The following is a 140723-nucleotide window of genomic DNA, read 5'->3' on the forward strand; positions in this document are numbered from 1 at the left end:
ATCCTCATATTTGTGTCTCTTTCTAGTCTCCCAGTTGCCTGACTATCTTCTTTTAGCAATCCTCCTCTCTGATTCTTGACCTGGTTCTCCACCATAACCATGTCCAGAGACAACCAGAGAAACACTTTGGATCTCAGCTACCTAAATCTCCACATGACATTCGGTGATGTGTCTGACTCAAGGGCCGAAGGGGGGCTTCCCACTCGCACTCTAGCCCAGACCGCATGGGCTTTGTGACAGCCGTTTGCTGTTTTCTGAAACAGTCAGAAGCCCCGCTCGCGTATGTCTGCATTCCCAGCTGTGCCCAGGACGTTGAGACCACGGGACGTCTGACGGTTGAACAAATAGGGCCTTTGAGAATGTGGAAACACCCTGGGGTGTTGCCAGACGAGGCTGGAGGATCGCCGCTCAATCTCCAGAGCTCCTGACCTGCTTTTGCTGGAAGCTTTTTCCGTCCCAGGGTCAGTGTCAGATAGCAGAAGGAGGGAATCTGCTGACGGTCCCAGCACCAGTCGGGCAGGGCCACGGTGGAAGGCTCTTGGAGGCGAGGGAGCCCTTTCCTTCCTGGGAAACGCAGCCTGGAGGCCGTAAAGAATAATAATTCACACAGAAGATTGATAACAAGCCCCATGAATTTAGCCTTCGACTTCCTCCCCACGGCTCTGTGGTGGATGCTGAAGATGAATTATAACCCCCATTTTACAGGGTAGTAACCGAAACCCAGAAAGGGCAAGTCGCGTGGAGAACAGTACACAGTCCTTAATGCACAGACCTGGCTCCTGATCGGAGTGGGGTCTTTTAGCTACAGCAGTTTATTCTTTTGTTTTTCGTAATTTACCCACGCCAGGGAATTTTGGGAATTTGGGCTAATGATCAGTTTACCTGAAACTGGGAGCAGTGCTAAGGAGAGAGGAGGAGTCCATTTTCTTTTGCCCTTTTTTATTGCTACAAACTCAGAGGGAATAGCAGAGATGCACCATTTGCTCCTTAGACAGAACAGATTTCGGGGCTTTTAATAAAAGACTTGAGCTGTGTGTAGTCCCTGGCTCCCAGAGTCGTGCGGGACCCCGTGGTCCTGATCCAAATGTGTTCCGTGCTCCCCTCCTTCCTGTGCTTCTCCAGCTACCTCTTCTGAAGGTACCTGAGCTCCAGCACCATGGACCAAAGGCCCTGCCTCCCAGCTGCTCTGAGCCTCCCTCCCGCACCCAGATCAGTCCCCAGGCACAGATCAGTTTCTGGCTCTTTGAGGCGCTTTACACATGTCGGTAATAGAGAAGACACAAGAGCACCTGGCATATTGTGCCCTTCCCGCCATGCGTCAGTGCTTCCGCAGACTCAGCCTGGAGGCCCCTCGGAGCCGAGCAGCCTGGAGAAGCTTATCTGAGGGATGCAGTGTCTCCTGAGCCCGTACTCTCCGCTGCAGAGACAAAGCACAAGAATAAAAGAGCGCCTGCCCCGAGGAGCTTCCGTTCTCCTGGAAGGGCACAGTAGGTGCTCTGAGAAAGGAATTCCCACAGGGAAAGAGCATTAACAGCAGAGAGAAAAAGAAAGGACTCCTGGAAGGTGGGAATAGCTGAGCCAGGCTTTGGGGGAAAAGTAACTGGAGGGTGTCAAGGAATGGGAGGGGACGGAAAACAAGGAACGTGAAAAGTAAAAGGTGTTTTAGAAGGTCGATAAGAGAAGAAAAAAAGGAAAGGAATTGGAGCAGGTCATGAGGAAACCAAATTCTAACTCTTTGCAGGGGATATGATGGTATACTTAGAGAACCCTAGAGAATCAACTAAAAATTACTGAAGACAATTCACAACTTTAGCAAAGTTGCAGGACACAGAATAAATCCACAGAAGTTGTTACCATTTCTATATGATACCAGGAAAGTCTGGCAACAAAAGATGCAAAAAGAAATCCCACTTAAAATAACTGTTAACAACATAAAATGTTTGGGAGTCTACCCGGCAAGACAAAGTCAGGAACAATATGAACACAGTTACAAAAGACTTCTCACACAAATAAAGTTAGATCTAAACAACTGGAAGAATATCAAGTGCTCATGGGTAGGCCGGGCCAAAATAATAAAAATGACAATTCTACCTAAATTAATTTACTTTTTCAGGGCCATACTAGTCCAACTGCCAAGTAATTACTCTACAGAGCTAGAAAAAAAAAATAACAAAGACTATTGAAGGTCGGAGATGAAAGGAAATCTAGACCAGAGGACAGAGAAAGTCAGAGCTGGTGAGGAACCTTGGAACAGAGAACAGAGAAGATTAGAGTTGGGAAGGACCTTAGAGCGGGGCACAGAGGAGGTTAGAGCTGGTGAGGAACCTTAGAACAGAGAACAGAGGAGGTCAGAGCTGGTGAGGAACCTTGGAACAGAAAATAGAGAAGATTAGAGTTGGGAAGGACCTTAGAGCGGGGCACAGAGAAGGTTAGAGCTGGTGAGGAACCTTAGAACAGAGAACAGAGAAGGTCAGAGCTGGTGAGGAACCTTAGAACAGAGAACAGAGAAGGTCAGAGCTGGTGAGGAACCTTGGAACAGAGAAGAGAGAAGATTAGAGTTGGGAAGGACCTTATACCAGAGAACAGAGAAGGTCAGAGCTGGTGAGGAGCCTTAGAACAGAGAACAGAGAAGATCAGAGCTGGTGAGGAACCTTGGATCAGAGAAGAGAGAAGATTAGAGTTGGGAAGGATCTTAGAGCAGGGCACAGAGGAGGTCAGAGTTGGTGAGGAACCTTAGAACAGAGAACAGAGAAGGTCAGAGCTGGTGAGGAACCTTGGATCAGAGAAGAGAGAAGATTAGAGTTGGGAAGGACCTTAGACCAGGGGACAGAGAAGCTCAGAGCGAGAAGACACTTTAGACACCATTCAATAAATGATCCACGTTCACGCTCAGAAGTCCGGGAACTTCACAAAATCGAGCCACATTTCCCGTCACTCAGACGCCGCTATGGCCCCGAAGCAGCTCCTTGTCCCCAGGGGGTGCCAGGCCGGGTCCGTCTCCAGCTTCGGAGACGGTTCTGAGGCTGGGGGAGACTGTGTACGACTCGGTCTCTCCCTCCCAAGCTGAGCTCGTGTGCGGAGAATGCCAGAGGCCCAGCCCGCAGCTGGAAGCAAAGATAGAAAAGGGTCCTCGAAGGGGAGACTGAGTGAGCCCGGAGACGTCCAGAGTCCTGGTTCCGAGCAGGACGTACCGGAGGCAACTGCCCCCAGGCTGCCCGGTTACCGCGGAGGGGCTGGGGCCTGGGCGGTTCTGAAGAGGGGCAAATGGTGACTGGCCCTTGGGGGATGAGAGTCCCCGCGCTTCTCCCTCAGTTTTTGTTTCCTTCAGAAGGGACCGAAGGGGAAAAGGCCGAGGAGCTGTCCAGCAGAGGAGGGAGACCCTACAGTCCCTCCGCAGTTACATCCCTATTGTGACAGACACAGACCCTGGCGGGCCCATTCTCTGACCAGACCCTCAGTCAGAGGCAGAGCAAGGTCACGGTTCTCCTCTCCCCAGAGACTTGGGTTCGGAACAGGGGGAGGGGGACTCGGCCACGGCCTCCAGATCCGAGTCCCGGCCAATCACTTCTCTCATAGATCCCACTCTTCCGGAAAAGGACATTTTCCTTCCCCTGCTCGTTGAAGCAGGTGATTCAGTGGCCAAGGAACAGGTCTCACAGCTCTGAGGATCTGAGTTCCAATCTTACCTCGGACCCCATCGTGTCTGGGGGATCCTGAGCCAGTCACTGAAGCTCTCAGGGCTCCAAGCTGCCCCAAGACTCTCAGTCACCGAGAAGCCGCTCACGTGCCCTGGAAGAGGACGTTCCCTTCCCCGGGATCCATGAAATCCCAGGTTCCTGCTTTGTTCCAGCCAATGCGATAAGTTTGGAGGAGCCGCAAGGAGGATCTAAGGGCCCAAAAAGGCAAGTCCCAGACAGAGGTTCCAGACCCTGCTTCTGCCTTCATACAATGAACTAGGGATGTCCAAGGTACATACAGTACAAATGGAAGTGATTTCCATTAAATTTGTGCTTTTTTTATTTGTATAATTTATTTTGTTGCTTATATTTATATTATACAATATAAATATATATTAGAGCCCTGGCTATAAATATATACATATTCATATATAAATAGATACAGATATAATATAAATATCATAGAATATAAATATATATTAGAGCCCTGGCTAGAAACAGATAGATATATACACATTTATATGTATATATTTATTTATATATTTATAAATATATATATTTATATATAAATAGATATAGATGCAATATAAATATCATATAATATAAATATGTTTTTCCAAAAAGGCCCCCGGAACAAGGGGAGGGACAGGAGGAGACAAGGAAAGACTCTGGAAAATGGTGGGGTTTTCCCTGAAACTTAAAGGGAGCCAAGAAGGCGAGGAGGGGGCGGCGATGGGGGGATGGAGGCCTGGGCGAGGGGGGCCGGGGTCACTGCCTCAGAGGGTTCGGGGCCCAGAGTCGGGTTAAGGCGGCTGGAGCCGGGGCTCAGCTCGAAGGGCCTCGAAGGCCGAGCAGAGGAGTTTGTATCTGCTCCTGGAGGGACGGGGGGACCCGCGGCCCTTCTGGCAGGGGAGCGGGGGGTGGGCTGCGGGGCTGCGGGAGGCAGGGAGGCCGCGAGGCTGCTGGGGCTCGTGCGACTTCTCGCTGCCTTCTCCGTGGGCGGGAAAGGGCCGAGGAGGGAGAACTTGGGACGCTGAGATTTAAAAATGAGCTAGATTTGTGATAGGAAAAAGACTGGCCTTACTCCCATCCGAGGGGGAGGCGCCGAAGGCCCCGCAGAAATGGCAGGGGGACGGGGGTGAGAGACCCAGACCGAGAAAGTGAGTCCCAGAGCGGGGAGCAGAGCTGGGAATGTCAGACTCGGATTCGAATTCCTGTCTCTAAGAAGGGCTTCCCTGTCAGAGGCCAGGCTGTGAGCCATTGGGAAGGAGGCCGGGGCTGCAGGGAAGGCCAGAGATCCGGAAGGAGGGGGAGGGGGCCCGGAGCAGCTGGTGGGGGGGGAGAGATAAATGGCTGACCTGAGGAGGAGGTCAAGGGGAGAGGCTGCGGGAGAGCGGCCGACCAGCAACGCAGAGAGCAAATGTCTGTCAAGTGTGAAATCGGCTGCTCAGAGCCCCGGGAGCAGATCCCCGGGACCGATTGGGACGGCCCGGCCAGCTTCCGGCATTTCTTCCCCGCCAGCTGTGCCCCCCCACACCCCAGCGGGGGTCACTGCCACGGGGCAGCCGGGGGCCACCTGCCGCCATCAGTGCTGCTCGGTTGGGCCCCAGGATCGGGGAGGGGGAGCTTTCGGGAGGAAGCCCCGGGGGAGGCGGGAGGTCATCTGAGGGTGACCTGGGGGGGGCCCCAAGCGTGGGGCTCTTGGCTTTGGGGACTCCATGGGGCTCCGATCTCTCATCACAAGCTGCTTTTAGAACAACTCAAAAATAACCAGCACAGTCACCTCGAACTCAGTATTTCTGTCCAAAATTCAGGACACTTTCCCCATAAAACTCCCCCTTCCCCAAAGCCCCTTCACAGCTGTGGAGACCGCCATCCCCCTCCGCCCAGGCTCTTGGAACTGGATTTCAATCACATTCTCACTCTTGGGTGTTTTTATTGTCCACAACTGGATTAGCATATTGAGTTTGGGGTCCACTCGGATCCTCAGACCTTTATCAAAACCCCCTCTCACTTTGATCCTTCTAACCTGCATTTGTGACTTGGTTTTGGGGAAGGCGATTGAGTTAAGTGGCCATTTGGAGTGACCCAGTCCGCAGTAAAAGGGTGAGAAATGCTCACTATTGGCCTTCCCTATGTCTGCTTAAGGTCTGAGACGAGGAGGGTGAACCTGCTAGAGAGCCCGGCTTTGGGGTTGTGTCGGGTCCCGGAACCCGGGCTCAGGAGGGGGCGGGCCGCTGCTCTCTTCTCTCAAATATAATGTTCTCTGGGGGCAGGATCCTCGGGGAGCTCCCGTGGCCAGCCTCGGGCCTCTGCCTCTGCCGGCTTCTGCCTCTGGCTCAGCCCGACTCCTGGCAATCTTCCTGACTGACTGACGGACTGAAGCTCTTTTTATGCTCTTTTGGAGTGTGAACTCAGAGGCTGACTCCTCCTCCGAGAGTGGGATTATGGGAGGGGTGAATTTGGACATCTCCTACTGACCCCTGAAATCCCCCAAACGTATGAGCTCATGTGTTGCTTCTATCAATTCCATTGAGTTCTCACTTTGTTTCAAGTTCTGGCTCATAGCAGGCCGGCATCAAGATCCCCACGGGCCCGAGGAGGGGAGCGCGGGCGCTTTCCAAGAGCAAGGAATCCCCGAGCTCAAATGGAAGCTCATCGCTTGTTATTATTATATGTTATATATATGTTACATGATTATATAATATATTATTATATTATGTACATGATGTGTTATTACATAAGCTGGAGATTGTAGAGACTGACCAAAGTCGGCTCTCAGAGCAGGGGCTCCCATTTTGACCTGGAACATACGAGGTCAGGATCTCGGCTGAAGGCAAAGATGGAGACATGATTCCTGTGACCAGACGTCGGGCCTGCCCAGGACGAGTCAGAGGGCCCGGCAGAGTGGCCGTCCCTCCGAGAGCGTCCCCGGGAGGAACAGTCTGAAGTCAGGACGACGAGGGAGGAAGCCGGGGTCTCTGCGAATAGAGCCGGGCCCAAGATTAGAATGACTTGAATTAAAATCTGACGTCGGCCCTTAGGGTGTCCCCGAGCAAGTTATTTAACCGGGTTCACCTTAATCCACTGGAAAAGGAAAGAAGCTCCTCTAGCATCTTTGCCAAGAGATCCCACAGACAGGGTGGTCCACGGGGTCCCAAATGTCAGACAGCCGCGAACAGCTCAGCAATGAGGATAAGGAAGGGAGGCTCTGGGGGGAAGGGGCCTACAAAGCACAAAATCAAGGTGGAAGCGCTCCTCAAGAAGATGTTCCGCTAGGGCAAGAGAAAAGACTTGGGGGGGGGGGTGGCCAGTATCCTTTGGTTATAGTTCTAGTCCTGGAAAGTGGGTGAGAAGGGAGGAACAGAAGCTCCAGAGCCCGTACGTTCTCCTTACCTGCGGACTCGGGGTCCCCTGTTCCTCCTGGGAGAGCGGAGCTCACTGAGCAAGAACATCCGCTGCTCTCCTGGCTATCGCTTTCTACCGAGAGCCGTTGCCTGAGCCGGGTGAGTCCTTAGCCCCAGAAATAAGGGAAAACCGGCGGCAGCAGCAGCAGCTCAGACTTCCCGGTTTGGGAAATAAGTACCAAGAGTCCCTGGGATCTGGGGCAGGGCGGAGATGGGGAGATGGAGGCGCTGGAGGTGGCCCAGAGGAGCTGCTACGTGAGGGAGAATAAAGAGGGGCCGGGGTCTGCTCCGGGCAGGAGGGAATCTAAGAGGAAAGCTGGAGGAACCCCACGATAAATATTCACGAAGTGCCTACTGAGTCTGGAGCCGGGCGTGGAGCAGCGAGCGTGTGAAAGCCCAGATCAGGAGTCCCTTTCTCCCAGGCTCAGCCATTCGGCGCACAAGAGGAGCCACTAGGAACCGCGCCCCTGGGACCCCCTTAGGGACAGCTTTCCCTCCGTCTCTCGGCCCCTCTGGGGGCTTTTGTTTGCCGGCCCATTCTCTGCATGACGCTTTGTTAGAAAGAAGGTTTCCTTCCAAAGCGAGTCTCCCTGAGCACCCGGGGCGCTTCTGGCCATCGGAAGATCGCCCGGGTTCTGGAAGCTCTGGTTTCCCGTCGCCTGCCCTGACCCAGCCGCTTTTATTCGGGCTGTGGTTTCCTTTTGCCTCCGTCTCGGGTTCTGGGGCCGCTCCCCTCCGTGGGTGAGCCTCAGCGGGCACAGATAATGAGGAAGGAAAGGAGAAACCGGGGGAAATCGGAGCCCCGCGCCTGCAGGAGCCGCTGGGATCAGATAAGGTGGAGACACCCAAGTAACTAGAACGGGCTCTTTTTAGGCGACAAAGAATGGCCCTTGTTGCAGGGAAGCGGACGTTCCTAGCTCAGCTTCCCCAGCCCTGCCTCCAGTGACCCCGTAAAGCTGAGACCCTTCAGGAGATCCAAGATTTCAGCGGCCCGAGGGCGCCCGATTCCCCCACACGGCTTCCTTCCTCTTGCCCGTCTGCCATAGAGTCGCTACCCAAGAAGCCTTATGTCCCGTCCTAATGTTCTCCAGCTTGTCCGGGAGGGCTTCCCGGAGGCTCGGGCACTGGTTATCCTGTCAGTCGCTTCTCCCGGGAGGCCGCCATATTCCTTCTTCGTGGACCCCACGTCCGCTGGGTAACTCAGGGGCTTCTTGTGCAGGTGCTGACCGGATCCTGCGGGTGGTCTACGCCCACTCTCAGTCCTTGAGATCGCTTTCCGGATTGACCAACGATCGTGTCACTGACTTCCAGCCTTACAGCCTCCGGACAGGAATAGTGCAATTAAAAAGATAAATCTTTATTTCCGGGGGAAACTCGGGGTCTCTGGAAGGAGAGCGCCCCTTCCTGAACCTAGTTCAGCCAATGCCTTCTTACTGGGACCTGGCCCCCTGGCAAGAATTGACCTGGAAAGGCCTTTAAAGACTGGGAACGTTAGAACTGGGGGGGGAGACTTTGGACCAGAGAGTGGGAGGGGGCTTTGGACCAGAGAGTGAGAGAGGGGCTTTGGACCAGAGAGTGGGAGGGGGCTTTGGACCAGAGAGTGGGAGGGGGCTTTGGACCAGAAAGTGAGAGAGGGGCTTTGGACCAGAGAGTGGGAGGGGGCTTTGGACCAGAGAGTGGGAGGGGGCTTTGACCAGAGAGTGTGGAGGGGGCTTTGGGGCCAACTGCCAGAGACGGGAGAAGCACGAGGGGAGGCTCTGGGAACCCCGAGGTGGCCGGGCCCTGCAGGCTGGGCTTTGCACACATGGGAAACCAAGGCCGGCGGTGGGACTTCTCGGCCCAGCCCTGGCACTTTGTTCACAGTGACTGAGTTTCTCTCAGGCCTGCGCTTCCTTCTTGCCGTTCTCTGTCCCACGGCCACGGCCAGGTCCCCGTTCCCATCCACCGCTGTGTCTTCAGGAGTCTGCGTCCTCCACCAGGGTCCTTGAAAGAAGGAAATGACAGACGGGATCAGAGGGAACATGGCCCGGGTAAAAGCCAGAGTCCTCCCGTCCCAGGGGCCTCGCCGGGGATGACGTCCAGGACTTGCGGGAATCCCAGAGGGGGGGTCTGCTTGCTGGGGAGACAGGACGGGAGCTTGGAGAGCACTAGAACTGGACACTGGCTTCGGGACGAGTGCGTCGCCGGCACGTGGTGCAGGGGGAGCTCCCTGAGCGGGAGCTTCTCCTCTGTCCCTGCAGCCCCGGCGCCCAACACGGGGTCTCCCTTCTCATTTTCACTCAGTCGCTGCCCAGGGGTTAGAGCCCGGTGAAGGAGAAGACCCCGGGCCTCCAAGTCAGGAGTGCAGCAGCCGGCCTTGTCTCCGGACAAAGGGAGGCGGAAGCCGGGAACTCTCGGACCCTGCCGATGGGCTGGTTTCTCCGGCAGGAGCCAAGTCCATCCAGACAGGAAGGGCTCTGTGGGTGATTGTGGGATTGGGAAACGGCAATGCTATAAGTGAGTAAGAGAGAATCACAATACAATTAGGGCGTTTTTATTTCTGGGATAAAAGCAGAGCCTTAATATCGCTGGGATAAAAATTTTCCTGTGTAAAAACAGAGGGTGTAAGAAGTCTAACCAGTGGGTTAGCCAATTCAAAGGGATTTATTGCGGTCCTAATTAATACTGTGTGGAAGACAGAAGGGAAAAAAGACTTTATCTCTGATCTTAATGACATAATGCAACAAATAATAATACCCGTGGCCCAGATGGTGTGTTATTATTTGTATTTTTTATTATAGCACCTCACATGCTTTGGATGCCAATCTCCCCTGGACCATGTTGAGGCTAGTAATTCGAGATCACACCCATTCTACAGATAAACACACCGAGGCCTGGAGAAGTGCAGTGATTATTCTTCTCAGGCTGAGCTGGACTCGTTCCATTCGTTCTTCCCTTCTGTGGCTTAAGCAGCCCGGATTTCTCAGCTGGGTCCGGATCAAGCACAGGCTCTGAGATCTCTCCCAGCCCTCCGCTTCCCTCCCCGAGTGAGCACCCTAATGCCTCAGGTCGGGCACGGGGTCAGAAACCCCCTCCCCCTTATGGTCTCCCCAGATTTGGCTCGGCTGCCCCTCCGATCCCAAGCAGGCGCCATTCCATCATGAGAACAACAGGGGAAAGGATCATGACCATCAAGGGGCAGCGTGTGGGGGGTGGGAAGGGCACCCGCTCCTGAGGGGGCTCCCAGACCGCCCCAGACACTGCCCAGCTGTGCCCCGTGCTTAGCGGAGTGGGGGACACGTGTTGTGGTCGTTCAGTCCTTCAGGGACTCTTTGTGGCCCAGTTCAGGCTTTTCCTGGCAGAGACTCTGGGATGATCCCCATTTCCTTCTGCAGCTCATTTTACTGAGGAGGGAACTGAGACCAACAGGATTAAGTGACTTGTCCAGGGTCACCCAGCTAGTGAGCGTCTGACGCTAGGGATGGTGCTCTGGCCACCGGGTTACCCAGGAGTCCATAGTAGGTGCTTAACACAGGCTCACTGACTGGGTGACTGCCCAAGTCACTTGGGGTTCACCCTTGACTCCTCATTCTCACTCAGGCCACATAATCCAGTCGCCAAATCTTTCAATTTGCCTTCACGGTATCTCAGCTTATGCATCACCTCCTGCAAGAAGTCTTCCCAGCCTTCCTTTCCTTAACACCTTCCCTCTGATACCACCCTCAATTTATCCTATATATTCAGTCAGACAGAGACAGAGACAGAAAAGGAGAAAAGAGGAAAGAAAAGAAGAGGGAGAGACAGAGATAGAAACAGAGAGACAAAAAGGAGAGGAGAGAGAGAGACAGGGAGAGGAAGAGAAGAGAGAAAAGAAGAAGGACAAAAGAGAAGGACAGGAAAAGAAAATAAGGAGGGAGAAAGGAGAGGAAGAGGAGAGAGAGAGCCAGACAGTGAGAGAGAGAGAGAGAGAGAGAGAGAGAGAGAGAGAGAGAGAGAGAGAGAGAGAGAAACAGACACAGAGAGAGAAAGAGAGAGAGACAGAGAGACAGAGAGAGAGAGAGACAGAGAGACAGACAGACAGATAGAGAGACAGAGAGCCAGAGAGAGAGAGAGAGAGAGAGAATTTTACATTCTATCTCCCACATTAGACTGCGAGGTCCTTGAGGGAAGGGCTGTTTTTGTCTTTTCTTGCCTCCTCACTCCTCAGCCGAGTATCCGTAACACATTTACTAAGTGTTTTTGTCTGATTGACCTGGGGTAACCACTTATTGATGCCTTTCCCTTATCTGTAAAAGGAGGAGATTGGATTGATGGTCTCCGGGGTCCCTTCCAGCTTTAAATATATAATTGAATGTTAAAAAATCATTCAAAAAGGCTTTTCTCGTCCGTTGGGTTGGGCGCCGACTCCATCCCGTTGGAACGCTTTGACGTCTCTCTCCGGCGGTCCCTGTTCTAGGTCGTAAGGAGACCAGGAAAGCGGAACGCTCGTCCAAGCCAGCTCGGCGGCATTGTTCCCGGCCCTTGCCCCAGCCTCCCTGACAGCTGCCCACTTAGAGCTGCCTCTGGAGCTCCCACCACATGATTGATGGCATTCTAGGAGGCTGCTGGTTTGCCGGTTTTAATGAGTGTTGCCCAGGAGCCTCTCTCTGCCCCCCAGATTCGGGGGGGGGGGCTCCTCCGAGCTGAAGACATCATGATTCTCAGTTATTCAGTGTCACCAGGAGAACGCTGTGGCTGGAAAGGCGAATATTTCTTTGTAATTTGATTTTATTTTCAGTTCCCAGTTCTCTTCCTCCTTCTTCCCCAGGACCCACCTCAATGGGTCCCTCTCTCTGCTTCTTCCCAGTGGAAGGGGGGGAATCCTGCATAAATATGCATAGTCAAGAAAAAAAACATTGATTTTTTGGTGCACAAAAATTTTGAAAGGAAAAGAAACCCGTCCCTCCGCTCTCTCTCCGGGGTCACACTGCGTGCCTTCTCAGGTGTCCCGCTTCTGGGAGCTTGCTGGGTCATCGCGATGCTCCAAGTGTCCAAGTCTTCCAGTTGTTGACCTTTACAATAAGCCCCACGTCATCCACCAACGGGATCATCTGGACAATGACCTCGCCCGCTCTAACAAGCTTATAATCTGATAGGTTGGGGGTTAGAATTTTGATTAGAAAAAGTACATTTTTCTTTCACTGTAATAATGGTTCCCTCTTTAGTCCTTTATAGTTTGTTATATTCACTTAAACATATCGTTAAGGGGCCCATTGGCTCCCCTAGATTGGCTGCCGTGGAGCCCGTGACAGGAGGAAGATCGAGCGCAACCGATCCAAAGGAAGACCTGCCTGCATCTGCCCCTTGCCTGGAGCAGCTTCCGTGATAATGGGAGATCTAATTATGGGACGTGTCCCATGCTTTATGCTTCCATACTGGAAACCAAAGGATCATGGTGTAGCCATTGCTGGCGGCATCTGCCAAGGAAATGCTGGTGACAGGGAGGATACACACACATGTATAAATATACACACGTGTGTGCATGTATGCGTACATGTATGTGTGCCTGCTGTGGAGCCATCAGAGACCGCTGAGACCTTCTGGAACTGGGGAGTGAGAAAAGGGAGGCAGAGAGACGGGAGAAGGTTTAAGACAAGGTTTCCCACGGAGCCCCGCGAAAAGGCCGGGTGGCTTTGGAGACATTGTAAGATACAGTTGGTTTGGGGGGAAAGGAATAAGGGAGCCCTTAGTGGGAAACAGAGACCAGTGTTTGACCGACGGTGGCCAGGATCCGGTGCCACAGGAGCGGGTACGGTGTAGATCCTATCTCTAAATGTCTTGGAGAACTTGCCAATAAACTGGCCCAAGAGGGGACTCTGTTATCCTAAAACTAAACTGGGGACACTGTCACCGGCGCACAAGATTCCGCCATAAAAACGTGAGAACTTTTGCAGTAGATGCCCCTCTCTCCTAGGGAACATAGGTGGTAGAATGGATGGGGTGCGAGCCCTGGAGTCGGGAGGACCTGAGTTCAAATCCAACCTGAACGTGATACCAGCTGTGTGGCCCCGGACAAGTCCCTTTACCCCAATTGCCTCAGTTTCCTCATCTGTAAAGGGAACTGGAGAAGACTTATAATACCTCTGCCAAAAAAACCCCAAATGGGCCCACGAAGAGTCGGACAAGCCTGAAAAATGACTGAATAACAGCGACTACCCCATCTCAAGGACTCAGCATCTCCTTCCTCCACGAAAGAAAAAGATGTCAGATTGTAAAGAAAGCACATGTCACCCCTGCGAGCCTGTGCCTACGGGGGACGTCCCCAGAGGTCTGTCTGCAGAAACCGAGCTTACTTTTCAATACTGTTTCAAAGCAAATCGTGTGGGTCTCTTCTTCCACTCCCATCACCACGTTGCCTAAGGTACCTCAACTTCCCCCTCTCGCCCCCACAAGCAATCTCTTCTGGCAGATAGAAATAGGAGGGGGAATAAGTAATTCAGCCAAACAAGTCAGCATATAAAAACCTCTGACATTGGAGGCTGAAAACACACACATACACACACCCATACTCACTGTACAAACACCGCCCCCCACATCCCTCTGGAAAAGAATCAGGGGAAGGGGCTTCTCATGTCTCTTCTTTGAGGATAAGCTTAGTCATTAGACATTTAGAACACATTCGATTTTTTATGTCCTTTGCCTTCCATTTCTACTCTTCCAGTCATTATTTATTCTGTTAAAAAAAAAAATCATTTTATTTCCTACGCTCACCCAGATGTAACAGAGAGTCGAGAAGACCTGAGTTCAAATGTAACCTTGGATACAGCCTAGGTTTGCCTCAGTTTCCCCAATTTTTGTTCATTCATTTTTTGTCTTGTCTGACTTTTCATGAACCCATTTGGGATTTTCTTGAAAGAGATACTGGAAGGGGAGGTTCCCATTGCCTTCTCCAGCTCCTTTTACAAATGAGGAAACCGAGAAAAACAGGGGTAAGTGACTTTCCCTGGCTTAGTGTCTAAAGCAGAAAGAGAGTCTCCCTGACTTTTGGCCAGGCACCCTATTCCCTGCCCCACCTAGCTGCAACTTTAAAAGGAGAATAATCATAGCACCGGCCTCCCAGGGTTATTGTCAGGATCAAATGAGATGAATATTTGTTAAGCATTTAGCACAGTGTCTGGCACGCAACAGGTGTCTCTTTCTCTCCCTTCTTCCTTCCTTTTTTCTGCCTTCCTTCCTCTCTTCCCTACTCCCTCATTTCCTCCCTCTCTCCCTCCCTTTCTCTCCCTTCCTTCCTTTTCTCCCTCCCTCCTTTCCTTTCTCTCCCTTTCCTCCTTTCCTCCCTCCCTCCCTTTTTCTCCCTCCCTCCTTTCCTCCCTCTCTCCCTTTCTCTCCCTTCCTTCCTTTTCTCCCTCCCTCCTTTCCTTTCTCTCCTTCCCTCCTTTTCTCCCTCTCTCCTTTTCCTTTCTCTCCCTTCCCTCCTTTTCTCCCTCCCTCCTTTCCTTTCTCTCCCTTTCCTCCTTTCCTCCCTCCCTCCCTTTCTCTCCCTTCCCTCCTTTCCTCCCTCTCTCCCTTTCTCTCCCTTCCTTCCTTTTCTCCCTCCCTCCTTTCCTTTCTCTCCCTTCCCTCCTTTTCTCCCTCTCTCCTTTCCTTTCTCTCCCTTCCCTCCTCCTCTCCCTCCCTTCCTCCCCTTCTCCTCCTTTCTTTATAATAATCCAAACCCGGAAGAACAGTCAGATAGCTCCTTGCCTCAGGACCATTTCTGGATGGAACATGACAAGAACACAACAGTCCTCCTGTCCCGATGCTTTCTCTGAGCCTACTCCTGCCAGGCGCTTCCCGACCCTTCCTGGGCCCCCTCCCAGAGCCGGGCTGGCCATGGGGTCCATAGAACCCCCGGTCGGGCTCTGGCTGACAAAGGCATCCTTCCCTTGCTGTTCCCTCTCCAGTTTCCAAGCTTTAATCACCTCCCCAGAGAGCTCCAGGCCCAGAACGTAGCACTCCCGAGACTTCTTCACGCAGATGCCTTTTTTTAGACTTAATTAAAAATAAATGTGTTTCTCCAGGGGCGGAGCAGCCGTTCTGACCCAGATCCACCTCGTAGACGTTCTGTCAGGGGAACCACACCAGCAGTCCCCACCCAGTGAGGCAGCGTTCCCAAAGTCCTGCCCTTCTGGCTGCACCCACTCCTTCAGCCTGGAGAGAAATAACGGGTCTTAGTCCGAACACTCTCCTTTTCCTTAAAGCTGGAAGGGAGTGTCCCTATGGACAGATACCCCTGGAACGGAAGACCCTGGTGGCAAACGCCATGTTTTGCTGCTTTGTTTTGTTCGGTAGCCAAAGTCCCTAGCAGGGTGCTTGGCACACAATAGGCCCCTAATAAATGCCTGGATTCAATTGGATAAGCTAGAGCCACCATCTTATTTTACAGGAAGGGAAATTGAGAGGGCCGACCCGTAGCGACCCAGCTCGGAAGGATGATGGAGCTGGGATTTGACTCCAGGTCTTCTGACTTCAAAGTCAAGGTTCTTTCCACTCTTCCACATTCCTTAAAACACCAGAGCACTTAAAAGGGAGGCTCCTGGCTGTGAGTGCCCTGAAGGGACCCTTCTTGGATGGACTCCTGGCATGATGACACGCATTTGTATAGGAAACATTTGCCATCTTGTCAACAGTGGGAAAATGGACTTTAGGAAGACTCCTGTGCTCTTCCTGGAGATAGTCAGTCCACACATAAACTATGGGAGCTTCAAGATGGCAGCCCCATTCCTGTTGTAAATAGTTTTCTTATGGTGCTCCTGTGCTGGCTCCACTTTAAAGATGGGGAAACTAAGACCCAGGAAGGCGAAGTGACAGAGCCTCTGACCACTGCCCACCGCTCTATGGCCCAACTTGATGGCCTCCTTCCCAACTCATCTTCTCCCTCACGTCTCTGTCCCGCAGTGACTGGTTTATCCCTCAGCATTAGAATGGGATGTCTCTCCCTTGAATGGGGAAATGACTGTCGAGTCCGGGAAAGCTTCACAGAGGAGGGGGCCTCTGCAGAGAGTCTTAGGGGATGGCTCTGTTGCCAAACAAGAAGGGGGAGTGCTTCCCCGCCTGGGGACAGTCTGTGCAAAGGCATGGAAGTGGGAGATGGAGTCGGATGTATGGAGAACAGCAAAAGCCCCCCGGCCTGGCGAAGTCGGTCTGGAAAGGGCTGGGGCCCGATCACAAAGGGCTTTAGACATGGGTAAAGGGATTACTATTTTATGTTGAAGGCAGTAGGAAGCAGGCGAGTAACATGACCAGACGTTATTCTGACATCTGTAGGCAGGATGGAGACAAGAGGACTATGGGGAACTTCAATGGTTCAAACAAGTGATCGTAGAGCTCGAGCAGCAACAGCCTTTCTAGTTTTCAAGATGCTTTCTGAACATCATCTCTCTGACCCTGACTAGAATCCACTGAGGTAAATGCTCTTATCACTTCCATTGTGCAGATGAGGAAACTGAGGGGGAAAGACTTTAAATGACTTGCCCAGGCTCACACAACTAGTGACTATTTCAATCTGACTTCGAACACGGTCCTTCTTGACTGCAAGTCCAGCATTTCCTCCATAAAATCCACTGAGCTACCCGACCCTTCCTGGGCCCCCTCCCAGAGCCGGGCTGGCCATGGGGTCCATAGAACCCCCGGTCGGGCTCTGGCTGACAAAGGCATCCTTCCCTTGCTGTTCCCTCTCCAGTTTCCAAGCTTTAATCACCTCCCCAGAGAGCTCCAGGCCCAGAACGTAGCACTCCCGAGACTTCTTCACGCAGATGCCTTTTTTTAGACTTAATTAAAAATAAATGTGTTTCTCCAGGGGCGGAGCAGCCGTTCTGACCCAGATCCACCTCGTAGACGTTCTGTCAGGGGAACCACCCCAGCAGTCCCCACCCAGTGAGGCAGCGTTCCCAAAGTCCTGCCCTTCTGGCTGCACCCACTCCTTCAGCCTGGAGAGAAATAACGGGTCTTTGTCCGAACACTCTCCTTTTCCTTAAAGCTGGAAGGGAGTGTCCCTATGGACAGATACCCCTGGAACGGAAGACCCTGGTGGCAAACGCCATGTTTTGCTGCTTTGTTTTGTTCGGTAGCCAAAGTCCCTAGCAGGGTGCTTGGCACACAATAGGCCCCTAATAAATGCCTGGATTCAATTGGATAAGCTAGAGCCACCATCTTATTTTACAGGAAGGGAAATTGAGAGGGCCGACCCGTAGCGACCCAGCTCGGAAGGATGATGGAGCTGGGATTTGACTCCAGGTCTTCTGACTTCAAAGTCAAGGTTCTTTCCACTCTTCCACATTCCTTAAAACACCAGAGCACTTAAAAGGGAGGCTCCTGGCTGTGAGTGCCCTGAAGGGACCTTCTTGGATGGACTCCTGGCATGATGACACGCATTTGTATAGGAAACATTTGCCATCTTGTCAACAGTGGGAAAATGGACTTTAGGAAGACTCCTGTGCTCTTCCTGGAGATAGTCAGTCCACACATAAACTATGGGAGCTTCAAGATGGCAGCCCCATTCCTGTTGTAAATAGTTTTCTTATGGTGCTCCTGTGCTGGCTCCACTTTAAAGATGGGGAAACTAAGACCCAGGAAGGCGAAGTGACAGAGCCTCTGCCCACTGCCCACCGCTCTATGGCCCAACTTGATGGCCTCCTTCCCAACTCATCTTCTCCCTCACGTCTCTGTCCCGCAGTGACTGGTTTATCCCTCAGCATTAGAATGGGATGTCTCTCCCTTGAATGGGGAAATGACTGTCGAGTGCGGGAAAGCTTCACAGAGGAGGGGGCCTCTGCAGAGAGTCTTAGGGGATGGCTCTGTTGCCAAACAAGAAGGGGGAGTGCTTCCCCGCCTGGGGACAGTCTGTGCAAAGGCATGGAAGTGGGAGATGGAGTCGGATGTATGGAGAACAGCAAAAGCCCCCCGGCCTGGCGAAGTCGGTCTGGAAAGGGCTGGGGCCCGATCACAAAGGGCTTTAGACATGGGTAAAGGGATTACTATTTTATGTTGAAGGCAGTAGGAAGCAGGCGAGAAACATGACCAGACGTTATTCTGACATCTGTAGGCAGGATGGAGACAAGAGGACTATGGGGAACTTCAATGGTTCAAACAAGTGATCGTAGAGCTCGAGCAGCAACAGCCTTTCTAGTTTTCAAGATGCTTTCTGAACATCATCTCTCTGACCCTGACTAGAATCCACTGAGGTAAATGCTATTATCACTTCCATTGTACAGATGAGGAAACTGAGGGGGAAAGACTTTAAATGGCTTGCCCAGGCTCACACAACTAGTAACTATTTCAATCTGACTTCGAACACGGTTCTTCTTGACTGCAAGTCCAGCATTTCCTCCATAAAATCCACTGAGCTACCACTGACTTAGAACCGAGACTGTGTAAGGGATAGGGAAGAGAAAGAGTGGATGGAAATGGGAAACAAGATTTGCCATCTATTGGCTCGTGTGTGTGTGTGTGTATGTGTGTATGTGTGTGTGTATGTGTGTGTATGTGTGTATGTGTGTGTATGTGTGTATGTGTATGTGTGTATGTGTGTATGTGTGTGTGTTTGTGTGTGTGTATGTGTGTGTATGTGTGTGTATGTGTGTATGTGTGTATGTGTGTATGTGTGTGTATGTGTGTATGTGTGTATGTGTGTATGTGTGTATGTGTGTATGTGTGTGTGTGTTTGTGCGTGTGTGTATGTGTGTATGTGTGTATGTGTGTATATGTGTGTATGTGTGTTATGTGTGTGTATGTGTGTATGTGTGTATGTGTGTATGTGTGTATGTGTGTATGTGTGTGTATGTGTGTGTGACTGTGTGTGTGTATGTGTGTGTTTGTGTGTATGTGTGTATGTGTGTGTGTATGTGTGTATGTGTGTATATGTGTGTATGTGTGTGTATGTGTGTATGTGTGTATGTGTGTGTATGTGTGTATGTGTGTATGTGTGTATGTGTGTATATGTGTGTATGTGTGTATGTGTGTGTATGTGTGTGTGTGTATGTGTGTATATGTGTGTATGTGTGTATGTGTGTGTATGTGTGTATGTGTGTATGTGTGTATGTGTGTGTATGTGTGTATGTGTGTGTATGTGTGTATGTGTGTATGTGTGTGTATGTGTGTGTGTGTATGTGTGTATATGTGTGTATGTGTGTATGTGTGTGTATGTGTGTATGTGTGTATGTGTGTATGTGTGTGTATGTGTGTGTATGTGTGTATGTGTGTGTATGTGTGTATGTGTGTATGTGTGTATGTGTGTGTATGTGTGTATGTGTGTATGTGTGTGTATGTGTGTGTGTGTATGTGTGTATATGTGTGTATGTGTGTATGTGTGTGTATGTGTGTATGTGTGTGTATGTGTGTATGTGTGTGTATGTGTGTATGTGTGTGTATGTGTGTATGTGTGTATGTGTGTGTATGTGTGTTGTGTGTATGTGTGTATATGTGTGTATGTGTGTATGTGTGTGTATGTGTGTATGTGTGTATGTGTGTATGTGTGTGTATGTGTGTTTGTGTGTGTATGTGTGTGTATGTGTGTATGTGTGTATGTGTGTATGTGTGTTGTGTGTATGTGTGTATGTTGTGTATGTGTGTGTGTGTATATGTGTGTATGTGTGTATGTGTGTATGTGTGTATGTGTGTATGTGTGTGTATGTGTGTATGTGTGTGTATGTGTGTATGTGTGTATGTGTGTGTATGTGTGTGTGTATATGTGTGTATGTGTGTATGTGTGTATGTGTGTGTATGTGGTGTGTGTGTGTATGTGTGTGTATGTGTGTATGTGTGTATGTGTGTGTGACTGTGTGTGTGTATTGTGTGTATGTGTGTGTATGTGTGTGTATTGTGTGTATGTGTATGTGTGTGTGTATGTGTGTATGTGTGTATGTGTATGTGTGTGTGTGTGTATTGTGTGTATGTATGTGTGTGTTTGTGTGTGTATGTGTGTGTATGTGTGTGTATGTGTGTATATGTGTATGTATGTGTGTATGTGGTGTGTGTATGTGTGTGACTGTGTGTGTGTATGTGTGTGTGTATGTGTGTGTATGTGTGTATGTGTGTATATGTGTGTATGTGTGTATGTGTGTATGTGTGTATATGTGTATGTGTGTATGTGTGTGTATGTGTGTTGTGTGTGTATGTGTGTGTGTGTGTTGGGGCAGCAGAGAAAAGGGGGCATTGAGGATTATACCAAGGTAGGGACTTAATTGACTAGAAAGACAACAGCACTTCAAAAGCAATGCGTTCTCTGCCTGCCCCTTTCAGGTTCTGTGTCTCTCCTTCCCCAGCCCCACCTGGTCTCTGGGATTCCCCTCCTGGCCTGGCTGTGGACAAACCCTCTCCTTCCTCAATCCCACGGGCCCGTCCTGGCTGAAAACAAACAAAACTTCACCAAAAGACTAAGGGGAGGAAGTTTCACACCATCTGCTCTGCCCAGGTCTCACGCAGGATGGTCTTTCATTTAACCCTAAGTGCTTCTAAGCTCAGCTAGGTCCAGTCCCAGGAGGAACAAAGATCCCTTCCCCCCCGACAGCTGCACTTTGCCTTTCCTCAAGCCCTGAAGATTTGTTTCCTTACAGAAACTCACTGGGTAGTCACCTGCCTTCCAGGGTGAGCTGCTGTATGGAGGGATGAGACTGAAAGAATTACTGAATCCTATTATCATAATCCTCAACTTCCAAATGACTTAGTGGGTTTGGATCCCTTCTCTCACATGTTGAGAAGAACCCTATGGGGCTATGCTTCTAAAACTGGGGCTCATGTGTACCTGCCGGCGTACCTCCCGTTAACAATTGCCTAGGAGACTTCATTAGCTTTTAGTCAAAGCATGTACTAAAATGGCGTGCCTTTCTTTTTCTCTCATTTTTTTATTATTGCTTTTTATTTACAAGTTCTATGCATGGGTCATTTTTCAGCATTGACAATTGCCAAACCTTTTGTCCCTATTTTTCCTCCCCTTCCCCCCATCCCCTCCCCCAGATGGCAGGATGACCAATACATGTTAAATATGTTAAAGTATAAATTAAATACAGTATAAGTATACATGTCCTGTTATTTTGCTGTACAAAAAGTGTACCAGTAGAATGGCGTACCTCTCTTGAACTCATCCTCTTGTGGTACCCATTCTGGAGTTCTCGGCTTTATTGCGCTTCCTCCTATCTTTGGGTAATTCTTTTAAAAATCTTTTATTGCTATATTTTAAAATCATATTCCTGACCTCCCACTCCTCTTGCACTGAGTCTTCCCTTGTGACAATTTTTTACCAAGCAAAACATTTTTAAAAATTTCAGATAAAAGCAATCCCAGACCCCGTCTGACGCGCCAGCAGTGGACTGAAATATTAGCCAGGACTCTGCGGGGAAGAAGCCTCACTTACCAGACGTGTTGATGGGGGTCTCTACAAAGAGATCCTCAGGACTGAGAGTCCCATAGCACTTCTCTACCCCGTGTGTCCTTTACCTGTGGGCTTGCCTTTGCTTGTTCCTTGAATGGGAGACCGCTCTCTTGAAGCTTCTCTATTTGTGTGTAGTGTATGTAAAGGCAGAGGGTACGTCCTGGTTCGGGGATATTGTTTTATAACTCCTCTCCTTGCTATAGGTTCTCACTACATGGCCTCTTACTTATCTTCTTTATATTAGTAGTAATTACTAGAATTAATTACTTATATTGATTATATTCTATTATTATATACTTCACACCTACCTCATAGACCTGTTTTGAGATCACCTGAAATCGTTTTTGTGAAGCATTTCACCGAGTACCTGACACACAGTAAGTGCTGTCTACGTTTCTCGCCTTCTGTTCTTAGAAAAATCAATCAATGGCAAGTGGCTGATGGATATGGGAGAACACACCGGGTGGGGGCCTCTGTGAGCAACTGTATTAGAAACCAGAACCTTGCAGTGACTCCATTACAGCCCTGACAGGAGCAGTAGCTCAGGGCTCTCCGGGAGCCAAGCAGGCAGTGGGAGTAGGGTTTAGGTGACTGTACCCCAGGAACAGGGCTAAGTTAAAGCCCACTGCTTCACTGATCAACTAATCAATAAACATTAAATCCCTTAGGCATTGCCTAAATTATAACATGATAAAAGATACAAAAGACAGCCCTTGCCCTCAAGGAGTTATAATCCAATTGCAGGCAAATATATAGAAAGTGAGTTCTGTGTGAGATAACAAGGATCCGAGGGGAGGCACTAGAATTAAGAAGGTCAGGAAAGTCTTCCTGCAGAAAGTGGAATTTACTTGGGATTCGAAGGAAGCCTGGAAATCCCACATTCAGTGAGAAGGAGACATAATGCTCCAGTCTTGGGGACAGAGAAAATGGCCAGAGTCGGAAGCTGGGGTCCCATGGGAATGGTCAGGAGGCCAGGGTCCCATTGGAAAGCCAGGAGGCCGGAGTCCCCTTGGAAGGGTGAGGAGGCCGGGGTCCCATGAGAATGGTCAGGAGGCTGGGGTCCGATTGCAACGGTCAGGAGGCCAGGGTCCCCTTGGAACGGTCAGGAGGTTGGGGTCCCCTTGGAATGGTCAGGAGATTGGGGTCCCCATTGGAAAGTCAGGAGGCCGGGGTCCCATGGGAACGGTCAGGAGATTGGGGTCCCCTTGGAACAGTCAGGAGGCCGGGGTCCCCTTGGAACGGTCAGGAGGCCGGGGTCCCCATTGGAAAGTCAGGAGGCCGGAGTCCCTAGACTAAAGAAGATGAAGGGGGAGTGAGAGGTGAGAAGACTGGAAAAGTAGGAGGGGTGAGTTACGAAGGGCTCTGCCTGCCTCTGAATGCCAACAAAGCATTTTGCCTTTGATCCTGGGGGCCATGGGGAGCCACTGGAGCTTCTGGAACAAGAGGGGAATTGGTGGGACCTGCCCTCTAGGAAAATCACTGGAGATGGATTGCTGGTGGGAAGAAAGCAAGCAGACCCCTCAGCAGCTACTGAGGTAGTGCAGGTGGGGGGAATGAGAGCCTTTTACAGAAAGGAGGCAGTATCAGGGGAGAGATAGCAACAGTGCAATCAATGGCTCCATAGTGAAGGTGGGGGATGCAAAAGAGGGAGGATGCTCCTAGGTTGGGAGCCAGGGGGCCTGGGAGGCTACTAGGAAAGAAGAGCTTTAGCCTTTAGTCGGGTTTAGCAGGAAAGATATGAAGATGAGAAGCTGGAGAACAGCAGGAAAGCTAGATTTGGGAATTAATAGTATTAAGGGTGGCAATTAAATCCCCGGAAGCTGATGAGATCACCAAGCACAGGGGGAGAGGAGACCTGGGCCGGGACCCCGAGGGGCGCCCGTGGGGACAAACTTGAGGCCGTTGGGGAGCCCTGGCCCCCTGGGTTCTCCTTCAGGCCCTCGCAGGGAGCCTGTGGGTGGTCCTGAAGACGCACCAATGAGCCTCAGGCCCCCCAGGCTTGATCCGAGGTGATATTGGCCGCCCAGGGGCGACGGGCGCTGATGAATCGGACAGCAGCCATAAAACGCCAGGAACTTGTCGGACCGGGGCCTGTGGAAGAGAGGGCTGTTATTACTGGGCTGTGGACTCGGCAGGAGCCACCCAGAACTTCACAGGCTCCGGGTCTGGGCGCTTCCCCCCGGGGCACTGACTCATTTCTGTCTCAGGGATAGAAAACACTGAGGGAGTCCGGGAACCCACAATCCGTGGGGAGTGTGAATGATGTCAGCATGGCCCAGCGGCCAGAAGGGAGCCCTGGGAGTCAGGAAGCCCTCCCTGGCACTGGGGAAGCTCTCCCTGGCACTCAGGAAGCCGTCCCTGGCACTCAGGAAGCCGTCCCTGGCACTAGGCAAGGGACTCTGGGAAAGTCGTTTCAGTCTCAGATCCTCAGTTTCCTTTTCTGCCTCGCAGGTTTGTCCTAAGGCTGAAGCTGAATGACTGGGAAGTGGGGTCCCTGGGTCAAAGGGTACTAATGTTTTAGCCATTTTGGGGTATCATCATTCCAAACTGATTTCCACGATGGTAAATTTATAGCTTCTGTACATGTTAATTATTAATAAAAGGTCAGCAGGACTAAGATTCTCCCCGCCCCCCCATGAAGAAATTGATACCGGGAGTATAGTTTGGAGATCATCTGACCCAGTGTTATCAAAATCAAAAAGAAACACTTCCTTGTGGGAACATAATGACCTAGAAAACCACAGTTCCACATTATCTATGTTGCATTGTGGTTTTTTTCCTTTTTTTGAACATTTCCCAATTAATTCCCAATCCTGCACCCAATCGGACCTTGGGATCTAGTTGATCTTCCTAATTTTTGAGATGGGGAAACTGGGACTCAAAAAAAAATCAAGCCCAAGGCTAATATTGGAGAATTCCCAATGAAAATGTGGGGGTGGTGTAGAAACCATCTGGAATTTTAGATTTATGAATACAACTACAATATTTTCTACTGTTTATTCCAAAAATAAAGAACAACTCATCAGAAAGAATATTCATTGATTACAACTGGCCTTACCAATATTACAAAAATGATCATACCATTTATTATTATAGTATATATTATTTAATATTAATTATTATATTGATTAATTAATGTATTATATTAATAATATATATAATACATATATAATACAATATTATGCTATTAAATTTGTAGATTTTAATCTATAATCAGACTCTCAAGGACTTATTTTATAAAATGAGACAAAATCAGGGCATAAATTATTTGGAAGAATAACATCTTTCATGGAAGTAAAAAGGAAATATAGTGTGCGGCTTTTCCAATTACAGTCAGAGCATGCGAATACAGAGTCAGATTAGATGCAATTTCCTTGACCCATCTTGACCCTAGAGAGGAGATAAGAAAATGAATGCGTTCCGCCATGATTGGAGAAGTGGTCGGCTGCGGTTGGGATGGATTGTCCACTGTCAGAGGGCTTCACTGGAAGGCTCAGTTATTTTCTTTGTTAGGAGGAAAGTTTGCCCGGCTGAGGAAGGATGGGGCGGCCATAACCTTAAGAGACGAAGAAGTAAAAAAAATAAGAAAATTTCTTTTTTCTTTTTACTCGAGTCCTCTGACTCCAAAATAAGGAGCAATTCTGTTCTGAGGCATTTTGAAAATGTTAATTTGTTCTAACACGATTGATACGTTAGGAAAAGCTTTGAACATGGCAGGAGCGTTGCCTTTGCTTGTAGGAGAGTTTGGCCAAGAACAATAGTGAGTGAATCCAGAAAACCGCTTCACTCTCCAGTAAGACGGGAGCCACCCCCCTTCCCAGCCCTGCTTCCACAAGTGACATTTAGGTCTTGGTCAAGGCGAAGTGGCTCCTTTCTTGGGTGCAGTAGGAGCTGGCGGAGGGAGGGGGGCTGGTCTTCCAGTCCCTCCCTCCCCACCTTCCACTAGGGCTGAAGTCCCTCCCCATAAAGCTGCCTGAGTCTCACCTGCCAGAACGCGGCTTCCCCAGCCTAGGACTTGTGAGAACCTGGAAAGGGGCCCAACAAAAGCCTAAGCCCGTGGCCATGGCCGCCATCTTGTCGTATTTGTGGACTTCTTAACCATTTGGCACGTATCAACGTTTATTCGGTTCCTGCTTCTTTATTAGGCTTATTAGGTTCCTGTGCTAACGTTTATTAGGTTCCCCTCTTGTTTTAATGTCACCGATGGGAGTTTTTGATACAAATGATTGAATTAGACGATCTCTAAAGGCCCTTTCACCTCTAAACCTCTGACCACAGAACCATATGTATCATGTATTTGATGCACCCTGAGAGGTAGGTGCTATTATTAACCCCATTTTATAGTTGAGGAAACAGAGAGACAGAAGACAAGCTATTTACCTAAAGACACACAGTGACCTAGAAGTGTCGGAGGCAACATTTGAACTCAGGCCCGGCTCTCTGTCCATTGTGTCAACTAGTTGCCTGCGCCACTTTGGAGCAACCTGATTATTACAGAAAGTGATCCTTCTTTATGCAATAGCGGCTCCTTAGCAAAATAAAACCATAATGTGGCTCTTCAAAGCCCTTCCCAGCAGGCAGCCTCCCACTTTTCCAGTCTCCTTAGACTTCTCCTCATATATTCCACCATCCTCTGCCACTGGCCTCCGTGTTGCTCCTTGAACAGACCCTCCCTCTCCTTTCTCTGGGCCCTCGCTGTATCCCAAGCATGGGACTCTCCCTTCCTCGCCTCCACCTCCGCTTTCTGGCCTCCTGCAAGCCTCAGTTGCTTCAGGAAGCCTTTTTTCCATCCTTCCTCATCTGAGAATCCCTCCAACTTCCCCACTGCCTTGTTTGTGCATCATCATTTCTTCTTTGTTTGCATGGGGCCTCCCCCTTTAGAATGTGGGGTGCTATTTTTGTCTGCTTTATATGCCCCACACTAAGCACAACGGCTAACACACAGTAGGTACTTAATTAATATTTGTTGACGTTTGGATGCTGATCCCAAACTCATTCTTTGCAACTTCTTCCCGTTTTAAACTCTGACTCAAGGTTCCTCTCCGGAACATAACTGCTCCTCAGCTTTCATATCAATTTCCAATTCTTCTGGCAAAAAAAAAAAAAATCCCATCTCCTTCAATGACTTCCCAAATGGGATGCTCTCCATTGGTTTTCATCCTCCCTGCACAGAATCCAAAAGGCGAATGGCCTTCCCAAAATGGGATGCCCAGAGGACCAAGTTGGCGTCCAGCTGGCTGGCCAGGGCATCATCCCCACCGCCACAACTTTTTCATTTCTTCTGAGTCTTTGAGTTCAGGTCAGTGTCACAGACCTTATTAATGAAATTCAATTCTACAGGTGTCCGTTAAGTGCCTACTATGTGCTACAAAGAGAAAGGAAAACTCATTCCTAAAAGAATTCCCCCTGTTCTTTTGGCTGCTGTGTCTCGTTATCAGCTGATAATGACTTTGAGTATCTTATTGGATGAATCCAGCTGCTCCAGCTCCCTAGCTTGTTCTTACATAATAGATTTACTTAGAGTACTTTGGATTTTTATTAGGCTTTATATTCATCTGTATTAAATTTCACCTTGCTCTGGGTGTCCAAGATGAACCAGAGATCCTGAAGAATTCAAATAGAAAAGTATTCTCGAGAGATGGTGATGTTTTCCATGTGACTTTGTCCTGATGATATAAAACTACAGAATATTAAGGGCTCCCCTCAGCAAAGAGTAGCTACTCAAAGTTCTAACCAGCAATCTACACATGAAAAACCAAGTAGATGAAGGACTCACATGGCCCAGATGATGACAGGGAATGGGACGGGGAGCCCATTAGCCTGGGCCATCACTACTATTCCTTGTACGGGGTCTGCCGATGGAAAATGAGCCGGACTCAGAAAAGGTGGAGATTCCCACATGGGCAGGATGGAATCAAGGGAATTATAAAACAGCTTTAACCACCTCGAGCTCCTGCCAGCCACGATGCCCATCCTTTCTGACAGCTTCTCCTCCTGAGAAGGCATATGGCTGTGAGTCATGGAAACCACAGTTTCTGAAGCTTTCTAGTTTCAAGGGCAGTTTAAAGCCCCGACGGCGAGGGTAAGTGGGACGCAGGACACTCTTTGGGAAGTTTTATGTGCACACAGGGTGTCCAGCACATCGTAAAGCCGAGGGGGTTCAGAGAGGGGGGCCGGCCAGTCACGTAGCCGGATCAAAGAACAGACGGCTCACTCGCGCTGTGCGTCCAATGAAATATTCAGAGGACCTCGAAGGTAAAAACCGAATGCCGTGAAACAGAATGATCGAGCCGGGCCCAAAAAGAGACGCAGGGAGGAAACGGCTTCCAGGCCTTGGCAGAGAGGGGCGACAGACGTGGGGAAAGGCCAACGGGGAGACACCGTTAGGGGCCACTTCTGCCAAACTGCTGGTCTCTTCTTTCTTTCCTTCATTAATAATGATGATGAAGTCAGGATAACATTAATAGATGCTAACACTCATATAGCGCTTGAAGATTTGCCAAACGTTCCATAAATGTTGCATCCTTTGCCCTCACGACCGTCCTAGGAGACAGACGCTTTTTCCCGATTCTAGGGATGAGAAAACAGGTAGACAGAGTTAACTGAGCTGCCCAGGGTCACGCGGCTGCTAACAAGGAACAGTGGAGGAAGGGATGCATTTGGAACGGAACAATATGGGAACAAAGTACTTCCAAAGGAGGGACTTTCTGAGGGGATCTAGTGGGAGGTCTCGGAGCTTTGGATGGCTCCTCCCAAGCTGTTCTGGCTCCCTTCCTAGAAGACTTGACTTGCTACCATTTTTTTTTTGACAGTTAAGAAACTGGACTTTCCCAGTCCTAAATCCTGCCTCCCATTGTCAGAATCTGTCCGTGACTCATGACAGTGATTCATCCATCACATCGCCAGCCTGAAGTTGGAGACAGGAGACCTGAAATGGAAGTGAAAGTCCAAGCCGGCTGCCTCTCTCCTCGGGCCGGGCTTTCATTCTGCATCAAACCTTCTCTGACCTTTCACAGACTGATCTCCTGGGCCGGACGGCCACTCTGCCTTGTCTTTGCTTCCAGGTGTCACCGTCCCACACGAGCCTGGTCGCGGCTCTAATTTTTTGAGCTTGTTTTTTTTCTTTTTCCTCTTTTCTCTTTCCCCAGGGACCAGTTCAAACAGATGTCCCACGAACACCCCTCACTGAGCCAATCCAAAACAGAAGTCACTATTTCCCCTCCAAATCCACCCCTCTTGTGGCCCTCCCATCCTATCACAAACACCAACATCCTCCCACCCACCAGGTCCTCTCTTTCCTTCAGCCTTCATATTCCATCAGCTGCCCATTGTTTTTCATTCTTTTGTAGTTCTTTCATTCCTCCTCGTTCACACAGCCCCCTCTAGTTTATGTCTCATCACCTCTCACTTGGACTATTGCAGTAGCCTCCTACTTAGCCTCCCCGCCTCCAGTCCCTCTTCCTTCCATATCGTTCTCCAGAGAGTTGCTCAAGTGGTTTTTCTGAAGAACACTGCTCCCCAGGGCATTCTCCACTCCATGAAGTCAAGGGGCTTCTGATGTCACCTCCAGGAGCAAATAAAAGTCCTTGGTTACAGTGAAAACCCCTCACAAGCCATCCCTGACCTACCTTCCCGATCCCAGCTCCCGGCACTCCCTCCCCCACATTTCTCCGCCCAGTCAGCTTGGCTTTGTTGCCACCAATCTCAGCCACCATTTTGTAGATGTCCTGTCGTACAGGACAAGGGACTTGCCCAGAGTCCTTCGGAAATAACTGTTTGAAGTGGGATTTGAACTCGGCTCTTTGGCGGTCCCTCGCAGACCATTGCCATTCCCCACCCCAGCCTTTTTCAGTTGTTCTTTTGTGACCCAGACTCGGAGTCTTTCACATCACCAGGGGTTAACTATGTCCACCGCCCAAAACTGAGCTCCTTTGGGAGGAGTCTGAACGGGACTCGTGTGAGGGAGACTCGGCCCTGTCTCGGGAGAGCTCGGCCCTCTCACGGGCACTGGCTTCCTTAGCTTCCACATCACCTGGGGCTCCAGGTTGTACTTTTCTAAATCCCCTAGATTTTCTTCCCTTCCTCCTTCCCTTCCTTTCCTCCCTTCCCCATTGTCTACATCGGGTTCAAATGTTGCCTCTTGTGGCGGTGATCAGGATCTCCTTAGGATTTTCTGTGCTCCTTGGGCAGGCTCCTCTTGAAATCCCATCGCCTCCATTTTTGTTCCTGTCAGGTAGCAGCGTCCCCTCGGGGTCTGAAGGCTCTCCCCGGCTGGCTGATTGTCAGTCCCTCTTCTTCCGGGGGCACTTGGAGCTTCCTGAGGTGGGAGGATTTGTAAATGGGAGAGCTGGGCTTCCGATGGAGGTCTCCAGCTTCCGCGCCCTAATTAGGAGAGCAAATCAGCCGCCGTTTAATTAAGGCTTCAGAGCTTATTTGAGCAAACAAATTATTTTAAGGGTGAAAATCAATTAAAAATCCAATCTCAATTAACAAGATGAAGAAATTAAATGCTAAATCCTCCTGTCACTGTGGTTATTGATCTTCGCCATCGTGGCCTAACAGCATTGCTGATGATCAGGAAGGAGCGTCCCTTCTAGGTCTTACTAACTGCAAACTGAGGAACATTGTATGGGTATGGGGGCTATATGGGTATATGGACTTTATGGGTATATGGGCTATACGGGTATATGGGCTATGTGGGTATATGGGCTATATGGGTATATGGGCTATATGGGTATGTGGGGTATATGGGTATGTGGGCTATACGGGTATATGGGCTATGTGGGTATATGGGCTATATGGGTATATGGGCTATATGGGTATATGGGCTATACGGGTATATGGGCTATGTGGGTATATGGGCTATATGGGTATATGGGCTATATAGGTATATGGACTTTATGGGTATATGGGCTATATGGGTATATGGGCTATACGGGTATATGGGCTATGTGGGTATATGGGCTATGTGGATATATGGGCTATATGGGTATGTGGGCTATACGGGTATATAGACTATACAGGTATATGGGCTATTTAGGTATATGGGCTATACGGGTATATGGGCTATGTGGGTGTATGGGCTATATGAGTATGTGGGTATATGGGGACATGAATGGGGGATGGATGGATGGATGGATGGGGGATGATTTTACTCTGGAAATATACAAGTACTAGTTCCCAACCCATCGCTGAAACTGACTCTGTCTGGCCGTGTCACAGGTAGTCCCCAACATGGTCCCTGCCCTCAAGGAGCTTCTATTCTCCAGGTACAGGCTGTTTTAGGTTAGGAGAACCACCCCCTAAAGGGCCGTTCTGGAGTCTTGTGCAGAGTGAGAACAGGGCCCCAGGCCCAGGAAGCCGATCTCTTCCGATGGGGCACAGATTTTCTGGAGAGGAGGAGATTCCCATGCAAAGGAGGAAATCCAGTCCCTGCACAACTGCGGAGATGGCAGAGCTGGGGGGGAGGGGGGGGGTGGCAGTGGGGCAACCTGCTTGGACTTGAAAGAAGCCCATAGCTTCTCAGGGAAGGCGATCAGAACGGAGACTGGGTATGGCCTAGACAAAGGTGAGGAGATGGGATCTGGGTAGTAGAATTCGGGAAATAGCGAAGGGTATAAAATGTATGATGGGAAGCAATTGAATCTGGCCAGTGTGGATCCGAGGACGGAGGGCTGAGGAGTCTGCAGTCATTCTGGGGGTCGTGGGGAGTCTCTCGGCCCTCCAGGTTTCCTCCAAATTAAGCCACCACAACCGGGGGGCCAGGAACTCTGCCAAGCTCTGGAAATACAAAGAAAGGCCGAGGCAGGCCCAGCCCTAAGAAGCTCCGCCTGTGATTCAGCTCCGATGTAATGATTTATACCAAGCGATAAAAGGTAATCCCAGAGTGAACATTCACAGCTGGGGGACAGGGAAAGGCCTCCTGCGGAAGGGGGGACTTGAGCTTTGTCTTTTTTTTTAATAATAATAATAGCTTTTTATTTTTCAAAGCACACGCAGAAAGGGTTTCCAACATTCACCTTTGCCAAACTTTGTGTTCCAAATCTTTCTCCTTCCCTCCCTTCCTCCCCCTTGCAAATAATCTAATTTAGGTTTGATTTGTGCAGTTTTTTTTTTTAATATTTCCACATTTATCATTCCATGTAAGAAAACTTAGATAAAAAAGGAAAAAAAAAGAGAAAGAAAAAAGAAAACAAGCCAACAAACTACCACAAAAGGTGAAAATACTATGCTGTGGCCCCCACTCAGTTCCCATAGTTCTCTCTGGCTGCAGATGCTCTCTCCATCCCAAGTCTATCGGAATTGCCCTGAATCACCTCATTGTGGACAAGAGCCGCGTCAGTCACAGTTACCATCACACGGTCTTGCTGTTGCCGGGTACAACGTTCTCTTGGCTCTGCTCACTTAGCCTCAGTTCGCGGAAGCTTTTCTTGGGCTTTGCCCTGAAGGAAGCCAGAGAACCGAGCAGGGACCCCGAGAAGGAGCAGCTCTCCCGTCATGGGGGCAGCCAGGACGAAGGGATGGCTGCAGAGGGCGGCCTGTGGTTTCGGGAGCCCCCATTTCTTGGCCACATCTTCCATTAGCGCCCAACTGACTGAGAAGGGTTTCCAGGACAGGAAAGCCGGAGGCAGGAGCCCCCGAGGCTAGCGCCCCCCGAGGCTAGCGCCCTCGGGTCTTCCCACCTCCACCTTAGCCCCCCCAACCCACGTTTCCTTCTGCTGCCACACAAGTGTTTCCAAGCCTGGATCTGACCGCACTGAACACTCTTCAGTGGTTCCCTGTGGCCAACCCGGTAACGCTCATCCTGTTCCTCTTGGTTCTCAGGTCACTTTCAGCCGTTGGCAGCCCCGCTCTCGGGCTCCCTTCTGAATTCTTCCTGGAAAAGGTCACCAGCGAGACCTGATTCAAGACCCCCTGACTACCCAGCGTTTTCCCCTTGTTCGCTTGTTCCTTGTTTTCTTGCTCATTTTCCCCTTTGGAGCTGATTACCTTGCGCAGCCATGATGTGGAAATGTGTGTAACAGAACTGCACGCTTAGCCTCTATTGGATCACTTGCCGTGGGGGGGAAAGGGGAGGAGGAGAAAAATCTGGAACACAGGCTTTCCGAGGTGGCTACTGAAGGTTTTGTCCTCACTCCCCGGTCCTCCAGGGTCCTGGCTCTGCGCCCCTTCCCAGGGACTTGCGATGGAGGCTGAAGTTGGGAGAGTTCTAGCGGGAGAAGGGGACTCCCCGCCCAGCCCTGCCCCTTCCTACCTGAGGGACCGGGCCTGCTTTCCCTGGGCTACTTCCCCTTTTAAATGAGGGGCTTTGGGAGAGTCCTTGCCGTCCCTCCCAGGCCTGGTGTCCCGCCTGCGGCCCGGGGCTTCTGCCTCTTCCACGCTGCGGGCGCCGGGACAGCCGAGACCGCCTCATCTCCTAAATGGGACAGAGCCTTCTGTCCGAGGCGGCCTGGGATGGCCGGGGCGGGACCTCCGGGCAGTGTCCCGGCCCTGTCTGGGTGTTCGGGGAAGGAGGCCGGAGGCCCCGCACAGTCAGAAGGCCCGAGGCGGGACGCTTGGATGAGCTGGCCGGGAGGGGAGGGGGGCCGGAGGGAGGGTCGGGGGGGGGGCTCGCTGGCTTGGGGAAGGCTCCTGTTCCCCCGCCGGCTCTAGTTTGTGAAGCCCGGGAGGTGAAGCACAAATGCAGAAGAAAACATGCGGCGGAGGGGGATGGGAGACCAGAGACAGGCCCAGAAGGAGGCGACAGGGACGGTCACCAAACAGCCACGGGCGCTGTTCCACCAGCGGGAGAAGAAAAAGCGCAAGAACAAACACTGCCCGCTCCGCGGGGGCTCAGGCCATGGGAGGGGAAGGCGGGCAAACAAGGTGGACAAACAAGCTCCAGACAAGGCAGATTGAAGATTAACAACAGAAAGAAGGCCCGGGCGGAGGGGACGGAGGAAGGCTCCCGAAAGGAGGAGGGTTTGTGGGAATGTGGGAGAAGCCGGGGGGAACCTGGGGCCCTGATGCATTGTGGGTGGAACTGTCAGCGGACCAAGCATTCTGGAGAGCAGCTCGCGAGGTGCCCGGAGGGTCCCTGAGGACCCTGGGATCTGCCAATACCCGCCCGGCCCGAGTCCCGCAGAGCTCCGCAAGGAAAGGGAGCCGCGGGCACCAGATTCAGAGCGGCTCTTTGGGGTGGCCAAGGGTTGGAAACTGAGGGGACGCAGTGGCGCGTTATCGGGACGGAGTATTCGGGTGTTCTGAGAGGCGGAGGCAGGTTTCCGAAAGAAATCTGGCGAGACTGAGAGGAACTGACGCCAAGTGAAGTGGGAGTGACGCCGGCACCCGCGGGGGAAGAGTCTAGAGTTGCAATGAAGGCAAAATGGCGGCCTTGGCCAAAGCTGGGAGATGGCCGAGGGGGAGGGGTAAGGGTCGGGGAGGCTGCTGCCCTTGATGGTGATGGGGATGTGGCCCCAGAGATAAGGGGGTCCCCTTGCCGTGTGGGGGGAGGCGCCATCCGGCTCCCCATTTCTAGATGGGGCAGCTGGGCCGGGAAGGCAGGAGAGAGGTTCGTGACAGCCGCTAGATCCGAAGTCATCCGCACAGGGGGACAAATGACCGGGTCGCCGCCAGCCGGCCCGGGTGTGACAGGGAGCCGAGGCTGCGTGTGGACGCGGAGCAGGAGCGCCCAGGAGCCCTCCACCCACAACCCCCGCCCGGTTTGAAAGGAAAAGGGCTTGGGCCAAAGTCACGGGGAAAACGCTTGGAAGCGCCAGTCTCTGCAGCCGGGGCTCTGGGCTCTGGGCTCGGGTTCGAGTTCCAGGTGCTCTGTGCTGTAGTTCCTCTCCCCAGGCCGGCTCTCAGTCTCCCCCCGGGTGAGAAGGGAAGCTCCCCCTCAGCCTCAGGGCTCAGGCCCAGCCCGTGGCAAGTTCGAGTTCCCGGTCCTCTGCCCTCCAGCAGTTCCTCTCCCCAGGCCGGCTCTCAGTCTCCCCACGGGTGAGAAGGGAAGGTCCCCCTCAGCCTCGGGGGTTCCTCTCCCCAGGCCGGCTCTCAGTCTCCCCCGGGGGTGAGAAGGGAAGCCCCCCCTCGGCCTCGGGGGTTCCTCTCCCCAGGCCGGCTCTCAGTCTCCCCCTCAGCCTCGGGAGGTCCTCTCCCCAGGCCGGCTCTCAGTCTCCCCCCGGGGTGAGAAGGGAAGCCCCCCCTCGGCCTCGGGGGTTCCTCTCCCCAGGCCGGCTCTCAGTCTCCCCCCGGGGTGAGAAGGGAAGCCCCCCCTCAGCCTCGGGGGTTCCTCTCCCCAGGCCGGCTCTCAGTCTCCCCCCGGGGTGAGAAGGGAAGCCCCCCCTCAGCCTCGGGCTCAGGCCCAGCCGGCTCGGGTCTGCCCGCTGGGCGGCTCTAGGCTGGGGGCGGGGGGCGGGGCGGAGGCGGAGGCGGAGCTCCGGGGAGGTGCCGCTCGCTAGCAGCCCGAGCAGCGCAGCAGCGGGCGGCAGGCGTGGGGAGCGGCGGCAGCGGTGGCGACTCAGGCTCCGGCTCCCGGTGAGTGCTCGCGGCAGGGGCTCGGGGCCGGGATCGGGGGGCTCAGCGCGCAGCGCCGTCGGGGGGGCTCCAAGCCTCCTGGCCTCCAGCCTTCTCTCGGCCCGGCCCGGCTCCGAGGAACTTGCCCCGCTCCCTCTCTTCGCCTCTCCCCCTTCCCCACGCCCGGCGCGGGCGGCGTCCCCCCGCCGTGCCCGGCCCAGCCCGGGCAACTGCCTCCAGCCCCCTTGCCCGCCCCTCTCCCCCTCCGCGGGCTCCCGCAGATGCCCCAGCTCCTTCCGGAACGAGAGCAGGGGCCGCAGCCCCTCCCGCTCCCCCGAGCATCCCTTGCCCCCAGGCCGGCCACAGACGAGTGGCAGGTCCCCTCACCCCCCGCCGCACGCACACACCTGTGCCCGCCCTCCCCGGGCACCTGCCCGTCCCGGCCTCCCTGCTCCGAGAGCGCCGCCTCCCCCACCCCAAATCCGCCCTTGGAGGCCGTCCCCGGCTCTGGGATCGCAGAAATTGCCCCTGGAAGCCCCGGAGAGACCTGGGGGTCCCGGCCCCTCCCGCTTTTGACGGAAGAGAAACCGAGCTGAGGGCGGCCCCCGGAGCCGCGGCCGAAAGGCCCCAGCCCCGTGACAGGGCTGCCCCCGCGCCCGGGTGGGGGGCTCGGGGGAGCCGCCCGGTTCGGGGAGGGCTCCGGGGGCCTTCCTTTGTATGGGGGCTCGGTAGCTGCCGCTCGTTGGTTGATTCATTGGCACGGACGCCGAAGCGGGCGTCGGGACGCCTGGCTTCTGGTCCTGGCCGTGAGCTGCCTTTGATCGAGTCGCCCTCTCTGGCTGTCAGTTTCCCCAAGTGTGAGATGAAAGGGTTGGGCTGAATGCTGCCATTCTGAGACGGGGAGGGGGGAGGGGAGCCCTTTCAGCCTCTCCTCCGGAGGGTCTCGGCTCTTCCCGTGCTCTCTTAGGATGGGCCCGGCCCCGGCCCCCTGCACTTCCCTCCCCCACGGGGGGGGGGGGGGGGGGGGGAGGGGGGGAGTTGCTATCCCTGCTTCCAGGGGCCCGGCCGGGCCGCCTGTGTCTTCCCCTCCCCCCCAGTCCATTTCACCCTCTCTCATTTCCCTTCCGGAAACTTTCCATCCTTTATTTACAGTTCCCCTTTCTGGCTTCAGCCGTGTGGGGGACTCCTTCCCCGCGGAGCCGGGGGGGGGCCCTCGGGGGCCGGGCCTGGACCCCCCCCCCGGGGCCCGTGGGATCCGCGGGCTTTGAGGGCTGCGGTCCCCCCGTGGCTGGCAGGTTTTGTCATTAGGGGAGGGCAGCCGCCAGCCGGGGCTGTTTTCCCCGCATGTTTCCCAGTGCCTGGTGTTGCTATAGCGACCACTTTGCTCGTTCAGCTCTCCCGATTCTTCCGGGAGCCCGTTTTTATTGGTCTGTTGTCCTGTCGTTTATGGCTCTAATTTCTCCCTTCTGCCTCCCCGGGAGATAAACAGTCCCAAACAGGGGCCGGGCCGGGCTGAAGGATGCGGGCGCCGGGCCGGGCAGAGGGCCGATAGCTTGGCACGGGTGCCCGGGCCGGCTGGCAGCGCGAGCCTCCGGGTCCTCCTCTGCCCCTGTCGGGCGCCCCTGGGTGGGGGAGAGGGGGAGCCTGTGGCTGAGCCTCGGGCAGCGCTCCCCCCGCCCCCGGCCCTGGGGGTGGGGTGGAAAGGGGCAGGGCTCCTCCCGGGCCGGGCCTCCGGACACACCCCAAGCCCTGGGTCCCGGACTTTGCCAGCCCGGGTTTCCCAAGCGGAGCCCCTCGGGGGCGGGCAGCGGGGCTTGTGCAATCCTCGCGTCGGGGAGCCCGGCCGGCGCTGGGACGGAGCCCGGGCCGAGAGCGGGAGCTGCCGGCCACTTCCTGTTTTCGCCGCTCCCCTGTAGTCTGCTGGAACGTGCCCTTCAGGGAGTCGGTGCAACCGGATGCTCCGGGGGAGACGGGGACAGGAGCCTCAGCCGGGGACGCGGGAGAAGGGCGCGGGGCGGGTCAGCGCTTTCCGACCTTGTGCTGCCCGCGAGGGACATCCCCCCCCCCCCGAAAAAAGAAAAGCAGAAAGAACCGAGGCGGGATCGAGGTACAAGAGAAAACTGCGGAGGGGCCTCCCCCGCCCGCCAGCCAACCAGGGGCCGCGGCCCGCGCCGGCCGTTTGGGGAGTTTGGGGTCTAGGGATGTGGTGACGTTTGGGGTTGAGGTGACGCCCCGAGAGGAAACTCCCTCCACCGACGAAGCGAGCTGCGGCGATTCTGTGTCTTGGGCCAGAAGGGTCCCGGATGCTGGGTGCTCACTTCTCTCCCCCGCCCCCCCCCAGGCTGCGAGCTGGGCGGTGCTCCCTTCCCCCCTCCACCCGGCCTCTGCTCTCGGGCTACCCCCAGGTTCCTCACACTGCAGTGAGTGACTCGAGGTTCCGGTCCCCCCTCCCAGCCCCGAGGCGCTCCAGGGTCTCACTAGGGCCACAGAGTGGGGATGAGCTCCTCCACGCTAACAAAGACCCTCCTCGGTTTTCTAATCTGGAAAATGAGCCTTCTTTCTTCCTGGGAATGGCTGGAAGCTTCAGAGAACTTGGCACCATGGGGTCCTGAGGCTTCATTCTTACTGCCAGGAGCCCTATCTGATCCTGGAGTCCCAAGGCCTGCTAGTAGTTTAGCCCTTGGCATCTCCATCAGCTTGCAGGGACAGGGCATCTGCCCCGCCCTCAGCCCCCAGCTGAGCCCGGTGCTAGACTCCCTAGCAAGGCACCATGGGAAGCCCATCATCCTCTCTTGTGACCCCATGGCCCCTCCACAGTCACCGGCCCCTTCCGCACCCTCCGTGTCCTTCCAAAGTCCCAATCTGCTTCATCCCCAGAAGGGCCCGGAAAGAACCATGGAGCACCAAGAGTCCTCCCCCTTTGGTGTAGGGAGAGCCAGCCCTGCTGAGCTTTGGGGAGGAGCTGGGACCTTCCCCAGGCTCCTTTGTAGCTCCTGAAACCCGCTCTGAGGAGGGATCCCAATGACTCTGGCCCCGGGGCCTCCCAAACCACAGCAGCTGCGCTCTGGGCTCATTCAGACCCAGCGCCCCTGGAGAGCGGGAGAAGAGCTGGCTCTGTGCTGGGGGGCCCGAGACTGCCTGTGCTCGGCCGGACGGCTGCATGGGCCGGGGCTGCAGGATGGATGGTCTGCAGTGTCTCCCATGGTCTGGAACTGGGCCGAGGCTGGCTCTGAGCAGGAGGGGGTGGGGCGGGGCCAGCGGCTGCCAGGGAGAGCTGCTTTCTAGGAAGCTGTAGGTGTTGGCAGCCCCCACGCCCACGGCCTGGGGGTGAGGGGCAGGGGGCTCTTCCGGGGGGCAGTGACAGGGAGAAATGGCTGCTCCTTCTCTGGAAAGGAAAGAACAGCCCTCTATCCGGAGCTGGATCAAGATTAGGAAACTGAGGCACAGAAAGGCTTAGTATTTGCCCAGAGCCACCCAGCTAGTGAGCATCCCAGGCGGAATTTAAATGAAGGCCGTCTAACCCTTTCCGCTCCGGACTGGGCTGGCCACAGGAACCTGTGCTCAAGTGCCCGCGGCCTATGAGCCGGGAAAGAGCAGGAAGTCCCACGCTAGAAAAAAGCTCAGCCCCTGGGCCTAGGGAAAGGGACAACGTTCTAGACACATAGGATTCAGGTGCAGAACATGGAGAGGGGGGGCCCACGGACTCTGGGGGGGTCCATGGACTCTGCGGAGCCCCTGATCATTCTAGGGACGTCTGGGGGGATTGGGGGGGCTCTGTGCACTTTACACTTCTGGCGATGACTGGAACCATGTTGTAGCTGCCGTGGGCACCCAATCTGCAGAAGGTCAAATCCTAAGTAACCTCGGATTGCTGGGCTTGAGCCCTGGCGGGAAGGGCCAGGAGAAGAGATTTAACGGGGGTGAAGATCTCCCAGAGGCCGCAAAATCCCAGCTCCATCAGCGCAAGATGGAGGCGCAGGAAGACAGTGGTTGGTCCCAGAGAGAGCTGGGGGTTCATGGGCTCTGAGCGCAAACCTGTGCCCTGTGAGTGGGAAACAAAAGCCAGCCCGTCCCTGGGCTGCCTCGGGAGCTCGAGAGCCTCAGACGTGCTGGGGAAGGGAACCACATGGAATAGGGCAAGAAACTGGCAAGACACGGGAGGACACCATGAAAACCAGCCGGGGTTGGAGTGGACCGCGCACTCAGCGGGTCAGATCTGAGTCAGAATGCGAACCCCGCCTTGGGCTCGCTAAGAAGGGGGCAGAGGTCCCAGCCCTCCCCCCAGGAGGCTCCGGTCCTGGGTGCCCACTTGGGAAGGGGCGAGGATGGGCTGGGGGTGTGCGGAGGGGAGACCCGGCATGGGGGGGGCATGGCCCGTGGGGCTGCACACTGCCCCACCCGACACAGTGTCCCTCCATCCCCTCCCCCCAAAGCCACAGCTGGGCTGCTTCTCACGCTCTCAGGCCCCCCCCCCCCTCATCGCGGAGCCCTATAAATAGCCGCTGCTGCGTGCAGAGCTCCGGCTGCTGCGCGCGCCCGATCGCTGGGTTCCTCCCCCTCGCCTGCTCGGGAACCGCGCCCGCCTCGAATCCCGGCGTCCGCAGCCCTCTGGCCGGTCCTCCCGCCCCGGAATAGCCGGGCTCCCCGCGGCTGCCGGCGGGCCCGGGGCGTTAGCGCGGGGGGCGCGGGGTAAATGTTGGGGAGCTGGATTCGGGCGGCTCCGGCCCCGGGGGAGGCGGGCAGAGAGCGCAGGTGATGGGGAGAGGTCCCGGCCGCACCATGTGCAATCCCAGGGAGGGTCCTGCCCATTCCCCGGGAGCCAAGCCCTTCTCTTGTAAATGCCTCCCTCTCCCCCGCTCCCCACCGAAGCCTCTGGCTTTAGAGGAAAAACCGTCCAATCTGGAAGCAGGACCGGAGGCCAGCTCTGGGACTCAGTTTCCTCTCCTGTCAAATCAGGGGCTGGACTCGATGGCCACTGAGGTATTCTGCTGCTCCAGGGTTTCCTATCTGCCCAAATGAGGCGGCCTGAGCGAGCTGCAGAGGGAGGGAGGAGAGAAAGGAGGGACCCTCCCAGTTAATCCCCCCTAGTTACTGCCACATCCCCCCAGTTAATCCCACACACCCCCAGTTAATCCCACACCCCCCAGTTACTCCCACATCCTTTGTTGTGAGTTCCCTGAGACCCCCACAAGGCAAACAAGCCAACAAAAACTCGGGCTCCTTTGTAAAGGGGAGCGCTGGGTCCCCTTCCTGCCTCCATCTGTGACTTTCTGAGATGCAGCTTTGGGTTTAGAGTTGGAGAGATCTGGCTGTGAATACCACCTCAGACACCGATAGCCTCTGTCCCTCAGTTTACCAGTCTGTAGAATGGGGGTGAGAGGCAAAGTGGTTTAATCTGGTTTCGGGGTTATAAAGGCGGGATGTGGGCGGATTAACGCTGAGCAAGTCCCTAAACATTTCTGAAACTGGTTTTCCTGTAGAATAAATAGGAGACCCAGGTGGTGAGTTAAGGGGTAACCAGCCTCAGAAGTCAGAAAGCCCTATGGGGGTGGGGGTGGGGGTGGGGGTGGGGATGACACCGGGAGAGTCGTGAAACATTCGGCTGCTGTTTTGGCGGGAGAGGAGGTGAGGGAGGAGGGGGCGATGCATAGAATGGCGCCTTAACATCGGGGAGACCCGGCTTCCAACGCAGCCCCACGTTCACTAGCTGGGGCGGCTCCCATCTGGAAACGGGGGTAGCAGCCCCGCCCCCCAGGACCGGGAGCTCTCGCTTCGCAGCCTCCGAGCTGGGAAATGGGCGCCCGGCCGCAGGACAGGGACGGTTGGGAAGGGATGAAGCCGCAGGCCCCGCCTTCGCTTCACAACCTAATGTTTCCGGGACTCTCGTTTTTATTGTTGCTTGTTCTCTTTTGTGTGGGACGGGGAGAAGAACGCTTTAATGGGAAGGGTTCCAGATTTTGTCTTGGAGACCTATTTGCTGTGTCTCCTCCCCCAACTCCCTTGCCCTCTTCGGGACTCACTTTCTTCCTTTGGAAAATTCAGCCGAGCTGCCTCTTCGGGCCCTCGCAGCTTTCAGCCTAATCCTATGACAACTGAAAGGTCTGTGGAGCAGGAGGGGGAGGGGCGAGTGAGTCATCCTCCTGCTGCCAGGATGGGCCTTCCATGAGAGGAGGAAGCTTCGTGGGACGGTCAGCCTCGCCGGGCCGGAGCCACGTGGGACCCTCAGCCTCGGCCCTCCAGGAGCCCCACGGGACCCTCAGCCTCGCCTGTCCCGGAGCCACGTGGGACCCTCAGCCTCGCCCCTCCCGGAGCCACGTGGGACCCTCAGCCTTGGCCCTCCAGGAGCCCCACGGGACCCTCAGCCTCGCCCGTCCCGGAGCCACGTGGGACCCTCAGCCTCGCCCGTCCCGGAGCCACGTGGGACCCTCAGCCTCGCCCCTCCCGGAGCCACGTGGGACCCTCAGCCTTGGCCCTCCAGGAGCCCCACAGGACCCTCAGCCTTGGCCCTCCGGGAGCCCCATGGGACCCTCAGCCTCGCCCCTCCCGGAGCCATGTGGGACCCTCAGCCTCGGCCCTCCGGGAGCCCCACGAGACCCTCAGCCTCCCCTGTCCGGCAGCCTCACCCCCCTCAGCCTCCCCCGTCCCGGAGCCCCACGGGACCCTCAGCCTTGGCCCTCCAGGAGCCCCACGGGACCCTCAGCCTCCCCTGTCCGGCAGCCCCACCCCCCTCAGCCTCACCCCTCCAGGAGCCACGTGCCGGATGCACAAGGCCCAGGCCCGGAATTCTGCCTCCCCCGGGCCGGCTCCCCAGAAGGGCTGCAGAGAATGTACAACATGGCGCCAACGGCGGGATTCTCCCTCGGGAGAGGGAGCGCCCCGCCAGAGCTCTCCGGGGCAGGGAGCGGGAGCCAGAGCCTGGGGGTTGGCCCGGGAGGGGGGCGGGCTCTGCAGAGGGGCCGCTGGGGCTGATGGAGTGGGGGGGACAGCCCCTGAGGAAGCCAAGAAGTCCTATGGGAAGTGGGGGGGGAGTGTCCCCCCCAGGAGAGCACCTGCATGAGATCCATCAGGAGGGGCGGGCTCGGGAAAGGGGGGCGTGTGCTTCGGGGCCGGCAGCCACGTGGGGACTGGGTGGGAGAGGGACCCGTGGCAGGGACAGGAGGCGGTTGCCGTGGTTTGGCCACGTCCCTTGGGAGGAGGGTTTCCGGCTCGGTCTCCCTCCCAGGAGGTGACCCTCCTGCCCGGCCTGGGGCGGTCTTGTTCCTCTTCTACAGATGGGGAAACTGAGGTTTCCCCAGCCCCGTGGCTGTCCCACTGATGCTCCTCCAGCCTCCTGGGGCTCCTCCCCCAGGGTAACCAGCCACCCTTTGTCCTGCACCCCCGCTTCCTTCTGCCCCCTTCTCAGACTCTCCTGGCCACCTCCTGGGGCCTCCGGGCCGTCCCGCTCCCTCCCGATTCCCTGGCATTAGGGGGAGAGCTGGACTCTCCGTGCTCCCGCTGCAGCTCCCGGACTCCCTGGCTCCTCCCTCCAGACCCTCCTCCTCCCGATCTCCTCCCCCATCCCTCTGGGCCCTGGGCTCCTCCGCCTCGGGGAGCCCGCCCCCTCAGGCCCCGCCCCCTGACTGACGCTCTGCCCCCGGGCCGGGCCGCTCAGCGGGTCCTCCCCAGGACAAGGCGTCCCCCAGGCGCTGGCCCGGACTTCTCTCCGTCCTCCAGCCTCCGGGGCAGACGTGGTCTCTTGGTCAGAGCCCTGCGCTCAGAGCCGGGAGAATGGCCAGTTCTCTGCCCCGGGGGCCTGGCCTGGGACCCCGAGCTCAGCTTGTGGAGGAGGAAGCCCCCTCCCGGCCTTTCCAGGCCCTGCTGCAGCCGAGGCCGGTCAGGGCACTAGAGATTCGAACCCGGGGCCCTGGCGTGGGAACGGGTGCAAGTGGGCAACCTTGGGCTGAGGAAGTCCCCAAGTGGGGGAGCGGCAGGGACGGGCCGGAGTCCGCACCCACCCCTTGCCCGGCCCCTAGTGAGACTTAAATGCTTGTAGACTTGTCCGGGAGGGCGGCTGGTGACGGGGAGGGGGGGGTCACTCCTCCCCCCTGATGCCCGCATAGCTCAGCCAGAACCGGGGCCCTTCCCTGCAGCCCCTCCCCTCCCCCTCCCGCTTCTCCCCCGCCTCTCCTCCTCAGGGACTCGGTTCTGTCCTGATGCCGGGGTGGGGCCCCTTCTGCCCTTCTAGGGGGCCCCTTGGCCTCCCATGCCCTAAGTCAGCAGAGCTGGCCCCAGCCGGCCCAGAATCGCAGGATGCCCATGAAGGGGAACTCCCAGAAGGCACTGCCCGCCCAGTGCCCCTGCCCCGCCCAGTGCCCCTGCCCCTCCCAGTACCCCATGCCCCGCCCAGTGCCCCTGCCCCGCGGTGGCAGTGCCCCTGCCCCACCCATGCTCCCTGCCCCACCCAGTGCCCCCTGCCCCGCCCTTGCCCCCTGCCTGTCCAGTACCCCTGCCCCCTGCCCCGCCCCTGCCCCCTGCCCCGCCCAGTGCCCCTGCCCCCAGCCTCTGCTCGAGAGCCTTTGGGAAGGGAGACCTGTCCCTCGGGGGCCGTCTCCTGTGTGTTCTCCACCCCTTGCTCCTGCCCTCTGGGGCCCAATCGAAGGGGTCTCAAAGATGGTGGCTCTTCCGCCCACCCTGAGGCTTCTCTGGGCTGATGAGACCCTCCCTTCTGTCAGTGATCGCAGGCCAGAGACTTAACCCCCTGCCCTCCTGGCCTGTGCCAGAGCTCCTCCTGCACCGACGGCTGGCACCGAGTGCCGGGGGCACGAACAGCTGGGGCCGAGGAGCAGTGGGGACCGATGGGGCGGCTCCGCCTCAATTCTCGATGCCCGAGATCCCGGCCCCCGCTGAGTGGGGGCTCCTGAGCGGCCTGTGCCCCCCCCAGCTAAGTGCTCATGGACTGGAGAGTTAGGGGGGAGGACCCCGGGGCCCTCACAAGCTGAGTTCTCAGTCGGGATTCATGGGCCCCGAAGGGTCAATATCGGGGGTCTGTGAACTTGTGGGGAGGGGCTAGCGGGGTCATGGCAGTATGGGCGGGTCCCTTTGTAACCTTGTAAATGTAAGATTTCCGCTCGTTTTATGCTCACAACCTTTTGGGGTCCCCAGACTGCGAGTGTGAGCGTCGGGGGAGGGGGTCATTCATCGGGGACCCCAGGGAGCCGTGGCAGAGATGGGATTGAGCCCCGGCCCCACCTGCAATAACTGTTAGATTGGGGTTGGGGTGGGGGATTCTTCCCTGCCTGGTGAGCCCCCATAAGTGACCCCACCTCCAGCACAGGCTGAGCCCCACCTCTGGCTGGTCCGTCTCTGTCGCTCGGTTTTGTGGCACATAAAGTACGGGAGCTGAACCGGGCCCCTCGCACCAATCACTCTGGGTTCCATCTTCTACATCGCCTCCCAACTCCCACGTTCTCTGTTCTAAGGGCCCCCGTGGTTCTGGGGCTCTCTGTTCTACGTTCTAAGCCCTCTTCCAATTCTGACATTCTATGTTCTGTGTCCCTCCCGAGCCTGGCCGATGCAGCTGTGGCCGGCTCTGGGATTCTCACAGCCTGCCGTGGCGTGTTCTAGGCTCCCGTGGCCATTCCACATTCTAAGCTCCCGTGGTCATTCCTTGTCCTAGGCTCCCATAGCCATTCCACATTCTAAGCTCCCGTGGTCATTCCTTGTCCTAGGCTCCCATAGCCATTCCACATTCTAAGCTCCCGTGGTCATTCCTTGTTCTAGGCTCCCATGGCCATTTCCTGTTCTAGGCTCCCGTGGCCATTTCCTGTTCTAGGCTCCCGTGGCCATTCCCTGTTCTAGGCTCCCGTGGTCATTCCTTGTTCTAGGCTCCCATGGCCATTTCCTGTTCTAGGCTCCCGTGGCCATTTCCTGTTCTAGGCTCCCGTGGCCATTCCCTGTTCTAGGCTCCCGTGGCCATTCCCTGTTCTAGGCTCATTTCAGCTTTAAAATTACACAGACTTTTGTTTTTTCTTGGCAAGCACGGCGTCCCCCGGGCTCGGGTCTGTCCGCATTTATTTTCAGGCTTCGGGCGAGCAGTGAGTACTTGGAGTTAAAAATCGTTTTGAAAAATGGCTCCTGAGAGTGTGGGAGCTTAAGAAAGGGGCCCATCCAGCAGACAAACGGCCTTTGAGGCTCCCGCAGCTGGGGCTTCCCGGCCCCCACCTCCCTCCCTCCCTCCCAGCCCGAGATTTCAAAGGAAGTCTCAGCCACGGCCCCGGCAGCCCCGGTGGGCCTGGGCCTGCGGCGGCCTGGGAGCTGCAAGCCCGGCGGGGACAGGGTCAGGTCTGAGGGGGGGCTGTTCTAGGCTGCGAGGGCGGGTTAGAGAGGCCCCCGGGGCCCCTCCAGGACACGGCTGAGCTCAGAAGTTAGAGGGAAGTTGCCGGGGCCGCTCTCAAAATTCCCCAGGAAGAAAGGGGAAGGAGAGGCTCTTCCCTGTTGTGGTCACCCCAGTCAGAAGGAGGCTCCAGTTCTTAAACAGAAAGTGAAAGGAGGGAGAGAAAATTAGGAACACACACACATTTACACACACACACACACACACACACACACACACACACACACACACACACATTCTCACACACACTCACCACTGAGCAGGGACAGAAACCCTGCTGTTCACACTTAGGGGGCAAAATGACCCCCACTGTCCCATTCAGTGGGCTCGGCTCCCCCTGGGGAAGAGGCCCCTGGGCACAGGCCCCACTTGAACTAGGCCAGTGGTTGCCCAGAATCTGAATTTCCCGACCAAATGTTGCTCCTCTTGGGCAGCACTGGCCAGTGTCACTTCCTGACCCGCTGTGGGGACCCGCTTCCTAAGTCCCTCGGAGAATGGAGAGTCCCTGGCTGGGGGGCTGGGGGCTGGGGGCCGGGCCCCCCCCACTGCAGCCTCACTGTGGCCCACTCAGTACCCTGCTGTCCAAGGCCCTTCCCCTCCTCGGGTTCAGGTCTCCCCTTCAGGAAATAGAGGGACAACTTCCCCCCCAAACCCGGCTTTTCGGTATTCTAAGTTCCACCTCAGTTCCAAGCCCCCCTAACTTTGATCTCAGGTCCCTCCTAACTTTGAGAGTCGATGGTTCTCTGATTGACCCGTCACTCCCTGAGTGTCCTTGTGGTTCAGAGGGGTCTACACTGGGGGGAACAGAAAGGAAACCCTCTGGCCCCAGAACACCAGGGCAAATAGGAGCGGGCGAAGATGCTCTTAGACTTGGGGGGACCCCCGTTCCCCAGCCACTGAAGGCATCGCCCCAAATATCAGAGGTCATGGAAACAGCCTCTGAAAATCTTGTGCAGCTTTTGTCAAACAGAAGGAGCCCAGGAGTGGGACCCTGGCCACGGAGCCCTCGGTCCTGGCTCTCGCCCTCGATCCTGACTCTCGCCCTTTTTGGCCGCAGGGACTTGGACTAGGCCCTTCCTCAGCTTCAAATTTCTCCCATGTATAAGGGACTGATCACCCAGGGGTTACCTCTTCCCCAGGAGCATAGTCCAGGAGAGGCAGCCTAATGCAGCGTAAAGTAACGGGCAGAGGTAGGTGGGTGCTTGGATGGATGGCTGGATGGATGGTTGGGTAGTTGGATGGATAGATAGATAAATGGATGGATGGATGGATGGGTGGATGGGTAGATAAATGGATGCATAGATAGATAGATAGATGGATGGATAGATAGATAAATGAAGGATTGGATGGATGAATGGATGGATAGATAGATGATAGATAAATGGATGGATATCTAGATAGATAGATAGATAGATAGATAGATGAATGAATGGATGGATGGATAGAGAGATAGATCAATGGATGATAGATACATGGATGGATGGGTAGATAGATAAATGGATAGGGAGATATAGATATAGAGTTAGGCAAATGGATGGATAGAGAGATAAATGGATGGATGCATAGATGGATGGATGGATGGATAAATGAATAGTTGGGTGGATGACTGGTTAGATGGATGGATGGATAATTAGATAAATGCACAGTTAGATGACAGATGGATGGATAGATGGGTAGATAAAGGAATAGAAGGTTGGTTGAATGAATGGACAGAGAGATAAATGGATGGTCAGATGGTAGCTGGATGATGGGTAGATTGTTTATACACGGCACCAAAAAGCCACACTCTCACCGCAAGGAGCTCATGTCCAAGGCAGCCCCAGAGAAGGGTGGCAGAGGAGAGGGCTAACCGTTAGATGGTCATGGCTGGGGAGCTTCCGGGGACTTAGTTCTGGGCTCAGTGGTTCCGGGGCCTGGGCTCCGGCTGAATGCGGGTAGGGGAGAGAGGAGGATGGCCGGAGGCCTGAGGAGGAGATGTCCGGCAATAAAGCGCAGGCTGTGGGCACCGGCCTCGGCTCCCCGGCCACTCCCCGGGTGATTGGACCATGTGGCCCCTGGGCTGGGCCCATTGTAAAGACCCAACTCCATTTCCAGCTGATATGTAAAGTGTCCTGTAACCTGAGCTGGAGGCAGGGGGCAGTGATCTCGGGGGGGCCAACGGTTTCTGAATCTGACTGGTGCTGGTGTGCCAGCCTTAAAAAGTGGCAGGGCCCTCATCCCCACCAGCCCCGGCGGCTCACACAGTCGTCTTGGGTTCTCTCGGGGACCTGGTCAGCCTCAGTCGGAGGGTCGTTGGCCAGGTGCGAGAAGGGCCCTCACGGAGGATCAGGTCGAGGCCGGGGGGGGGGCGGGTCCGCGCCCGAGCTCACACAGATCAGGCACCAGGGCCCCCAGCCCCCGGCTCTCCTTCCTCTCCCCACCTTCTGCCTCCCCGGTGAAGCTCCACCGGCCAAGAGGCTCCTCGCTTGGCAGAGGCCACGTGACGGACAGAGCCCGGTCCCTGAAGGACTGGGAGCCCTCGAGTTCAAGAACTCTTGGATGTCCGCCACGCACAGAGCTGGGCACCCAGCAGCACCTGGGAAATGCTTCTGCAGACCTCATCCCTTCCCCGGAGTCCCGGGGGAGTGGGCTTGGAGGGGGGGATCCCAGCCCTGCCCCTGAAGGAGACCCCGCGCCTCAAGGAGCCGCCGGGAGCTGTTCACAGGGGCCGCCTTCCCCATGCCCGGCTGGCCCCCTCCTGCCCAGCGCTCCCCCAGCTGGGAACCTCCTTCTGGGAAGGGCCCAGGCCTGGAGCTCCCTCTGTGGGAGAAGGACTTGGGGAGGGGGTGATGAGCCCCCCCAGCACAGATCGCTGCCAAGGGCAGGGGCCGCCTTCCCAGTGCCCGGCTGGCCCCCTCCTGCCCAGCGCTCCCCCAGCTGGGAACCCCCTTCTGGGAAGGGCCCGGGTCTGGGTCAGAGGCGTCTGGAGCTCCCTCCGTGGGGGGAGGACTTGGGGAGGGGGTGATGAGCCCCCCAGCACAGGAGCTGGTGCAGGAGTTTTTCTAGCACAGAGAAGTGGAGGGAAGGAGGGGCCCCCGGCACACACCCTCGCAGGACTGCCCGAGGGCCGGGGGGCGCCGGACCAGCCGCCTCAGATTTCTTCCCCGAGACTGCTCTGCCTCGATGTGCCAGCCTGAGGAATGGCCCCACAGAGCCGGGCCCCAGGCAGGGCGGCTTCAAAGCTCTCTCAGATGTGGCATTTTCTCTGCCCCGCCCTGCTTGGCACCAGGGCAGGATCAGGGCTTTTCACGGATGAGCAATGAGCTCAGAAGGGCTGCCCCCAGGCGCCCAGCCGCCTCCCCCTCCCTCCCCCCTCACCCACATCTTGCCCGTCCAGCCCCGCAGGGTCAGTAGCCTCCCAGCTGAGACTTCATGCCCAGGCTCAGTCCCGGTCTTTCCCAAGATCCTCACCACAGCCCTGGAAGGTGGATGGAATACAGGTCATCTCCCCATTTTATGGAAGAGGAAACTGAGGTCCCCAGAGCCTTTATGTGACTCCTATTTCAGGGGTCTGCCACCATAAGGTAAAGTAGGGAATTGCAAGCAGAGCAGAAAATCTCCCCCCTTGGAGGCCCTCGGAGCTCTCTGCACTTAATATTGCAATAACTGTATATTGATATGGTTAATTTCTTTTGTAGTCTCATTTTTTGGCTTTAAAAATAGTATTTTTTCCCAATCACACATAAGGACAATTTTAACATTCATTTAAAAGCGTTTTTGAATCCCAAACGTCTCTCTTCCTGTCCTCCCTCGTCCCTAAAAACTTAAAAAAAAAAAAAAAAAAAAGTTTGGTACAGTTTATACACGGGCAATCCTGTAAACATTTTTCCTTATTAGTCATGAAAAGGGGGGAACGAAAGGAGGAAGCGAAAATCCTCCCCTTTGATCTGCGTCCAGAGCTGTCACTTCCTTCTTTGGAGTCGGGTGGACTCTTGTCACGTGTCCTTGGGACCGTCTGGGATCATCGATGCTGAGGAGAGCTGTGAAAGTCAGCGATCCCACGGTGCTCCCGTTCCTGTGTTCGGTGCTCCCGGTCCTGTGTACGGTGCTCCCGGTCCTGTGTACGGTGCTCCCGGTCCTGGTCCTGGTCCCCGTCCTGTGTACGGTGCTCCTGGTCCTGTGTACGGTGCTCCCGTTCCTGTATACGGTGCTCCCGTTCCTGTGTACGGTGCTCCCGGTCCTGTGTACGGTGCTCCCGTTCCTGTGTACGGTGCTCCCGGTCCTGTGTACGGTGCTCCCAGTCCTGGTCCTGGTCCCCGTCCTGTGTATGGTGCTCCCGTTCCTGTATACGGTGCTCCTGGTCCTGTATATGGTGCTCTCCGGGTCCCGCTCATTCACCGCACACGTGCGCATCTCTGCGGGCGTTTCCGAACCCTTCCTTCTCCTCCCTTCTTACCGAACAAGTTTCCTCACCTCCATCGACCACAGTTTGTGTGACCGTTCCCGATTAATGGGCGTCCCCTCCGTGTCCCTTTTTTTGCTGCCACAAAGAGCAGTCGTAGATCTTTCTGTACCTTTTGTGGCTCGGGAGAGGGATCTAGTAGCGATAGCGCGGATTAACATTTTCTGCCCTCGGGCGCGGTCCCGCTCGCTCTGCAGGACGGCTGCATCCCTTCACAGCCCCAACAACAGGGCCCCGGTGGCCCAGCTTTCCCCGTCCCCCATCAGGGATCCCTTCCCTTCTGTTACGGGAGCCGAGCAGGGGGCGGGAGGGCCTGAGGGGGTGTTGGGCGGGAGGGCCTGGGGGGGGGGTGTTGGGCGGGAGGGCCTCCGGGGGTGTTGGGCGGGAGGGCCTGGGGGGGGGGTGTTGGGCGGGAGGGCCTGGGGGGGGTGTTGGGCGGGAGGGCCTCGGGGGGTGTTGGGCGGGAGGGCCTCGGGGGGTGTTGGGCGGGAGGCCTGGGGGGGGTGTTGGGCGGGAGGGCCTCCGGGGGTGTTGGGGGGGAGGGCCTCCGGGGGTGTTGGGGGGGAGGGCCTCCGGGGGTGTTGGGCGGGAGGGCCTCCGGGGGTGTTGGGCGGGAGGGCCTCGGGGGGTGTTGGGCGGGAGGGCCTCGGGGGGTGTTGGGCGGAGGGCCTCCTGGGGGTGTTGGGCGGGAGGGCCTGGGGGGGGTGTTGGGGGGGAGGGCCTCCGGGGGTGTTGGGCGGGAGGGCCTCCGGGGGTGTTGGGCGGGAGGGCCTGGGGGGGGGTGTTGGGGGGGAGGGCCTCCGGGGGTGTTGGGCGGGAGGGCCTCCGGGGGTGTTGGGGGGGAGGGCCTGGGGGGGGTGTTGGGGGGGAGGGCCTCCGGGGGTGTTGGGCGGGAGGGCCTCCGGGGGTGTTGGGCGGGAGGGCCTCCGGGGGTGTTGGGCGGAGGGCCTCCTGGGGGTGTTGGGCGGGAGGGCCTCCGGGGGGTTGGGCGGGAGGGCCTGGGGGGGGTGTTGGGGGGGGGGAGGGCCTCCGGGGGTGTTGGGCGGGAGGGCCTCCGGGGGTGTTGGGCGGGAGGGCCTCCGGGGGTGTTGGGGGGGAGGGCCTCCGGGGGTGTTGGGCGGGAGGGCCTCCGGGGGTGTTGGGCGGGAGGGCCTCCGGGGGTGTTGGGGGGGAGGGCCTCCGGGGGTGTTGGGCGGGAGGGCCTCCGGGGGGTGTTGGGCGGGAGGGCCTCCGGGGGGTGTTGGCCAGCACGTCTGTCTCCAGTTTCGGGCGTTTTCGTAGGGTCTCAGGGAGCTTCGATTTCTTCCGGCGAGAAGGGCCCGGTCCCATCCTTGTCCTTTTGTCAGCCGGTGATTCTTGCTCTGAATCGGACTCCGCGCCGCGCGCTTCAGAGACGAGACCTTCGGCGGCGGCAGCCCCTGTGACTCCCGCTTCCTGCTCCCCCCCTCCCCCGGCTGCACTGGCTTTGTTTGTGCGTTTTGTGTCACCCAAAGGACCCCTTTTACATCTTGTACCTTGCGTGGCTCCCGTTTGCTCAGAAACCCTTTGTTTCCCGGGGAGCCCGCGGCCCGACCCTTTCTGTCCGAGCCCGTGCCCGCCGGGACTCCCTCCGGGTCCGTGGGCTGAGAGGCTGCTCCCCCCCAGTCTCTCCCCCGCTCCTTCCAGGGTTCCAGGAGTCTCTGTCCCAAAGGGAGCCTCCCCGGGATCCGCCCTCGGGTCTGTCAGACGCCCGGCTTCCGAGCCGTTGGTGCCGGTTCCGCTTCTCAGCCAGCCCCGGTTAACTTGGCCGATGGCTGCTTTGTAACAGAGTGACATAATTAAGGTGATACTAGAGACCGGCTGTTGCTGGGTCACTTTGCGTTTCTTCACTTAATTCATTCAAAACACTTGTGGGAAAGGGGGCGCAGCTTTCCACAGCCCGTCAGTGGGGGGCCCAGGACCCCCGCCTGAGGGCACCGAGGGACCCCCGGAACTCTCTAGCGATGGCGCAGGTAGGAGGATCCGCGTTCGAGTCCTGCCCTTCCGCTCTGTGTGCCTCAGTTTCTTCTTCTGCACCAATGAGGGGTCTCAGGGTCCAGGGTCTCCTCCCATCCCCTGCCCCCACCACACGCCATGCTTCTGGCCCTTTCTGGCCATCAGTATAGCGCCCGTTCTCGGGGTGGGGGACCCGACGTCGGCCTATAGCGCCCCGTTCTCGGGGGGCAGATGATTCCCTTCTGCCTCGGGACAGAGAAGGACTGCTCTCCTTACTCTCCTTGCTCTCCTTGCTCTCCTTGCTGGGCAGACTTTGCAGATGAGAAGCCTGGGCTCATTAGGAAGTGCGAGTTTTCCCTGGCACCGAGCCGGGCACTGTGCCCGCCTGTACGTGGTTAATCAGTCTTGGACCCGAGAACAGATGGCGCCCACTTTGCATTTTGCGTCCGTCTCCAGAGAGAAGCATGATGGGCGCTCCGGGGGTCAGAGGGGAAGCGCAGCCGCCCTTTTCTTCACTGTGAGACTGGAGGGGATGGGGACGGGCGGCCGGTGGCTGCTACAGACACTCTGAGCAAAAACTCTGTTGTGCAGCATTGGAGGAGGCCGCCCCCCTGAAATGGTTCTAGGCCCCCACCCTGAGAACGGGGGTGTTATAGGCCCATGTCCTGTGCTCCCCCTGAGAATGGGGGTGTTATAGGCCCATGTCCTGTGCTCCCCCTGAGAATGGGGGTGTTATAGACCCATGTCCTGTGCTCCCCCTGAGAACGGGGGTGTTATAGACCCATGTCCTGTGCTCCCCCTGAGAACGGGGGTGTTATAGGCCCATGTCCTGTGCTCCCCCTGAGAACGGGGGTGTTATAGGCCCATGTCCTGTGCTCCCCCTGAGAATGGGGGTGTTATAGACCCATGTCCTGTGCTCCCCCTGAGAATGGGAGTGTTATAGGCCCATGTCCTGTGCTCCCCCTGAGAATGGGGGTGTTATAGACTGTGCCCTGTGCTTCCCCTGAGAATGGGAGTGTTATAGGCCCATGTCCTGTGCTCCCCCTGAGAATGGGGGTGTTATAGACCCATGTCCTGTGCTCCCCCTGAGAACGGGGGTGTTATAGGCCCATGTCCTGTGCTCCCCCTGAGAATGGGAGTGTTATAGGCCCATGTCCTGTGCTGCCCCTGAGAATGGGGGTGTTATAGACCCATGTCCTGTGCTCCCCCTGAGAATGGGAGTGTTATAGGCCCATGTCCTGTGCTCCCCCTGAGAATGGGGGTGTTATAGGCCCATGTCCTGTGCTCCCCCTGAGAATGGGGGTGTTATAGACCCATGTCCTGTGCTCCCCCTGAGAACGGGGGTGTTATAGGCCCATGTCCTGTGCTCCCCCTGAGAATGGGGGTGTTATAGACTATAGACCCATGTCCTGTGCTCCCCCTGAGAACGGGGGTGTTATAGGCCCATGTCCTGTGCTCCCCCTGAGAACGGGGGTGTTATAGGCCCATGTCCTGTGCTCCCCCTGAGAACGGGGGTGTTATAGGCCCATGTCCTGTGCTCCCCCTGAGAATGGGAGTGTTATAGGCCCATGTCCTGTGCTCCCCCTGAGAATGGGAGTGTTATAGGCCCATGTCCTGTGCTCCCCCTAAGAATGGGGGTGTATAGACCCATGTCCTGTGCTCCCCCTGAGAATGGGAGTGTTATAGACCCATGTCCTGTGCTCCCCCTGAGAATGGGAGTGTTATAGGCCCATGTCCTGTGCTCCCCCTAAGAATGGGGGTGTTATAGACTGTGCCCTGTGCTTCCCCTGAGAATGGGAGTGTTATAGGCCCATGTCCTGTGCTCCCCCTGAGAATGGGAGTGTTATAGGCCCATGTCCTGTGCTCCCCCTGAGAATGGGGGTGTTATAGACCCATGTCCTGTGCTCCCCCTGAGAATGGGAGTGTTATAGGCCCATGTCCTGTGCTCCCCCTAAGAATGGGGGTGTTATAGACTGTGCCCTGTGCTTCCCCTGAGAATGGGAGTGTTATAGGCCCATGTCCTGTGCTCCCCCTGAGAATGGGAGTGTTATAGGCCCATGTCCTGTGCTCCCCCTGAGAATGGGGGTGTTATAGGCCCATGTCCTGTGCTCCCCCTGAGAATGGGAGTGTTATAGACCCATGTCCTGTGCTCCCCCTGAGAATGGGGGTGTTATAGGCCCATGTCCTGTGCTCCCCCTGAGAACGGGGGTGTTATAGGCCCATGTCCTGTGCTCCCCCTGAGAATGGGGGTGTTATAGGCCCATGTCCTGTGCTCCCCCTGAGAACGGGGGTGTTATAGGCCCATGTCCTGTGCTCCCCCTGAGAATGGGGGTGTATAGACCCATGTCCTGTGCTCCCCCTGAGAACGGGGGTGTTATAGGCCCATGTCCTGTGCTCCCCCTGAGAACGGGGGTGTTATAGGCCCATGTCCTGTGCTCCCCCTGAGAACGGGGGTGTTATAGGCCCATGTCCTGTGCTCCCCCTGAGAATGGGGGTGTTATAGGCCCATGTCCTGTGCTCCCCCTGAGAACGGGGGTGTTATAGGCCCATGTCCTGTGCTCCCCCTGAGAACGGGGGTGTTATAGGCCCATGTCCTGTGCTCCCCCTGAGAATGGGAGTGTTATAGGCCCATGTCCTGTGCTCCCCCTGAGAATGGGAGTGTTATAGGCCCATGTCCTGTGCTCCCCCTGAGAATGGGGGTGTTATAGACTGTGCCCTGTGCTTCCCCTCAGAATGGGGGTGTTATAGACTGTGCCCTGTGCTTCCCCTCAGAATAGGGGTGTTATAGACCCATGTCCTGTGCTCCCCCTGAGAACGGGGGTGTTACAGACTGTGCCCTGTGCTTCCCCTAAGAATGGGGGTGTTATAGACCCATGTCCTGTGCTCCCCCTGAGAATGGGGGTGTTATAGGCCCATGTCCTGTGCTCCCCCTGAGAATGGGGGTGTTATAGACTGTGCCCTGTGCTCCCCCTGAGAATGGGGGTGTTATAGACTGTGCCCTGTGCTTCCCCTCAGAATAGGGGTGTTATAGACCCATGTCCTGTGCTCCCCTAAGAATGGGGGTGTTATAGACCCATGTCCTGTGCTTCCCCTCAGAATAGGGGTGTTATAGACCCATGTCCTGTGCTCCCCCTGAGAATGGGGGTGTTATAGACTGTGCCCTGTGCTTCCCCTCAGAATAGGGGTGTTATAGACCCATGTCCTGTGCTCCCCTAAGAATGGGGGTGTTATAGACCCATGTCCTGTGCTCCCCCTGAGAATGGGGGTGTTATAGACCCATGTCCTGTGCTTCCCCTCAGAATAGGGGTGTTATAGGCCCATGTCCTGTGCTCCCCCTGAGAATGGGAGTGTTATAGACCCATGTCCTGTGCTCCCCCTGAGAATGGGGGTGTTATAGGCCCATGTCCTGTGCTCCCCCTGAGAACGGGGGTGTTATAGGCCCATGTCCTGTGCTCCCCCTGAGAATGGGGGTGTTATAGGCCCATGTCCTGTGCTCCCCCTGAGAATGGGGGTGTTATAGACTGTGCCCTGTGCTCCCCCTGAGAATGGGGGTGTTATAGACTGTGCCCTGTGCTTCCCCTCAGAATAGGGGTGTTATAGGCCCATGTCCTGTGCTCCCCCTGAGAATGGGGGTGTTATAGACTGTGCCCTGTGCTTCCCCTCAGAATAGGGGTGTTATAGACCCATGTCCTGTGCTCCCCCTGAGAATGGGGGTGTTATAGACTGTGCCCTGTGCTTCCCCTAAGAATGGGGGTGTTATAGACCCATGTCCTGTGCTCCCCCTGAGAATGGGGGTGTTATAGGCCCATGTCCTGTGCTCCCCCTGAGAATGGGGGTGTTATAGACCCATGTCCTGTGCTCCCCCTGAGAATGGGGGTGTTATAGGCCCATGTCCTGTGCTCCCCCTGAGAATGGGGGTGTTATAGACTGTGCCCTGTGCTTCCCCTGAGAATGGGGGTGTTATAGGCCCATGTCCTGTGCTCCCCCTGAGAATGGGGGTGTTATAGACTGTGCCCTGTGCTTCCCCTGAGAATGGGGGTGTTATAGGCCCATGTCCTGTGCTCCCCCTGAGAATGGGGGTGTTATAGACTGTGCCCTGTGCTTCCCCTCAGAATAGGGGTGTTATAGACCCATGTCCTGTGCTCCCCCTGAGAATGGGGGTTCAGTACTATGTCAGTGGGACCCCAAAGACCCCGCTCCCAACGGGCCTCAGTGCCGCCCTCTGCTTCCTTCCCCTTCAGAGCCGGGCCCGGCCCGAGGGTGTCTCTGACCCGTCCCCCTCCCCAGCTCCCCAGGGCGGCCGCTGCAGCCCACACTGGGATAGGTCGGGGCTGGCTCCCGGAGCCTCCCTCTGAAGTCGGGAAAGAAGGAAATTGCCTTAATTACTAGAGGTCACGCCCTGGGTTGGACCCTCCCCTGCTGTGTGCCAGCTGTGCCCGCCCACCTCCAAGCGGGGATTTCATCAGTGTGGGAAGCTCCCTGGGGCCTCTTCAATGAGATAACATGGGTGAAATGCTCAGCACACAGTAGGTGCTGGATAAATGCTCATTCCCTCCCCTCCCATCCCCAGTGGCCTGCAGCCCCAGAATTCCCAGGCATTCTTCCCTAAATCATGTGGTATATACTTAGAGTCTGGAGGAAAGACATTTATTAAGTGCTTGCTGTGTGCCAAGCTTTGTGCTGGCACTGATGGGCCAGACAGACCCGCTCCCGAAGCTCGCCTCCTGACTGGGAGACTCCGTCCGTCCATGAGTTCAGTCTTGGGGTCGATGGACAGGCCGAGGGGGCTCCGGCGGGACAAGGCCGGGGGTCTCACATCAGGAAGCCGGCTGGCCTGGGCCGGGGCGTCTCTTCCGGTGCCGTTTGCATGTTTCTCCCTCATTAGACTGTGAGCTCCGCTCTTGGCATACAGTAGGTATTCGATAAATGTTTGTTGACCAACTGAAGGGCAGAGAGATAGCCCAGGTGTGTCTGTATGTATTAATCACCTCCTAAGGCCAGAGGGTAGAGGAGGGCAAATGTTAAGTCCTAGGACCCACTTCCAGCTCACAGGAAAGAAGAGAATTGGGATGGGGATCTCATCCAGGTCTAAACAGTCCGTGAGACTATAAGCACTGATTAAGCACCTACTGTGTGCGAGGCAGCCTGAATGGGCTCTGTGCAGCCGGGGAGGGAGGGAGAGTCCGAGTAATAGCCGAGAGGGGGCAGCTTTCCTGGATGCTGGGGGTTGCCTTCGGAGCGACTTGTCTGCCGAGCCTGTCACACAGCAGGCGCTTAATAAATGATCATCGATTGATTGGTTGATGGGGAGCAGTTGCTCCGGTTTACAGGAGTGTCGATGGACCGCTCGGCTCCACGGGGGGGTTAGGATGGTCCCCGTGTAACCAAGTGAAACGCCGAAGCCCAGAGGGGCTGCCCGGCCAGCCGAGCCATCGTTCTGGAGAAGGTCCCTCCCTCCTCAGGCCCCGGAGCTCTTTCCGAGTCCCTCCCCACCCCCTCCTTGCCTTGTTTCTGAAACTCTGAGTAAAACCCGCAGAACCCGGCCCAGGAACCCGGCCCTTGCTTCTCCGCGGCGCCCGGGAGGGCCGGCGTTGTTCTGCCCGTGGTCCCGGGCTCCCTTGGGGCCTCTCCGTCCCGCGTGCCCAGGGGCGCCTCTGGCTCTCAGATCCAGGAGCTGTCAGGCCTTCGGGGCTCCGTCCCCTGGGGGCCCCTCTCAGTGCCACGTTCCAGCCCCGGGCGGGAGGGAACCCTGCGATTTACGGCCCCCCCTGCCTGGTTTGATGAGAATGGGGCCAGCCCTCACGGCCCCTGGCAGAGCCTGCAGGTTGTGGCCGGATCAGCGCAGGCTCTGCTCGCAGCGGGGCCGTCCGGGCCAGGGCACCAAGCCCCACTGTGCCCACCGCCGTCCCCCGGGATGGGCAAGTCTCTCCCTCCCCCTCCCGTGAGCCAGCCTGTCGGCCTGAGGGTGTAGCTCAGGCTGCTCCTGCGGGTGATGTGGGGGCACCCCAGGGGAGCCGCGCCCAAGCAGAGGGAACCCTGGGGCCGAGCAGGAGGACCCAGATCCAAATCCGCTCCGGTTCCTGCGGCCCGGGGGGGCCAGGGAGCAACCGTCCCAACGGGGGCGTCAGGGAGCAAGGGCCCCTACGGGGGTGTCAGGGAGCAGCCGTCCCAGCGGGGGGCTTTTCTGACCCATGGAGGCCATTTGGATAGCTAAAGCTATCACCTTTAGCCAGTCTCCTCTTTGTTTCACATCCGAGCTCCGAGGCCTCCATGCGGACGTCCTGGCCGTGTGCAGCATGTGGGCGTGGGCGCCCATAGTGTGCTGTGTGGTACACGTGTGTGCGAGAGAGCGCCACTAAGCGGGCGGGCGCTGAGGGGAGACGCGGTCTGTGATCTCCAGACGTCCTCCAGCCTTGGGGGAACTGGGTCATTTGGCCAGCAGCAGCCCTGGCTGATGGGACTAATCCCCCCCCACCGTTCTGTGGTGTCGGGGCCCTTCGGGACTGATTTCCCCCGTCCTGCGGTGTCGGGGCCCTTCGGGACTGATTTCCCCCCGTTCTGCGGTGTCGGGGCCCTTCGGGGCCGATTTCCCCCGTCCTGCGGTGTCGGGGCCCTTCGGGGCCGATTTCCCCCCGTCCTGCGGTGTCGGGGCCCTTCGGGGCCGATTTCCCCCCGTCCTGCGGTGTCGGGGCCCTTCGGGGCCGATTTCCCCCCGTCCTGCGGTGTCGGGGCCCTTCGGGGCCGATTTCCCCCGTCCTGCGGTGTCGGGGCCCTTCGGGGCCGATTTCCCCCGTCCTGCGGTGTCGGGGCCCTTCGGGGCCGATTTCCCCCGTCCTGCGGTGTCGGGGCCCTTCGGGGCCGATTTCCCCCGTCCTGCGGTGTCGGGGCCCTTCGGGGCCGATTTCCCCCGTCCTGCGGTGTCGGGGCCCTTCGGGGCCGATTTCCCCCCGTCCTGCGGTGTCGGGGCCCTTCGGGGCCGATTTCCCCCCGTTCTGTGGTGTTGGGGCCCTTCGGGACCGATCTCCTCTCTCCTGGGCCCCTCCTCCCTCTGCCGTCCCCGGACCCTCCCCCGTGAAGCGCCCCCGGCTCCGACGCTCTGTTAAAGACTGAGTCAGTGTCACCGGGGAGCCGACACCCACAGACGAAGCCTGAATAGGAAGCGACTTCTGGGAAGCCAGATGCGCTGTTGGCACAGCGGGGCCTGCGGGACGGAGGAGGGGCGGGTCCCAGAGCCCGGCCGGGGACGGAAGCTCGGTTCTCTCGAGAACCCGGTGCGGGCGCCCAGAGTGGGAGAGTCGGCCCAGCCCGCAGCGGGCACTCTTGTGCCCGCGGGACAGGGCAGCTCCCAGCTGGGGGCCGATGGCGGACACTGGGAACACTTTGGGTGGAGGGCACAGCCCGGGACTTGTGGAGAATTCTGTCTGCCAAGCCCTCCCTTCCTGTGGGCCCTGAATGCAGACCTCAGAGTGGGCGTGTGAGGGGGGCCCTGAGCGAGTTTGCCATTTGAGAGATGTTTTTAAGGAGCCACAGAAAGCTTGGACTGGGTGCCCAGCTGTGCCCCGAGGCGCCTGGGGAGAAGGCCTTGGCCGGGCAGGGGGCCCTTCTGGTGCTGCTGGCTTGGGCACCCGGGGCTCCTTCGGCGGGGACCGAGGGCTCCGGCCTGTGTGACCCCGTTCACAGACAGGGCCCAGAAAGGCAGCCGTGGGCGGCCCGGTCTGCGGGTGGGCGTCCCGTCCGGGGCAAACGGCTGGCGGCAAGGTCTCTCTCCATGCAGGGGCTCGGACGCTCTCCTTTCCCCCTCTCCCATCGTGCACCTGTCTCGTGGGCATCTCCGCTGGGGGAAGGAGCAGCAGGCGTTGGAAGCTTGGAACTGGCAATGACGAGGGTGGGAATCTCTGTGGAAACCCCCGGGAGGTCAGCCTGCAGGGGCGGGCGTGTCCCCCGGAGCCACAGGGTAGCCTCGGGTCAGAGGCCTGGGCAAGTCCTTTCCTTCCCGTGGGCCTCAGTTTCCCCCTCTGTAAAGTCAGGCGATCGGAGCTGACAATCCTCTCAGATTAAATCTCGCGCCCCAAGGTTCCCCGGGCTGAGCTCAGCAGCCTCCGTCTCAGACTTTGGAGGAGGATCATGGGAGGGCAGCTCCAGGGGAGGGAGCAGGCCGCCTCCCGCAGGGGCTGGCGGAGGGATGCAGGCCGTCCCATGGAGCACCAGGGAGGGGGCGGGCGGCTGGGCCTGGTGACCTGGGTCCGGAGAGACGGGAAAGGCTCAGTGGTCAGCGCCAGCGTCCAACGTCCTGAGTGAGGAGGGTTTGCATGGTCAGGACGCGCCCTTATTGCCTGTAAGGCCATGGGGCGTTAGAGTGTCGGCCTCAAGGCAAGGAGAGACTTGGAACCAGATGTCCCAGAGCCCGCTGGGTGGCCCGTGGTCAGAATGCTAGGCCTGCAGTCAGGAAGACCTGAATTCAAATCCAGCCTCAGACACTTAATACTTGCACAACCCCAGGGAAGCCACTTCATCCTGCTTGCCTCAGTTTCCCCGACAGTAAAAGTGGGGATAATAATAGCACCTCCTTCCCTGACTTACTGTGCTTAGCACAGTGCCCAGCACACAGCAGGTGCTTAATAAATGCTTGTTCCCCTCTCTGCCCCCCCACACACTCTCCTGCCATGAGACTCTGGGAAAGCCAGTTCCCCAGCACCAGCGAGAAGCCTCTTGCTCCCTGTGGCAAATGGAGGCAACAAGACTTCTCTGAAGTTATCTCGCAAACACTTGTGTTTTTGTGAGCTTTTACTGACGCTGGTGAAACTCTCACAGCCACAAAAAGGAGCTGAGGGGCATGCAGTGCTCCACGCCTGCGGGTCACCACATCCCTCAGCAAACACTAAGCGGACTCTTGGAGAGACTCAGCGATTCACCGGAAGTCTCCACGGAGCAAAGGGCAGAGCCGCACTTGAACCCAGGCCCTCCGATCTGGGGCAAGGCCCTTTCCGACACCACACTGCCTCATGGAAGGCCGGCCCGATTACCTTGGAGGGCCTGGGGTCGTGGCCGGAGCCTTAAACCTGCTAGAAAATGCCCGTCTTAGCCTCCCTTGCTTTCTGGACATGGAATGTTCCTGGGAGAATTACGGGCTTTAAAAGTCTGTTTCTGGAACCCTCACGGGCTTCTTGAAAGCACTGAGCTCTCTCCCCAGGGCAGGCAAGCTGGCTCATTGTCTTCCAGGCAAGAACCAGTGCCCGATTCCACCTCCAATCTCCCCAAGATCCACGTGCTGACTAAATCTGTGATTCTGGAAATGTTCATTTTTTTCCAATTAACAAAAAGCCACCCCCTCTTCCTCTCACCTCCTACCTTCCCCATTCAAAAAGAAAGAACAAGAATTCTTTTTTTTTAATACCTTTTTATTGCCAGAACCCATGCCAGGGTAATTTTTTACAACATTATCCCTTGCATTCACTTCTGTTCCGATTTTTCCCCTCCCTCCCTTCACCCCCTCCCCCAGACGGCAAGCCGTCCTTTACATGTTAAATAGGTTACAGTATATCCTAGATACAATATATGTTTGCAGAACCGAACAGTTCTCTTGTTGCACAGGGAGAATTGGATTCAGAAGGTAGAAATAACCCGGGAAGAAAAACAAAAATGCAAGCAGTTTATATTCATCTCCCAGTGTTCTTTCTTTGGATGCAGCTCTTCTGTCCATTCTTGATCAATTGAAACTGAGTTAGCTCTCTTTATCGAAGAGATCCACTTCCATCAGAATACATCCTCAAACAGTATCGTTGTTGAGGTATATAATGATCTCCTAGTTCTGCTCATTTCACTCAGCAAGGAATAAGAATTCTTATAATAAATGTGTATTGTTGAGAAAAACCAATCTTCCAATCGGCTGTGCCCAAAAAATCTGCCCCCTGAATCCATTGCGAGTTTTAGTATAGTTCTCCTGGATTCGTGGCCAATTATTAAATTGATTCAAGTTCTAAAATCTTTCTAAATTGTCTTTATAATTCTTCCCCGTAAAATTGTTTTCTTGATTGAGCTCACTTCATTCTCCATTGGTCCATATCCATCTTCCCGGGTTTCTTCGAAACCGTTCCCTTCATCATTTCCTACAGCACAATATTATTTCCATCCAATTCATGCACCATAACTTGTCCAACCATCCTCTAATGAATAGGAATTACTCCAAATTACATCACCAAAAGAATTTCTATAACTATATATTTATTTTATTACCTATTACATAAATATAAATTAATAAACCATAAATATATGGTTCCTTTTTCTCTCCTTGAGGGGGGGGCAGAGTGGGAGAATACAGACATACTACCCTTTTGGGACATTATAGATCAAAGGGAACGTACACTTTAGAAATGTGGTGTCTATTATTCCAAATGGCTCCACCGACAGAACAGCGACCTATTTTCCCACAGAAGTCCCAGTATCTGTCACGTTCCTTTTACGTCAACTTCGCTGATCCGATGGGTAGGAGACAAAACCTCCCAACTGTTTGAATGTGTGTTTGTCTCCTTATTTGTGATTTAGAGCAGGTTTTTTATACAGCTGTTGGTAACTTGGCCATTTATCAGAGAATGACTCTTCTTCTTATAAAATTGGTTTCCTGCATTAGACTTTCTCCGAGAAACTTGATGCAGAGATTTTTTTTTAACTTTTTTTCTCATTTTAGCTGAATTAGTTTTGTTTGTGTTTGGTCATGAACTCTTGGATGATTCATCAATTTGACTCATTTTTTATTCTTCTAATTAGTTTGTGATGTCACCTTTTATGACTAAGCTGCTAACCTCTTTGGAGCTCAGTGATTGGTACAAGATGTTGTTCCATATCTGGTTTCTGGCAGACGCTTCCCGATTTTCCCAGCAGTTTTTTGCCAAATAGTAGCTGGGGAGGGGGGTCCTTTGGGAAATACTAGACTATTGCGCTCATTCGTTTCTCTACAGTAAGTGTCTCATCAGTTGCAATCTTGACCTCTGTTTTTTAAGCGGTAAAAAGTCACTTTGATCGTCTCTGCTTTGTACCAGCTCGAGATCCGGCACGGCCAAGTGCGCTTCCTTCCTCTTTTCTTGCACGATCTCCCTTGAGATCCCTCTGGATGAATTTGGTTATTTTTCCTCGTCCGGACAATTAATCCTCTGGTAGCTTCAGAGATCTGGCGCTGAGTCAGGCCGTCGCGTTGATGTATTTTCTAGTCTATTCTCACCTCTGAATTACATTGTCCCCCCCCCTTGTGCCCCGCCCCAGAACCCACCCACTGCCCACAAAACTGGCAGCGCCCTCGCTCTCAGTCGGCGGCCGTTTCCGATCGGCTCAGTTAATGGGCCGGTATCCGTGAAGTGCCTACTGTGCGCCAGGCCCTCCCCTAGGGACACAAAGTCGGAAGGAAATGCCCCCCAGGAGCTCGAGAAGGGGAACAAATGGACAGCGTAAACCCGGGCCGCGGCGAAGCACAATCCATTCGTCTTTTCCTAATGTGGCTCGGGAGTCTGCGCTGGAGGAAAAGGAGCAAAGGGGCCGGCGAGAGACCTCCGAGTGAAAGATGGAAGGAGAGGGTTTGGAGCCTGGGGCTTTGGGCCAGGAGGCCGGGGACTGCAACAAGGGAGGGCTCACGTGGCTCGGCTGAGCCAGGCCCGCTGGGAAAGGTGGCCCTGAACTGGACTCTGAGGGAAAGGGAAGAAGTGGGCACCCGGAGCGGGGGAGGGATGTGAATGTGGGGGCTGGGGGGAGAGGGGCAAGGCAGGCAGGGGAACGGGGACCAGTATTTGGAGATGGAAAAAGGGCAGGTCAACTGGACCGTGGAAAACCCGAGGAGGAGGAGGCTGGCTGAGGTCCTGACAGCTGGAGCTGACCAAATCCCCGCCTTTGTTTTACCTAGATTGGACCAAGGTGGGAAAAGGCCTTGAATGGCAAGATAAGAAGGTGTATCTCCGTGGGCATCTCCTGAGGCTCTCTGGTCTCTGCAGATTCCTCCTAGGATTTCCTCCCTCTCCCTCCTCCTCCTCCTCCTCCTCCTCCTCCTCCTCCTCCTCCTCCTCCTCTTCCTCCTCCTCCCCTCCTTCTCCTCCTCCTCTTCTTCTTCATCAGCGCTACAGCCACATTTCCATGGCTCGTTACAAGCACGACCTCACCGGGGCCTGGGAAGGAGAGCTCGTGATCACCCCCCACTCCCCCCTACTCCCCCCACCCCACCCCACCCCCCACACACGAGGAAACTGAGCAGCCAGAGCTCGGCGGCCGTGGGCGTCTGAGGCCGGCTTCGGAATCGGGCCCTGTTACTTCCAAACCCGGGGGCCCTGAACATCCGGGACCGCGCAGGGGAAGGAGAGCAGGGCCGGGGGCAGCGGGAGGAGACTCGGGCTTTTCGTGGCCCTGGTTCACGGGGCTGGGGGAGGTGGAAGAGAGCTGCAGAGGGCGGGGCCCGAGGAGCCCAGGAGGGGTCTCCCGGGGGGTCGGGCGCTCCCGGCTCGGGGGGGACAGGGCCAGAGGGGCCCTGGCGTCCTGCTGGGGGGCTTCCCGTGGGGGCGGAGGGAAATGTCCTCCAAGTCCGCGTCTGTGCGATCCTGCGCAAGCAGCTCCGTGGCGCCCGGGGCGGGCCCTGAGGCGTCTCCAGCAGCGACTTGCTGAGGGGCTGGGGGACGATCTCCCGCTGGGCCTGACGGGCAGAAGGTGCAGGGCGCTGTGGCCCAGGGAGCGGGTGCGGATCCTGCCGCAGGGAGGGCCCCCAGTGCCCGACCCGAACCTCCCGGGGCTCGGGGTCTGTCCTCGCGTTGTGTCACGGCTCTCGTCGGAGGGAATTCCCACACTGGGAGTGCCCTGCGGAGAGCTGTCTGCGGTGGCAGTGAGGGGCGTTCCCAGCCGTTCTCATCCCCCCTCTCTGTGTGTCTCTGTCTCTCTGTCTCTGCCCCGCCCCTCCCTCCCTCCCTCATCCATTCCTCCCTCCCTCCCTCCCCCCTTTCCTCCTCCCTCCCCCCATTCTTCCTTCCCTCCCTCCCTCCCCCCTTTCCTCCCTCCTTCCCTCCCCCCATTCTTCCTTCCCTCCCTCCCCCTTCCTCCCTCCCTCCCTTCCCCCTTTCCTCCCTCCCTCCCTTCCCCCTTTCCTCCCTCCCCCCTTTCCTCCCTTCCTCCCTTCCCCCTTTCCTCCTCCCTCCCCCCATTCCTCCTCCTCCCCCCCCCCCCCCCCCTCCCCCCTTTCCTCCTCCCTCCCCCCATTCCTCCCTCCCTCCCTCCCCCCTTTCCTCCTCCCTCCCCCCATTCCTCCCTCCCTCCCTCCCCCCTTTCCTCCTCCCTCCCCCCATTCCTCCCTCCCTCCCTCCCTTCCCCCTTTCCTCCTCCCCCCATTCCTCCTCCCTCCCTCCCTCCCCCTTCCTCCCTCCCTCCCTCCCTTCCCCCTTTCCTCCCTCCCCCCTTTCCTCCCTCCCTCCCTTCCCCTTTTCATCCCTCCCCCCTTTCCTCCCTCCCTCCCTTCCCCCTTTCCTCCCTCCCCCCATTCTTCCCTCCCTCCCTCCCCCCCTCCCCCCTTTCCTCTCCCCGCCCCTCCTTCCCTCCCCCCCTCCCCCCTTTCCTCCCCTGTGTGTGAGCCGCTATCTCTGTGCCCGAGCCCCGAGGTTTCCGAGGGCAGACCAGGAAGCCGGTTCCCGAGCCCGCTGCGCCCTCCCCGCGTCCCCACTTGACCCGCCTTCCCCGGAAAGGTGCCGTGTAAACAGCGGCCAGGGCAGTAAACAGCTGCGCGGGTCTGTCCGGAGCCAGCTCCGCCATCCCCAGCCCGGCCTGGGCAGGCAGCCGGGACCCCCTGGGCCTGCGGGGTGGCGCCCCCCTAACGCGGGTCGGAGCAGCTCCACGTTCTCGCCCCCCCCTCCCCGCCTGCGCAGAATTCCCTCTGCCCTCCCGGCCCGGCGCTCTGGGCCCATCGGCTGGAGGTCCGTGGGCCGCGGGCGCTCCCGGTTCTGGCGGCCCCCGCCTCCCCTCGGACAAGTGACCGCGGCCCCAGCCGCTGCGGGGGAGGGGCGGGGGAGAGAGAGAGGTGCGGTGAGGCTTTCTGTGGCTGAAGCCCCCCCAGGGGATTTTTCCCTTTTTTCCCCACTTGGGAGCCCTTCCCCTCAAGGAGCCCGGGACTCAATGGCGTGGGCCGGGAGAAGCTTCTCCACAGCCCTGGACACTGGTCAGGGGACCACGTGGTGGGGGCTGGGGGAGGGGGGAGGGGGTCGACAGCTGCGTGGCGCGGCCTCCCGGGGGTCTGAGGGAGGGGGGACGCAGCAAGTGTCCTCCCCCCGGGCCTGTGTCCCACACGACATCCCGGGCTGGAGCCGGTTTCCCCAGCCCCCTCCCAGGGCTGCCTTCCGTTCTCCATCCCAGGCCCCCCCACGTTGTAAGGGCCAGCCCGTCTGTGTCATCTTTGATCTATGCCCTTTTCCCGCCCAATTCCACTGTCTGCAGTTGGGCTGGATCTGGGGGAGGTCTCTGTGCCCGTTTGCCCCCCCCTCCCCCCCCCGCCTTGGGGGAACCGGTGCCAGACAAAGGAATGAGGGGCCAGGACCGGGCCAGGGGGACCTGATATGGGTTGATATGGAAAATAGTTGTCATGACAACTTTGCAAAACATGCTGTCTCTGAGCTGCAATTTCCCTTGAGAAGGGGGGGGGGTGGAGGTCATCCGGGTCCCATTAACCTCCCTGGCTCTGTCTCCAGCCTTGCTGAGTCCCGCTCCCACAGAACCACAGGCAGCTGAATCTGAAAACAGCCTTTGAGTTTCCATTTCACGGGTGGGGAAACTGAGGCTGCAGGTCAGGACCCAGCTCTTCAAGTTTGAGAAAAGATTTTAGGAGTAGAGGGGAGGGTCCCCCAAGACCCGAGGGGTCATGAAGAAATGCGGCTCTCTGTGGCGTGGAAGGGGGCCACGGGGCGCCGAGGTTTCACCCCGGCGGACGGGACATGGCGCGGGCTGGCTCGCCCAGCTGTTCCTTGTGCGAAGGAGAACGTACGGGGGAGATCTCTGTGAAAATGAATCTGTCCTTAAACAAGACACGGACACCCCAAGTTGGAACACCGCCCTTAACCCCTGTTCTCCGTCTCTGGTTGACAGACCCGGGTTCTCCGTCCTCCTCCCGCCCCGAGAAGCGCCGTGAGACCCTCTGGGACAAGCGTCTCCCTCCGCCTCGCGGCCGGCTGCAGCTCTCCCAGCTCCGCAGTGAGTAAGGGTCTGGGGGGGGGGCTGTGGGACATTGTGGGGGGAGGCTCTCCATCCCTCTCTGAACCAGATGCAACTGGGCTGCGCCATCCTGGACGAGACCCTGAGCCCGGGGCTGGGGACCCTCGCTTCTCTTCTTGCAAAATGTCAGGGCCGTCTTGGGGGTCTCCGACACCCCTTCAACTTTCACAATAACATTCAGAGTCAATATTCATAGGCTACAAAGCGTTCAAGGTTCATTATCTCACTTGTTCTCTGCTCATCAATATGCCCATTTCATAGGAAACGAGACTGAGGCTGGGAAGCCCAAAGGTAGGAGTCAAACCCAGGACTCTCCTGATGTTAGGGCCAGGGTGAGATGCAAGGTCTAAGGCCCCTCCTGAGATCCCTGAGTTTCAGTGAATTTTCCAGCTTTGACGTTCCCTGTTCTGTGTCCTCAGCTTCCCTTCACGTATAACATTCTATGTTCTAGGGTCCCTTCCAGTTCTAGAATTCATTGTTCTAAGGTCTCCCTGGGCTCTGATATCTCAGTTCTAGGTCCCTAATGTCCCGCCCCTGCATTCTGGTCCTGCATTCTAGGGCTCTTTCAGCTGCAGCCCGTTACATAATCCCAGGGTCCTTTTCTCCCCTGCTCAGAGCGGAGGCGTCTGACTTCTGGAACGACTGCAGCTCACGTTCCGATCCCCCGTAGGATCCTGGGTCCACAAGGGCCTCAGAGCCCGGCCCGGCCCCCCCGCTCCCCCATTGTACAGTGGAGGAAACTGAGGTCCCTCCGGCCACGAAGGACGTCCGGGGTCCTCTCCACTGGGCCCCGCACTCTGTGTATGGCCTTTGATCCTCCCCCCCATATCTAGGGGCCATTCTCATACCTGTAGGAACTCGGGCCGAGAGGGTCCGCGGCCAGGGGCCTAATGAGCGTGGGAGGGTGGGAAGGAGGCCTTTCCTGCTGACTCTGGAGCCGGTGCTCTGCCCACTGGGCCCGGGCTTCCTCAGACACTCTCTCGGGGTGGGTGGGATTGGTATCAAGGACCAGAAACCGGAGAACACTAGAACGTTCGAGCTCAAAGGTCACTCTGAATCTAGAACGTAAGTGTCAGAGAGGCAGCAGAACCCGCTCCAGGTCGGAAGCCTCCTTCTCTCACCCTCATCTCTCCCTTGGGAGGCCCTTGTCCTTTCTCCCATTCCTCTCCCCCTCCCCCTCCCGCCTCAGTTCAATTCCGTGACTGGAAGGGATCCCACTGATCACGTAACATAAACTGCCCCGTAAGGTACGAGCCGGTGACCACTCAGCCTCTGCTCCAAGAGCCAGGACGGGCCCAGCATCTCTCCGGGAGTCACTTCCGCTCGGGAGGAGTTTGTGGTGTTCCGTGGGGGTCTTTACCTTTCGTTTGCCAGAGCTGACGAGTCTTTTTTTTCACCTTTTGAAATCTCTCATCAACTTGGGAGGCAGTGACCTTATGCCCCATATTACTCTGTCCCAGGGAGGAGAGTTACTTCCCCGTCCAGGTTCCCATCATTTCCACTCTGGCTGACGGTTTCCTTTTGGTGAGAAGCAGATTAAAAATAGCAGTTCCCCCTGTCTGTTCCTCATTGGGGTGGGTGAAAAAAGCAGCAGCAGCAGCAGCAGGAGAGGGAGCTCGGGGGGACGACAAGGTAAATGAGGCCGCCCATCAGCGCCGCGCTGACTCGCTCTCCCGAATGACGTATCCATGGCCCGTCTCTGCCAGGGGGTCTCTAGACATTCTGATAACAGTAACCTGGCCCCCTTCCTGCCTCGGTTTCTCTCCTCCAGCGCGCTCTTGCTCTCTGCTTCCCCAAGGTCTTATGCAGGACAAATGTCGCTCTCCTTGCCCCATTACTTTTGTGCTTTTAGTGTGAGGTGCTCCTCCTCCTTATTCTGGCCCCAGGCGTGTGCGCTCCATAACTCGGGCTGAGGAGGAAGGACGTGTCTCTCTGCGCCAGATTCTTCCTTTTGTCTCACTCCCAGCCCACATTAGGGGCATTTGTGGGAAGACGTTTTGAGACGAGGCTTTTCTTCTTGCTTTGGATTTCCCTTCTTGTGAACTTCTGAGCATGGCTCCTCCCTTTCTTCTCCTTGCTCCGGGGCTCCTCCCTTTCTTCTCCTTGCTCTGGGGCTCCTCCCTTTCTTCTCCGTGCTCCGGGGCTCCTCCCTTTCTCCTCCGTGCTCTGGGGCTCCTCCCTTTCTCCTCCGTGCTCTGGGGCTCCTCCCTTTCTTCTCCGTGCTCTGGGGCTCCTCCCTTTCTTCTCCGTGCTCTGGGGCTCCTCCCTTTGTTCTCCATGTTCTGGGGCTCCTCCCTTTGTTCTCCATGTTCTGGAGTTCCTTCCTTTCTTCTCCTTGCTCCGGGGCTCCTCCCTTTCTTCTCTGTGCTCCGGGGCTCCTCCCTTTCTTCTCCTTGCTCCTGGGCTCCTCCCTTTCTTCTCCGTGTTCTGGGATTCCTCCCTTTCTTCTCCGTGCTCTGGGGCTCCTCCCTTTGTTCTCCATGTTCTGGGGCTCCTCCCTTTGTTCTCCATGTTCTGGGGCTCCTCCCTTTGTTCTCCATGTTCTGGAGTTCCTTCCTTTCTTCTCCTTGCTCCGGGGCTCCTCCCTTTCTTCTCCTTGCTCCTGGGCTCCTCCCTTTGTTCTCTGTGTTCTGGGGCTCCTCCCTTTCTTCTCCGTGCTCTGGAGCTTCTTCCTTTCTTCTCTGTGCTCTGGAGCTTCTTCCTTTCTCCTCCGTGCTCTGGGGCTCCTCCCTTTCTTCTCCATGCTCCGGGGCTCCTCCCTTTCTTCTCTGTGCTCCGGGGCTCCTCCCTTTGTTCTCCATGCTCTGGGGCTCCTCCCTTTCTTCTCCCTGCTCTGGGGCTCCCCTCTGGGGCATCTGGCTCAGCGGATGGACCTACGCAGTCATCTCCTTGCCCCCCTTTTCCAGCTTTTTTGACTCCGTTCTCAGAACACCGGCCAGTGCGTTCTTACCGGCCCCTGGCTTGTGTTCTCTGCCCCTTGCCAACAAGCTGTCGTCCCTGCATCTCGAGACACTGTGCAGAAATCCCGCGGCCAGCTGCTGGGCTCCCCGAGCCCCTCCAGAGCCAGCCTTTTGTTCTGGGACCGGGAGGACAACGCCACCCGGGCGGCGGGCGCGAGACCTCGCCCGCCTTTACCCTCCTTCCGAGCCCTGGGCGTCAGCTCCAAGGCCCCGTAGCAGCCGGTGCCGGGGCAGCCCCTTATAGCAGAAGGAAAGCCATGTTAGCCCCCGACGCGCCGAGCCGAGGCCGGCGTCCGTACCCACAGTTCCCTCTGCGGAGACGCGGATTTCCCAGCTCTCCCCACTGGGCCCTTCCTTGGGTTCGCGGGTAGGGAAAAGGATGATTTTCAGGGCAGTAAGTTAGGCCTCCTCCCTGGGGCCCTCCTCCCTGGGGCCCTCCTCCCTGGGGCCCTCCTCCCTGGGGTCCTCCTCCCTGGGGCCCTCCTCCCTGGGGCCCTCCTCCCTGGGGCCCCCCTCCCTGGGACCCTCCTCCCTGGGGCCCTCCTCCCTGGGGCCCTCCTCCCTGGGGCCCTCCTCCCTGGGGCCTTCCTCCCTGGGACCCTCCCTTTCTGTGGTGCCAGAGCGTCTTCTCTGCCTCTCCAGCCCACACCAGGCAGGGGAAGGACTGCGGCCACACGGCTAACGTGTGTCCGAGGCCGGACTCGGGTCTTTCTGGCCGCCGGTTCCCATGGCAGCGCACTCTCATAAGCAGCCCGCGGCAGCCACACTATGGCTCCTTCGCAGCGATAACCCCGACTGTTACCTATGGTACCGGTGTCGCTCCTGTCCAAACAGTGGCTTTATTGCTCTTGTTCATGCAGTAACAGCATTGTTGGTAAAAGCACAAAGATACCTTCAGTAGAAGCCATGAGACCCCCCCAAGCCCCTTCTCAGAGCAGACCGCGCAGCAGGGATTGGGGGCGGAGCGGGGCCCGGGGGCGCAGCAGGGATTGGGGGCGGAGCGGGGCCCCGGGGGCGCAGCAGGGATTGGGGGCGGAGCGGGGCCGGGGCGGAGATCTCCCCCGCTTCGGGATGTTCAGGTTTCCGTCCCCAGCCCTGACCCCGTGCTTTGGGATCCGGCCTTCGCAGGCCCCGGGAGGCCTAAAACCCCAGTTCTCTCCATTTCCCCCTTAGCTCCCCCCCTCTCACTGCGGTGCTCCCCCAGCCGTTCCCGGCCTCCCTCTCAGTCTGGCCACACCCCTTTGGGTCTGGGGCGGTTCACAAGAGGTCAACGCCAACCCCCTGGGCTGCCCCCGTGTGACCTTGACCACTGTCCCATGCTGACCCTGTGTGACCTTGACCACTGTCCCATGCTGACCCTATGCGACCTTGACCACTGTCCCATGCTGACCCTGTGCGACCTTGACCACTGTCCCATGCTGACCCTGTGTGACCTTGACCACTGTCCCATGCTGCCCCTGTGTGACCTTGACCACTGTCCTTGGTCCCCAAGCCAAGGGCAGACAGCAGAGCTCGGGCTCACCTTTGAGGACCCCTGACCTTTGGGGGGCTGCGGTCCCCACCCTGCTTCCCACTTCCATGTAGAATGAGGTCACCTTGTCTTGCGGAGCTCTCTGGGGGCTTCCCGGGGGCAGGGCCCTACAGCGCCGGCCTGAGGCCCCCCAAGCCCACCCCCTCATTTTACAGAGAAGGAAACATGAAGCTCAGAGGGAAGTGCTCGCCTTTGGTGGCACTCAATCTCCCAGCATTTATTGGGCACCGGCTGGGTTCTTGGGACGCAGAGGCAGAAGGGAAGGGGCTCTCGCTTCAGGAAACTCCCATTTTAGCTTGGGAAATGGCCCGGGGGGACTGAGAGCCCACCCTCTGCCCCGGGAGATCTGAATGGGGGCCTCCCCTTGGGGGACCTGGGCCTCAGGCAGACATCGCCGGTACTTTAGGATCGTGGACCCCGAGTTCTTGCCCTCCGGGCTCGCAGCCTGAGACCCGGACTTAGATTCTTGTACCGTTTTTGCATTGCTCTTTTGTTGCCATTTGGCTGGAGATGAGAAGGGAAGGGGAGGAGAAGGGCGATCCTTCCGATCCGGGCTCATGAGGCTCCTTCTTCTTCAGGCAGAAAGACCCCGAGCAAGGCGGAGGCGGCGGCTCTGGCCCGAGCTCGAGCTGTCCTGGGGCCTGGCCTGGGCCTGGGGGCTCTGCGGACGCTGCTTCCCCGCAGCCTGGATTGGTGACTGCAGCTCCTGGGGACTCACGCTTCCAGGTAAGGAGGGCCCGTGGCCCCGCCCGTGGCCCCGCCCGTGGCCCCGCCCCTCCCCCGGTCAGGGCCCTCAGCTCATGGCAGCTGGCGCTGACACTGGGCTTTATAGAGTGAGTGCCGAGGGTTAGGGGGTGCAAGTCCTCGGGCGTTCCAGACGCTCCCGTCCGGCGGCCACGGTTCCCGGTTCTGGAAGCGGGGGCTGCGCGAAGCCAGGATTCAAGGCAAAAGGCTCCCAATTGTGGGTGTCTGAGCACCGAGTGCTCCCCCCGGACCCTGGGCCAATAAGGAGGGACTGGGGCCACCTGACCCTGCGAAGCCCCCTCGCCCCGGAAACCCCGGCTCTCTGGGGAGCACCGAGTGCTCCCCCCGGACCCTGGGCCAGTGAGGAGGGCCTGACCCTGCGAAGCCCTCGCGCCACAGAAACCCCGGCTCTCTGGGGAGCACCGAGTGCTCCCTCCGGACCCTGGGCCAGTGAGGAGGGCCTGACCCTGCAAAGTGCTCCCGCCGCGGAAGCCCCGGCTCTCTGAGGAGCACTGAGTGCTCCCCCCGGACCCTGGGCCAGTGAGGAGGGCCTGACCCTGAGAAGTGCTCCCAGGCCGCGGAAACCCCGGCTCTCTGGGGAGCACTGCCACGTGTGTGAGCCAGGGCCGGCCCTCTCCTCACGGTTCCCAGCCTCGCCAGGCTCAGCCGCCCAGGGACGAGAACAGCCGGCGCTTTTACGTATAAACTTTCCGAAGCGCTTGACGAACGCCATCTGGCCCTCGCAGCCCGAGAGGGGGCGCTCTTGTGGCGCTTCCCAGATGGGAAACCGAGGCAGGCTCGCACCGCATCGCAGAGACGGGGTCTGAGCCTGACTTACTCCCTAGCCCTAAATGTGGATGTTCCTTCTCTATTTATCTGCGGGGGTTAAGTGACTTGGGTCCCACAGGCAGGAAGGGGGGAGGGTCTGCGGTCACGTGGGCACTCGGGGCCTCCTGCCTTCGGGGCTGGGGCTCCGCCCCCTGCGCCCCCTGCTGCCCGGAATCTGTATATTGTTATAAAGGGCTGTCCCGGGAGTCCCGGGAGACCTGTACGAAGAGCGGCGCTTGTCTCGGCGCCCCGGCTGACTGTCCTCTCCCGCTCCTCCTGAGGCCTTTCTCTGTGACAAAAACCAAAAAGCGGCGGCCGCGCCCCTCCGGGGGCGGGGGCCGGACCTGCGGGCGGAGGCGGGGCGGTCTCTGGAACCCTCCGAGCCCCCGGGGCTCCCCCCACCCCCCTCCCTCCCTCCCCCCACCTTCCCCACCCCCCTCCCCTTCACAACTTCCCCCTCCCCCCCCAGACTCTGGCCCGCCCCGGCACTTTCCCCAGTCGTGGCCAACCTTGTTTTCCTCGTTCTGCACCTTTAGTTTCTCTCTGTCCCTCTGGGGCTTCCGACAGCGCCTGCGGGGCCGCTGAGGGGAAGCCTTGGGGTCACCGGCGGCCTGGGGGTGGGGGTGGGGGCACCGCGAGGGACCTTCGGAACCTGAACCCTCCGTGAGGGCCACGTGGCCGCAGCTGGCGAGGGGATTGGAGCTGACGGTCCGGGGGCAGGGAGCCTGGGGGGGGGGGGGGCACGTGCAGAGCAGCAGGAGACTAAGGAAGGCCCGCGGGGGGCCGGTCACTGCTGACGGGGGCTCGGGGCTGAAGCCGAGGCCGAAAGCCCCCATGTCCCCACTTCCCGGCATGTCGAGTGTGAGGGACACAGAAGTGGTTGAGCAGCAGGGGTCCCCTCTAAGGGCCGGCTCCTCCCTGGGCAGCCCCGAGGAGGGATGAGTCACCCCCGGGAAGGCTGGGGTCACCCGAGTTCGTCCGGCTGTGTTCTGGTAGGGGGCTGCTGCCTCCCCCCCCCCCCCCGCTCGGTTCCTACGCGGTGAGACGCGCTCTGGGCTGGCGGACCCAGGTGAGCAACCTGAATCCCAGGGCTTTCCTGAGCCTCGATGGTCTCATCTAGAAAATGGGGATGATGCTACCCCTTACACCGCCCCTCCCGCCCCTTGTAAAGCTTAAAGCCTAAAAGGGGCCTCTCCCCGGTTCTCCCGCTTCTGGGCCCCCGGGAGGTGGGTCCCGGGACTGGGGGATCATGGCTCTGGACGCTGGCAGGAATTCACTTAATCAGCTGACTCCCCTTCTGATTTCCTGGCTGCCCTAGGTCCCAGAGGAAGAAAATGAAAGGACCAGGATTGAGAGCCCTCCCATCCCTGGCCCCCTCCCATCCCTGGCCCCCTCCCATCCCTGCCCCCCTCCCATCCTGGCCCCCTCCCATCTCTGTGCCCCTCCCATCCCTGGCCCCCTCCCATCTCTGTGCCTCTCCCATCCCTGCCCCCCTCCCATCTCTGTGCCCCTCCCATCCCTGCCCCCCTCCCATCTCTGTGCCCCCTCCCATCCCTGGCCCCCTCCCATCTCTGTGCCCCTCCCATCCCTGGCCCCCTCCCATCCCTGGCCCCCTCCCATCTCTGTGCCCCCTCCCATCCCTGCCCCCCTCCCATCCCTGGCCCCCTCCCATCTCTGTGCCCCTCCCATCCCCGCACCCCCAAGCTCACCCCGGGGAGGGGGGGGAGGGGAGGGACAGGCGGACTGGCCGGAGCTGCCGAGCCTTCCCCACAGCCGGGCTCCAGGCCCCAGCTCCGCGGCCGCCCAGCATCAGGGCAGCCTCCTGGCTTCTGAGGCCCCTTAGTGGACACAGCCCCAAACTGCAGCCCCGAGGCCGGCGAGGCCGCCTGCGCGGGGAGGCTCGGGGAGGGAGGCGGCCCAGGGCGGGAGGAGCCCCAGGGTGGGAGGAGCCCCAGGGTGGGAGGAGCCCCAGGGTGGGAGGAGCCCCAGGGTGGGAGGAGCCCCAGGGCGGGAGGAGCCCCAGGGCGGGAAGAGGCTCCGGGGAGGGAGGAGCCTCAGGGCAGGGGGGAGCCCCAGGGCGTTGCTGCCGAGGCCGCTTCTCGCTCACCTCACGCTAAGTGCGTTAGAAAATAGCAGAGACCCACGGGGAGCGGACGGAGACATGGAGAGACGGGAGGGGCGGGGGAAGGACAGAGAAAATGAGTGAAAGGGACAGAAGGAGAGAGACCAAGGTAGCCAGAGCTGCAATGGCAGGAGACAGAGGAGGGAGCAACCTGGGGGGGCACCCCCCACCCCACCCCCAGAGGGAAAAGACCAGAAAAACCGAAATGGAGAAAGAGACACATGGAGAGATGGGGGAGAGATGGGGGGGATGGGGGGGAAGATCCCCAGGAGGAGAGAGGGAGGCTGGGCTCAAGTTTCCCCCCCTCCCCATAATGACGTTAATGAACAATAATGAACCACTAAAGTTTCTAGCCCGGGAAGGTTTACACGGAGCTTCACCAACCTTAGCCTTGCCAGAACTCCGGGGAAAAGGTCCTGTCATCTCCACTTTCCGGATGAGAAAAGACTGACTGAGGGGTTAAGGCTTGTCCCGAACCGGCGGCGGGTGCCTGAGACGGCTCTGAGCTGGGCCGGCCCGCGGGGCCCTCACTGCGCCATAGCCTGGAGGCCCGGGTTTGGGCCCGGCTGGGGTCCCCTGGCTGTGACCTCTCTGCCACGCCCCCTCTGGTCCCCGCCTGCATCTCCCGAGGGGGGCGGACCCGCTCTCTGCGGCCTCTGCCCATTGGGGGGGGGGTCGTGTGATGTTCGGGGGGATGATGAGATGCTCAGTCTCCGGGTCTCAGAGGGGTCGCAGGAGAAGCCGTGCTGGGCAAGCCCCAAAAGGAGCCGGGGCCACCTCAGGCCTTGGGGATCCGCAGGGCGCTTTCCTCGGGGGGCTCAGGGGGCAAGAGCAGCGGCCGTAATGTTCAGAGAAAGCAAAGGGCCGGCTCAGGGACCCTGCGGCAGCGAGGCGGGGCGGGCCTGGGGGGCCGGAGGCTGCTCCTGTCTGTCTGACTCACAGTGCCCTGGCTTCTGACAGCGAATTAACTCGGGAAAACTGCGCCCCGGAAACATTTAGGGAGAGGAGCAGGAACTGATAAGTGTAGAGAGGGAGCCTGAGTCCCGAAAGTCTGGAGTCCGCTGCCCGAGGGCCGCAAATAGTGATAGGGAGTCTTCCCTATTCAAACATAATCAATCAACAAACATTTATTAGATACCTGCTGTGTGCCAGATGCTGCTAATAGACACTCCTTGGGGTTTCTCCTGGGAGCTGGCTCTTCCTTCTATTTGTTTTCCTAATGATTATCACTGAGCCTGGCACATAGCTACAGTTAGTCAATGTTTTCCTGTCTCCCTTCTTTCCTCCCTTTCTTCCTTCCTTTCTTCCTTCCTTCCTTCCTTCCCTCCTTCCTTCCCTCTTCCTTCCCTCCCTTCCTCCCCTTTCCCTTCTTTCTTTCCTTTTTCTTTCTTTCTTTCCTTCCTTTCTCTTTCCTTCCTTTTTTCCTCCCTCCCTCTTTCCCTCCCTCCATCTCTTTCTCCCTTCCTCCTTCCTTCCTTCCTTCCTTTCTTCTTTCCTTCCTTTCTTCCTTCTTCTCCCACCCACACCCCGAGCCTTTGGGCAGCTGTGGACCCTAATAATGGAGACGCCAAGTTGGGATGGGCCCTGCTTCCACTGCTAAGGGGCATATTCTCAAGCCCTGAGAGCAGAACACGCGGGAGCCAGGGGCATCTTAGAGAATTCCCAAGATTTCCTCTCCCCAGCATCCCGGCTTTCCTTGGGGTGAGGGTCCCTCCTCCAATAGGGGATGAGCCGCCCGGAGGAGCCACCTAGGGCCTGATTCAAATCGCACCTACCCTTATAGTCTGTGTGACTCTGCATGGATCACTTCATTTTTTTTTTTTTTTTTTTTTTTGCTGAAGTAACTAGGGTTAAGTGACTTGCCCAGGGTCACACAGCCAGGAAGTGTGAAGTGTCTGAGTTAGATTTGAACTCAGGTCCTCCTGACTTCAGGCTGGTGCTCCATCCACTGCGCCCCCTAGCTGCCCCAGGGTCATTTCATTTCTCTCAGACCACTTACTCATTTGTGTTAGCAGCTTATAATGAAGCTCTGATGCGATAACGCTTATTAAGCGCTTTATCAGTGTCCAGGGATGGTTACCATCATTGTCATATTTCTACAAGAGCCATGACCTCGATTTGTCATGGATTAAAAATGCAGTGGTTAGAGCATGAGACCGGGGGTCAGGAGGACCCGGGACCAAATCCAGTGCGGTCGCCCTCCCCTGCCTGCCTGGGTGATCACCGCTCGGAGTCGGGTTGCTTCTCTGGAATCTGAAGCTGAAGCTCGTACCGCCCGCCCCCAGGCTTGGGTGAAGAGGGAATGTTACCGTGCCTGAGGCGCTATGGGACCAGGAGCTCGCACTGTAAGATCACGGAGATGAAGCAGGAAGCTGTGGAGAACGTCTCATTTCCCAGATGAAGCAGCCGTGGCTCAGAGAGCACAGGGGCCTGTCCGAGATCTCTGTGGTTGTTCAATCATTTCGGTGGTACCCGACTCTTTGTGAGCCCGTTTGGGATTTTCTTGGCAAAGATTCTAGAAGGATTTGCCATTTCCTTGTCTAGTTCACTTTACAGAGGAGGAAACTGAGGCCAACAGGGTGAAATGACTTGCCCACAGCTCACCAACTGGAGACAGAAGACCGAGGTCCAGAACCTGCCTTTTCCCCTCACCTCCTGTGTGATGGCCCTATCTCAACCTTATTTTAAAATCAGGACCTTGGACAGAGCCCTTCACTCCATGGATGGGAGTCATGCTCTGAACCTCAGCTTCTTCATATAGAATGAAAATTACATTTCCCCCGCCCATCTTGCAGGGAGATTGTAAAGTTTAAGAGATTATAATTAAGGCTCACGCCTGGTCCCGAAGGCAGAGCTTGACCCCCGGTACCCACTGACCCTCTTGGGGCACGCGCACCTTTGGCCGCCCGCCTCAATGAGAGGTCAGCTCGGGCACCGGGAGACGACCTTCTTGTCCCAGTCTGGCTCATTATCCCAACTCTCCATAATAGTTGTGCTTCCCCAAGTGGTTTGCAGCCATGATGTAAAAGCCCTGCAACAACCACGTAAGGTGGGTAATAACATTAACTGACTTTTCTGATGGGTCATTGGGTACCGTGTGACCTGGCTTGAGCCTGACAAGGAGACGGGTACCACGGCTATTACTCTGTCCATTTCACAGAGGAGAATGCTGAGACCCAGAGAAGTCGCTACAGTCACCCAATTCTGTTTGGCAGGTTAGGAATGCTCCAGGGCCGGCACTCCGTACCCCGGGCCACACTGCTTCCGGCAGCCGATCGGTGCTAAGCAGTGGATCACCGGCTGGGTGGGACAGACCACCCTGCTGGGCCCTGGAGTCACAAATGCAAAGAGTAAATCATTGCAAGGTTCTATTTTAGTACAAGAGACAAGAATACTCTGTATTTAGATATACACAGGACAAATGTGAAGAGAATAAGGAGAAATGCAAACTGGTTAAATACAAGGTTCTTTGGGAGGGGGTGGGGGGGGCTACCTGTTGAGGGACCAAGAAAGACAGCATAGAAAGTAGGAGTCAAAGGAAGTTTGTGATTTTATGAGGAGGAGAAAGTCAGGACCTTGGACAGAGCCTCTCACTCCGTGGATGGGGAACTGAGAGGGACATATTCTCGACCTCGGGTTTCTTTATATAGAATGACAATTATATTTTCACTGCCCACCTTGTAAAGTTTAAAAGGTTATAATTAAGATGGCCCTTAAGCCATTTCCTTAACAATTAGAACATAAGCTTCTTGAGGGCAGGGGTTGTTTTGGTTTTTAATCCCCTGACACAGAATAAGTCTAAGAAGTAGCTATGCGGTGCAATGGTTAGAGACTGCAGTCAAGAAGGCTTAAAGCTCAAATCTGGCCTTTTCACTTACCTGCTGTGTGACCCTAGGCAAGTCACTTTAGCTCTGCCTGCCCAAGCCTCCTCAGCTGTGAAACAAGATAACAGAACACGGTAAGAGGGTGAACATCGTGAGCTAATATTTGTGGAGTGCTGCGCACAGGGCTGGCGCATAGTGGGCACTATGGAAGTGCTGGTTCCCTTCCCCACCTCCCCCTCCAACGCATCTTCCAGAGGTCCTTACCCGGCGTTCCGAGGTCTTCCTTCTGCCTCGTGATATTCTGGGGGACGGGGACCGAGTGGGGCGTATGTGTCGCCGGGCAGGTGAGGAGCACGGTGGATGGACCATAAGGTTTGCAACAGGGGGACCTGTGCTGAATCCTGTCTCAAGTTCCTTGCCCGTAAAATGAGAGTGATGACATCAGCTCCCTCACAATTGGCTGTGCGGGCCCAGGATAACGCCTGTAAAGCTCTCAGCACAGAACCCGACAACCTCGGCACTCAGGTCTTGATAAACAAAATGGTTAATGAAGCAGTAGCCATTAAGAGGCTTGTTCGCTTCCTAATAGAGGCCGCTGGTTGGTTTCAGGAAATAGTAACGATCGTAATAACTGGCCGTGGTGCAGGTGTAAACGCCGGTGCCCCGGAGCTTTGGGGGTCTCTAGTCTATCAGGGAAGCAAGGACTCTGCCAGGCTGCGGCTTCCCCTGCCACGTGTCTGCTCCGTACGGGGCTGTCCCGTTTAGAAACCAAGAGCCAGTTTAAATGCAAGCCCTTTCCCCACCTGGGCTCCACCATCCCTGCAGCATCAGAAGGGGGCAGCAAAAGACTGAGGGTCACTCACTTACTCCATTCCTCCCTGGCTTTCCACGGCCAAAGGCTCCTCCCCGAGTGGCCAGTCGGCTGGCCAAGTGCTCGCTGAGCCTCGCTCTGACTAACCCGGGCTCGGGCTGAAACAGCGTTCCCGGCTTGGGGGATGTTCCGAGCCTCCCCAACCCAGTCCGCGAGCTCCCAGGGTCGCTTCCGTACCAGGTGTCGTCGGGATGCCATTCATTGATGATTACAACAGTGATTTTTCTGTAGCATCTTCCATGATGCTTTACTCTGTGCATTAAGCGCCTGCTGTATACAGTCCTGTTCCAGACATGAGGAGAGATGGCCACCTGGTTAGCATCCCCCTCCGCCCTCACAAAGGGCGTCAGATGGACCCTAAGAGGCGCGTCTGTCATGTTTTTAATGATGTTTGGCCAGATATGTTGCACGTTTGCATCATTTTATTTTCCTTTTGCCTTTTAACCCTTTGCTTTTTTATTGCATCCCCAGGTTTCCTGGAATGGGCAATCTTCTCAAGGTCCTAACCAGGGAAATTGAAAACTACCCACACTTTTTCCTGGATTTTGAAAGTAAGTTCAACAAGTGCCCCGATGCTAAGAGACCCTTTCCCTGCTTGCCCTTGCAGCTGGCTGAGAAAGTTCCAGCCTCGTGGTCCCAGACTTGCGGTCGGCCCTCAGACCTGAGTCTTCTGTGGGAGTGAGGGGATCCTCCCTCCTGTGCTCTCGTAACAGCAATGGTTGGGCCAGGGTCCGTGGCTCTAGAAGGGATCTACTCTTCAGAAAAATAAGCTGAAACCCAACTATGATTTTGAAAATACGTTAAAATGCATATATTAAATTATCTTGAAAACTCAAGGCAATAAAATGAGTAAGGACAAGGGAAATTACTTTAATTGGGCAGAAAAATGTCACGTAAGTGGTCTGCAAATACATTCAAGAAATAAAGCAAGAATCCACTATTAGCCCATGGCCTATTTAGAATATAAAATACAGACTTTAGAACTTTGATCCTAGAACATCAGAGAGCTTGGGGGAAACTTAGAACATAAAGCATACTGTCAGAAACAAGGGAGACGTCCAACCTTCCCTCAGGGCCATAAATCTTCTATGTGTTTGATGGAAGCCAGCGTCAGCCATAGAACATCTCCTTGATTAACAGAAGTTAAATTTCAGAACTGGGAGAAAAATTGGGAAATAGAGTCATATTTTGATGTTAATTTGAATTCCATTCCTAGACCTTAATTGTATATTATCTCAAATGAGAAAAAAAAAAATATATATATATATATATAAAGCTCTTTTCAAATCTTAAAACACTCTATATAAATTATGTGTGTATACTTGCCATTATTATTAATAATGTTATTATTTTTTCCATTTCAGTTTTCAGGATAAATTTCTTTTCTTCAAAATCTTTTTTTTGGGGGGGGTGTTATATTTTATGTAAAATGGTAGATTATAGATTGTTGCAACATCTAAGGGGCCAATAGTTGATTCTTGCTTTATTTATTTTTATTTATTTGGAGACCACTTATGTGACATTTTTTCCTCCAGTTAAGCTAGTTTTCCCCGTCCTTGTTCATTTTATTCCTTTTTATTTTCAAAATAACATAAAACAGATACATTAGAAAGTTAGTGTTGTTGTACTGATGGAAATTATCACGCGTCTCTTCCTTTGCCAATTTCTAACTAGCCGTGGTCCCTACCTATATTTTATTGCCTTCTGAAATAGAAATTACCTCGTGTTTATTTTTTAAAATATGGATACTGGATCATTCTGAAAAAGCACTGCAAAAAGAGAGCTCCTACGGTGGCATCTTTCCCCTCTACCACGATGTTGCACAGCTCTGGCTGATAGGGGATGGTCCTCGGGGTATGGCCAAGCAGCTCTTCTGGATAAATATGCCACATACAAACACAACCCACATTTATTTATATGTATGTGTATAGATGTATATATGTTTATGCACATATATGTATTGCACATAGCTATATATTTATATATGCGTGTGTACATATATGTATGTAAATATGTATATGTATTTATATATTGTACATATATATGTGTTATATATTTATATGTACATATATATTCTATATAGGTATATATTTATATATGCATATGTACATATATGCAGGTAGATATGTATATGTATTTATACATTGTACACATATGTGTATTATATATTTATATGTGTATGTGTACATGTATATCCTATATAGGTATATATTTATATATGCATTGCACATACATGCATGTAGACATGTATATTTATATGATATACATATATGTATTGCCTATTTCTGTGTACATGCACACATGTGCACGTATGTATGCATGTTTTATATGTACATGTTGTGTGTTTATATATGCATGTGCACATAGGTATATGCGTGTATGAATATACAGGTATACATATTTGTGTTTGCGCATGTGTGTTTGTGTGTGTATGTGTGTATGTGTATTATATTATCTATATACATGTAATATTTTATATATTTATATTTATCTCTATCTACATCTATCTATCCATATACTATCTATCTCTACCATCTATCTCTATCTATCTACCATCTATCTATCTCTATATACATGTAACAGGCGATTTGGGGAGGTCTCTCCCTGTGGAAGTCCTAGGAAGTCTATGCCACGTAAGAGAAGTGGTTCGGGGAGCAAACTGTGGCTCCCCGGGCCTTCCGGGCGATGGCTGCCCAGCTAGCCCCGTCCGGTCTGGAGGGAGCGGCCCCCCCAGGGATTTCTGGGCCTGTCTCTGCGCCTTGTGGATTCTGAGGGCGGGGGACTGTCCGCTCAGGGTGACTGGCTGAAGGAGCGCAGTTGCGACCTTAGGAGTCATGGGAATCTGGGAGTCAGTGACCGTCACCTCACTGGTGTTTTTTTTCTGTTTCACGGGCACCAGGCGAGCAGCGCCTGAAAGTGGCTGCCATGGCCGGAGCCTTTTTAGATCTCTAGACTGTGAGGCCGTAGTGTGAGTAAGTTGTCCCCATTCAAGCGAGAAGGGAAGGAAGGTGAGCGGAGGGGAGATGACGTGGCCCCAACACACGGCTAATAGACCAAGTCTCGGATGAGAGCCTTTTGTCTAAACACAGGCTTCTTCCTCCTTACTCCTAGTTTATCGGAACAAATGAAATCAAAATGCGTAGAAGCGTCGCGTGTTTAATGCAGGGAGGTCTAACCTTAGTCACCTTGTGGGTCTGATCGAGGAAGGCGGGAGGACCTGGTCTCAGAAGGACTCAGAGATCACCAGATCCCTTCCCTTTGCTTTCGAAAGGAGGAAAATGGCCCCAGACGGAGACAAGGACTTGCTCGGGGGCACGGGATAGGAAAGGGCTGGATCGAGGGCCGCCTTGGACACCTGGTACCGGCCGGTCCCTTCTCTGAGCCTCGGTGTTCCTACCTCAGAGAGGTCTGGGAAAGGCTCTAGGTCCCGAGGCACGGCAGTGAGTGGGAAGGCCCGCTCCGATGCTCACAAGTTCCCGAGTCTCAGTTTCCTCCCCCTACAGGTGAGGTGCCCAGGCCTCCGAGGCCCCCTCAGCTCGGGGCTGTGGCCAACGAGCCGTGATCCTCCAACCCCCAACTCCAATGACGCCGAGCCGACTGGTTCAGCTTCAGCTCTGGTGCCCTGTTAGTTTGTTCCCCAGGCCTGCACTGTCAGATTGAATCAGTGTCCCCCGCCCCAAGGCAAAAGGCTTGTTTGAACCAGTACTTCAGCAGGGCTGGGGGGAGTCTGGGAGCAGAGACTTTCACATTTTGGCAGTGGAAATTGCCTTTCTCTGAGGGAGGCCATCAACCAAGATGAAAGAAAGCAGGAACGATTCGTGAAAGACCCTTCCCCTCACGGCCCCTCTCCCTGGGCCCAGTCGGTGTTTCTGGAAGGCCAGGGGTGGGGGGAACACTTACCCCTATTTGGTACCTTGGACTTTTACAAAGAGCAAATGAGTTCCAAAGTCAGCCTTCCCTTTGAAGTCAGTGATGAAACATAATTGACCTGAGGTGAAGGACTATAATTGAGGAGGGGAAAGTATTTCAGAGCTAAGTCCTCTGTCAGCCCAAGGGTTCCCAGCTCCATGCAGTGAGCCCCCTCCCCCTCCTGTCATTTGACCTGGGAGAGGAAGGCTCCACTTTCCACTAATGACCCAGGTTGGAGCCCATTGGGGTGTATAAATGCTGCCATTTTGTTCTGTTTCCCTCCTCAGCCCAGCTTTCACCTCAGGTACTCTTTGTTGGGAGCTCGGGCAGGCTGGGAGACTCCGAACACCAGCGTTTCTCCCGACTGTCCAGTCACTGGAAAACATTGTCTCTAGAAGACTCTGGGGGGAGGAGGAGCCCAGGCAGGGCCACCAGATCCAGCTGGATGAGGTCCAGGTGCGAGGGCGAAAAGGGGAGGGAAATAGCAGTGGCCAGCCCCTGCCTTCAGGGAGGTTGCTTCTACCTGGGAGGCACAATCAGGGAATAAAATACACACCCTCATGTCAGTCTGGGGGGAGGAGGGGGCTCCACAAGTAGGGGACCATAGAGGGACCTATAGTAGAGGAGTGAGATAGAGACTGGGGGACCAATGAGGAGACCCTTGTAGGAGAGAGGAGAGAAATGATGCAATTTGCACAAGGACAGGGGCCGTCAGGGCAGAGAAGGTTGGGTGAGAGAAGACATGTTGGGGGATTGAGGCTATCCTCCAAATGGAAGGCAGCAGGTTTGGACCTGTTTATATGAGACTCCCCCCTCAAGGAGCTCCTGTCCATCACCATATTATGGGGTGTGGGGAGACCACAAGATAATTCCAGGGAGGCCATACCAATCCTTGAAGTGCCTTGCCCTTTATAAGCGCAGTCCTCCCACAGGCCCTGGAGCTGGTTCAGCCAGTTTCTAGGGGCGAGCTCTCTGGGCCGGGGAGAGGCCGCACAGGGCTCTGGCCAGCCTGGGATCCCCAGGGCGCTCTTCAGGCCTGATCCCCCTCCTGGAGGTCCCACTTCCCCGTGGCCATCTGATCCCTCCAACAAAAGCATTCCTGGGCGGCCAGGCCCGGTGGTACCTTTCCCGGCGCTGCTGACAGGAGGAATGCTTGTCATCCCCCCGGGATGAAGGGGCTCCATTCCCCGCTGAAAGGGGCCAGCTGGAACACGAAACTGGACGCTTATCGACATGCTGACAGTCGCTACTCGCCATCACTTGAGGGCAAAATTCTCCCAAATGGAGCTAAATCCTTCGGATGAAAAGCTCATCGTTCCCGCCCGAGGCTCCTCGCTCGACAAATCCTGCATGTGTTGGATTCCTAACACGGGGTACTCGGAGCCCAGCCCGCAGATGGAGGTCAGGAAGGTCAGAGGGCAGGGGGTGCCTGTAATGCGCTCGGCTTTCCTGGTCCTGAACAGGTGTGTAAATCACCCCCACGTCAGGGCCCGCACGGGCGGCTTCCTCAGGCCGCAGAAAGAACTGGTTTCTGAGATTGCTTGGGTAAATCCCAGGGACCTTTGGCGTTTCCTTGGAAAGATAGCAGGATCTCTGGCCAATGGGACCCTTTTTGAGAATGACCCTGAAATTACTGGAAATCACTGGAGTTGTAGAAGTCCGTCATTGGAGGAGAGCGGGAGAGAGGCCGTCGCTAGAAGAAATACAGGCCCACAAATTACAGAGCAAATACCAGATGGGTCCCAGACATTGCTCACTTCCCATTCTGATGCCGTGTGCCATTGGCCAAGTCCCTTCATCGATCCTCAAATACAGCTAAAATGCTGTTGATTCTCTCTATCGCCACCTTCCTATAAATCCGATAAAAATTCCTGTTAAAAGAATCCCCCATGGTATATTATAATGTCTGGACCAAGTGGACCTGAATGAGCTTGCAAAAATGGCAGCCTCCATCCACTTCTCTGGCTCCTCCTAGACCTATTGGGAGACAATTCCCACCCCCTGGTCTTCTCTTTTCCAAAGTCCCTATTCCCAGGTCTTTTAATTTGTCATCGTATCACTTGAGTTCGAGGCCCTTCCAAAGGCTGGTTGACTTCTTCCGAACCATCCCCAGTTTATCCGTGTCCTGCTTAAACAGCAGCAAGCAGATTTACTTCTCTTCCAGATAAGGTCCGAGGAGACCAGTAATGGTGGAGCCATCACCTTCCCATCCTTGGAAGTCTTGCCTCCCATAATACAATGGTGTCCACTTTTTTGACGATCTACTGAGATTTCTAGATCTGTTTTCAAAACTACCAATTTCAAACAGAAGCCTCCTCCATCTCGTGGCGGTAGACTTGATTTTTACACGAGTGCAGGGCTTTACATCTGTCTCTGGTGAGTTTCACTTTGGAGCCCATCAAGATCCTTTGGGATCCAGTGGATCAGTCAGTCTTCCCAGGAGAAAAATGGGCCGAACATAAATGCCCGGGTTACTCCACCAGCCATTTCCTGGGGGGTTGGCTCTAGCCATTTAAGTTTTGAGTCCCCCCTGATGGTGTTCTTGTTGAATCTTTATCTTTCCTTCTATCCACAAGAAAAGGGTGGCAGCCACGATGAGAAATTTGCTAAAATCTAGGTGAGCTCTACCCACAGCACTCCCCTATCTACTCCGAGTCTCATGGATAAAGAAGATGACTCCGGTCTATCAAGATCCAAGCCATCTTTGTCATCGCTTCTTCCTTTTCAAAATGTCGCCCAACCATCTCTGTAATGATCCCTTCTAGAATCTGCCCACGGATGAAGTCAGCATGTCGGCCCAGAGTTTGCAGACATCGTTCCTCTTCCTGCTCTTGGGGAGGGTGGGAGAAGAACAGCATCTGCCCCTTTTTAGTCTCCCGTTGGAAGCACTGCCCTTCTCCCAGTCCCTCAGCCTTTCTCAGCTCCTCACTCTCCCCTCATCACCCGTCAGTTCTCTCATTTCTGCCTGAGCAACATCTCTCTGGGTCCCTGTTACCATCCCTCTCTCCCCTATCACCTGGACCGATGCAGTGACTGCTGGGGGTCTGCCTATCCCAAGAGCTCCCAACTCCAATCCGTCCTCCTAAACACGCCTGACCGCGTCCCCTCCCAGATAAACAAGCTCCAGGGCATTCCCGTCCCTTCCAGAATCAAACACAAAGTCCCGTTTTACATTCAGAACCTTTCGGACCTTCCCTTTTCAGCTTTCTCGTCTTCTTACGCCTTCCACTGCCCTCCCTGCCATACTCCGCCATCCAGTGACCCAGCCTGCCTTCTGCTAGTGCCCCCACAGACTCTGGGCATTAGCTCTGCCCCTCCCTCAGGACTGCGTTCTCTCCCTCCCTGGATTCACTGGTTTTCTTCGAGTTCCTTTTCTCTGGTGCTCGTCTTCAATTGTCCTCTCTGGAGCTGCTTCAGATGTACTTGTTTGCATTTTTTCTTCCCCAGTAAACAGAACATGAGATTCCTGAGAGTGGCCACCACTCTCTATATTATAGAGTATAGAGAATATACCGAGTGTGTATATATATATGTATGTCTGTATGTATATCTGTATATTGGGATGTATATATCTCTATATTCTATATAGAGTTTGTATATATAATATATATGTATGTATGTATATATATCTGTCTATCTGTGTATCTGTATGTATATCTATCTGTCTGTCTGTATATCTGTATGTATAGCTGTATATATATATATATCTGTATGTATGTATGTATATCTGTACATATATGTCTATATATCTGTATGTATGTGTATCTGTACATATATCTGTCTATATATCTGTATGTATGTGTATCTGTACATATATCTGCTTGTATGTCTGTATGTATATCTGTCTGTATGTATGTATATCTGTACATATATCTGTCTGTCTGTATGTATAGCTGTGTATATATATATATCTGTATGTATGTATATCTGTACATATATCTGTCTATATATCTGTATGTATGTATGTGTATCTGTACATATATCTGTTTGTATGTCTGTATGTATATCTGTCTGTATGTATGTGTATCTATCTGTATGTATGTATGTATATCTGTCTGTGTATCTGTATGTATATCTGTGTGTCCGTATGTATGTATATCTGTACATATATCTGTCTGTATGTATGTATAGCTGTGTATATATATATATATATCTGTATGTATGTATATCTGTACATATATCTGTCTGTATGTCTGTATGTATATCTATCTGTATGTCTGTATGTACATCTGTCTGTATGTCTGTCTGTCTGTCTGTATAGTAGATGCTTAACTGTTGTTTATTGATTGACCCTCCTTTGCCTTTCTCCTCATTCCTGTTGGCTGAAACAGTGCTTGCCATAGAGTAGGTGCTTTAAAAGACTTGGGGATTGACCATTTATAGTGACCGGAGAAGTCTCGGTCTGGGTATCACCCAGGTTGGGCATTTCCTGACTGCCCTTGGAAACTCCCGTAGTTCCTCATCTGTAACTACGGAGCCTGGTTTTTGCCTTTGTATCCCGAGCTCCTGGCAGAGTACCCGGGATGTGCTGGGCTCTCTGCAAATGTTTGCTGGGTAATCGGAAAGTTGCCCGAGGGGCTTCAGTGACTCACCCGTGATCACAAAATTGGTGAGCCAAGGCAGGAAGATAGTCTCGATCGAAGCCCCGTACACGGTAGACACTCAGTCAGTGATTCTGGAGTTAATTTGGTCTACCCCCACCCATTAACAGTTATGTTCCTGGCAGGTGACACTTGGGTTTTCACATCTGTGTCTCCAAGGGCCCAACAGAGGGCCGTGAACACCATAGGTATTGACTTAAAAGAAGTTTGTTGACTTGAAAGAAAAATTCCAGTTTCTGGGCCAGTTTCTGGGCCTCGTGAGCTTAGTCTAGACTCCTTCAAAAGACAAAATCTAGAAGCACGAGGAGCCTCTGTTCTCATCCTGATGATACTGGCCCAAGGGGGACTGAAAGCACTTTCCTGTTCCAATGCCCTGTGTGTCTGTCCTGTTCCGATGCCCTGGGTGTCTGTCCTGTTCCTATACCCTGTATGTCTGTCCTGTTCCGATGCCCTGTATGTCTATCCTGTTCCGATGCCCTGGGTATCTGTCCTGTTCCTATGTCCTGGGTGTCTGTCCTGTTCCGATGCCTTGTATGTCTGTCCTGTACCGATGCCCTGTGTGTCTGTCCTGTTCCTATACCCTGTATGTCTGTCCTGCTCTGATGCCCTGGGTGTCCCGTCCTGCTCTGATGCCCCGTGTCTCTCCTGTTTCCCCCGTTGCTTAGATGCTCAGCCCACGGAGGGCGAGAGAGAGATCTGGAACCAGGTCAGCGCCGTGCTCCAGGACTCGGAGAGCATTCTCACAGACCTGCAGGCTTACAAAGGCGCTGGCCAGGAGATCCGTGACGTGAGTGAGCCGGGCCAACGATAATATTGTCCTGACGACGGCGGGGGGGAGCGCCGGGGGGTGGCTGGAGAGGCAGGGGATGAAGTCATCACTGCAGCATTTCCTAGAATCCTGGAAAGAACAGGGGAGGTAATGTGCATTTAAGTCAGTGTATGAATGGTCCCTTTTATTTGAGGAAATTCATCCAACCAGACATTGTATCCAGCCCGTAGCCCCACGTCCAGACATACACACTCGAGGTTCAACATCCGCCTCTCACATAATGATTTAGTGTTCCAGCTCCCGCTTGCCCAGTCATTAACCAGGCAACCCTTTAAGGAAAGCAAACATGTGATGATAAGGCTGGTTCCTGGCTAGTCCTTCCCCTTCTGGCCCCGGCCGCTGCTCTTGCCGACCCCGCATCCCGGATGGGGCTGACGCTGTTTCCCTCCAGGTCTTTCCCCTTCAGATCATGCCAGGGTCAGAGCTTTAGAGCTGCAAGAGACCCGAGCTGGCAGCTGCTCCCATCTCTCTTTTGTGGACGAGACCAGAGGTCACTTGGGTATCAAGCGGCAGAGCCCGGATGCTAGTCAAGGTCTTCTCAGTAGAAATCCCCCCATTCCTTCTGCCCGGTGCTGCCTCAAACCCATCCTCCTTCTATTATCTAGGGATAAAACAAAGGTCCTTTTCTCAGGTTGGTGTCCAGGGCCCTCGACACTCCAGCCCAACCTCCTCAGCCGCCAAGTTTCTGATCTCTCCCCTTCCAGCCAGCGACTTTCTCCCCACATTCTGCCTTCTGTCTCCAGCCTCTGCCCTACACAGCTGCCCTCTATTCCTCGAGCATACCCTTTCCTTCTCTCTGGCTCTCAATCATTCTGTGCCTTCAGAGTTTCCTCCTTAGCTATTAAGTCTCCCAGGAAGTTCCTTTGATTTCCCCAATGGCCCCATGGGGCCCACTTTGCCCATGACCACATTGTCCCCTCCCGAAATAACATTGGGTTTATTTCTATAGGTGCAGCATGTATCTGCTGCACCCTCCCAGGAAGCTCATTGGGAGCGGGAACCTCTTGTTTGGGGGTTTGGGATCCTCAGTACTCAGCTTAGTATCTGCCCAGCAATCATTCATTCATTCATTCATCAATAGGCATTTATAGCATTGGGCTTGACACATAGTAAGCACTTAATAAAGTGATTGATTAGCATCTATTAGGTCTCAGGCCGTCCTGGGTGCAGAAGATACAGGCACAGAGAAAGTGGCCCCTGCCCTCAAGCAGTTTGCACTCTTTTGGGGGAGATAGCACATGCACCCACGAGTAAATGCAAAAATACATACAAAGGCAATAAAAAGTCATTTGAAGGGGAAGCACTGGCTCCTCTGAGAGTCAGAGGGGGCCCCGGGCTGTAGAACTTGGGAACACAGAATATGGGAGCCAGAAAGCCTTCTCTCCATATTTAAGTTTTTCCATCACTTGAATAAAGTTAATAATTCCCATGCCTCTGAAAGAGGCTGTAGGGAGCTCTTCTCCAGTGAGGAAACTGCCTCCACCAAAGTAGGTCTCCTCTGCTCCGTGACTTGGATCTGATTATGTGACTTCCAGGTCACACAGCCAGCAGGCTTCAGGGACAGTACTTGAGCTTTCTGGTTCAGAGGCCATTTCTTTATCCATGACATCCCGTGACTTCTCCCTTGCAGGCAATCCAAAATCCCAATGACATCCAGCTGCAAGAAAAGGCCTGGAACGCAGTGTGTCCACTCGTTGTCCGACTGAAGAGATTCTATGAATTTTCCATCCGGCTCGGTAAATGTTCCATTTTACTTATCTTTTTTTTTTATATATATATCTCACTTTGATGCTTCGATATTCTTCTAATGGTATCTCCCATCTATATTGCACCTCCTGCTTTATACACATTTTCCTTTGGGAGCCCAACAACTGCTTTGGGTGGGTCAGTGGGATAAGATTTGTTGTCCTCCTTTTGGAAGGGGTCCAGAGGGTTCAAGTGAGGATCCCTCCCACCCCCACCCACACTCCCCTCACTCTCAGCCCCTTCCACCAGCTCATGGGGAGACATACAAGTTGGGTTACTTCTGAGACACAGGATGAGGGCTCAGAAGGACGGGCTCCAATCCCTTCCTGTGGAAAGGAACCCTCAGCAAGGGGCGGACCGTTTCCTAAGGCTCCACCGCAGAAGGTGGAAGGGCCGGGACGAGTCCACACCCTCTGGCTTCAAATCCCCTTCTCTTCCCCTGAGCCGAGGGCTGACGGTCAGGAAAGGACCCGGGTGTGCTCATGGCCTTGCCTTTCAGAGAAAGCTCTGCAGAACCTTCTAGAGTGCCTGACGTGCCCTCCCTACACACCCACCCAGCACCTGGAGCGGGAACAGGCTCTGGCCAAGGAGTTCGCCGAGATCCTCCACTTCACCCTTCGCTTTGATGAGCTCAAGGTGAGAGGGGCTCCCGGGCTACCCTTGTAGACCCTCCTCGGCTCGAAGTCAGGGAGGCCGGAAGATGGACGCAAGCCCGATTCCAGCTTTCTTTCCACCCTCTCACTGAAACCTGGCCCTTTCTTGAATCACGAATGTCGGCAACAGCTGCGGGGGCCGGCAAATGAGGAAGCCCCCCACGGGAGTGGCCAACGTTCGTCTTCTCTGTCTCCTTCCAGATGAGAAACCCCGCGATACAGAACGACTTCAGCTACTACAGGCGGACAATAAGCCGCAACCGGATCAACAACATGCACGTAAGCATGCAGGCTCGGGCCGTGGGCCGCCACGAGGGTGCTCTTTGGGGAGAGGGCTGTTGGAAGAAAAATGGGGAACATTCAGAAAAAAAAGCTAGCCCTTACCATAGTTATAAATGGAGGAAGAAAAAACAATTCAAAAAATCTAGCAAAAAAGTTGTAAAGGAGACTCGTGTCCCGTGTCCTGCCTCCCCCCATGGCTCCCCCACCCAGGGAAGGTGCTTTCTTGTGCCTCTTCCCCGGGGCCAAGCGCCCTCTCACAACGGCACTGGCTTTGGGTTGGTTGTTCTTGCTGTTGGCCCAGCCGGGACCATCATGGGAATGATTTTTCTGGTTCTGTTTCCTTCACCCGAGTTCAGCTCCTGTAGCTCTTTTCACGCTTCTCAATATCCATCCTCCACATCTTTTCTTACAGCACGGCCACCAAAAATGCAATTGGAAGCAAACGGGGACTCATGGAATAATTAGGCTCCAATATGGCCGAAATGTGGCTTCTAGGAGGCTAGTGTGAAATAAATCTATAGGAGCAGGTTGGGGGGCTTTCTCAGGGTGGGGGAGTGCCCAAAGGCCAACTTAAATTCCTATTCTGTCCAAGAGGCCCCAGGGAGCCACTGAGACTTTGGAGAAGAGACTTTGTTGGATTTAAATGCTCTGAGAAGGTTGTTTTGGCAGCTTTGGAAGGACGGACCAGTTAGGGAAGAGACCGTTATATAGCAAAGCTGAGTTAAGGTGCTGGTCCCGTGAGGAGAGAAGAGCTGGGTAAAGGTTATTGTGTGGGGCCCTAGGAGAGCCCAGAGGAAGCACCGAGCTAGGAACTGGGGAGAAGGACCTGGAGCGCTGGGGATGGGGGGAGAGAAGCATTTGAAGAGCTGACTATTGGAAGTGACTTGTTCTGCTCGGTCTCGGGCTCAGAACCAGAAGCCACCTGGGGAGTTTCTGAAAGATGGGACTGAGGAAGCTAGAGGCCGGGAAGAACTTTCCAGCAGGGAACCGGTCTGCAGATAGAACGGACCCCTAAGGGAGTGGGCGCCCTCCGCTGGAGGCTAAGGCCGGGACCCCCCTTTACAAACCCCCTGTTCCCCCATCAGCTAGACATCGAGAACGAAGTCAACAACGAGATGGCCAACCGAATGTCCCTCTTCTACGCAGAAGCCACCCCCATGCTGAAGACCCTGAGCAACGCCACCACCTACTTCGTCTCGGAGGTGGGGGTCCCGGGGGGCTTGGGGAGGGGGCGCGGGGGCGCGCGCGGGGGCGCTCAGGGAACGATCTGACCTCTAGCCTCCTCTCCTAGAACAAAACGCTGCCCATCGAAAACACAACAGACTGCCTTAGCACCATGATCAGTGTGTGTAAAGTCATGCTGGAGACCCCGTAAGTCAAGGCGCGCGCCCACCGAGGGGGACGGGGGCTGTGGGACGTCTGTGACCAAGCGCCGGCGAAGGTGACTGGGAAGGGCCAGCCTGGAGGGCCCACGGCCCCACCGAGCCCCAGAGCTCCCTTCCAGGGGATTCCCCCCGGCGAGGGGGGGCCCAGCCAAGCGGCCGCTTCTCCCCCGAACTGTGCTTTTCCCCCCTGTGAGAGGGGGACGTGCGGCTTCCGGTTCTCCCGCTTTCTTTCGGAGCCCGGTTACCGGGTCTGTCTCCGTGTCGGGGATTTCTGGTAGAATTCTCTCTGCGAGCCCCGATGTGCGCACGTGGCCCGGAGGCACGAGGCTATAAAAACCGCGCCCGTTTCTTGGGCTGTAAAAGTTCTCGCGATCCCGGCTCTAAAGCCAGGGGGACCTTGCAGGTCGCTGAGTCTTTCACGGACCAGCTCGCCCAGGGTAACAGCCTGCGAGGAGGGATTCGAATCCGGCTCCCCGACGCCCGGTTTCTGGTACAGGCGCCTTCCTCACGCCCAGCCCGAGGGCGGGCAGAGAAGGATCGGGCCCAGAGAAGGAACGGCGGAGCAGAATGCGGGCGGTCTCCGGCCTCGCGGCTGCGGCCCCTCCCGCGCCTTCTCCCCGCTCCTGCCTTGGTCCTTGGCCCTTTCTACAAGGGCCGCTTCTTCCCCCGTCCTGGCGTCCTTATTCTCAGCCCCCCGGGGCAGCCGGAGGGACCTCCCTGAAAAATACAGCGATTCCCGGGCATCCCTGCGGGGGGAAACGGGCCACGGCGCGCGGCCTCTCTGCTCCCCTTCCGCCCTGCAGGGGGCGCCTGCTCCGGAGGGGCGTTCCTGGTCAGACGTTCAGGGCGGACGTGACCTCTGTCAGTGCCGTCCCCCCCCCCCCCCCGCCGTGGCTCTAGCTGAGGTCACCCCCGTGATGGAGGGGGGACGTTCAGGCCGCTGGGCTTCGGGGGTGCAGCAGGACGGGGCTGACGGAGGCTTCCCTGTGTTCCAGAGAGTACCGGAGCCGATTCACCAGCGAAGAAACCCTCCTGTTCTGCATGCGAGTCATGGTGGGCGTCATCATTCTCTACGACCACGTGCACCCCGTGGGGGCTTTCTGCAAGACGTCCAAGATCGACGTAAGGGCGCCCTTCCAAACGTCCGGCCGCGCTCTCCTCCTGCCCTCCCTGCTTCCCCTTGGCCTCGGGACCCTCATACAAACAGTCTCCTCCCCTGGAAACTTTCCCCCCATTGCCATCCTCATCTCCTCCACGGCCCGACCAGGGAATCCTGGGCCGTGACCCTTAACCCTAGTGTTAGGGAGGAGCAGGCGATGGAAGCAGTTCTCTCTGAGAGGGGAGGGACGCCGGGAGCCTCCAGGTGGCAGCCGCTGTTCAGCAGTGCAGGCTGTGGCCACCAGGTGGCGCTCTAGTCATGGGATTGCAAGGGGGTAAACCCTGTAGAATCGGATAAAGGTCAAGGGGGGGCTTGTTGGGAAAGCTGGCCCAGATGGCAGCTCTCCTGCCCCCCCCCCCGGTACCCCTCCTCCTCCTCCTGATTCTTCCATTCCCCAGCCTGAGCCCACAGACGGGAAAGGAGTGTGGCGTGGGGTGGTATAGTCTAGTGTAATGTGCTGTGGTGTAGTGTAGGTAGCGGTTGTGGGGCGGCCCCAGCTGGGGGCGGGGCTGGGAGGCGGGGGTTCAGCCCGGTGGCTTAGAGCAGTGGTTCCGAGGAGGGTTCTGGGGCTCGGCCGAGCCGGGCGGGTCCGAAGTTCTGCGCCTAGGACGCTGTGCAGCGTCCTCGGTTTCCTTACCTTTTCCTGGGAGCCTGGGCCCCCTTTACCTTCCTGACAGAAAGTAGGGGACGGGCCCGGGTGGGAGGGGAAGAAAGGCGAGCTCGCCCCCCTTAAGGACCCAGGGTCCAAGAGGCCATCTGTCCCCCCGCGGCCGTCTGCCCCCCTGCGGCCCTCTGCCCCTCTGCGGCCGTCTGTCCCCCTGCGGCCCTCTGCCCCCCTGCGGCCATCTGTCCCCCTGCGGCCCTCTGCCCCCCTGCGGCCCTCTGTCCCCCTGCGGCCCTCTGCCCCCCTGCGGCCCTCTGCCCCCCTGCGGCCCTCTGCCCCCCTGCGGCCCTCTGTCCCCCTGCGGCCGTCTGTCCCCCTGCGGCCGTCTGCCCCCCTGCGGCCGTCTGTCCCCCTGCGGCCCTCTGTCCCCCTGCGGCCGTCTGTCCCCCTGCCCGTGAGCCCGCGGGTGCTTGACTGGCGTCTCTCCCCCAGATGAAAGGCTGCATCAAAGTGCTGAAGGAGCAGCCCCCGGACAGCGTGGAAGGCCTCCTGAACGCCCTCAGGTAAGCGGGTTGGGGGGGGGTCCAGAGCCCTCGTGTCCCAGCTCGAGGGGCTTCGGCCTGTAGCGCGGGGAACGGCCCCCTGAGGGGAGATCCCGCAGACAGATCCGGACCGTTAGAACTGGAGGGAGCCTGAGGCCCTGGACAAGGCCCTGAGCACGGAGAGGGAGAGAGCAGGTTCTCCGCTCGGGGGCCGAGGTGGGAAGGCGCTCCGTGGGGAGATCGGAGCCGTCGGAGACGGAGCCATGGCGGCCGCTCGGAGACCCGGAGCCCGAGAAATCGAGGGGAGGAGATGGGCGGGCTCAGGCCAGGTCGGTGAGCCATGATTAAGCACCTGCTGTGTGCCGGGGTCAGAGAGTGGCAGGAAGCAGGTCCAGAGTGAAGGACTCGCGCTCTAAGGGAGGGGAAGCCGGGGATTCCCCGCCCACGAGACCCGAGAGGATAAAGGGAAGCTCATGGCGGGAAAGGCGCCGACGGGCGGAGTCTGTGAGACCGTCTGGAAGCCGGGGAGGGGCAGGCACGGAGAGCGTTAAAGGACGCTGGGAGCTCCTGGGTCGGTGCTGGGGGAGCGAGGAGAGCCCGGCTCTTTGGGGAGGGGGAGACGCGGCCAAACCTGAGCTTTGAGAGACGGGTTTGGCAGCCGAGGGGGGAGGGCCGAGGAAGGCGGCCGGTGAGCCACTGCTCCGGGGCTAGGGTTCTAGAGTCCGCAGGCCGGGCGCTGAAACGCGCCGGAGAGAGCCCTGGACGTGGGCCCAGAAGCGGGGCCGGAACGTGTTCTAAATGGCCTAGAGAGGATCAAGGGGCACCCGGTGGTCAGCGGGGCGGAGGAGGGGAGGGAGGAGGGAGGAGGGAGGGGGGAGGGGGGAGGACCGGAGTCCCTTTGGAGAGAGCGGTTTCTGTGGGACGACAAGTCAAAGGCCACAGCGTAAGGGGTGCGGGAGAAGGGGGGAAGGGGAGGCAGCAAGTGCAGCCGCCTTCTCAGAGTTCTGCAGGAAAAGGGAGGAGAGGGAGGAGGGGGCATCAAACGAGAGTTTTAGACTAGAGGCTTTTGCTGCTGCTTCTCTAACTAGAACCCGGCACTTTAGTCAGAGGCCTGTGTTCCAGGCCCAGCTGCTCCCTTCCCCGCCCCTGGGAGACCGGCCTTGCCAGAGGGAAGGCGGTTCCTCCTTTGGCCATTGGGGGGCGGCCCGCGCCCGCGGGGGGTGAGGTCGGGCCCGGTGGAGAGCGCGCCCGGGAAACCTCCCGGCTTCTTACATATCTCGATGGGAGTTTCCCGCCGAGGAATTCTTGCCTTAATGTCCCTGTCAGAGAAAAAAAAAGGTCAGCGAAGGCGCTTGTTGGTCTGGTTCTTCGGAAGACTTAGGGGCTGCTCTCCGGTACCGGTCTCAAGGCCTTGGCCGTTTAACCGAGGACGAAGCGTGTCCCAGACAGGGCCGGGTCCCACATTCTGTGGGGGGGGGGTCGCCAAGGTCTCCCGACTCCAGAGTCTGGGTCTTCCTCCTTCCTCCCTCCTGGTCCTCTCAGGGCCCCCACGGTCATCCCCCTGTTAGAACCTAAGCCCCTGAGAGAGGGACAGTCTGGCCACTGACATCCCCACCCCCGCCCTAGTGGCCAGAAGGCAGGCGGTGCTTCTTAAAGGCGCAGGCATTAAGCGATGGGTTCTCACACCAAGGCAGGGGGGAGAAAGGGGCTCTCCTTGTTTTCTGCTCATTTCACCCTTTTTTATTCCCCATTTGAGAAAAGTGCTTTTTAAGCTTTAGAACCTTATCCTTTTCTCACAAATAAAGAAACTGAGGCCCAGAGAAGGAAGCCGTGCTCTGATTTCAAGGGTTACAGGTACTTGGCGGCCCAGAAATCACACCCTTTGTCTAAGCAAGTGTTTGAGGGGCCGCAAAGCAGCCGTGGAGGGGGAGGCCCAGCTCCCAGGTCCGCTGGGTGGGTGACGCTGGGCAAGGCCCTTGGCCTCCAGTGCACAAGGAGCCCTTGGGGGCTGTCCAGTGCTCCGCTGCAGGGGAACGCTGACGAGTGTTAGGGGGTCCCAAGCCCACGGACCCAGGAGAGGGAGCTAGGGTGGGCGGGAGAAGGAGCGATGAGGGCACAAGGAGCCCTTGGGGGCTGTCCAGTGCTCCAGTGCAGGGGAACGCTGACGAGTGTTAGGGGGTCCCAAGCCCAGGAACTCTGGGATACGGGGCTGGGGTTGGGCGGGAGAGGGAGCCATGAGGGCCTGGTGCCAAGAGGCAGGTGCAGATCTCAGTATATCTGGAGAAATGTTTGAGGACTTTGGGGAAATCCCAGGAGTCAGCGCGGCGGGGATCCCCCTCCCTGTGTGTCCTGCACAAGCTGACCTTCCTGGTCCTCAGTTTCCTCCTCTGGACCATGGCCGGGCCGGGGCAGGTGCCCGCGGAGGCGCCGAGAGCTGGGACCAGCTGGGCCGGCCCGGAGCTGACCTCCCGCCCGCTGCTTCCCCCGCAGGTTCACCACGAAGCACCTGAACGATGAGTCGACCTCCAAGCAGATCCGAGCCATGCTGCAGTAGGGCTCTGTGCACCGGGATCCCACGGGGCCCTGACCTCAGAAGATGTATATGTTTACATAATTTAATACAGATTTATGTTAATACTCGTGTATTTACATAACCATTTCCTTCCTGTCACTGAGATGTATGGCTCTCGGGCCCTAACCTGACTGATTCTCGCAGCCCGTAGTGAGACATAAATTTCCTCCGCAGCCCTCCCCTTGACCTTCAGGCAGACAAGCCCCCCCACCCCCGGCCGGGAGAAGTGAGGCTTTGTGCGGGGGCTCAGGAGCTCCCTTCACCGGCCCCTCGGCTGTCGGCTCCCTCCCTGTCTGGGGCAGCCCTCCTTCCCGGTCCCCGGCCCTGGGGGAGAAACCGAGTTCCAGACGCTCAGCCAGCCTCCTTCCCGTCTCAGCTGGGCCGAAAGCGAGGCATCTTCTCCCGAGACGGGAACTAAATTTGCTCTAAATGCTTTTAAAAATTAAATAAAAATAAGAAGGGGGGTGTGGAGGCCACGGAGCTGGGGAGCGTCATGGCGCCTTCCCTGGAGGCCACACCCTGTGTGGCGGTCTCCGGCCTGGAGGCAGCCCAGCCTCGGCGATCTCCATCACCTGCAGGATGGATTTCCTTCTGTCTCTCTCAAGCAGCATCCCAGAGCTCAAGGGAAGAGGGAACCCCTTGCCAGCCCCCTCCTCAGAAGCCTGAGCTGAATCCCTGCCTTCCCCCCCCAGAAGCCAGAGCTGAGCCCCCTGCCTCCCCCCCCCCAGAAGCCCAAGCTGAGCCCTCTGGACCTTGAGCTCCATCTTCTCTGGCGGCTGCCCGGCTGAGGGTCTGGATCATTGCAGATTCTTGGGCTTTAATCAGAGCGTCGTGATCGGGAAATGCTTCTGACTCGCAGTCTCCCTAGACGTCTCCCCCCATGTCTGAGCCCTCCTTCCTGCCTCGAGGACCCATCTGGCAAAACTTTCCTGGAAGACGGAGGGTCCGGCAGGGCCCCATGAGCCTCATCCAGGAAGGTCGCCCAAAGTCACGTGGGACTCGAGGAGGTAGAACCGAACATTTTGCTGAACTTTCTCCTTTTTACTGATGAGGAAACTGAGGCACAAAGAAGGGGAATGGGACCTGCCCGGATCATTCTGGCTCCCAATCCAGTCCCCGGCCCGCTGCTCCCCAGCGTCACGAGACTAGAAAGAGCAAAACGAGGGGCCGCGTCGGGGGCAGATGGGGAGCCGGACTCCAAGTCAGGAAGCGGGCTTTGACTTCCCCCTCACACACATGGTAGCCTGGCAAGTCCCTTTACTCTTTCAGACTCATTTTCCTCATCTGTAAAATGGAGATAATAATAGCGCCCGCCTCCGGGGTCCTGGGGCAGAGCAAAGGAGACGATATTTCTCAAGTGTTTAGCAAGTCCCCGAGCCCCGGACAATGTGAGCTCAGATTATTTATTGCATTTAGATAACCTTTGATGATTGACGTGATAGGAAGGGGCGGGAGAGCCCAGGAGGGGCCGTTCTGCTTGACCAGATCCCTGCCGTGGGCTCATTTTGTGGTCGTTGACCGGATTCTCCCCATGGAAAAGTCCCAGTCAGTTTTCTTTGACGTCAGCCCTTGGGCTGAGCAGAAGGACACGGATGCCTCTGGCTGTGAGCCATCACCCCGTCCAGCCCCTCACCCGCTCACCCTCCACACGGTCATCCTAACGACTGGACAGTACCGGCCCCTCCTGGAGCTCGGAGATCTCGGCCCACTCACCCCCGACAAACGGCCTCCGGAAGCGCCCTGCAAGGAAAGACGTTCAGTCCTTCAGAGTCGTCTCATCTTCACGTTCCTAAGTCCAGTTCTTCTCTGTGGGTCCCCGCAGATCGGACCTGACTCCAAGATGGCCACCATGCCCCCCCCACCCCCATGTGCCCCGAAGCAGCTTCTGGGCGCTGCAGGAGACAGAGAGAGAGCTCTGCGACCCTGGGCACGTCCACAAAATGAGGAAAATGGTTTCGGCGAAGTCCAAGGGCCCGGACAACTCTACCTAGGGGATTTTATGATTAGGCTTCCCCCAACAGAAGGGGAGATCCCCTAGGACTCTGAGATCTACCTGGATCTGGGATCCACCCTGTTGTCTTCCCCGGAGCCAACCCAGCTAATCTAAAATGGAGCAAACACAAGAGGCCAGCAGAGGCCTGGATGCTGCGTCTCGGACGTTCGGGCCAGGGCCCCTGTTCTGGGTCCGAGCCAACTCGCCTTCCTGTTGGGCCAGCTCTAGCTTCCATCTATGGATCCCAAGCCCCGCCCCGCCCATCCCTAACTATTCTAGTGAATTCTCCCCCCATCCTGTTCCTATGAAGTTTTTTTGTTTGTTGGTTTTTAATCTAAGGGGGAGACTTGAAATCTGCCCCATGAAATTTCACTTTAATTACTCGGACCCATCATCCATCCTGTCAAGATATTTTGAGGCCCCCGTTCTTTCATTCACAGTGTTTGCTGCCCCTCCCCCTGCCCCCCACCTTACCATGTCAAACACCTGCTGGCTTTAGAGCTGGGCTGCAGCCTTGGGAGAAAGGAAGCAGCGCCCTCAGCCCGGGCCGCAAACCCAGGCCCGCTTTACACACAAAAGCCGGTGGGGTGGGTCCCGTCCAGAGTCCCACGGATTGCGAGGAGATGGGCCGGACCGTGCGTCGGAGGCCGGCGTTCTCAGAGTCCATCCAGACCAGTCCCATCCCATTTCACAGATGAGGAAACGAGGTTCCAAGGAGGTCAAAGTCTTCCGCCTCCATTACCATCTGTGCCTTCGCCAAAGTCCGCGACGATAAAATCGAACGGAACCAGCTCAAGAACGTTTGCCAGACTCAGGCGCCAGACCACAAGGGGAACGTGGTTCTGGCATCCTGGGTCAGAAAACAACAGCTGTCCAAGCGAGCCCACTCCAAAGAGCCGCAAATAAGTCCCAAGGCTCTTAGAAGTAGAAGGGCCCGAGCCCTTCCTGTAGCCGGGACAGTCATAGCACAATTAATTCTGGAAAATGAGAGCGTGAATCCTGACCTCCGGACCTGTTCGGGTACATCTGTGGTCCTTGAAGGGCGTGGACGTGAGTGCTGGCCAGCGCAGCCATTCTCTGGGGCCTGATGGTTAGGAGCTGCTGGAGTCCCCCACGGGGCCTCGGACGGCCCCATGCTTGTGGGTGAGCGACGGAGAACACCGCGAAGACCTGACCCCCATCAGCCACCGTAGGACCGAGGACTGGAAGAGACATAAAGAGACCGGGGGGACCACCTTGTCCATCGCCTCCTTTGCAGAGGAGAAAGGATTCTCAGAGAAGGGAAGTGGCTGCCGGTCTTGTAGGGGATAAGGAACAGATTCAAAACAAGGTTTCTGAATTCAGACCCATATCCCTCCCAGCCTCAAGTGGCCTGGGCCTCCAGAGAAATAAATGAGAGGTTGAGAACCAGGATGTCAGTGTTCCGGCCCACGAACCAGGATGTCAGTGTTCGGCCCAAGAACCAGGATGTCAGTGTTCTGGCCCAAGAACCAGGATATCAGTGTTCCGGCCCAAGAACCAGGATTTCAATGTTCTGGGGCAAGAACTTTTAGATTCCCATTGATACAACTTTCCATCTCCGCCCTAATCCACACCACCAACTTTGCCCACAACTTCAAGGTGAGAGTAATCTGGAGCTTGCAAAGTCTTAGAGTTGAAAGAGACATAGTTCCATCCTCCTCCCCTCCCCTGCCCTTGCCCAGAAAAAATAGAACCGTGTTTAAGGGAGGACCGGCCCGCTCCCTAGGGGGTGGGGAGAATAGTCTCAGCTGTCGGCTGTTGACTTCCTTTTGGAAAATGGCTCGGACTAGACTGCTCTGAATTTGTGCTCGATTTGACCCTGATGTAAGTGGGAGCTTTCTCTTTAGGAGCCAGACCCTCTGGAAGGTCGTGTTCCAGCTGTGTGTCTAAACAGGACTGCCCCCCTCCCCGCGACCCGGCCCGGGGTTCTCATTTGCTCTTTTCAGAATCTGTCGCCCTTCCCAGCCTGCCCTTGCTCCTTTTGTACAGAAGTTTTGTGTGTAAAATGAAATAAAATTTGGTACATATCCTGAGATCCCCAGATCCTGCTTCGTTTCTTTAAAGGTCAGCACTGGGGTCAACTTCACTTTGGGGAGTGAGAACTGGAAATACCTTTGAACGCCCCCATTTTAGAGAAAAGGAAACTGAGGTCCATGGAAGTCAAAATTACTTGGAACATTTACTAATGTGTGTGTGTATGTGTGTGTGTGTGTGTGTTTCAGGGAAACAATTATGAAAGTAAAGAAATTCCCTATCCTAATCAAGTTCATGTTCTAATGGAGGAAACAACACAGTGAAATGGTAGCCGGGGAGGGGCATTTGGTGCAGAAGCGGTAGCCGGGGAGGGGCATTTTGAAGTTAACGGATGATAAATAGGGCCATAGGAGAGTATATCGACACAATCCATCCAAGAACAATGGCAAAATCATGCTATGTGGTTCTAGAACTAGAAGGGGAGAGGGTTCCACATAAACTGTGGCGAGCCATTGAGAGATGAGAGCCCCCAGGAAGTAACGGACCCAAGAGCCTGACCCAGGTCCTAATTTCAAATCCAATGCCTTGACCACCAGATGTCACTGCCTTTTGTAGAGCAAATGTTTCCTGAATAGTTGAACTTCTCAAAGGCCTGACTCACCGTGTAAAACAATGGCGAAATGGTGAAGAGTGGCAAATGGCTCCCCACATAAATGATCTGGATGGCTCTGGGTGGACCCCAAGCTCCATAGGATCAGCTGTGAGATATGGCAGCCAGAAAACCAAATCTGCTCCGAGGTTACAGGGAGGACAAAAAGCAAATCTCTCCCGCCAATGACACGGTTCTGGTGCTGCCGAGCTCTGTCCTGGACAGGACCCAGTTAATTTTAAGGATATTTCTGAGAAGGCAAAGAATATCCAGGGGAGGCACCTGTGATGTGCCTCCTTAGCAAGCAGGAAGGTTGACTGAAGGAAGCGGGTGAGTTAACAGATAGAGCAACAAACCATGAGTCAGGAGGACCTGAGTTCAAATCCAGCCCCAGACACTTACTAGCTGTGTCACCCTAAGCAAGTCACTTAGTTGTGTCTCAGTTTCCTTATCTGTAAAAATGAACGGGAGAGGGAACAGCAACCACTCCAGCTCCTTTGCCAAGAAGATTCCAAATGGCATCGTGGAGTTGGACACAACGCCAACAACTAGTCGAGAAAAACTTCCTGAGCATCAGAGCTGCCTCAGTGTGAAATAGGTTCCCTTGAGAGGTGGTGAGCTCTCCAGCACTGGAGGTCTTCAAAAGGAGGTTGGTTCCCGGACAAGGATCTCACGGGGTGGTTCACGGCCAGATTTGCTTGAACCAGACTTTTAAAGATATATCTGGCTCTGAGATTCTTTGCCAGGGGACTCGAAGTCTGGGTCAAGCACCATCCCTCAAGCAAATCGTCCACAAATCAATCATTAGACTTTTCTAAATTCCGAAAATCCTTCTCCCAGCTCAGAGGAATGGGGTTCTCGAGGGGCTGTGGCGCTCCCTCCGAGTTCTATCGGGTGCTCCCGAGGAGGTGGGATGAGTTTTCTCCGCACTATTTAATAGCTCCAGCCCCCATTCGGTCCCCAATATCAGTTACCAGAGAGTCTTCCTTTCATTTAGCCAATGAACATCTTCATTTTTACAAAGAGATATTTGCTAAGACAAGTACATCCATTTCTTTCCGGGGGCCTGGGACACACCCCCTCCTGTACCTTGCAGACCGTGGGCTCTGACTTAGCTCAGTTTCTACATGGTCACTTCTACATCCGGTCCTATTGCTCCCTCTTGGTCACCTTTGATCTTCCTTCTAGACAGTGTCAGTCTGGTTAGTCGGGACCTTGGTTCTCTCCACATGTGGCAGTCCCCCCGATGCAGCGGGGCCTCCAGCCCCCAGCGCCTGATGGTCGTGAACCCCCAAAGCCAAAGTCGGATTTGCTTCTCCTCCACCTGAGAACAGCAAAAACTAGGCCTGAGTCAGAAAGAAGCAAGAGCCAAGTCACAGTGCTCGAGCTTCATGGCAGTGGCCCAGGTAGCAAGGGCAGGGCCCAAGGCTCTTCTCCCGCCCGGAGGCTCACGGCATCTGCCCACTCAAAACCGACCAGAAAGGCAAGCGGAAGTACTGGGAAGGGCCTTCCAAACGTCCTGCCGTCAGCACCACCAAAAACCATTTCTTTACAATGCGGTGAATAGCTTGTGCCTTCCCTAAGCCCACGAGGGGACTTCATCAGCTGAGCGCTTTGCTCCCGGTCATCAATTCCTCCCATTCTCCCGGAACCTTCTCTAAATGAAGAACTGAGCTGGGTGCTGAGTACACACGTGCAGTCAATCAGACAAACCCTGTGCGCAAAGCACTTGTGTCCTGGCGGGCTCGGCTTGAGATCGGGGAAAATCCGAGAGGAGGGAGTCCGGTTTGCTGCCTGGAGCTGAGCTCGGACTTGACCCGGCAGGCTGAGATGAGAGAAGGAATGGGATGCTTCTGGGTGGATGCATTGAGACACTGAGGCTCTTCAAGTGACATTGGAGTTTATGGAGGCAAAGATCTCCCCTGGCCTAAAAACAGGGAGAATTCTCCCCTACCCCTCACCCCCACCAAATTCCTCCTTTGTCCTGAGCCTAAGAACTGAGGGTCTCCCGCCCTGCTGGGGTCACTTCCCTCCTGACTCTACAGAATGCACGGTCCCCACATCTTCCTCTGTCTCCCCACTCACATTACAGCTACTGGCCGGAAGGAGTCCTCCATCTTCCTTTCCTCCCTTCAGTTCACAGGCTTTTTCATTTCCCTTTGAGCTTTATAACAACCCTTTGGGGCCGTGGGTTTGGACTGTGATTATTTCATTCTATGGGGAGAATTCTGCCGGAGCCAGCTGGAATGAACCAGTTCAGACTGAAGCTACAAATAAAGGCTTGATGGATTGTTTTGCCACCTGTCTGCTGGTGGAGAAAACGTTAACGATCCAGATTAAATTTAAAATCGTGTCATTTGCTTTTTTATGAGCTGGCCATTAAACATTTCCCACCACGCCACTGAACAAAGGGAATCGTGACGGGAAACTGATCGACAATTGGGGTTCCTAGTCAACAGACTTTTATTAAGTGCCTACTGTGTGCCAAGAGTCGCGAGATTATGTCATTTGCACACAAAGTCACACAGACAATGGCATTTGCGTTAGTGTAGGTCTATCTCTGCCTTTAATTGGGGCAGGGGATGGAGTTGTGTGTCTCAAACCCTCCACATAATCTGGTACAAGGTTAACACAGAATGGATTTGAGCAACAAAACAAGGAACAGTAGCTGGTGTTTACATCCAGTGGGAAGCTTTACAAATCCCCCGAGGCTCCAAGAACTCCCTGGGTAGCATTCACGCAGGGCTTTCTAATCCTCATTTCGGATTCCAGGAAGTCGAGGACCCAAGAAATGATAAATTGTTGAGGATCGTTCATACATCCTGCAGACATTTGCTCATCCCCAAGTATCTGCCCGGCCTGGTCCAAATACAAAAAGGGACCAGTTCATCCTGTCAAGAAGCTCACTTTCCATTGCATGTAGATAGTGAGGTCAGGTAACTATGTTAAGCTTGTTAAAAGTGATAGAAATGGTAGTGGTTGTAGTGGTTACATTTTACAAATAAAAAAAAAAAACTGGGAAAAAATTAAGTTAAGTGACCTGCTTAAGGTCACACAGCCAGTGGGTGTCTGAGGCCAGATTTGAACCCACAAAGATGAGTTTTCCTGATTCTAAGCCTGATATTCTATCCACTGACCCATCTAACGACCAACCCCTCTTTCATGTGACAGTTCTTCGAATACTTGAAGAAAGCTAGTATATCAGTTCATCTTTTCTCCAGAAACTGAAAGGAGCTATTTCAGTTTCTTCAAATTAACTCCTCATACATCATCATCCTTGGGAAAAAGAATTCGACTTTTTCAAGGATTTATTTTTTAGTTTTTGTTTTTCAACATGTCTATTCCTAGCACTTAGCAAAATTCTTGACACATACTGGGTGCTTAATGAATATTTAACTGGTTGACTGTGGGGAGTTTGAGCTGGAAGAAATCCTGGGGATCATCTAATCCAACACTCTCATTTTACATATGAATCATCAGAAAAGGGAATAGAAGGAGGGGCTTTTATATCCCACAGAAGAATCAGGGACCCAGCCAAGACTGAAAACAAGATCTCTTTTGTTATGGAATGTTTTATTTCCTTTTATTAACTTTTATTATTTGGGGCTCAGAGCCATTTCTCCTGGATATTTGGCTGTCTGAAGCCTGTTTCCTGTTAATATTAACTTCATCTGGCTAAAATTGGACTCATGGAATGATAGTATTAAGGGAAGATCTTTCATAGTCCTAATATAAGAAGCCAAAAGGGAGTTTGAGCTTCCCAGATTTAACTTCCTTTATTTGTGGAAGGAAACGTTTGCTTCCAGCTCTTTGATTACCTTCAGAACATGTAAATCTCCCTTTTCAATTAACCCATTCTTAATTTTTTTTCATGTACGTAGCCCTGTAACCTTATAGTGTAGACTGTTGTAGATTCACGTTTAAATGTTTAAATCTGTAGCTTAATTTCTCATTCTAACTCGGTTTGATTAGCCTAATGACATTGGAGGAAGCCTGAGATCATGACTGTTTAACTAGGCCCATGTGATCTTTGCGAATCCATAAGGATTGCTATATGTAAATACGTTCACACACATATAAGAATATATATGTGTCTGTGTATTTACATACACACACACACACACACACACACACACACACACACACACATATATATATATATATATATATATATACGTTTCTCTGCTTCCGTAACATCTCTTTCCCCTGTTTTGTCTAAATCCCTGATCCTGGTCCAGAGGAATTGTGTGAGTTCTGAACCTGTACTTAATTAAATAAAGCCTACAGTTAAAGCAGCTCTGGAATCTCTGTCATGATATTACTTGGCAGCAGTTACTTGTCTATCTCATGAACTTCAATGGGAATCTTTTCCCCGCAACACTTTGTACCCAACTCCCCGTGTTTTCCAACACAACGCTCTTGCCTATTTCTGTTGTGGAGTTCATAGAGAAAACTCTAATAATAATGGCTAATATTTATATAGCATTTTAAAGCTTACAAAACACTTTGCTATTATCTCAATTGCCTCTCATACCAACTCTAACATAGATGCTATTATTATCCCCATTTTACAGATGAGGAAATTGAGTTTGAAAGAGGGTTAGTAAATTATTATTATAGAAAAGTATTAGTCACATAGTAAGTGTATAAAGCAGGAAATAAACTTGGGTCCTCCCGATTTCAAGTCAAACTCTGTAACTTTGAGGAGGGAGGAGGGATTCTGTGTCCCGATCGACCTAGATTCGGTACTCATGAGTATCTTCGGGACTCACCCCTGAACAAGAATTAAATAAGAAACTTCCGAGCTGAATGCTCTCCTTCTTGAGCTTCTTCAGTGATGAATTTCATTACAATGAAATGGTTAATTAGCTAACAAAGACTCCATTTGCCTAATGATTCTGAGCTCCCTGAATGCTGTCTACCCCATCTCTTTCATAGTTACAATCAAATATTTCTAATTGATTTACTTGAAATTGCAAATACAAGTGGATAATTGATTTTCACTCCACCATCACCTCAAGGAGGTCATCCCCATTTTCCAGGTCTTTGGTCATCCCTTTTGAAATGATCCATCTCCCACAGGGAAGAAGCCAGGATGATTCCAGGTCCATGATGTCTCACTACCGGAAGGACGATTTTTTTATCTTCAGAGAAAGAGTTTAAATAGGTACCAACCTGGCAGTCTCATCCAGGAAGATTCTCCAGTCCTCAGTGCAGCTTCTGATTCAAACTTGAACCCAAAGAGCTAAAAAACCATCATGATGATGGTTTAGGTCACTCCAGAATAAAGAGCATACTCCCAAAATGAGTTCATTTTGAAGGAGGGAAAGATAAAATTATGCACTAAGAAGTAATTACTTTATGAAAAATATTTATTTCCTTTGAAAAGGCTATTATTTGGGAGTTTTGTGGAAGGAGGTTTATTATTTTTCATGCACTTAAGATTTGGATGGGCTTATAGCGTCATTGATATTTATACCCCCTGCACTATAGTCTATCATTCTTTTCCATATCCTTGAGAAATGATGTATCTTATCAATGCCTTTGATTTTTTTAAAAATCAGAGTCATTTACAAGAAACTCCCACTCCTCCCGTAAGACCTTGTCATGTAATAAAGAAGAAAACAATTGATAGTATGGTTAACATTTCACACTCACAGTCCCTCTTCTCTCTAACAAGAGAACACTGGGTTTCATAATCTGATTTCCAGAACCGGGAATAGTTAACACAATTGCCCCGTCTGCCTATCTTGTACCCTTGTTTCCATTTACTTTCCTACAGTTGCTAGCTCTTGGTGCCGTGCCTGGACAGAATAGGTGCTTAATAAATGTTGACTGATTGATTGACTTTCTCTGATTTGAATATTCTTCCCTTTGCTCTGTCATTCAACTCAAATAAATGTCCCTGTTTCTCTAACTCCTTCATATCCATCACTTCTTATAGTGTAATAATATTCTATCGTACTTCTTGCTGTCATAGTTTGAGAGAGAGGAGGAACCTTAAAGACCAACAATTCCAGACCTCCTTGTCTTGAAGCAAGGGGTGAGGGTGTTAAACTTTTTGGCCTGGAGTCAAATAAATAGAAAGTGAATGAGACAGCATTTCAATTCAAGTCTTCTTGACTTCAAGTCTAGGATGGTATTCTCCAAGTAGGGGTTCTTAAGGAAAGGAACACCTTTCATATGGAAACATGTCTGATAAATACCCTGGTTGGGAACTTGGAGAGGAAAAAACTTCATCTTTACTTTCATTAAGCTATAGCAGTTTTATAATCCTATGAATTTTATTTTATGCATTTAAGATAGCATTCTGCTATTATTATCGATGCTGTTGTTTATAAGTTTAATCAATTTACGTCAGAATAAGGTATCGATCAGAATAAGAATAACAACAATAATAAGCACATGTAGTTTTAAGGGTTGTGAAGCAAGTTGTCATGAGGTTCCATGGCAGTTGAACCCCCTCTTCCTTCACCCCCCACCCTCCCTCACCCCCTCCTCTACATCATGCTGTCGGACTGTTCCGTTGTGGATTATATGGACACCCACTTTGTATCATAAGTACAACTAGGAGAATGTTGCTCTTTATGGTCCCTTTCTGAATGTGGCCTTCGATGGGTGTGTGTCCAGACAAGAAATCTCACGGAATCCCTGGGTAATGACAGTGCTCAGGGTTTCAAGGACAATCAAGGAGTTGGGTACTTTTCTTTACCAAATTAACTGGAGCTCCTATCCTGTGTTCCCCTTAGTGTAGGAATCTTTAACAAGTAGTTCACTTCTATTTGACCAATTTAATTTCAGTTGGCATATCATAGGACGTAATAAACCTTAAAAGTAAGATTTGGGGAACACCTTGTGTTTATTTAAAAATTATTTTTTTTAAATTTTATTTAAATTTATTTAAAATAAATAAATATAAATAAATAAAATTTAAATAAAGTTAAAATACATTTTCCATCACACCTTAGGGTATTCACCCTTATGCTACTTTAGAATCTGTGGAAAATACCATTGAGTCTGCCCACTCTCCTGCCGTGCTCCCCGACTCTGACAAAACTCTCTCCAAGCTAAACATGCCCGGTTATTGCAACTGATTTTTGTACATCTGGTTCGGTGGGTGTTTTACAGATGCTTGTAGTTCGTTCAGTCCATGGATGAGCTGGGATATCTGCCAGGCAAACAGACACACCTTTTAAGTGCTCTGTGATACCGCATTGTCGTTTATAGTCCTTTCTGAACATCCGTTTTTCTGTCTCCAAAAATAGTGTTCAGAGAACTTTGAGCTATAGAAAGGGGAGTTGGAATGGTGGTGGTGATGATGATGATGATGATGATGATGATGAACTATTATTATTATTAATCATTAACATCCTTAAAAAAATCTTGCCTTGTTTTATGTTTTCATTGGAAAGTTGTCTCAAGTTATTTCAGAAGTTGGCAGGGCATAGGTGTTAAATATATTAAAATACGTTGAGTTTTTTAAAATTTCTTAAGAATTTAAAATACAGGAGCATTTAGGTGGTGCAGGGGATAGAGTACCAGCCCTAAAGTCGGGAGGATCTGAGTTCAAATCTGCCCTGAGATGCTTAATTAACACTTCCTAGCTGTGTGACCCTGAACAAGTCACTTGTCTTAGGGGAAAAAAAAGAATTTAAAATACACAGCAAGGTACGATTAGAAATATGAAGCTTCAATACTAAGGTACCGTTAAAAATCCCAATCATGATGGCATTTGTGACAATGTTATATGTATTGGGCCAGAATTCGGAAACAAGGGTTCTTACAACAAGGTGCTAACTCAGTGGAATTGAGAAGACGATGGTTCTCTAGTTTAGCATGAGGATTAATAGTTCTCTAGTTGAGTACGATTGAATTAATCTTACAACAAATAATGGTTCCCTAGTGATGTAATGATTGGCTCATACTCAGTCTGATGAATGGATTTAATTGGAATAGAGTATTTAAGAAGGTCAAAGTCAGACCTAGAGAGGGACTGGAATAGACTCGGGGAAGACAGAGGATTGGGGGCTGGAGCAGAAGCTGTTGGACTCAGGGAGACTTCAAGACAGAGACCGTCATAGTGGTCCTGCCTCCCCCACAGAAACCAAGACACATTCTGGAGGACCTCAAGAAAGCTGGCCTCGGCCAGTTCAAATTTGATCTCAGATACTTTACACTGCTTACCTGTGGGACCCTGGGAAAGTCACTTAACCCCTGTTGCCAAAGAAAGGAAGGAAGAAAGGAAGGAAGGAAGGAAGGAAGGAAGGGAGGGAGGGAGGGAGGGAGGGAAAGAAAGAAAAAGAAAAGAGAAAAGCTTCATCAATATAAAGTCCCACATTCGTCTACAAAATGGCTTCCTAAGCATGGTTAGGCCGTCTATGGAAAATGGATTTCTTTTTCATGAGTTTCAGTCTAATTCTCATATTTGTAAGGATTTCTTTGGCTCTTGAGTCCCTGAGTCCCTGAGTCTTCTCTTGTCCAAGCTGCTTCATGTCATCTGCAGATGGGAGAAGGCTGCCTGTTCAGAGAGGGCAAGCAATTTGTCAAAAGACACAGAGCAAATCAGTCACATTAGAAAAGAGAATAATTCATGGGATAAATGAACAGAGAAATGAAAAAGCATTTACTGGTTATTTTTTTATTCAAATCATTGATAAAAATGTTACAAAACACAGGATCAAGTGACCGAAGAGGAAAAGATCACACCACAGAGGGAGTGGCCCCAAGAGACACCTTTGTGGGGAGCAGGGGATGGCGGGAGAGCAGATTTCAGGTCCCTGTAAGGTGTTTGGAAGGTAGTGAGCTCCCTGTCTCTGAAGGTCTTCAAGCAGAATTGAGATGCCGATAATGAGGAGTTTCAGAGGTTACTTTTAGGCACAGGAAGACCAGATGCCTCTGACATCCATCGGAGCCCAGGACTGTGGCTTTGTGGGAGGCTCTAACCCCGACCTGGGCTCTCTCTCTGGGTACAAGGTTCTGGGAAGGGGGCGGCCGTGCGGGTGGAGACGCCAGCTTTGGCTCACACCGAGCGACCTTTGAGAAAACACAGCAAAGCCCCCGGGCTCCCCTGATACCCGGCCTGGCTCTGCGGGGGAGACCAGGGGACGCTGCACCCTCACCCACCCACGTGCTCCGGGATCACCAGTCCGACGGATAGCGGGAAAGGCTTTGAAGGGGGCAGCCCCTCCCTGCCGGCATCTCCCCAGGAGCCTCGCGCTCTCCCGTCCCATCTCCCTCCCTTATCTTATTCGTGCTCATTTAACTTCCCAAGGTTCTAAATGGCCTCTGTGAACATCTCTGAGACGGGCAACGGAGGCAGCTGTTGGGGGGAGGAGGGGGCTTTACAATGGATATGATGAAGTGATGGATCTGAGGGTTTAGACAGCTTATCAGAGGACATTCAACAGCTTGGTTGACAAAGGAAGAGAGACAGAGATAGAGAGACAAAGAAAGAGACACAGAGACAGAGACAGAGACAGAGATAGAGAGACAAAGAAAGAGACACAGAGACAGAGACAGAGACAGAGAGAGAGACAGAGAGAGAGAGAAACAGAGAGACAGACAGAGAGACACAGACACATAGAGACAGAGACAGAAAAGACAGAGAGAGAGAGAGAGAGACAGAGAGACAGAGAGACAGAGACAGAGACACAGAGAAAGAGAGACAGAGACAGACACAGAGAGACACAGAGACAGAAGCAGAGAAAGAGGAGAGAAAGACAAACAGAAAGAGACAGAGAAAACACAGACAGAGACAGAGAGATACAAAAAACCACAAGAGACCACAGTGAGAGACAGAGACAGAAAGAAGCAGAGAGACAGAGACACAAGAAGAGACTGAGAGACAGAGACAGGGAGACAGAGAAAGAGACAGAGATAGAAATAGAAGGAAGGAGTCAGAGGAGGGAGAAACAGATAAAGGGAGAAAGAAAGAGAGAGGGAGGGAGAGAAAGAGGAGAAAGGGAGACAGAGAGACACAGTCAGACTGAGCGAAGGAGAGATAGAGGCAAATAGAGGGAATAATCTACAAACCTCAGACCACTGGACTTGGCTCTAATTCCTGGAGAGATTCTGGAACAGATCATCAAAGAGAGGCTTGGCTAACATCTAAAAATAGGGGCGTTGATTACCAAGAATCCGTGGGAATTTCTCAAGAACGGGTCGGGCCGGACTCCCGCCATTTCCTCTTCGGACAGGATCGCCGGGCTGGTAGCTGACGGGAATGCTCCCGAGAGAGCTGATCGTGATTTTAGCAAAGCTGTTGATGAAATCTCTCCTTGTATTCGTATGGAGGAGACAGAAAGATGTGGGTCATATGAGTATATAATGGGTATCATGACAATAGAATATATATAACATGTTAGAATAAATATAATATATATAATGTGAGAATAAAAATATGTAACATATTGGAATAAATATATATCATGTTAGAATATATAACATATAATGTATATAACATGTTAGAACATATAGAATATATATAATGTAGAATAATATATATAACATTTTAATATACATAACATGTTAGAATAAATATATATAACATGTTAGAATATATATAATGTTAGAATAAATATATATAACATGTTAGAATTTATATAATATAGAATGTTAGAATAAATATATATAATGTTAGTATATATATAATATATATAATGTTAGAATAACTATATATAATGTTAGACTATATATAATATATAATGTAGAATAAATATATATAACATTAGAATATACATAACATTTTAATATATATGTTATAATAAATATATATCATGTTAGAATATATATATATATAATGTTAGAATAACTATATATAATGTTAGACTATATATAATATATAATGTAGAATAAATATATATAACATTAGAATATACATAACATTTTAATATATATGTTATAATAAATATATATCATGTTAGAATATATATATAATATATAAAATGTTAGAATAAATATATATATAACATGTTAGAATAAATATATATAATGTTAGACTAAATATAATATATATAATGTAGAATAAACATATATAACATTAGAATATACATAACATTTTAATATATATAACATGTTATAATAAATATATATAATGTTAGAATAGATATAATATATATAAAATGTTAGAATAAATATATATAACATGTTAGAGTATACAACATATACATATAATATATAACATGTTAGAATACACATATATAACATGTTAGACTATATAATATATATGTAACATATTAGAATATATAATATGAAATATAGAATATAGAGCAGGTATCATGGCATGTCCCATCATATTATATCCCATTTTAGCCTATATTCCAGCTGCATTATGAGCACACGAGACAACAAGGGGCTTCTCACCTCCATTATATCCAAGACACCTCTCAAAGCAAAGCTGCGATTGCCAGTCCCTTTTTGGCTTCCAGGCCCCACTGATGACTCAGGAAGTTTGCAGCCCCCCACCCCCTCCTATTTAGGACCTGCCTGTGCCTGCCCAATATTATCCTTGGGAATCTGACTTTTTTTAGCCCAAGTCTAAGACTTTCTACTTAACCCCGGTAAATTTTTCTGTCTTCCCCATCTGTTCCCATAGAAGGGTTTTCTGGCTTAAGTATGTCTAGGCTCAAATATGGTAGCCAAGGGCAATGTTGGCTCAAGACATGATCAAAGACAAAATCTCAACAAACAAGAATCACAGACGATAACGAGCAAAAAAGGAGTTCAAGGAAAAAATGAGTTTACAGAAAACCTGACAATGGGCCCCATTAAGTCTGAACATCTCAAAAGCATTTAAAGATGAAACTGGAAGGAAAAAAAGAGATGAAAAACAGAAAAATTCTGCTGAAATTTTGGCCAAAAACCCTTTCCATCATGAGCATGGAGTCATTTAGATTGAAACATCTCCCAGAGGAGAAATGGCATTTAAGGAAACAATCTAGACCCAGCAAGTAGACGGCATCCCAGAGGTCTCCCAAAAGTGAGAAGGCACAAAGCTTACAACCCTACTAGGACTTTGGGGACAACCAGAGCTGGAGGTGCCATTTGGGGAGCAGAGAGGCCCCACTGTAGAAATCTGAAAGGGAAGGAAGCCAAACACTAAGCGGAGGGGAGGGATGGAACGTTATGCCAAACAATGAGAAAATATCAGTAACTAGCAAAGCCTCAGCTATTTTGCACTACTGTCTCTTTTCTCCTTTTTAAAGTCATTTCCATCTGCTCTGAAGGCATTTGGGGAGGATTTAAGAAGGGGAAAAATGAGAAGAATGTTCCCCCTGCTCCATTAGAGCCTGAAAGGTCATTAACCTCCAGGCAGCTTCAAGCCCGCTCTGATTCGGTGACTTCAAATCTATCTCAAGACAGAGAAGGTCTGTTGGTCAGCCACCACACATTTAGTAAGTGTCCGCCAGGCTCCAGACATCGTCCTAAAGCACCCCAAAAAGCAGGGACTCCCTCCGCCTGCATTAATTTAACTCCTAAGTCACCTAAGTGTGGGTCTTGGGATCTCTCACCTGCTGAAGAAAACTGACCATTCAGTACTGATATTCTTGTTCTTAAACTCTCAGTCAGAGCGCCTTCTACAGTCTGTGGCTCCATTTCTTTTTTTTTTTTAAATAAGCATGAGATGTTATAATTAATTAATTAATTTGTTTTATTATTATAACTTTTCATTGAGAGAGCCAATGCCAGGATAATTTTTTACAGCATTATCCGTTGCACTCGCTTCTGTTCCAATTTTTCCCCTCCCTCCCTCCACCCCCTCCCCTAGATGGCAAGCAGTCCTTTACATGTTGAATGGGTTACAGTATATCCTAGATACAATCTATGTGTGCAGAACCGAACAGTTTTCTTGTTGCACAGGGAGAATTGGATTCAGAAGGTAGAAATAACCCGGGAAGAAAAACAAAAATGCAAACAGTTCACATTCATTTCCCAGTGTTCTTTCTTTGGGTGTCGCTGCTTCTGTCCATCTTTGATCAATTAAGGCTCTCTTTATCAAAGAGATCCACTTCCATAAGAATACATCCTCAAACAGTATCGTTGTTGGGGTATATAATGATCTCCTGGTTCTGCTCATTTCACTCAGCATCAGTTCCTGTAGGTCTCGCCAGTCCTCTCTGTATTCATCCTGCTGGTCATTCCTTACAGAACAATAATATTCCATAACGTTCATATGCCACAATTTACCCAGCCATTCTCCAATCGATGGGCATCCATTCATTTTCCAGTTTCTAGCCACTACAAACAGGACTATGTGGCTCCATTTCTTTCTCATGCTCTTTTAAACTTCTAAATCCTCTGCAGTCTGCACCTTATTCAACTCTCTCTCTGTCTCTCTTTATGTCTCTGTTTCTCTCTCTATCTCTGTCTGCCTATCTCTCTGTCTCTGTCTCTCTGTCTCTTTTTCTGTCTCTCTGTCCCTCTCTCTGCCTCTCTTTTCTCAATAGTATTATATATAAAGCTAGTTTACAACATTGCTTTTTTTTAATTTTTATTTAATAATTACTTTATATTGACAGAATCCATGCCAAGGTAATTTTTTTTACAACATTATCCTTTGCACTCGTTTCTGTTCCAATTTTTTCCCCTCCCTCCCTCCACCCCCTCCCCTAGATGGCAAGCAGTCCTTTATATGTTGGATAACAACATTGCTTTTTGTAAGATTTTGGATTCCCAATTGTTTCCCTCTCTCCCTTCCCCCGCCTTCAGACAGCGCACAATCTGACATAAGTTAGACATGTACAGTCATTTTAAACATTTTTCCACATCAGTCATGTTGGGAAAGAAAAATTAGGACAAAAGAAAAAAACACAAAAAAGAAGCAACAAAAATCAAACAAAGAAAGGGTCCTTTGATCTACAATCAGTCTCCCTAGTTCTCCTTCTGGATCCCAATCTATTGTAATTGCCTTGAATCCCCTCATTGTTGTAAAGAGCCACGTCCATCACAGCCGATCACACAATCTTATGGTTACTGTGTATGATCTCCCACTTCTGCTCACTTCCCTCAGCATCAGTTCATGTCGGTCTTTCCAGGTTTTCTGAAATCAGCCACTCATCATTTCTTATAGAACATTCATATTCCATAATATTCATATTCATAGTTTATTCAGCCTTTCCCCAGCTGATGGGCAGCCACTCACTTTCCCTATATGTATATATGCAGGTATCTCCTTCCCAAATCTGCCCCTGACCTGGATTCACAACAACTGACTCACTCTTGAAAGTTCAGCCATCCTTGAAAGGCCCCAAAGGGTGTGACCAACCTTTCCTTGGCCAATTGCCAAGCTCGCTTTCAAATTCAGTCAAGAAAATGGTTCTTGTCGAGAGATCACTGGGAGAGCACTTTTTTACAGCTGGTTTAACACCCCGTTATCAGCTCCTCGCTCTCTGGGATGAAATTCTGGGCTCTCCGGGCGAGGCAGGGGGGGAGCTGAAGACCTACTCTGTCCTTTGGGCAAAGGTTACCTAAAGCACACAAGGAGACATGCAAAGCACGGGCAGCCACAGCTGGTGTGGGAGCTGAAGAGGGATCTCTGAAGTAGAGATGAGGAAGGAAAGTATCTCACGCACGGGAGACATGGGAGAATGGAGGGAGCGAGGGAACGGGATGTTCTACGACTAGATCAGGGCAGCTGTGGTGGATGGGGAGGAGAAAGGAGACCGGATTGTAAAGAGCTTCACGGGCCAGACAGAGCAGATCCCATTTGGTCTTTGAAGTAAGAGGGATTCTCTACAGTTTAAGGGTCTGATCCCATCTGCCCATGAGGGAAATCATTTTTAGATTATGTGGAAGAAGAATTGGAAAGAGGGAGAGAGACTTGCAAGAGGGAGACCAAATAAAAGTCATCTTCCTGATGACAAAGGATGTCCTAGGGACTGAACTAAGGAGGTCCCACAAGAGAGATGCTACAGAGGCAGGGACGGGAAGAAATAGCAATGGGATGGCTATGTGGGGTGTGTGAAGTCGGGTCAGTGGGCATTTATTGAGCACTTACTGTGTGTCAGGCAGTGTGCTCAACCCAGAGGGCACCAAAGCAAACAGGAACAGTCCCGCTCTCAAGGAAGTCGTGAGGTACGAGTGAGGAGTCCAGAATCACATCGGAGGCCCCTGGAAACATGGGTGTGAAGGAAGAGGGAAGTTTGAAAGAGAGGAGGGCTGGGGAGAGAATAAGGAGCGCAATTTAGGTGTGTTGAGTTGAAGATGTCTTTGGGAAATCCAGTCTGAAGCATTTAACTGGGTTAGACCTTGAGTTAAAATTGGAGTCTGAAGGACCTTTGGATGTGGAACACGAAACATCAGAGCTCAGCAGGATCGTAGGCCGAGAACAGAGAATAATGGGGTTTGAATGGCCTTTGGACTGAGAACACAAAATGTCAGAGCTGGCAGGACAAAGACTATTTTAACTCTCGCTGTATAGAAGGGAAAACTGAGTCACTAGGTAGGAGTGATGGAGCTTAGGGCTGGAGATCGGCAGAGAGATGATCACTGAAGCCAGGGAAGAAGATGAGAGCATCAAGTGAGATAGTATACAGGGAGAAGAAGAGAGGGGTCAGGGCTGGGGGGAGACCATTAGTGAGCAGCGACTGAACGTCAGTGGGTCTGAGTTCTACAATGTTCCGATATTCTCTAACCTGTTCTAAAGTCCTTCCTTGTTTAAAAAGTTGATTTCTAGGCCCCTCCCAGCTCTGCCATTCCCTGTGTCCTAAGGTCCTCCCCCCCAGCTCTGACCTTTTCTGTCTTCCAAAGTCCTTCACGGCTTCAAAATTCCCAGGATCCAAGTCACTTCCCCTTGCAAACCTTCTGTCAAATGAAGAAATCAGAAAAGACGGTTTCTAAAGTCTTTCCTGGGCTAAGATTCTGCGCTTGGGCAAAGGAACTTTAATCTCCCATGTGGAGGCTACGTATCCCCCTCCAAGGACATTATAATAAATCAGAGAAGTTATCACTGGCAGGAATATCTCAGCTTAATCCTCCTGCTGCTCTTTTGTCTTGCTCCTTAATCATTACAGAAAGCAGCTGGACTCAGCCCAGCTTAACGGATAGGAACCAGCCCCGAGCTGGGAGGTCCCATCGTCTGCTACTGGGAGTCTGGCTGGCGTTGCTTGGGCACAGAGGGCACAGGTTCGTCCTGCTCATAATCCCACCGCCAACAACCAAGGGGAAGCCCGGGCAGGGCCCCGAGGAGCTGAACAAAGTGGTTCTAGAACCAGTCAGGACTCGCGGAGCCAAGAGAGCATCAGGAGACTTGGGTCCCAATCATCTAGACATCAGGCTAACAAATCCCCCCCGCTCTGGTGACTCAGTATTTCCCCTCTATAAAATGAGAGTTAAAATAAGATGCTTTCTAGTCTTTGTCCTGTCAGCTCTGACATTTTGTGTTCTCAGTTCAAAGGTCATTCAAACCCCATTCTTCGCTGTTCTCAACCCTACAATCCTGCTCAGTGCTGACTTTTTGTGTTCTAGGTTCAAAGGTCCTTCAAACTCCATTCTTCTCCGTTCTCAGCTCTCCCATCCCGCCCAGCTCTGATGTTTTGTGTTCCAGATTCTAAGGCCCTTCAAACTCCATTCTTCTCCATTCTCAGCTCTCCCATCCCGCCCAGCTCTGACTCTGGTCAACGTGTCAGCCCTTTCTCAGTTTTGTTATTTTGTGACTGCAGCTTGAGTCTTTGATGTGCTGGTTCGGGACATGGGTAAAGAAAAAGGTTAGGGGAAGAATAGTAAAGAAAGTTCTCTCTTTCCTGGAAATGGTAAAATTGGGGGGAATATGTTCTTCCTTTGGCTGCCATGTGGAAGATGGAAGAAAAGTCTTATTTGCTCAAAGAGGGAGGCAGTTTGGGGTTCCAATAAGGACCAATGATCAGAGAGGTTCAGCAGGTTCACGCCTAGGAGATGTTACCTCCATCTCTGGGGGTATTTAAACATATTCAATGACTGTCAGAAATGGGACTCAGGAGATTTCTAAGCTAAGTAAAATGTAGCATGAAGCACTTTTGCTGGCCCTGCCCATAGTGAGGGTCTCCGCTTCCGCCCTGTGTGTTTAGCTTGCTTACTAAATGTTTATTGACTATTGGCCTAAAGTGGGATGCATAATGCCCAGGTTCGGGCCCCTCTGTGTGATTTCAGGCTAATCAAGTCTCCCTGGGTCTTAGCTTTCTTTCGTTACAAAATAAAGGGGTTGAACTAGGTAGCCTTGAAGTAAAGGCCACATGTTCCTGTGAAAGACAAGGCAGAATTAAAGAGTCAGGAAAGGTTTGGTTAGAATCGTGCCTCTGACATCTGGCTGATAGTGGGTAATCCCCTCATATCCCTGAGCTTCAGTTTTCTCTTCTATAAAATGGGACTAATAATAACTGCATTTCTGTCTCATGGAATAATTGTATAGCTCCTGAGATGATGCACATAAAGGGTCATTATTAAAGTTTAATAGGCTCTAGAAGGCATATCCTACAGTATATCCTTTTATCCTAATCTGGATTTGGGAAAAAGGAAAAGAAAGCAGGGCATCTAGCTGACATTTCCAGATCTGGGGAGAATAAATTTCTAAAAGTTCACAGAAATGCTGGGTGGAATCCACTGGATTAAAATTCTGTAGAAGAAGTCAGTCCCTGCAGGAGGGGAAAAGGCATGAGGAAAAATAATTCTGATGAGGAAGATTTGTCTGAAGGGATGATGTGGGTGCACAGGGACCTTTCCAACTAACAGATTAGCAGCAAATATATGCAAAAGAAGGAGAGAAGCAGGTGGCAGGAAATGCCCACAGAGACACCATCTTGCAAGACTTTGGTTTCTGGAATAACTGGAGAACTGATTTTGTAAAGGAAGAGGGTTTTTTTTTTAAGCAGCATTCCTAAATTCTCTCTCTCTCTCTCTCTTTTTTTTTAAAATAACTTTTTATTGATAGAACGCATGCCAGGGTAATTTTTCACAACATTATCCCTTGCATTCACTTCTGTTCTGATTTTTCCCCTCCCTCCTTCCACCCCCTCCCCCAGATGGCAAGCAGTCCTTTACATGTTGAATAGGTTACAGTATATCCTGGATACAATATATGTGTGCAGAACCGAACAGTTCTCTTGTTGCACAGGGAGAATTGGATTCAGAAGGTAGAAATAACCTGGGAAGAAAAACAAACATGCAAACAGTTTATATTCATTTCCCAGTGTTCTTTCTCTGGGTGTAGCTGCTTCTGTCCATCTTTGATCAATTAAAGCTCTCTTTATCGAAGAGATCCACTTCCATCAGAATACATCCTCAAACAGTATCGTTGTTGAGGTATATAATGATCTCCTGGTTCTGCTCATTTCACTTAGCATCAGTTCATGTAAGTCTCGCCAGTGCTCTCTGTATTCATCCTGCTGGTCATTCCTTACAGAACAATAATATTACATAACATTCATATACCACAATTTACTCAACCATTCTCCAATGGATGGGCATCCATTCATTTTCCAGCTTCTGGCCACTACAAACAGGGCTGCCACAAACATTTTGGCACATACAGGTCCCTTTCCCTGCTTTAGTATTTCTTTGGGGTATAAGCCCAGTAGAGACACTGCTGGATCAAAGGGTATGCACAGTTTGATAACTTTTTGAGCATAGTTCCAAATCGCTCTCCAGAATGGCTGGATGTGTTCTCAATGCCACCAACAATGTATCAGTGTCCCTGTTTTCCCACATCCCCTCCAACATTCCACATTATCTTTCCCTTTCACTCTAGCCAATCTGACAGGTGTGTAGTGGTGTCTCAGAATTGTCTTAATTTGCATTTCTCTGATTAATAATGATTTGGAGCATATTTTCATATGTCTATAAATAGTTTCAATTTCTTCATCTGAGAATTGTCTGTTCATATCCTTTGACCACTTATCAATTGGAGAATGACTTGATTTTTTATAGAGTTAATTCTCTATATATTTTGGAAATGAGGCCTTTATCAGAACCTTTAATTGTAAAAATGTTTTCCCAGTTTATTGTTTCCCTTCTAATCTTGTTTGCATTTGTTTTGTTTGTACAAAAACTTTTCAATTTGATATAATCAAAATTTTCTATGTTGTGGTCAATAGCGATCTCTAGTTCTTCTTTGGTCATAAATTCCTCCCTCTTCCACAGGTCTGAGAGGTAAACTATCCTATGCTCTTCCAATTTATTTATAATCTCATTCTTTATACCTAGGTCATGAACCCATTTTGACCTTATCTTGGTGTATAGTGTTAAGTGTGGGTCAATGCCTAGTTTCTGCCATACTGATTTCCAATTTTCCCAGCAATTTTTGTCAAAGTAAAGGAAGAGTTAAAGAGCATCAGAAAAAGGAATGCACCATAATAAAGGGCCAGCAGAACTCCATGAAAAGCAGGAGGTGATTGCTGAAATTCATTTCTTCTTCTGACCAGTCTCACTTGGGCTATCTAGATGGGAGAAAAACTTCTGCTGAGTTCTTGTGCTGCTTCTGGAGAAGATGGCAACATGAGAATGAGATCAGATGGATTCCAAGAGTATCCATCCCTGGATCTATGGGCCCTAAGAATATTCACTTCTGGATCTATAGACTCAAAGAATATCCATCTCTGGATCTATGGACTTCAAGAATATTCACTTCTGGAGCTATGGATTCCAAGAATATTCACTTCTGGATCTCTGGACTCAAATGGTATTCACTTCTGGGTCTACAGACTCCAAGAATATCCATCCCTGGATCTATGGACTCCATGAATATTTACTTCTGGATCTATGGATTCCAAGAATATCCATCTCTGGATCTATGGGCTACAAGAAAATATACTTCTGGATCTCTGGACTCCAAGAATATTCACTTCTGGATTCTCTGGACTCAAATGGTATTCACTTCTGGGTCTACGGACTCCAAGAATATTCAGTTCTGGATCTCTGGACTCCAAGAATATTCACTTCTGGATCTCTGGACTCCAAGAATATTCAGTTCTGGATCTCTGGATTCCAAGAATATTCACTTCTGGATCTCTGGATTCCAAGAATATTCAGTTCTGGATCTCTGGACTCCAAGAATATTCACTTCTGGATCTCTGGACTCCAAGAATATTCACTTCTGGATCTCTGGATTCCAAGAATATTCACTTCTGGATCTCTGGACTCCAAGAATATTCAGTTCTGGATCTCTGGATTCCAAGAATATTCACTTCTGGATCTCTGGATTCCAAGAATATTCACTTCTGGATCTCTGGACTCCAAGAATATTCACTTCTGGATCTCTGGATTCCAAGAATACCCATCCCTGGATCTCTGGACTCCAAGAACATCCATGCCCGGCTCCCCATCAGCTTGTCGGCTCTGGGAGCTGCGTTAGTTCCTGGGGCTTGCACAGAGTTAGAAATGACTTGGATAAATAGCGCAAGGACATTTCCCCCCATTTTTAAGAAGCACAAGCCTGGCAGGACAGGCGACACACTCATGGACGGGTCAGGATTTAAAAGAGCTTCACAAGCTAGTTGGGCTCAATTTGAAGAGATAAGTTTAATAGGGAAAAAGTACTAAGTCTCCTCTGGATATTTAAAAAGAATTTCAAGGAAGCGTGCCTAGGGAGCAGTGCATCTGAAAATGATCTGGGATGTTAGTGGACCACAGGCCCAGCAGGAGTCACTGATGGGATGCAGACGCCTTCGGATCAATGCGGGGCTGCTGGAAGGGAGGGGCCCGGAAGCTCAGGGTCCCTTCTCACCTCTCGGCAGCCTCTGAAGCTGGCACTTATGGCTCCCTCTTCTCTGCTCCTCCTGTTCCCTGTCTGACGGACCCCTCCGACTGGCCACCCCTCCGGCTCCGGGCTGCAGAGCGGCTGCTGCCACTGAGTGGTCATGGGAAACTCCCGTTCTGTGCGGCCCCAGAGGATGCTTCTCTTTCCCCTACCCCCGCCCCCATCCAGAAGTCTCCCACCGCCCGCGGGGCGGCCCCTCACAGGGACCTGGCTCGGACCGGGACCTCAGCCCCTCTGCACCATCCGCTTCCACACCCAGAGTTTCCATGGCCCCAGCTCTCTCACCACAAACCCTTCTCTCTATCCAACACTGCGCAGACCCTCGTCACCTCCCCCCGCGGGGTCTTCCTTCCTCAGTTTCCAATCCGGGGGCACTTGTCACCCCCTACCCCAGGAGCCCCTCCTCCCTCTGGCGGTGAAAGCCTGTGGCTCTCCCCGGATTCTCACCCCTTGGGACCCTCCACCTATGTCGTGATCTGACAGTGGGCGGGAAAAGGCAGAGAAACAAGGCCGGCCTTCCAGCCCTCGCACCCTAACTGAGGGACCCCCCACTTTGCAAATGGGGAAACCGAGGCTCTGCCAGAGACAGGAACTTCTCCGCAAGCCCCGCGGGAAGCGGCTCCCGGCCCGGACCGGGCGTCCTGGGAGCGGCGCCTCGGCAGCCTGCAAGTCTCCACTGACCCCTAGATGGTGCTGATGGCTAGGGACCAGCCCCGGCGGCCGCGGCCGCCCCTCCCCTGCCCTCTGCCAGCCGCGGCCGCGGCACGCACACAACTGTGGGCAAGGACAAAGGCAGGGCTGGGCCGCAGGAGCCGGGCGCTGGGGACGCCCCCGTCCGCCCGCCGGCCCCGCCCAGGCCGGGCCCCTCCCGCCGCCACAGCAGGCCTGGGGCCCACGGGGGTGCGGGGAGCCGGGCCCCGGGCGGGGGGCGGAGGGGAGGGCGCACAGGCGGGCTGGCACGGGGGCCCAGCCCCAAGGAAGACGGCAGCCTCCCCATCTTCCTCCTCCTCCTCCTCTCTCCTTCCCCCTCCTCCTTCTTTCCCTCCTCCTCCTCTCTCCCTCCTCCTTCTCTCCCTCCTCCTTCTCTCCCTCCTCCTCCTCTCTCCTTCCCCCTCCTCCTTCTCTCCCTCCTCCTTCTCTCCCCCCCTTTCTTGTTCTTTCTCCTCCTCCTTTCCCACTCCCTCCTCCTCCTCCTCCTCCTCCTCCTCTGCTCCCCTCCCCCTCCCCCCAGGGCACCAGACGCGCTCACAAGACACACCCACAAGCACCCCACACACACTCCCGAGTCCCCTCCGCGCCCCGTCCCCGCGGGACGCTGCGTCTCTGCGCCAGCCCGGGCTCGGGGCTGCGCACACGCGGGAGACACAGGCGCTCACCCCGCGCGCGCGCGCACACACACACGCACACGTGCGCATTCACGTGCATACACACAAACACGCAGGGGCTCACACACGCGCACGTCACATAATGCACGCCCACGCCCACGTGCACCCACGCACCGCAGGCACATCCGCAGGCGCACAGCACGTGTGCACACAAACACAAGCACGCGCGTGCACATACACACGTGCACGCACTGCCACGGCGCAGCCCACGTGCACGCACACACACGCACACCTACCCACATGACCATCGGTCTCTTTCTCCAAGTCCTTACCTCAGCCTCTCAGACAGTTTCCAGCTCCGGGGCTTGACCCACCCGGGCCTCTCGAACCTCTGTTCCCTCTTCCTCGGGGTTGCTGGAACCTCGAGCAGGAAGCGCTGTGTTCGAATCTGCCCTTAGACACTCACTACTGAGCGGCTCTGGGGAAACCATCCGGCCTGTTCTGCCTCAGTTTCTTCATCTGTAAAGCGGGGACAGGGAGGCCCCATGGGGGGGAGCACTTTGCGGGCCTCAGAGCGCCCCCAAAGGCCGGGCCGTTAGTGGGGCCCGGCCGAGAATGGCGTGTGACGGACACATCTCCTCCCCGGAGCCGTCCCTGGCCCGGTTCTGGACAGGAGAGAGCTCGGAGCGATCTGTCCCTGACGATCTGGACACTCCAAAGCCCGCCCGGATCCAGGGCAGTCCTGGTACCGAAGGGAGCCCTCTCAGACCCGTTGGGCCAAGTCACGAGCCCGTGAAGATGCCCCGGGCTGGGGCTGAGCCCCAGAGACCCCGTCTCTAAGGCCGCCCGGAGAAGGCCGGCGGGGCCATCCCCACCCTCCAGAGAAGGAGACGGAGCTTCGGGAGCAATCACCTCCCCAGGGGCCGCCGGGCAGCCGCGGGACCAGGGCTCCCATGTGCCTCGGCTCCGGTTCCCTGCTTCTGATTTCCGTTCTCCTCCCCCTAAATCCCGTCACCTCCTTAGCCCCCTCGCCCCCCCATCCAGATGCGTTTGGGCTTTCAGGGCCCGCGGTGCGTCCCCACGGTATGGTGGGGAAATGGGGGGAACCCGAATGAGCGCTTCTTGGAGGGGGGGGCGCTCCCTGGACATCCCCTTCCGGAGGCAGCGGGGGGGGGGGGGGGGGGGGGTCCTTCTTCAAGAGCCCAAATCCCGGGCCAAGACCTGCCTCGGACACATCCTGTCATTTCCTGTCTTAGGGGCTCGGTTTTCTCCTCTGTGAAATGGGGGGAGGGGAGCTAGAGATTTTTGAAGATCCGGTTCCCCTCTGACTCCTGTGATCTTTGGGACTTTTTCACAAGGTGGGAAGATGCACAAGATGAGCCCTAGTTCGGGGGCAATAAACAGCTGTTCCCAAGTATATTGAACTGTCAGCTCTGAAACAAAAAAAGGGGGGAGAGGTTAGGGACAGAGAAGAGAGGAAGTGAGGGAAGGAAAGAGGAAATGGAAGGGAATAGAGAGAGGAGGGGAGGAAGGACGGGAGAAGGGAGAGGAGGGAAAGGAAGAGAGAAGAGAGAAAGGACAGAGGAAGGGAGAGGAGGGAAAGGACAGGGGAAGGGAGAGGAGGGAAAGGAAGGGGAAGGGAGAGGAGGGAAAGGAAGGGGAAGGGAGAGGAGGGAAAGGAAGGGGAAGGGAGAGGAGGGAAAGGAAGGGGAAGGGAGAGGAGGGAAAGGAAGGGGAAGGGAGAGGGAAAGGAGAGAAAGGACAGGGGAAGGGAGAGGAGGAGAGAAAGGACAGGGGAAGGGAGAGGGAAAGGAGAGAAAGGAAGGGGAAGGGAGAGGAGGGGAAGGGAGAGGAGGGAAAGGAAGGGGAAGGGAAAGGAGGGAGGGAAGAGCATCTTCCTTTTAAATCTATTGCATTTCAGCTGAGAAGTAGAGCAGAACTACTTGGTGCCAACAGAAACCCTGAGTGGGGCAGTCTTTGCAGCCCTTTGGTCTCTGATGTTGCAGCTGCATTTCTCTGCCCAGACATGTCCCTCTGCTTTCTCCCGGAGGGAAGTGGCTAATGGGTGGAAGGGAATGATGTTCTCGGTCACAGCGATTCTTTAAAGTTTTTTTGTTTCACTAAATATTTCCCAATTCCATGTAAAAAAAATATATATTTTTTTAAAATTTTGAGTTCCAAATTCTTGCCCATCCTCTACCTCTCCTCCCTTCTTGAGAAGAAAGCAATTCGATTGGAATTATACATGAGAAGTCATCTAAAACGTATTTTGATACGAGGCCTGCTGCAAAAGGAAACACAAAATAAAGCAAAAAAGATCATTCTTCAATCTCCACTGAGTCCAACAGTTCTTTCTCTAGAGGGGGGTAGCATTTTTCACCTTGAGTCCTTTGAAATTGCCTTGGATTGTGGCTTCCTCAGAGAAGCTAAATCTTCCTCAGTTGATGGTCATATAACATTGCGGAGCGATCTCTCCCTGCATACAACGTCTCTGTGGTTCTGCTCACTCATTTTTACAGTAGTTCACGTGAGTCTCCTCAAGTTTTCTGAAACCGTTCCGCTCCTCTTTTTTATAGCACAATGATATCCATCACAATCATGTGCCATCGCATGTTTAGCCATTCCCCACTTGATGGCCGTTCCCTCAATTTCCAATTCTTTCCCACCACAAAAAGAGCTACTTCCAATGTTTTTGTACATATGGATTCTTTTCCTTGTAAAAGCAGTCTCTTTGGGATACAGACATAGCAGTGATACCGCTGGCTCAAAGGGTATACAGAGTTTTGTAATCTTTGGGGCGGTGTTTCAGACTGTTCTCCAGAATGGTTGGACCATCTCACTCCTCCACTGACACTGTAGAGTTCGTCACTAGTTCACATCTCTACCAGTGCATCGTTCACTCATTCAGTCATGTCCGACTCTTCACGACCCTGTGGAACTTTCTTGGCAAAAGTGGTTTGCCCCGGAGTGGTTCATCCCGGAGTGGTTCGCCTTCTCCTCCTGTGGATCACAGCAAATGGAGCTTAAGTGATTCACCTAAGTTTACACAGCTACTCAGAGTCTGAGACCGGATCCGAAGGCAAGAAGACCTTGTGAGGTCAGCTATAGATGGAAGGTCTGTCTTCCAAAGCAGGGCGTTCGCTCACTACCTTAGAACTTTAGAGAGCCCAGAGGCTCACAGACTTCCCAGGTCCCCACAGTCAGGATGTGACTCCAAAGCAAGCTTCCCATACACTCTAAAAGGATCTTCCTTTAAATATCAAATAAAATCAAATTAATATCATATAAAAGAAAAAATTGGGAAATTTTCTCTCTCATTTCGTAAAAAAAAAAAAAAAATAATTTAAATTGAAAACCACCAGCTGGAGGCCTCCCTCGTCATTAACACAGGTATGCTTCTGGCATGTCCTGGCACCCTGTTACCCTCCTTAGGCATGGCCTGTAGTTCTTATTTCCTCTGTGTTCCAACCTCCATCCACCCCCTAACACAAGCCTAAACTATATATATATATATATATACACACACACATACATATATAGGGCTAATGTGTGCTTGCTTTCCATGATCAGCTCCATTGGATGTGTGCTTGCTTTCCAATATATATATATATATATATATACATACACAGATATATATATATATATATATATATATATATATGGCTAATGTGTGCTTGCTTTCCATGATCAGCTCCATTGGACCTCCCAGAATCCCCAGGGATACCAATGGCAATCACTGGCTGACCCCTTCCCTTTTTTTTTTTTTTTTTTTTTAGCATTCTGGGCCACTTTTAGGATAAAGTAACTTCCCTTACCTTGCATAGATCCACAAGGTTGAGAGCTAGAAAACCCTTCAGAGGTCAGCTCATCTGACCTTCTATTTTGGGAGTATTTTTACATAGCATTCCCCTCCAGTTGCACATCAAGAAAGTTTTATAAATTGTTTTTATAAGATTTTGAGTTCCAAATGTTTCTCCCTTCCTCCCTACCTTCTCCTCTTCTGAAAATGATAGGCAGTTTAATATAGTTTATACATGTGTTATCATGCAAAATATATTTCTATATTAGTCACAGTTGTGAAAAAAGAAAAGGATCAAAAGAAAAAATACAAGAAAGAATAAACTAAGTAAAAAAGTATGCTTTGATCTGCATTCAGGATCTATCAGTTCTTTATCTTACTATGGATAGCATTTTCCTTTATGTATTCCTTTGTATTCATCCTAAATCACTGTGTTGCTGAGAACTGAATCAATTGCAATTGTTCCTCATGTCAAGCTATGTTGCCAATACAACATACGATGTTTTCCTGGTTCTGCTCATCTCCCTTTGCATTACCCCCTATTAAGTCTTTCTAGGTTTTTCTGAAATCTGCCTGTTTATAATTTCTTGCTGCACAGTAGTAACTCATTCCACTCAAACATCACAGCTGTTCAGCCTTTCCCTAATTAATTGGCATTCTGTCACTTTCCCATATTTTGTCACTATGAAAAGGGCTGTTAGAAAGTTTTTCAGATGTAGGTCCTTTTCCTTTGATATGATCTCTTTGGGACGCAGACCTAGTAGTGGTATTGCTGGGTCAAAGATAGGCAGAGTTTGATTCCACCAATAGTACACTAGTGTCTGTCCCAATTTTCCCATATCTTCTCCAATATTTGTCATTTTTTTTATTGTATAATCCAATCTGTGAAATGGTGTCTCAGAGTTGTTTTAATGTGCATTTCTCGATTCAAAAATTATTTAGGGCACTTCTTCATGAGCTTCTAGATAGCTTTGATTTGTTTATTTGAAAACCACCTGTTCATATCCTTTGACTATTTATCAATTGGAGAATGACTTGTATTCTTATAAATTTGACTCAGTTGCCTATGTATTTGAAAAATTATCAGAGATACTTGCTTTAAAGATTGTTTCCCCACTCTCTGCTTTCCTTCTAATCTTGGTTGCATTGATTTTATTTGTACAAAAGCTTTTCAATTTAATATAATCAAAATGATTTATTTTATATTTTATAATGTTCTCTATCTCTTATTTCTTCATGAATTCTTCCCTTTTCCATAGATTTGACAGGTAGGTATTCCCTGCTCTTCTAATTTGAGTATAGTTATCACCTTTTAGGTCTAAATCATGATTAGTACCTGTCTATTTCCCTCCATTTTATTCTTCCTCCTGTTCTCCCCCTCTCCCCTCTCTCCTTTCCTTCTCTCCTCTTCTCCCCCTTTCCCTTTTTTTCTTCTCTAGTATTTTCCTTTGTCCACCACTTTTTCGCTGTCAGTTCCCACCTCCACCCCCTTTACTTAATCTCCTTCCCTGTAAGATAAAACAATGTATATATTAAATTGATTATGTTTATTATTCAATGATGACTAGATTAAGGTTCAAGCAATGCTCATTTCCACCCTTCCAAGACATCAGGACAGTTTTATTTAAAAATAATTTCTTCACAGATGATGTCCAGGTCCTCCTTTTGATTATGGTTTTCAGGTAGTTCAATGATCCATACTATCTCTTCTGGATCTGTTTTCCAAGAGAGTTGGTATTTCATACTTTCTTCCTTTTTTTCATTCTTTTGAATTTGTTTTATTGATTCTTGATATTTCATAGAGTCATTTGCTTGCACTAGTCCAAAGGTGTTTTCTTCAATGAGTTTTTATACTTTCTTTTCTATTTGGCCAATTGTTTTCTTTAAGGAGTTCTCTTCAATGGATTTTTGTAGTTCCTTTTCTATCTGGCCAATTCTACTTTTTAAGCAATTTTCCAAACTATTGACATTTTTTCCATAATTCCCTTGCATGATTCTCATTTCTTTTCCCAATTTTTCCTTTTATATGATTTTAATTTGATTTTATTTGGTATTTAAAGGAAGATACTTTTAGAGATCTTCCAGGAGTTTTTCTGGGCTTGAGACCACTTCCTGTTTTTCCTTGAGATTTTGCTGATGGGTGTTTTGACAATGATCTAACCTCTTCTGAGTTTGTGTCTTGGTCTTCCCTGTCACCATAACACATTTCTATAATTAGGTTCTTTTTTGCTGTTATTTTTTGCTCATTTTTTTTGGAGGGGGTGTCTTTTTCCTTTTTTAAAAATTTGAGCTCTTTCTCCGGGATGGAAGGGACACTATCTCAGGTTTCTTGTGCAAAGGACTGCAAGCCCTGGCTGTTTCCCGGTGCTGGACCGATGTTGCCCTGAGGCACATGAGGAGCCCTCCTGGGTGGTGTTGAGTGAGTGGTGGGCTGCTGGAGGCTTACCTGGTGCTAAGCTGAGATCTTAGTGCTGGTATCTGGTGTGTGCTGAGGCCAGGGGGTACTTCTGCAGGTTCCTGGGGTGACACTAAAGCCTCGGGGGCCAGCCTGTTTGCCGGGGGCTGGGCTGAAGCAAGTGATGCTCTGGCCAGAGGATTCCTGCCCACCCTCAGTTGCCCTGAGCCACATGGAGATGCAAAGCTGGAGATGGTGATCTGGCCAGGGACTCACCAAAGCATGTGGGGATTCTTGGAGATGGAGTCTGCCATGGGGAGGGGGGGGTCCCGGTGCTGGAGCCGGCCTGCCCCCCCCAACTGGAGCTCAGGATTTGCTGCCGGCCCTCTGGGAAGCTTCCCATCCTGGACTGCACCGCCCAACCTGAGTCAGAAGCCCCTCCTAATGATCCATCACTGGCCCCCATCTCCTTGCTGGATCTGCTGCTCCAGGTTGGTTTCTGGGACGCGTGGCTGTCTGGAGACGACTATGGGAGAACGCAGCCATCTCCTGCTTTCTCCACCATGATTTCCTCCTTTGCAAGATCAGTGAACTGACCTGAAGTAGCTTGTCTGAGGTCACACAAAGCCGAATTCAAATCCGCGGCCCCTAGCCACCACGGGAGAACTCTTTCTGGTGTCCCACGCTGCTTGTTGCTGGGTTTCACTACTTCTCCAAGGTCGAGCTCAGCAAACTTTGCTGAATGAGTAAAGGAGGGAGGGAGAGAGGGAACGAGTGAGTGATGATGGAGGGATTGGGCCCAGACCTTGCTGACGCCTTTTCTTGCAGGGAATCGGAGCCGGAGCCGGGAATGGAAAGTCCAGGTTACCGGTAATTTTGTTTGATGTTTTTCCTCCCCCTCCCCGTGTTGGAAGCCATTCAGCTACAGGTAAAAGGCTGCTGAGCCGAAAGTGTTAATTAGAGCCAATTAACCGGGGCTGGAGCTGCTCTGCCAATAAAAGGGGCCCCGGTGATGGGGAGCGCCCGGAGACCTTGTTTTCTCTTTCCGCTCCCAGAGCCCCAGCTGAAGGTTCTTGGCTGGGCTTCCTCTCAGGCTTCTGAAGGTCGGGACCACGAAGGGGGGGCCTGGAGGAATTAAGGAGGGGCCCGCCCTGCTCCTGCCCCTGCAGGGAGCCCAGCGGTGTGGGCAGGGAGGCCGGAGGGCCCAAGGGAGGAGACCCCTGCCCTGGCTGCCAGTCTGTGCTCTCTAAAAAGGGCCAGGGTTCCACTCAGCAGCTCTGACGTGGGGGTTCCCAGCTCTCTTCCAGCCCCCAGACTCCTCACCCTGTTCTAAGGCCTCTGTGCCCTATTCTTGGTCTCTCCCAGCTCTGGCCTCCTTTGTTCTTGGGCCCAAGGTCTCTCCCTTCTCTGGCTCTGTGTTCTAAGTCTGGGGCTCATGGGAGACTTTTCCCATCTAAGCCCAGGGGAGAGCACTTCAGATTTTGTTTCCCATCTGCCATATGGAATGATGTGGGGCCGGAAGCCTGCTAGACTCCATGTCCCTAGTCCAAATCAGCAAGAACCCTTCGCTTGTGCTCCCCTAAGAACTTGCTATATTAGGTTCTTTCTTTGCTGTTATTTTTTGCTCATCTTTTTCCTTTCTTTTAAATTAAAAAAATTAAAAATTTAAATTAAATTAAATTAAAATCTTTCTCCAGGATGGAGGGGACACTCTCAGGTTTCTTGCTCCAGAGACGATAGTCCTTAGCTGTTTACCTGGGGCTGGACTGATGCTGTTCCCCCCTTGGGGGGAAGAGGGCAAATTCTGCCCTGGGCTGCTGGAGAGAGGTCAGTCACAGAGATGGGACGTTTCATAGGCAGGGACAGGTCCGACCAACCCGGGCATCCAGACGCTAGACAAAAGCTGGAAAGGGGCGTTCTGGGGCTGCTTTCCTGGCCGCCTGCCATGGACACCTGCATCTTTGGCCAATGGAAATCCCAAGGATGGTTCTAGCTGAGGATTTCAAAGTGCTTGCTACCCAGACCCTTCCCAGAGGGCTTCCTCATGAAAGGACCCACGGAAGGGAAACGGTCACCAAGGTCATGTATTTACTAAGTCACGGAGCTAGAATCAAGGTCTTTGGACTCACAACTGGAGGCTTTCTGCCCCTGTGATTCCTGACTCTTGTGTGTGACACCGCCCATTGCATTACCGGCAACTGTCCTTACTGCAGTCGCTTTGGAAACGCCCTTTTTTCTTGGCCCCGGCTGATAACCCCTTGAGCAGACACCAAGAGGGGCTCGTGAGAGTCAGTGCTGGAAAAGCCCCCCTGTTCTGGGTGCCCCGAGTGTCGATAGCACAAAGAAGGAGCACAGATGTCAGACACTGGGCAGGCAGGGCAGCGGCCCGGGCAGGGCTCCTGCGAAGGCAGCATCTCCTTCTGGGAGCGTAATATGAAGCAGAGAGCGGGTAATGGGGAGGAGGGTCCCAACGGCCGTGGGGGAAGGGCAGTGGGCGCAGAGGCAGCATCTCCCTCTGGGAGCATCCAGCGTAAGTATGAAGCAGAGAGCGGGTAATGGGGAGGAGGGTCCCAGCGGCCGTGGGGGAAGGACAGGTGGGCGCAGAGGCTGGGAGAACACCAAAGGCTGATTGGGATCCAGGAGGGGGTGGGGAGGCACCAGACAATAAGGGAGTGTCCCAGGTAAGGGACGGTAGCACCGGATCTCGGGCTGGGAAAGGCCGGCAGATGGGTTGGACCAGACAGAGGAGGCCGGAGGCAGGGGTGAGGGGGAGAGTGACGGGTCAGGCTCTGCCGAAGGAAGGTGCCGTGACCAAGAACGGCCGGCCGGCCCCGGGCGCTGCACAGACTGGGTGTCGTGGCCAGTCAGGAAGACTGAGAGAAACATTGACGGGAGGTCGCCTTGAACAGCCTTTAAATAATCCCTGCAGACCCAGTCGGCAAACAGGACGTTGTGCGCCGGGAGGTTCTCCGGGAGGGCTCTGGGTGAAAAGCGGATGCACAGCAGCGAACTGTACCTTACGGTACCTTAGAGCCACGTCACCCAGGGCCAAGGCGGCGCAGCCCCTCCCTCTGCCCTGGCACAGCACGAACCGCGCCCGGCTGGGGGCCCCGTTAGGGCGGGCGCTGATCCCCACGAGTGGGTGCAAGGGCAGGTGCCCAGAAGCCCAAGGGCCCAAGTCCCTCCTGTGACAGAATCACAGACACGAGCCCTGGACTAGGGAAACATGGGGAAGGAGGGCGGGACCACAGCTACCTTCCTGCATGGAAAGGACTCGCACGTGGAACAAACGCAAGTTTATTCCATTCGGTCTCAAGAGGCCCAACCAAGAGCAGAGGGAGGAGACCCCCGGAGAAAGCTGTGCTTGGATTCATGGAAAGCTCCCTCCCTGGCTGGGCGACCTCCAGATGGGAGGCTGGGAGTCACGGCCTTCCTACACCTCTGGGCGGTCAGAGGTGGGTCCCTTGGAGGAGGATGACGTCTTCCCCGGGGATCTCAAAGCCACGGGACCAGGTTCCCCTACGGACGGACCAGCCGTCCCTGCACCTCCTTCCGGCTCTGGGGCTGGCGTAGGCAGGGGCACGGAACCCCGGAGACACGTCCGGGGGCCAGGCTTGGGCTGGAGAGGCTGGAGAGGCCGTCCCTTTCCCTCTCTCCTCCTCCTCTCCCAGACCCTCCGTTATCATGGACATTTATGGACCGCCACCTTTTTTAGCGGAGCTCACATCTCATTTTTCATCCTCGAATGGCCGTCCGCAGTTGGGCCCAAAATAGTCCTCCCAGGAGCAGGTGCTTAATGATTTTTTCCATCGAATGAATAAATTTAGTGGAATGAGGAGGCGACAAGGAAGAGCCGATTCCGGCCCAGACCCTCACCGGAGCATCCCCATCCACGATCCATGGCTGCCCCTCTTCCCAGAACGCCAGCAATGGATTAATTATTGGTGAAAGAACAGATTAAATGTTAAAACCATCAGGATACCCAGATTCCTCCTCCTGATGTTTCCCAGTGTATAAACTGGAACAGGTCCCTTGACTGCCTCTGCCTCAGTGTCCCCATCTGTAAAAGGGACATAATGACACTTCCCACCTACCCCAACGGCTCTTTTAAGAAAGCGTTTTAGAAAGAGCTGATATTATTTGCACGGCCTGCGGGGCCCGAGGGGCCGGGGAGAGGCTCCCTCCCCTTTGAGAACAATGCCTTTGCTGGCTGAGAATGCCAGGAATCCTCCACTGGGGTCATCACAACTGAGCGACCCAGAACAATCCCGCGTGTTTTCTTAAGCGTCGGTCAAAGGGCGAGCGGTCTGTGGAATGGGAATGATACCGGGGGCACTTGGCTCCGTCAGGGGCCAGATCTCCCTCTGAGGGGTGACGAGGCAAGGTCTGAGAGTCCCCGTCCCCTACAACCCCCAGGGGGTCCCCCAGCTCCAGCCCCGGCTTTGCTCCATCACCCTTCCAGGAGCAGCCCCGGGAGCCTCCCTGCGAGCACCAGCCTCTGCGGGCTCTATCTCAGAGCCACAGGCGCTTTCCCTGCACCCTCAGGAGGTCTCAGTCAGGAAGCCGGCCCGTACCGGTGCCCCCGAGTGCCAGGGCCCTGCTCTGGGAGCCGGGGATGCCCGGAAACCTCCAAAGCAAAACCCCCGATCCGAGGAGTCTGTGGGGAACAGGGAGACGACAGGCAGCGGCTTCATGCGGACAGACTCACAGCAGGATAGGCAGGAGCGGGAGGGCCGGGACGATGCAGGCCTGGGAAAGCTTCTGAGCCGGGCGACTTTGGCTTAGGCTCGGAATAAGGAGGGAGACGGGCAAGTGCGGAGTTCCGGGCACGGGGCCCAGCCAGGGGAGGCCGGGAGGCCGCAGACAGAGCAGAGGCCAGTGCCCCGGGAGGGAAGGCTGGGAAGGGGGCGAGCGAGGAAGGGGCTTCCAGCGCCAGGCATTGAGTCTGAGGTGATGGTGAGACGCGGTTGGGATGGGATGTTCCTTAGTGAGGAACAAAGAGGATCCCCCGGGACTGAACGGAAGGAGGGAAACCTTGGCAGGAAGTTCTTCGATTAAATAAGAAGTGAGGAAATGGGGCCCATTGGTCTTCGACCCCAATGGAAGACAAGCTCCCCAGCAAGAAGCGGCAGATGTGACGCCCGGGGCCCTGCGGGGACAGGCCGGGGCTCAGGGCTCCCGCTTGCGGCTGTTGTCCCCGCTCCTGGCGGGGGGCTGGGGCCCAGTTGTTCCGAGCTGAGCTAAAAACTGCTCCGACTGAGAGTCCCACGAAGGCCGGCACCAAGATGGCGGGTCCTGGGAGCGGGGACACACCAGCCTTCCTGAGGAGACCCCAAGGGCGTTACCCTGGGAAGGGGGGCGGCTCCGGCTTCCAACCGATCTGATGTTGCGCCCGTGAGTGATGGGGAGACTTCGGTCTGAGTGAGAGATGGAGGCCCCGGCTCAAAATACACAAATAGATCAGGAACAGAAACCGAGAGAGAGAGAGAGAGATCAGTGAATAAATAGAAAGCTCAGGAACGGCGGGAAAGGCCCCACAAGGCTGGAGAAGAATTCCCACTAACCCTAATTAGTGTTTATATAATTCCAAGTTCTCCACATACGTTAAATCCTTCGGTCCTCACAGCAACCTTTGAAGTGGATGCCATTATTATCCCTATTTTGCAGATGAGGAAGTTGAGTCACAGAGAAGTTAATTGACTTGCCCAACATTACACAACTCGCCGACTCTGCATGACCCTTTGGGTTTTCCTTGGCAGAGATGCTGGAGATTTGGCCATCTCTCCATCTCATTTTAGGGATGAGGAAACCGAGGCGGACGGGGCGAAGTGACTTTCCCAGAGTCACGCCGCTTGTAAGCGTCTGAGATCAGGTTTTAACTCAGGAAAATGAATATTCCCGACTCCAGACCCAGTGCTCTGTGCCCCGCGGCGCCCTCGGGAGAGGTTAAAGCAGGATTCAAACTCAGATCTCCCCATTCCATCCCGTGCTCCCCAGCTGCCGTAAACCACCGCAATCCTACTTCCCACAAACAGGAAGCCAGCGGTTCTGTAACTGGGCCGGGGGCTTGACGCTGGGCTCCGGGGAAGGTCTAGAGGAGACCATTCGAGCACCCAGCACCTGTCCCAGCCGGAGGAAATGCAGAGGATCACGCCCAGTTCTGGGCCCTTTACTTACAGAAAGACACAGGCGAACTTGAGGTGGCCAGAGGAAGGTGATTCCCGGCTAATTCTGAGACCAGCGGGCAGGATGGCCCTGGGGATAGTCAGCCAGGAGAAGAGGCTGCTGGAGGAGCGGCCGTGAAAGCCGGCTCTGGGTGTTTGGACGGCTGTAATGGGCGTTATTGGATTTGTTCCCTGACCGGTCTTGGGGACAAAAGTCGGAGGAAGGTCTGACGTTAGCATGTGGCTTCTCGGCGAGGAGACTTCCCCGAGGGGAAGGGGAGCCCGCGGAGGGTCCCTTCTCCGGACATCTTCACGTGACATCCGGGTGGCCGCTTCCCGGGATTATTTTCTCTGCATGGATCTGAGCCGCTGCCCGATGAGTTCCCCTCCAGTTTGCTGTTTCTATCCACGATCATATTTTTATTAAGTGCGAGATAACAAAATCATCCAATGTTGGAGCTGAATGAGACCCTAGAGGTCACCAAATCCATCCCTGATTTAATAGATTGGGAAACTGAGGCCCAGAGCAGCAAAGGGATTTGCCCAAATTGATCCAAATCGGAGTCAGGCTCCTCCGCCAGTCACGGTCGCTTTCCAGACGATCCCGCTGCCTCTCGAGAGTAGGATCGTGTCTATATTTGTCTTTGTCAGCCCAGTGCCAAGAACAATGGCCGCCTGATTGATTAAACTCCATGATAAGATGCCAAAGGCTGGAGGATTTGCAGCATTTCTTCCTACTTTAGAACCAGAAATTCCATGCCTGGATCCTTGTCTGGGCTCCAGGAGAAGGAAGTCTGAGTCACGGGATCCAGAAGAAAAAGCTCAGTCCTGGCTTTGGGAAGAGAGAAAGACGTGTCCGCTTCCAATGATGTCACTGGTCCTGACGTGATGGAGACGGTGGCTAAAGGCGGCACTGGAGTCACGGGAGTCAGGTAATTCTTGCCTCTGCTACTTACTGCCTGGGGATCCCTGGTCAACTTCTTTGTCTCTCTGAACCTCCGTTTCTTCGTCTGAAACAAGAGGGAGCTGGATTAGGTCACTAAGGTCTTTTTCCAGAGGTGACACATCATGTTGTTCCTGAGGGAGGTTAGGATGGGGTAGGGTGAGGTCTTGGTCAAGGTGACATGTCACAATGTGGGAATAAACACAAAGGGCAGCATCTATGCTCGAGGTGGAGAGAAAGGATGTGAGTGCACAGACAAGAGTCAAGAAAGAGCCCTGGCTGAGAACTGTGGGACAGAGGATGGCTAGAAGAAGGAATAAACGAATCGGAGATCCAGGACTCTCCAATGGCCCCAGAATTGAGACTTAGAGACCATCTGCTCCAATCCCCTTATTTTACAGACAAGGAAACTGAGGCCCACTGAAAAATGGCAAATAGCAGAACTGAGATTTGAACTCATAGCTTTTGAAAACAAATCCCTAAGCACAAGGCAAGTGGATAACTGAGGTTCTCTTGTTGATTTTCAATCCATTTTAGTCCACTCTTTGTAAACCCTATTTGAGGTTCCTTGGCAAAGCCATTTCCTTCTCCAGCTTGCACTAGAAACTGAGGTAGGTGACTTATTCAGGGTCACACAGCTAGGAAGTATTGGAGGCCACATTTGGACTTGGGTCTCTTTGCCTCCAGGGTCAGCACTCTATGCACCATGGCATCCCCTGGCGGCCTCCTGAGCTTCCAACCTCCAGAAATGAGGACCTAGACATTGAGGTCGGCAATATCGGGGATTCTGTTCTGGAGTTCCAGATGGAGGGAAACAACATTCAGACTGGCTCCAGACTGTCCCTCCTGTGCCTCTGCCAGGGCCAGGGTGAATCCTACTCCCAGACTTCATGACGGAAAAGGCCTTCCCATGGGGCTGAAATCCATCTCCTGGTTATTCCTTCTCCTTGATCCCACAAGGGCCAAGCAGGACAGGTCTAGTCCCTCAGGACCTCCCATCAGAGGTCCTCTGATTGAACATTGAACATTAGAACAGGAAGAGACCCATTCACTAATTCAGCTCACATGTACGCAGAAGGAAACAGAGACTCATTTCTTCTCACTCCAAAGCCATCGTTCACTCAATTGCACGTCCTTGCTGCTAAAATTAATTAGCAGTTGACAGCTTAGATCTGTTGACTTCATTTTCTGAGCTGCGAAGGCTTTTCCTCTTCATGTCCTCCCAACCCCATCAGCTGATCCAGAAACGATGGAGACTCGAGGCATGCCCCTTTCCTGGTCTTTCCAGGTTAGCCATTTTCCAGATCATTGATGTCTACAGAAAAACAGCATCGGACCACAGAAAGAACTGGATTCAAATTGTGTTACCCTAGAGAAGTAACTGACTCGTTTGAGTCTCGGTTTGATAATGTCGTAGGCACTATGGCCACTGAGCATACAGGCTTAGATAGGATCCTCAAGGTGGGGGTGTGACAGGAAGTAACAATACTGGAGTCAGAGTCATTTTCCTTTCTGAAAATCATTCTGAAATCTGGGTGGAAGGTGACTTCAAGGGCTCCTTCTAATTCAAAGAAAACGTGAGTTATGTCTGATTTCTGTGCCACGAGAGCCAACCTCAGTGCTCATGCTTCCTCGGTACCCTCTGCCTTTCTGGTTGGATGGGGAGCCATGAACTTCTCAACCTTAATTTAAGGAGGGGAGACTTCCAGAAGAGACATGACCTAAGGCATCTCATTTTCCACTCAACTGCACTCATTTGGGACTTCTCCCATGTGCCCCCAGTGCCAGGTACCTTCTCCCCACCACTCTATTCCCACTTCATTTTTGTGTATTTTCAACCTCCATTCAATTATAAGCCCCTTGAGAGAAAGGACTATTTCTTTTTTGTATTTGTTTCTCCGGGACTTAGCGCAGTACCTGGCACTTAAAAGCAACTTAATATATTTTTATGGCTACTGATTACTGTTTGGAGTGAGACTTTCAAGCTTTTGTAAGAGTCCCATTGAAAAGGGACAACCATGTGATTAGAGGAAAGTGATAGGAAGGAGAAATATTGCGGCCACAGAAATAGTGAGATTTGGCCGCTATTTGGAAGTGGGGGAGTGTGATGGGTAATGAGGAGTTGTGGATGGTCCCAAACGTGAATGACTGGGAAGGTGGCGGTGCTCTTGATACTAAAGGGAGTTTACAGAAGGATGGATAATGAGCTCTGGTTTGGACATATTGACTTTAAGATAGTATGGGACGCCCACTTCTAAATGTCCAAAAGGCAGGTTATTTGGGGCTTGAAGAGAGTTATGGTTTGCTATTTAAACCTGAGAGCAAGATCACGAAGAGAGATAGTAAAAATAGAAGAGAACCCAGGAAGGAGCCTTAGAAGATATCTGATTGGTAGATAGATAGATAGGATGGATAGATGGTTGGATAGATAGATGGATGAATGGATAGATAGATAGATATGACTGAATGGATGGATGGATAGATGGATGAATGGATAAATAGATAGATAAATGGATGGATGGATAGAAGGAAGGAAGGAAAGAAGGTGGGAGGGAGAGACAGAGACAGATAGATGAATGAACAGATGGATGGATGGATGAATAGACAGGCAGGCAGGCAGATGG

At 53.6% G+C, this 140723-nt stretch overlaps 2 protein-coding genes across 2 annotated transcripts; one reads left to right on the top strand and one right to left on the bottom strand.

Annotated features, from left to right (window-relative positions):
- Window positions 1–34600: 34600 nt before the first annotated feature.
- On the bottom strand, window positions 34601–39755 carry LOC127546301 (collagen alpha-2(I) chain-like). Its single transcript, XM_051973498.1, has 6 exons — window positions 39483–39755; window positions 38809–38988; window positions 37772–38267; window positions 36444–36904; window positions 35535–35837; window positions 34601–35290 (listed from the first exon to the last, which is right to left on the bottom strand). Exons 1-6 carry the CDS (start codon window positions 39753–39755, stop codon window positions 34601–34603), a joined length of 2403 nt encoding a protein of 800 aa, XP_051829458.1.
- CYRIA (CYFIP related Rac1 interactor A) lies at window positions 34855–102158 on the top strand. Its single transcript, XM_051974115.1, has 13 exons — window positions 34855–34967; window positions 66824–66928; window positions 72019–72166; window positions 80301–80380; window positions 89005–89126; window positions 90799–90904; window positions 91414–91550; window positions 91769–91846; window positions 92935–93051; window positions 93141–93220; window positions 94230–94356; window positions 95490–95560; window positions 98030–102158. Exons 4-13 carry the CDS (start codon window positions 80311–80313, stop codon window positions 98091–98093), a joined length of 972 nt encoding a protein of 323 aa, XP_051830075.1. The 5' UTR covers window positions 34855–34967; window positions 66824–66928; window positions 72019–72166; window positions 80301–80310; the 3' UTR covers window positions 98094–102158.
- The last annotated feature ends 38565 nt before the right edge of the window (window positions 102159–140723 follow it).

Source organism: Antechinus flavipes, chromosome 2 (assembly GCF_016432865.1).
Source record: "Antechinus flavipes isolate AdamAnt ecotype Samford, QLD, Australia chromosome 2, AdamAnt_v2, whole genome shotgun sequence".
Taxonomy (NCBI): domain Eukaryota; kingdom Metazoa; phylum Chordata; class Mammalia; order Dasyuromorphia; family Dasyuridae; genus Antechinus; species Antechinus flavipes.

What these genes read in the sequence shown, in the direction of transcription:
- CYRIA (XM_051974115.1), top strand. Translation starts at nt 80,311, where the DNA reads ATGGGCAATCTTCTCAAGGTCCTAACCAGGGAAATTGAAAACTACCCA. An exon ending in TTCGCTTTGATGAGCTCAAG is followed by an intron (nt 91,551 to 91,768) that starts GTGAGAGGGGCT and finishes GTCTCCTTCCAG; the next exon opens with ATGAGAAACCCCGCGATACA. An exon ending in CCACCTACTTCGTCTCGGAG is followed by an intron (nt 93,052 to 93,140) that starts GTGGGGGTCCCG and finishes CTCCTCTCCTAG; the next exon opens with AACAAAACGCTGCCCATCGA.
- LOC127546301 (XM_051973498.1), bottom strand. Translation starts at nt 39,755, where the DNA reads ATGGGCAGGACCCTCCCTGGGATTGCACATGGTGCGGCCGGGACCTCT. An exon ending in GGGAGGAACCCAGCGATCGG is followed by an intron (nt 38,989 to 39,482) that starts GCGCGCGCAGCA and finishes TCCCACTCACAG; the next exon opens with GGCACAGGTTTGCGCTCAGA. An exon ending in CTCAAGCCCAGCAATCCGAG is followed by an intron (nt 38,268 to 38,808) that starts GTTACTTAGGAT and finishes CCTCACCCCCAG; the next exon opens with GCCGTGGGCGTGGGGGCTGC.